Source organism: Podarcis gaigeae (assembly GCF_964106915.1).
Source record: "Podarcis gaigeae genome assembly, chromosome: 9".
Taxonomy (NCBI): Eukaryota; Metazoa; Chordata; class Lepidosauria; order Squamata; family Lacertidae; genus Podarcis; species Podarcis gaigeae.
Window position 1 is genome coordinate 44,702,485 of NC_139685.1, and position 121,511 is coordinate 44,823,995.

General features: G+C 41.5%; 3 protein-coding genes and 1 long non-coding RNA gene across 14 annotated transcripts; 3 read left to right on the top strand and 1 right to left on the bottom strand.

Moving 5' to 3' along the window:
• The first annotated feature begins 10,863 nt into the window (after positions 1-10,863).
• MGAT4D (MGAT4 family member D) lies at positions 10,864-51,361 on the top strand. Of its 2 annotated transcripts, none has more exons than XM_083755776.1 (15): positions 10,864-11,071; positions 23,244-23,405; positions 26,955-27,095; positions 30,208-30,341; positions 34,130-34,176; positions 35,415-35,528; positions 37,209-37,284; positions 38,733-38,847; positions 41,189-41,319; positions 42,898-43,005; positions 45,068-45,261; positions 46,132-46,210; positions 47,922-48,027; positions 49,388-49,500; positions 51,170-51,361. In XM_083755776.1, exons 1-15 carry the CDS (start codon positions 10,981-10,983, stop codon positions 51,209-51,211), a joined length of 1,653 nt encoding a protein of 550 aa, XP_083611902.1. In that variant the 5' UTR covers positions 10,864-10,980; the 3' UTR covers positions 51,212-51,361. The 2 variants fall into 2 exon arrangements, with proteins under 2 accessions (XP_083611902.1, XP_083611903.1); XM_083755777.1 differs by having other exon boundaries at positions 10,865-11,071; positions 47,949-48,027.
• An 8,304-nt stretch (positions 51,362-59,665) lies between these two features.
• CLGN (calmegin) lies at positions 59,666-82,301 on the top strand. 2 transcript variants are annotated; one of them, XM_083755722.1, is made up of 15 exons: positions 59,666-59,788; positions 64,681-64,836; positions 67,747-67,820; positions 68,909-68,967; positions 70,137-70,278; positions 70,670-70,751; positions 74,019-74,211; positions 74,594-74,783; positions 75,164-75,277; positions 76,366-76,522; positions 76,942-77,157; positions 78,207-78,326; positions 78,522-78,651; positions 80,292-80,404; positions 81,452-82,301. In XM_083755722.1, exons 2-15 carry the CDS (start codon positions 64,690-64,692, stop codon positions 81,530-81,532), a joined length of 1,818 nt encoding a protein of 605 aa, XP_083611848.1. In that variant the 5' UTR covers positions 59,666-59,788; positions 64,681-64,689; the 3' UTR covers positions 81,533-82,301. The 2 variants fall into 2 exon arrangements, with proteins under 2 accessions (XP_083611848.1, XP_083611849.1); XM_083755723.1 differs by lacking the exon at positions 59,666-59,788 and adding an exon at positions 61,450-63,466 and having other exon boundaries at positions 63,573-64,836.
• A 1,210-nt stretch (positions 82,302-83,511) lies between these two features.
• Positions 83,512-99,895, bottom strand: SCOC (short coiled-coil protein). 5 transcript variants are annotated; one of them, XM_083756121.1, is made up of 4 exons: positions 99,721-99,895; positions 87,769-87,843; positions 87,596-87,679; positions 83,512-86,539 (listed from the first exon to the last, which is right to left on the bottom strand). In XM_083756121.1, exons 2-4 carry the CDS (start codon positions 87,788-87,790, stop codon positions 86,397-86,399), a joined length of 249 nt encoding a protein of 82 aa, XP_083612247.1. In that variant the 5' UTR covers positions 87,791-87,843; positions 99,721-99,895; the 3' UTR covers positions 83,512-86,396. The 5 variants fall into 5 exon arrangements, with proteins under 5 accessions (XP_083612247.1, XP_083612244.1, XP_083612243.1 ...); XM_083756118.1 differs by lacking the exon at positions 99,721-99,895 and adding an exon at positions 98,854-99,118 and having other exon boundaries at positions 87,769-87,840; XM_083756117.1 differs by lacking the exon at positions 99,721-99,895 and adding an exon at positions 98,854-99,118.
• On the top strand, positions 89,730-119,441 carry LOC310852509. Of its 5 annotated transcripts, none has more exons than XR_014568181.1 (4): positions 89,730-90,488; positions 114,603-114,683; positions 115,373-116,110; positions 118,875-119,301. It is a non-coding gene; the product is annotated as an uncharacterized lncRNA (long non-coding RNA). The 5 variants fall into 5 exon arrangements; XR_014568183.1 differs by lacking the exon at positions 89,730-90,488 and adding an exon at positions 113,896-113,974 and having other exon boundaries at positions 115,373-115,492; XR_014568180.1 differs by having other exon boundaries at positions 115,373-119,441.
• The last annotated feature ends 2,070 nt before the right edge of the window (positions 119,442-121,511 follow it).

Sequence of the window (121,511 nt, forward strand, 5' to 3'; positions counted from 1 at the left end):
ATAACTGAGAGGGAAATTGTGGTTTTAAACTATGGTGGAGGTTTGAGCAAAGTACCTTCACACAATGGAGTCCTTGCACTGGCAATAATGCTTCACCATACAGTATGTCCCATTTCAACAGCCTGCTTGCTATTGATCACTAACAACTACCAAACCAGTCATGATCCCTCTTTCCTATACTAACCCCTATTAAAGGAGAAACCATACAGAAAGAGCATTAACTCCTTGTGTGCACTATGCTACACTGGAAGTTGGACCATGCTGAATAGAGGCATTATTTCCTGTCTCCCCTCCATCTCCACTTTTCACAAACTGTTTGTTTTCTTTTCCACATTTTTCTCAAAACTGTGATTCCCACCCCATCCCACCCCACCAAAGCTCGCATCTGCATTTTCTGCATTCTCCCCCAATTAATTGTTTTCCCACAGGATCTTTAAAACTCCCTTACCCTTGCAGCACAGCAGTGAGTCAAAGCTGGAAAGCACTTCCTGTACATAATTTCAGGGGTAAGAAAAGAGACTGTTGCCAGGCAAAGTTGAAAGCGTTAGCATGATCAGTCAAGCCTTGAGAAGGGTTTGAATTTTGGATAATAAACCATGGCTTAGTGTTATGTGTGAACCAGGCCAGTGGAAACATGCATCCAAAAATACATGCATAGGATTGTATTATTGACTTAGTTTTGGCTGGTAAGCCAGCTGTGAGTTTATAGAAGTTATTTTGGTCATTATCCATACGCTGATAATATCTAGGTAAGATTACTGAAATATGCTTTCTATACATTTGCCTCTAAAGAGTGTCCAGATATTTTAGTTGGCTCATATAGATGCAAAGTTGTTAAATGAGGAATCTATCCAACAACCATAATAAGGTGAATAGGAAGCTGAATGGCAAAGAACAGAGGGAGGACAACCCCATTTTATCTCCAGGAAGTCAGGAGGGGGAGAATCATAGGTGGAGAAGCATTCAGCAATCAAAAGGCATAATAATAATAACAATAATATTTATACCCGGCCTATCTGGCTGGGTTTCCCCAGCCACTTGGGGTGACTTTCAACAAAATATTAAAATACAGTAGTCTGTCAAACATTAAAAGCTTCCCTAAATATAACAAAGTTTGGAGCAAACATCACATAGGCACTGGAATCAAGTGAGAGAATGTTTTCTCATCCATTCTTATTAGGCAGAACCTGATGGATACTTTAGATGTTTCCAGTCTGCAATCTTACTTATTTCTGGAACTCCTTCCCTTTGGAAGCATAAATGGTGACAACATTAATGGCTTTTTCTTGGCTGGTGAAAACCCATTTGTTCTCACAAACCCTTTGGAGACTATCTTTCCCCCCTCTCTCTTGGCTGTTTGGTACTGCTTATAAACGGAATTGCTTTGAATTATGTGTGTTTTAATTGTATATTATTATATTTATGTCATTATTATTTGCTGTAGAAACTTAAACAAAGATGTTCAGCACACTAAATGATGAGACAGATTGCCTAATGTTGGGCACATTGAGTTGGGTCAACATCCTGCTTCTATGACAATGGCATAATTTCTGATTGATTCATTGCCATTTGTGTCTGCTTTCTGTCTATTCACCAGTTTCTAATATTAGAACCAACTGTTGGTGCAAGAAAAAGATTGTCATCTATGTTGGACACCACATTCATTTTGATACTTATGCTACTCATCATGCTATCTACTATTGTGTGTACACTAGTCCTGTATTTCCACCCAGTTCACCTTCACTCCCATCATTGGTACTGATCACCCCTCTCCTGCTGCCTTTCACACTATCAGTAGTGTAAATCCCTGCTTTCTTCATGGTACAGGTAGCATTTCCTTTTTGGGGAAAGATTTTTTTCCCCTTCTGCATCACCTGCTGGATGACAACAGAGAGCTGCCACAAGTTTTCCATCACAAAGTCTGTTGATTGGTTAAGCAGCAAATCCACATTTCCCACTACATGGTGGACTGTAACTCAAAAGCTATGGCAGGCTTACATCACCCTCCATATCTGTGCCTGGCTGCAATCAGTGCGTCTCCCACAAGAGGCCCATTCAAGTATCAAATACATCCCTCTTGACTGTGAGGGTCTCTTTAATGAAGGTGTCTTACACACTGCCACTGTCACAGGAGAAGTGGCTGCAACTTCCAGGTTCTGCCAAAATATTGCAGACCTCTCACAAGATCTCACCACAGCCAGGAAGCCAAAGCCGCACAACCTCAATAAGCAAGGCTTCAGTGGAGGGACAGCCACAGGGGGCAGGTGGCACCTTCCCGTTTTGCCTCGTGACAAAATGGGACAGGCTGCCCCTAGGTTATCCACACCTTTTTTTTCCTGCACATGCTCCAGTGAATGAAGAAGGAAGTTGTGATTGTGTGTACCATGGGTAGGCAAACTAAGGCCCGGGGGCCGGATCCGGCCCAATCGCCTTCTAAATCTGGCCTGCAGATGGTCTGGGAATCAGCATGTTTTTACATGAGTAGAATGTGTCCTTTTATTTAAAATGCATCTCTGGAAAAGTGGAAGAAAGGGTGCATTGAGAGACTCTGTATTTTGAAGATAAAAAGGAAAGAACTGTGGGTTGTATAGACTTTTATTCTTTAGAACTATCCTCCAATTTCTGGGCTAAACGGGGCTGAAAGAGATAACCCCGTCACCGGGCTGCCAGTGCATAGAAAAAGAACTGTCAAACTGCTGTCAAACTGACGACATTGTTGCAGAGATCGAAATTGTTGCATAGACTGAGATACTAACATTAAACATTGTTGCATGGACCGGTATCGATACTTTATGGCTGGATTTTAAGAGATTAGAAGTTCTGGAAACCTTCCTTTTGTGTTTGGGAATTACAAAACTCAATATGGGGAATTGAGGAACTTCAATGGCGGAAAATAGTTCCTTTCTTTTTTGAAGCTTTGAAATACTCCCCCTATAGGACTGTGGAAATATAGTTACATGGGAACTGAGCTTTATTGAAACTTTTTGTGGTTCTTTTTATTTATACTTGGGACTTGTTTTTCCCATGGGACAAAAGACCATTTGACCTTGAACAGAGGCAGGTGTGGAATGAGCGGCACAGGGAGAACAAGAGCAGCTAAAGCTAAAGATAAAGAAAAAGAGAAAAAATCTGGGCAACTTTTGCAAACAACTCTAACTCATCACCGCAGATCATCTGTCCCAACTGTGCTGACAGCACAGGAGGTGGAACTAGTGCAGCCTGCTGCAGAAGACATGGCAACTGGAGGATCTGAAACAGTTTTAAAACAAATTCTGGAACAATTGGCAGTCTTAAACCAAAAAGTGGACAATCAAACATCAAAGATTGACCAAGCTACATCCTCTATTGGCAAATTAACTGAACAGGTTTCGCAGCACACTCAGGCAATTGAGAAATTGCAAGGAGCTACGGCAGAAAACTTTAAATTAGCTGTGGAAGCCAATCAAAAAGCAGAACAGGCGAACTTAAAGGTGGAGGAAATTAAAGGAGAGGTAAGACCTTTGAGAAGGCAGGTAGGGGAACAACAAGCCTACCTGGCATTGGTTGAATTGAAAAGTAAAGATAGTAATCTCAGGATAAGGGCTATCCCGGAATTGGAACAAAATAATCTAGAGGGATTTTTGACACTTTTGTTCTCCAAATTCTGGGGAATTGAGGAAGAAAAGGACTTTAAAATTGTGACAGCCTTTAGACTGGGAAAATCAGTAAAGAAAGACAAGCCCAGAGACTGTTTGGTTGCTCTGAGATCAAGAGAAGAAAGGGATAAGATACTAGGCCTACATTTTAAGAAATCTTTGGAGGTAGAAGGTAAAAGGGCCGAAATTTACAGAGATATACCCAAATATCTCTTGGAACTTAGGACTACCTATATAGATTTGACCAAATTGTTGAGACACAACGGAATTCCTTACAGGTGGGAGTTTCCACAAGGACTTTCATTTACTTACAAAGGAAGGAAAATAAAGATTAAATCACCTGAAGACCAGCAGAAGTTCCTACACGACCACGAGGAGGACCTGCAAAAAGGAGCTGCAGCTTCTTGGCCTCCACCACCACCGGGACCATCTCCAAGAGTTATACCACCAGGACCAGAACCAGCATTACCTCCCCCGGGATCGGGAGGAAGCTTAGATACCCCATTGTAGAACCCGTCAATTGATTCAGGATGTCTCTACAGCTTCTTAGTTGGAATATAAATGGCGGAAACTCCCCGGAAAAAAGAAGGAAAGTCTTTCACATTTTGAAAAAGGAACAATTGGACGTTATCTGCCTACAGGAAACACATGTGACAAGGCTCCATAGAAAAGTGTTAATTAACAAAAGACTAGGCCAAGAATTTATTTCTTCAGACAAAGTTAAGAAGAGAGGAGTGGTGATTTACGCAAAGGAGAGCCTGTCACCGAAATTTTTATTCAAAGATGAATATGGCCGAATTTTGGCGATTGAAATACAGACGCAAGGAGAAAAAATTCTGATATTAGGAATATATGCTCCAAATGAGGGAAAGTCGGAATTCTTCAGGAAGCTGCATGAGACTATGCTGGATTATTTGGACTATAGTAACATCATTATGCTGGGTGATATGAATGGGGTTGTGTCTGTAAATATGGATAAGTCACAAAGTGCCAACATATCGAAAGACGGCAGACTACCCAAAACTTTTTTTGAAATGACAGACAATATGGACTTAGTAGACATTTGGAGGGTTAAGAACCCCCTAGGGAAAGAAGGGACTTTCTTTTCTGAAGCTCATCTGACATGGACACGAATCGACCAAATCTGGACAACTAGAGGACTGGCACCTAAGACTAGAAAAGTGGAAATCTGCCCAAAAACCTGCTCCGACCATAATGCTTTGAAAGTGGAATTGAGACTAAATACAACCGGATCCTTTAGATGGAAAATGAATGACACTATTCTAAGAGATCAGGAGATTGTTAAGAAGGCCCAAAAAACTCTAAAGGACTATTTTGAGATAAATTTGAATACTACTGTGGAAAAAAGAACAATCTGGGACGCAAGTAAGGCAGTCATGAGAGGGTTTCTAATACAACAAAACACGATTAAGAAAAGGCTCTGGAATGAAAAGAAGGAGAAGATATTGGAGAGAATAAGAGAAGGTGAGAAAAAATTAAGATCTAGGCCTAAGTCGAAGGACGTGTTAAGAGAAGTGAAATTCTTCCAGGCGCAATATTCAAAACTGATAAACCAAGAGGTGGAATGGAAAATTAAACAAATGAAACAAAGATCCTTCGAATCGGCGAATAAGTGTGGGAAACTGCTAGCTTGGCAGTTGAAAAAGAGACAAAAGCTTAATACGGTTACAAATCTAGAGATCGAAGGGAGAATGGTTCAGAAACCCGAGGAAATCAGAAAGTGCTTCCAGAGGTACTTCAAAGAACTTTATACACAAGGGCCGCAAAAAGCCTCAGAGGTGGATCAATTTCTAAAAACTAATGGATTACAAAAAATACCCCTGGAAATGAGAACAAACCTGAACTGTAATATTACACAGCAAGAAATTGAAAGTGCCATTCAAAATCTTCAACTTGGCAAGTCCCCAGGCCCGGACGGCTTAACCTCCAAATATTATAAAGTTTTAAAGGACTATTTGATACAACCTTTGATGGAGGTTTGCAACCAGATAATGGAGGGAGGGAGGGCACCGGAAACGTGGAAAGAAGCTTTCATCACATTGGTACCTAAATCAGAGACTGAAAAGACCCAACTTAAGAACTACCGCCCCATCTCACTCCTAAATGTGGATTATAAAATTTTTGCAGATATTTTGGCAAATAGACTTTAAAAAGTACTAAATGAAGTGATTCACAAAGACCAGGCTGGCTTTCTCCCTGGTAGGCATTTGTTTGACAACACAAGAAACATTATTGACATTTTGGAACTTCTACAAACAAATCTGAATACCAGAGCGGTTTTGATTTTTGTTGATGCAGAGAAGGCCTTTGATAATATTTCTTGGATGTTTATGAAGAAAAATTTGGAAGGGATGGGAGTGGGGCGGGGGTTCGAAAATGGTATAGAAGCAATCTACACAGAACAAAAAGCTAAATTGATAGTAAACAATGTGGTGACAGAGGAGTTTAAAATCGAAAAAGGGACACGCCAGGGGTGCCCCCTATCCCCCCTATTGTTTATTTCAGTCCTGGAGGTGTTGCTAAATATGATTAGAAAGGACCGGTTGGTCCAGGGAATTGAGGTCGGAGTGAAACAATATAAATTGAAAGCATTTGCAGATGACTTGGTATTAACACTTCAGGAACCAGTCTCCAGCACTAAAAGAGTGTTAGAATTAATTTCTGATTTTGGTCGGGTGGCGGGGTTTAAGTTAAATAAGCAAAAAACCAAGGTTTTAGCAAAAAATTTGACAGTTACAGAAACAGATGAGTTCTCTAAAGAAACGGAGCTGAATGTGGTTAAAAAAGTAAAATACTTAGGGGTGTACTTGACCTCCAAAAATTTGAATTTGTTTAAAGATAATTATGAGAAATGCTGGTCAGAAATCAAAAGAGACTTGGATATATGGTCAAGACTGAAACTTTCCTTGTTAGGCCGAATAGCTGCTGTAAAGATGAATGTATTGCCGAAAATGTTATTTTTGTTTCAGGCCCTACAGATCGTGGACAAGGTGGAATGTTTTGGAAAGTGGCAGAAGGATATTTCTAAGTTTGTTTGGCAGGGCAAAAAGCCCCGAATAAAGTTTAAAATATTAACTGATGCGAAAGAAAGAGGGGGATTTGCCCTGCCAGACTTGAGGCTATATTATGAATCTGCAGCCTTCTGCTGGTTGAAAGATTGGATTTTATTGGAGAACACTGATGTCCTGGATCTGGAAGGGTTTGACAATGCGTTTGGGTGGCATGCATATTTGTGGTATGACAAGGCCAAAGTGCACAAATTGTTTAAAAACCATATTGTCAGAAGAGCAATTTGGAGGGTCTGGATAAAATACAAAGACTTATTGGAGAGTAAAACTCCGAGGTGGCTCTCACCGGTGGAGGCCAAGGCACGTAAGAGACCCAACATGGAGGCCCATTGGCCTAAATATTGGGAAATAATTGAAAAAACCGGAGACAATTGGAGGTTGCTAAGTTTGGAGAAATTGAAAACTAAGGTACGAGATTGGTTGCACTATGCGCAAATTCAAGAGGTATTTAAAATAGATAAAAAAGTTGGATTCCAGGTGGAAAAATCGAAACTAGAGACTGAATTGTTAGAGCCAAAAAGTAAACTACTTTCGAGAATGTATAACTTGCTGCTTAAGTGGAATACACAGGATGAGACAGTCAAATCCGCAATGATAAAATGGGCACAGGATGTGGGGCATAACATTATGTTTGCAGACTGGGAAAGGTTATGGAACACCGGTTTGAAATTCACGGCATGTACTGCCTTGAAGGAAAATATTATGAAAATGGTATACCGGTGGTACATGACCCCAGTCAAGTTAGCCAAGATATATCATCTGTCTGACAACAAATGTTGGAAATGTGGAGAGGCGGAAGGGACATTCTTCCATCTCTGGTGGACCTGCCCGAAAGTGAAGGCCTTCTGGGAAATGATCCATAATGAACTAAAAAAGGTATTGAGATTTACCTTACCTAAAAAACCAGAGGCCTTCCTTCTGGGCATGGTGGACCAGAGAGTGCTTAAGAAGGACAGAACCTTTTTTATGTATGCTACCACAGCAGCAAGGATCCTGATTGCAAAATACTGGAAGATACAAGATTTACCCACGCTGGAGGAATGGCAATCGCAGTTGATGGACTATATGGAATTGGCTGAAATGACTGGCAGAATCCGAGACGTGGGAGAAGAAACAACTGAGGAGGATTGGGAAAAGTTTAAGGACTATTTGAAAAAACACTATAAGTTGTATGAATGTTAAAAAAAATGCACCTTTCAGGAAATTCCAGCTTCAGCAAATGTAAGTTATTGGAATGAAAATTAAGACACAAGAATTCAGAGGTAAAATAATGAAATAACTTTATTGTGTTTAATATAAAACATATAAGAATTGAGCGACAGTAAAATTGAAAATAGGGAACATGATAAAATGGAAGTTACAATAAGTTTTGAAATAAGTTAACAAATTGCTGACGCCTTATAAGACAGAGAACGCAGGGTTCGGAGGATGTGAGGAAGTCCTTTAGGTTAGATGGAAAAAGAATATGGAAATTTGTTATTTATATTTCTCTTTCTTATAACCACTCTTTATTCTTTTTTCTGTATTTCTGTACCTTTAAAAAAGCAATAAAAAAATGTTTTAAAAAAAAAAATAAAATGCATCTCTGGATTATTTGTGGGGCATAGTAATTTGTTCATCCCCCCCCCCCAAATATAGTCCACCCCCCCACAAGGTCTGAGGGACAGTGGACCGGCCCCCTGCTGAAAAAGTTTGCTGACCCTGATGTACACATACTTACAATGGCATTTGGCAGATGTGGATACAACCCACATTGCCACAACTGCTTTAATCTGTTTACATTTGTTTTCAAATGAACATACTTTAGGATAATGCAGAATCAATTTGCAATGAGCCTTTATTTTTGGTACTGAAACTAGCTACTCTAAATCTAAATAAGCTGGTGTCAGTGGTATCAGAGAACTTCACTTATACTAATCAATATTTCATCCTGACCTTTGACCATGCCTTCTACATGGATTATTCTACAAGGATAATGACATCTATTTGCATCATACTTGCTTGTGATCCTTGGCAACTAAATGTACATAGCAAAATGTACATTCAAATACACAGCTCTGGGGTACAATACCAGACTGATTTTTCATGGATTAGTGAAATTTTTTATCTATACTTAGATGTTGCCTAGCACTCATTCATCTGAAAGAAATAGGCACAACATATATAGGATATACTTTAATATACTTGTCTTTTGTCAAATATTACCATTGCCTTTACTTCAGGAGCCTGCCTAAAATTTGAAAACTGAATCACCTTGCTTTATTCAGAAAAAAGACACATTGTACAATATGCAGTTGTGTAATTAGTTTATAAAACTGAACCACACCATACAACAATGTTCTACAATGTGAATAATGCACAGCTTAAATACATGATTGGCTACAATGATAATTATGTGCTAATAATAAAGAGACGAGTCTTACTTATATATGGCAGAGGCATCAAATAACTGTTTAGAATTCCTTTGTTCCCATTCTCTCTTCACTTTCAGTGAGGTTTTTTATTCCAGAAATCACACTGCAAGCTCTATAGGGCAGACTATCTATTTATGTTGCTCATTACAGACTCTAGTACACTCATGGGTACCATGAACAAATAATAATCATTTATGATTTATAATGACTATTAAGAGGGGCAATAAAACTGTCCTTGTAAACTGCTAAATAAAGGAAGGTCACACGGATGAAAGTTAAGTAGCTTAATGTATAGCTTTAAAGTGCTCCTGCTACAAAGTACCCTTTGCAGAAGATACTTTCACCAGAATCTAAAATATAAAGGAAACAGTTTCCTCCTCTGTATCTTGTCACAATCTCAGTTGTCTAAGAATGGTGTATTTATTTATTGCATTTCTGCCACCATGCGGGAAGAACACATAAGCATTTTTAGTTGCTGTTCTACAACTTTCCCTGGAGACTTGCCAATGTGTCAGCCTGAGAGCATATTGAACTTTCAAGATGGAAATGCAATTAATGTTTGTATTTAGGATAAATTTGAAACACTACATGCTCTGGCTAGAACTGGAATGAATGATTAAAAAGAAACTGCAAGTGCAATTGACACAGTGAGAACTTACGTGAAAATCAAAGAAAAAGAATATTGACTTTTAAACCTCAAAATGCTCATTTCATCAAACAAATGGAGCACTCTGCTTCTTTAGGCTTTGCAGAACTCTGGGTCCTTCACCGAGACTGAAAGGTCGCAATGCTGATTTTAATTTCCCTATGACTTCTGTGCCTTGACCTTGCCTTGAAGAAGGACTTGCTCAGTTTTCATAAAGCAATATTGAAAATACTTAAGATATAGAAACCACATTCAAATAGCAGTACAGATATCTGAAAAAGTTGCATCGGTGAACAAGGGATACATTTCCATTCATATTTCTAAAGAGTCAGTTAAAAAAAAAATAACACCACTGACGCAAGAAGGTATGCTTTACTGGGCCAAAGTAGTGCCATAGCTAGAGCTGCAGCAGTTTCAGTTGCCCGGGTCAACATGCAAACCCCTGGAATTGCTACGTCACAATACTCCGCGCGTTCGAACAGAAATGTGCCAAAGTTCTCCCGACTGCACTTAAGAATGAGGGCGGGTATCGCTGCCTTTTAAAATTCAGGCGCCAGACCTATCCCTCTCCAACCTCTCACTTTGGCCACTTGCCCACAGGGTCTGCAATTCAAATGTCTCCGAGAAAGCGAAGCAGGTTGCACAGGTTGTTGACTTATACATTAAAGCGGGAGGGAGGGGCGGCGGCGGCGGCGACTCTTCCCTGATTGGGCTCGCGGCTCCAGCGATTCCCTCCGGGGAAGCGCCAGAAACATTTCAGTCGCTCTTGGATGAGAGAGAGATGGTCGATGCCTTGCGCCACAAGTTCCTGAAGGCGTGAGAAAGAGCTGAGGAGGAGCTGGACCTGCGTTGCTGGAGCAGCAGCCAAGGCTGAGAGAGATAAGCGCGCAATCGGATCCCCGCACCTGTGAACTTGGCTAGGCGCCTTTCGGCAGATAATAACTCTTCCCAGAGGGGCAACGAGGCGTGAGGGGAACAAACAAACACAACACACACACACACACACACACACACACACACACACACAGCCGCCACCGCCGCCGCCTCAGGGCGTCAAGCAAAACACCGCGGGCGAGCGGGACAGCCAGACGCAGCTGCACGAAGCCAAACAAAGGCGGTGAGGCGACGGGCAGAGCAGCGCTTCTAGGCGCCACCGCCGGCGAGGACCTCGGGCAGCCTCGCCGGGGGGCCGAGAAATGAGGCTCCGTCTGACCAGCGCCTTGACGTTTGTGTGCCTCAGCGCGCTCTTCTCCTTCGCCTGGTACGCCGCCCGGAGCGGGAGCGGAGGTGAGAAGCGGGAAAAGGCGGGCGGAGGAAAGTCTGCTGCTGGCGCGCGCCCCGGCCCAGCCTGGGGCAGGAGGAGGAGGGCTTGGCTAGTTGGCGGGAAAGAGATGAGGGAAGAAGGCCCCCTTCGGAGGAGACGGGCGGCACTGCTGCGCCTCGCTTCTCCCAGGAAAAGGGGCTGAGGAGGCGCACCTGGAGGCTCCTCCGGGCCACGGCTCCCAACTCCCGCTAACCGCCACCTGCGCGGGCGGCGGCTGTGCGCGCTCGTCTCCAGCAGCAGCCCAGATCCCGGTTGGTTCTGATCGGCCGGGGGCTGCTCTCCGGGCTCCGGGGGTCTGGATGGCGTTTGCCTCTTATAGGTCCTGAACTCCTTTTGTGGGTTGTGCCATCTGCGGGGTCCCAGCGATTTTCTCTGCCGTATGGACGAAGTAAGATTAGCACGGAGAGCTGCATAACTTTGCTGCATGGTTTGTGGGTTTTGGTGTCCTGAATTGATGTCTTCAGCTAAACACCCTGTGCGGACAACTCGTTCCTTGAATGCTGTGACAACAACGCAGCTGTTTAAATGCGTGCCAGTCACTAATCACACTTGATGCAATGTGCATAGCTGTCAACTTTTCCCTTTTCTTGCGAGGAATCCTATTTGGAATAAGGGAATTTCCCTTTTTAAAAAAGGGAAATGTTGACAGCTATGAATGTGTGGGTGTGTTTTTTTACTCCTTACCCAAATTCAGAAAGTTGTAGTGGCCCAGAATAATGAATGTATCGCAGACACAAAAATGACTAGTATGCCACTGAAGCCACCCTAATGGGGCTGAACAGTGATGTGCCAAACAGCTTTTCCTGCTAATTACTAATTGTTGAGACATTGCATTGGCTACATGCACAGTGATGGTTGATGCCCAGAATAATCACTCAAATTGGCTCTTCTATAGAAATATTTTAAAATTAGAGTGCTTGTGGGATTTGAGGATATTTACTTTTTGTATCTGTGCCACTGCCACTTGGTGGTAAAAGAATAGTAATAGATTTCTCTTATTACCATTCACTCCATGAATTTCCATGGAATTATTTATTTATTGCACTTGTGCCTTGGGGTGTATGGGGTGTTAGGGAAGAGGTAGTACCTCTGGTGAGGAACATGTCGTGCTCCTTCTGGCGTACTTTGTCCACCTTTCATCCCCACCCTGCACTCAGTTCTCACCTGTGGCTCCTAGAAGCTGTCAACATGCATCAGTATCCACACACCAGGAAATGGCTTTGACTGGTGGGCTAAACCAAATGAGGGTAGCTGATGGGTCTCAAACCCTTGGTGATTTAAAGACTTCTCCTGCATGTGAAGACAGACTGTAAAGGATTGAGAGCACAAGACCAATAGTGGGTCCAATGGTTAAGTAGAAGGCGGCAGTTTTTGCACATGTTGTAGAGGGAAGTGAGGGGCAGATGGGGCTCATCATTCTGGGGAGGTAGCCCATCTCTGCTGCCTTGTGGGATATCTTTGGGAGAAGAAAAAAGCCTAAGAAGTAAGCCCTACACAAATCTGCGGTGGAGTCCCTCAGACAGTTGGATGGTGCCTTTTATGGCTCCTTCTGGACCATGGGTAAACAAACAAACCCCTGTGATGCAAAATATGAGTCAGCAATATCAAATATGAGTCAGCAATATCAAGATCAACACGATGGCCAGAAACAATTACAATGTGAAAAACTTTATGGACTAATTCAAAACATCAAAACTAAAAAACTGAAGGACTTCCAAAGACTTTCAGAGACTTCAGTTTTTCACATTGTAATTGCTTTTGATATTGCTGTCTTGTCATCTGGGCAACTCAGGATCTCCATACACGCTGCCCAGGCTTGTGCCCCAAGGAGGTCACTTCGGTGCTGCTAACACAGCAATTTGACTCCATTGTCCCTTGAGACAGATGGATGCCAACAACAAGCACTTGTACCCCACTCTTCAGCCAAAAAGGCTCTCAGAGCAGCTTGCATGTTGTCAATTAAAACAAGATGGTGTCTGCGGGCTTACAATCTAGGAGACAGAACACAAATGGAAAAGAGGATGGGGAGGAAAGAGGCAGAAAAGCAAATGGGGGGGCAGTTCTTAAAGTTGAATAGTTCTTATAATGATCAGCTGGAATGAAAATGGTTTAGGGATGGGAGACACCTGATAGAGCTGGTCCTTCACCAGAGCTGATGGAATGAACCAGGTTTCCCATCTCTCCCACTGAGGAAGCTTCCTGGAATGGTCGCTACCAGGTGAAAGCTGAGGGTGTGTGTTTCTGTGAGAACGAGAGAGGGAGGGAGGGAGGGAGGGAGAGAGGGAGGGAGGAAGGAAGGAAGGAAGGAAGGAAGGAAGGAAGGAAGGAAGGAAGGAAATAAATGATATATATAGTATGGCTTGGATTCTATGATAAGTAAGTTGAGGAAGTTTATGGAAGGAAGCTTCCCCTGCCTCCATTCCACATTGCTCAGGAGGGCCTCCACTGTCTGGAGAGGCTTTTCAGAGGCATAGGTGGCCACTGGGGAGGGAAGAGGTGGGAAATATTATTTCCATGAACTTCTTAAAGTTAACTTATCTTAGGATCCAAGCCATTGTATGAATGTTTTCTTATGTTATGCTGCTTTTAATTTAGTTAAATAGATAAATTTGGAGAATATCTGTAGTGACCAAGCATGTGAGCATGATTTATGAGATCATTGTTAGGTTCTAATATGTTATGTCCTACTCTATGTAAATGAGAGATAAAGAGTTCTTTTTGATTTTAACATTCTTGGCTTAACTGCAAAGTGAAAGTCGATATATTTCTTGCCCCTGAGATTTAAATTGACTAATCTTGTGGTACTGTACTTGTGACTCTAGGACATTCAGTCATATATACACATGATGGGATTAAGTCTCATTGAACTTTACAAGGAGAAAGGAAACAAAACTACCTGCACATGGAACACATGTGGGAAATTGAGCACATTGCTAACATTTCTCCGCTATAACCTTAATTGATACCTCACCTTGGAATCAAGACACAGACATCCAATACAAAATTCCATACCAACCTGCAGACTTCTTAATTTTTTTTTGGGGGGGGGGGAGACTAAATCACTGAAAGGTGGAATCAGGCTAGTTACTTTAACACGAGGAAAATAGTGCCTGTACATTTTGCCTTGTATCTTAGGTTCTACAAATGCTTGAAACTCCCCCCACCCCAGTTGTTTTAACAGTGAAAGCTGGGAATCTGTGTCTAGACTAAACTATTTTGCTTTAATACTCTTTCCAACCCATAAGTGGGCTTCATCACACAGGGGAAGCACTCTTTGCCCATGTAGGCTCATGTAGGTAAGTTCTTTGCTGCCAAAAGCCAGGCTCTCCATTGCACCCATTGCCACTGCTGGCTAAACACTCACAAGTGCGTCTGCCTTGCAATATCACAGCTTGGGTGCATGGAGCAAATTAAAGAGCAGTTTCACTACAACCATAAAAAAGGAAGTACATATATAATCACTACAGTGTCTCCCTCCACAGGAAGGAGACTGTGGCATGAACACTGGCTGAGCACCCAGGTGGCACCAATCCACCTTCTCTCTCACTGCCTCACAAACTTCCACTGTGCATCTAGGTTCAAGGACTGTGTGTTCCAGCTGCTGACAATTGCTCATTATTCTTTCCCTGTGTTTCCCTGTACTTACACTGGTCATTCTCCCACAAATACAGGATCCATCCCACACCATGTTCTGTGTTAATCCCATGACAAGCAGGGCCCAGGATGCTCCTTGCTGTTCCTGCACAGGGTTGAGTAGGGATATCTCCTGCTTGCCAATCCTATTCCCTGTAAGTGGGGCACTGAAGGCTGCTGCTCTCAGTGTGCCTGTGGCTGCACTTGCATGCCCTGGCCGCTCCCCTTGACTGCTTCCGGAAAGAGTATTTTCTTCCCAGGGTGGGTCTTGAATCCTTATCTCAGGAGCTCTGTATGCAATCTCTCCAGGCTCTCTGCCCAGGGAGCTATGTGTGTATTATGTTGTATAGGCTCTCCTCTCCTCAGGAGCCTAAGGGGGGTTGCCTGTAGGGATTCCTGGGACTTGCAGTAGTGGGGTCTTGGCTGGTTGTGCCAATGGTACTGGTAGAGCAGAGGCACTGTGGCATTATCATGTGTGTTATTTATGCGGTAATGCAGGGATGCATGTGCTAGCAGTACGTGGCTTTCATTGTGTGTTCATTGGGTACCTCTGTATGTGGGCAGTATGCTCTGTATGTGGGCATAGTCACTGCTTGATTGTTATTGACAGAGCTAGCAGCACCATTTTTATTTTATTTTTTTCTGGTTGTGTATTCCCCTCCCCTTTCCTTCCAGTACAAGGATGTGTTGGAGATGGTGTCTGTTCCAGTGACAGAATGGTGGGGTCTCTTTGGTTCCAGAGTAATGCAAAGCTGTTCCATTATTGTAGGATTTATTAGAAATTGGGGCATCCAATCCTTAGATTATGAACAAGAGGCAGTTCTGTCATACACAACTAGCAGAAATTCAGTTGAAAAGTAGGAGGGTGCCAGGCAGATAGAAGACAGAACAAATGGAGATATACCGTATTTTTTGCTCTATAAGGCTCACTTTTTCCCTCCTAAAAAGTAAGGGGAAATGTGTGTGCGTCTTATGGAGCGAATGCAGGCTGCACAGCTATCCCAGAAGCCAGAACAGCAAGAGGGATTGCTGCTTTCACTGCACAGCAATCCCTCTTGCTCTTCTGGCTTCTGAGATTCAGAATATTTTTTTTTCTTGTTTTCCTCCACCAAAAAGTAGGTGCGTCTTGTGGTCTGGTGCGTCTTATAGAGCGAAAAATACGGTAAATACAAAAACTTAACTGTGGAGCACTAGCCAACTAGCTTGCGCGTGACATTTTGGGTCAAGTTGACATAGTTGCACTTGTGCAATGTTGACAACTTGTGCAATGTTGACAAGTTGACAATTTCGTTGCACTTGTGCAATGTTGCACTTGTGTAATGACAATAAAGAATCTATCTATCTATCTATCTATCTATCTATCATAGGCATTTTAAACAAATATGAGACAAAAAGACTGCATGTTCTTTCTTTGTGTGTTGCTTTTTGTTCCTGCTTGCCTTCCTGACTTCTTAATAAATATAATCCCCATCTGTACATACCACTCAAACCACAGTTTGCAGTGTGTCCCAAGTAGACGTATAAGCAAATCGGACTGATAAGATTCAAACATACCAGCTTTTCTTCCACATAAATGTGCTTAGAATTGGGGTAGTATTGAAAAGTGGTACACAAGAATGCCTAACAAGACAGACAGCTAAAGCATTGGGTAGCAGTCTCTTATCTAGCCTCCCTCACGTCAAGTTTAGGTTGATGTTCCAAGTGGTGAATCTGTCCCCATAGAATGGCAGTGAGCCAGTATGGAAACTAAACTAATTCATGAGTCTCCCAAATAAATCCGTAATAATTGACAAGTGCTACATGAAGCATTCACAAAACACAATACATGTTTTATTACGGCTTTTCTCCTTGTGAAAATAGATCTTCTACAAACATAATCTTGAGCTACTCTTAAGAGTCTTACGTGAAACTGAATAGGGTGATTTGAGGGGGGGGAAACAAAATGAAATTGCATGTTGAAGAGCTGATTATCTAGAAAGGCAGTCTTCTAATATGGTATCATTACAGGATATTTAGTTAGAAAAGGATTGACCAAAAAGCAGGCAGAGGAAGCAAGAGGAAGGCTGCGCAAACCTCTGTCGAGGGATGCCCAGCCATCGATCCAGACATCTAGCGCACCAGAAGCCCAGAGGGAAACCCGCTGGGAAAAGACCTCGCCTTTTTCAATTTTCAATTTCTTATTTCCTTTTTGTGTGCATGTGTGTTTTACTATTTTTTCCCCTTCTATTTTTAAAAACATATATATATATCAACTTTTTATATTATATTATTATCATTAACTCTATCCTCTAATTTTTTAAAAAACATAAAACTTGCCCCCCTTTCATATATTTTAAACCCCCCCTTTTCCCCTTTCCCCTTCCCCAAGTCTTCAGCCCTTTCATTAAATTATTATTACTACCATTTTAAAAATACATCCATATATTACTTAGAAACACATTTTCCATCCCCTCCCAAAAAGGGGGGGACTTTTGTTGTTGCTCCTGCTGCTGCTGTCCCCTTTCCTTCCTTCCCAATATTTTTTACTTTATTTTTACCAGACAATCTACCCTCTCTAATATATTTTCCCTATTTTCTGTATTTGTTTTATTTTTATCCCATTCTCTACCCTCATTTCTATTCTTTGAAAAAAGGAGGAAACATTTTTCAATTACTATTTTTTATCATTACCCTTTTTTCCAAACAAAATTCCTTTTTATTATTATTACTATCATTATTATTATTCTTTTCCTTTTAGTCCCCCTTTAGTTTCTTCATTTGTCTGTTTTTGAGGGGGAGCCTTACCTTCCCCCATTGTCCTGCAACTATTACCATCCCCTCTAAAAATTAAAATAAAATAAAATAAAAATATTCCCCCCCCATATCAGTGCTATTGCCACTAGTTTCCTTCCCCCCTCCCTTTTTCTTTTCATAGAATTATAGAACTGTAGAGTTTTCCTTTTCTTTTCCTTTCCTCCTTCCCCCTTTCCCCCCTCCTTCTCTTTAAAAGAGCACATACATACACGAACACACACAACACACACACACACACACACACACACACACACACTATTATATTATATTTGCCCCTCTCAGAGGGCTTTCTATATATTTTCATTTCTACATTATTTTACCTTTGGCATTTGATATACAAATACTACTGCCAGGCATCACAACTTCGACATCTTCAGATCTCTCATCTCCCCTCCCCACCCCCCTGCTTTCCCTCTTTGATTTAGTCTGCTTTTCTAGTACATCTTACCCTCCTAACCCTAAAATCTACATACACATACCTCCCCACACACTTTCATTAGTAATCCCCCCTCCCCAGGGGTCTTTTACCTCATACTATAACTAGAACAACCACTGCAACCAAGCATTTTCATCTTTCTTTGTCCCTTCCCCCCTTTTCTTTCTTTTCTTTTCTTTCTTTCTTTCTTTCTTTCTTTCTTTCTTTCTTTCTTTCATCTCTCCCTTCTTTACTTTACTCTGACTTCCATCCCTCCCCTCCCCTGCTTCTCCCCCTTTCCTCCCCTCCTTTTTCACCTTCAACATCTACATTGCTTTGTTGGGTTCTGCTCCTGAACACATCCTTGCCAACCTTAAATTCCTAATTCTTTACTACGAACCCCTAACCCCTCCCTCCACCCTCGACTGGACCCCAATACTCCTTTCGTGAGTACCTGTGCACAGACGTGTACACACAGGTGCACCCACAAATAACCCCCCCAAACATACACTCTCCCTCTGACCCCACCCCACCAATCTCTCATACCCCTGCCTACCAACCCCTTTACGTGAACCGTCTGTCTGTTGGCTTACTCATCTGTCTACTCGACTGCCCCACCCCATCCCGGCAACACTGCTGAGGAGACTGCGGGAACCCCAGAGAAGCCTTTAAAGCACAGCCCAGATGGGACACTAATCACGCCTAATCCAGACACTCTGTAAAAGCCACCAGTCAACAATGCCTGTTCAGCTTAACAGCTCAGCAACACCCAGGAACCACCACCACCAGCGCAACTCCTAACCACAACAAGCCCTGCTCCAAGAGGATGCCAAGCAGATTTGAAACCAAAAACACCAATGAGACTGTGATGACAACAACCAGGGAGATGGCAAACAGCACCAAGAACACAACCCCCCCCCCCAAGATGACAACGACCCAGCAACAAAACAAGAACCGAAGGAAGTGAAAATGAGACTAACAGAACTATTGAAAGCGTTCAGTGACATGACTTCCAAAGTGGAAACTCTAGAAAACAAGAACCAAATACAAGAAAGAATAATAGAGAAGTACCGAGAGGAGAACACACGTGTCAATAATAAATTGGCTAAACTGGAAAGCCACCTGGAAACAATAGAAATGGAAAATACAGCCATGAAAATCAAACAGGCAGACCTTAAAGACCGTAGTATACGCTGCAACATCCGCTCCCGCAACTTTTCTGAAAAAGTGGAGGAGAAAAGCCCACCAGACCTAATTGTACCCTGGCTGAAAAATACAATCCCAAACCTGACACTTGAGGTAAACGACCTGGAGAGGGCTCACAGAGCCCTAAAACCTATGCCGAAACCCAACGCCCCCCCCCCCGAGACATCATTGTATGCTTCACACGCTACAAAAAGAAAGAAGAGGTATGGAACAACCTCAGAAACTCAACAACAAGCCTTTGATATGGAGACAACCCCATATTGGCCTTACAGGATTTATCTCAGGACACCCTAAATCAGAGTAAAACCTACGCCCATGCACCCAGCGTCTCCAACAAACAGGGATCAAGTACCGATGGGGCTTCCCCTTCTGCCTTATAGTAACAACCAACACAACACAACACAACACAACACAACACACGGCTGCCAACTAACCTGAACCTTGAACTCAACCCTCCACTGGAATGGCAACCAACAGACGCACCGAGTGACAGTCATGACCACCACGATGAAACAACAACAACATCAAACAATTGGATGACAGTAAAGAGGAAAAAGAAGCAACAGAAGCGACACAACAATGCAAACCAGCACAGCCAACCACCACCACACACAGAAGCATCCCGCCGAACATGCAGCACAAGACAACAGACCAGGATCAACCAAACCAACACATCACAGATGGACGACCCTACAACAACAACCACAGCTGAATGAAGCACCCAGAAAACACCTCAAACTGAAGGACTGGTGATTCCCCCCTCCCTCACCCCTCCCCCTAGGCCATAAATATAGCCAACACCAGCCCTACATCTCCACAGAGATTCCCACCCCAAAGCCAGTCCAGATGACTTCAAACCATATCCCCCACCACCCAACAACCCATAACCCACACTTTCAGCACCCCCCTACTCCATACTAAGGAAAAACAACTTCTCCAACCTTGATAAAATAACCCACAAACAGGCTAAAATCTGATACCCAATCAGCACAATGGTGGCACCAGAGCATACCAACACTCACATCTCCACTCCAACATGTTGCTAATAACATTGGCAACACTGCTTATGAACCCTATACTTGACATTGGCGTCACAAAGACGCTTAACACCGTCTCACTGACCACCCCCTATTGCAAATGACAGGGAGGATGGCCTGCCCCTGAACAAGGCCATCCACACCAGCTGAGACCTAGGACCAACCAGCTAAATGCCAGATGCCCCAAAATACCCCTAACAAACACCTATATGACTACATATAGGATACTCTCTATAATCTATCCCCCACTCTTTAACCTGAAATCTGATCCTAATCCCACTAATCCCCCACCCACCACACACTTTGTTAAACAACACAAAGTGAGAGACACAGGACAACCTGGACGAGTTGGCAAGGAATCACCCTACATAATAGATAAGCAAGATGGCTAACCTAAAAGCAATTACATTAAATGTGAGGGGACTGGGAAACCCCATAAAAAGAAAATGCACCACCTCATACATAAACACCATGAAACCACACATCGCCTTCTTACAAGAAATACACAACCCACCCAAAGGGAGCAAACTCCTGAGTGACCCCCGCTTCTGTCAACAATGGGCTGCACAAGCTATAATACTCAGTAGAGACCTGAACATCACTGCCACAACAGTCCTAAAGGACAAAAAAGGCAGATTCATTTTTGCTAAAGGGACACTAGATGGCAAAATTAAACTGACAATTGGCTCCATATATGCCCCAAACTCGAAACAACTAGAATTCTTCCAGAAGACACTAAACAAGTTCCTCTCCTTCTCTGAAGGGGAAGCAATCCTAGGAGGGGACCTCAACCTAAATATGAAAGGTATATCTCTGAAAGACATTCACCCTACAATCCGATGGGCAACCTTCCTCCGAAGGAAACCCCCAACAACTAGGGACTCTTACAAGTTACTAAAAATGCTAAAAAAACAGGGGTCTCTATGACATTTGGGGTGAGCAAAACCCAGGAGACACCAGCCATACATTCCAATCCGGACGCCATGGTACGTTGTCCAGACTGGACAGCATTCTGCTCACACAGGGTCTGATCCCCTCAGTGGAATCAACCAACATAGGTAACATTAAAATCTATAAGCAAAGTCCTACAGGCTCTCTCCATTCTACCAGGTTTCTGTTATATCAATCTTGTCCTCTAAGGCCAAGCACTCTAGTTCACCCATCTTGACTCAGAGGCTTCTAGTATTAGTGTATAAATACTCTGTCTCTGTCTTTTACACTTGCATTTTTGACTGTGATGTTCTGGCCTTTCTCAACTGCTGTCTGGTGCCCCTGCCTAGTTGTATACCTCTCACATTTAAACTGTCATCAATTTTTTCATTATGGCCGGGAGCTCCTGACGAGAAAAGCACTGTGTAGAACACAGTTGTAGAAGGTTATCCATGCTGACTGTTCTGCAGCACTTCTCATACTTCCATGTGTGCAGGGGTGATTTTTTTCTACACTGAGTGGTTTTATTATTTTGTGTGTGTGTAATAAAACATCTTTTTGACATAAATGCTCAGGAAGATTGCCAAAATATTGGAAGGTTTTTCTTTTGAAATATGTCTGGTTATATCCTTCCTTAAAATTGCATTCCTCCAACAGAGAATTGCTGTTAGCCATTAGTAGATCTATATATAGAACATAGGTGCATATTTTTCTCTCTCCAGGTATATACAAGAACTATTAACACAACAACAATATTCCCACAGCTGCAGGAGCTTCACATAATGATGTTGTTGCCCAAAGGCCTCACCTAGTATTTTTATGTACAGCCTCCACCTTCAGATTTGATAATAAAATCAAAGGCCAGACGTCTGTACACCTTGCATATGTCAAATTTCCATCTGAACAGGGAAACAACTGGAGGCATAGTCCTTAACAAGCTTTTATTATATAAGCTGATGCAGACAGTAACTTTGCACACATGAGCAGTAATAAATGGAAGTGGACCTATCGCTCATTGTAAATGCACACAAGATTGTAAAATGGTTACGTAAGCAGAAATCAAGTGCCGCCCGGCTGGGTAGCTCACCTGTTTTACATAGTCAGTTCAATGCTAGCTCGGTAGAAGGAAGTACTTTTGTTGATACTGTTTGAGTTGGAACAAGACGCTATGTTGGATATCCACACACCCCCTTTAAAAATTCCAGTTCTCCTGAGTTCCTTTCTCATTTGGATAATAACTCTTGCTCACTTGTGGCAAGTGCAACAGCTGCTTCTTATCCCTCTTGTTGACATGGGGGCGTCAGATGTGGGAAAGAAACAGGAAGTGTTATTATTGCCAAAGAGCTATGTAAAATATATTGTTGACGGAGGGTGTTCAGTCACTGGGGCTGAAGAAGCAACAATGTGCACCCTAAAAGTAGCGCCCTGTCACTGTTTTCTACTTACTTGATGGCTCTGGTAACCATGGGGACATGGGCAGATCAGGGACTTGCTTCGATTAGTAAACACTTATACAGCGCATTAATTATACATTAATTCAATAAGTGCTATACAATATTTAAAAGCCACCCCTGGAAGACAGGCTGTTTTGGATGTGTGTATACTGTTCCGTTAGCGCTACTGAAAAGCAAGCTCTGAATTCGACCTCATTCTACTGCTGTAAATTAGAAATTCCACTACCAGTTAGTTAAGTTTCCTCAGGTCAAAACCTGCATGAAATTCAGCTACATGTTGTTCAATGATCAGCAGGCTTTTGTAATAGCAGTGTTTAACAGGTTCATTGTAAGGCACTTGTGGGAGGCATAAATCACAATAGACTCATTCATCTATAGTCTGACTATGTGTTGGTGAGGAAAGGCATGGTCAATAATCCAGATTTATGGGAGGTTGGAGAGGAGGAGTGAGCTTTGTGAAGATTAGTTTATGTTTACACATTGCTTAAAATAATAAGTGCATTTATGTATAAATCCATAAAATACACAAAGGATTTAAAAAAGGGTGTGTATTTTCCACTCTTCCTTCTGTGAATGAATGATCAGTCTGAAAGTGTTTAACCCTTCTTATACTTAAGGAAATGAATTGCTTCCTTCTAAAGAAGATAATTTGCCTTTACAATTGCAGGAAGCGTTTTAGATTTGAACCAAAGACAGCTTTTGGAACTTCGCCAAAGACTCTTCTTTGCTGAAAAGGAAAACAAAAAAAGATCCCAAGAGCTGAACAGTGTCCTAAATGAAATCAAGCAATTCATTGGTGAGCTAGCCAGCGCTTCCGGAAATTTTACAGGTTTGTGTTGAGGGTTTTTTTGGGGTTTTTTAACAACTTGTAAAGTCATTACTTTCTCAGAAAGGAAACATGGATCTTAATGGAGGTATGTGGATTTTAATGGGAGCATGTGATGCGATGCTGGGCAATGGGAAGTCAGAAAGACCCAGAGGTGGGGAACAGAAGGCATAAGGGAAATCCAAGAAAGCAGAGAATAAGGCTGTGTACACACCAACTGAAAACACAGGTCAATAATTCTTTTTCTCATTTCTGATCAAAGCTGGTTTGTGGAGGAGACACATCAAAATGCAATATTTTAGAAGAAACTACAAGATAGATATTATTTATTAAATTTGTATGCCACCCTTCATCCATAGAACTCAGGGTGGTTCACAACATAAAAATACAAGATTAAAAGAACACAAAATATATGATAAAAACAAACTAATAATCCAACCTCACCCCCTCCAATAGCACATTTAAAAGGGTGTTGGATGTTAACCTGGTTGAAGAAGAACATTTTCACCTGGTGCCCAAACGTGCATAATGAAGGTGCCAGCTGAACCTCTCCGGGGAGAGCGTTCCACAAACAGGGAGCCACTGTAGAGAAGGCCCCATTCTCATGTTGCCACACACTGGACCTCTTGTGGAGGAGGCACACAAAGAAGGGCCTCAGAGAGTGATTTCAGGGTCAGGGTAGGTTCCTATGGAGAGAAGTGGTCTTTGAGGTACTGAGGTCTTGAGCTGCTTAAGGCTTTATAGGTCAAAACCAGCTCTCTAATTTTCAATTAAATGATAGCCTCTTATAAATTATTTGGGTATGATTGGGAAATAGAACGCAGTGATCTACCCCCACCCCACCCAGCAAAGTGTCTTTTTCACCTCAGTCTGAAAAAATATTTGTTCCGTTCACAAAATTTTATACAAGTGTTTATACAAAGGCTGTATATACTGTAATGCTTGCCTGAATTTTTCAGAGCCACAAGACATTCTAGAGTGCAGCACTTACCAGTTAACTTTGGAAAAAAGTTTCTAGAGGCTTACGGTGTTTTAAAACTAGGAGTTTATTTACAAATATACAGGTTGAGAATAAGTGAAGTCTCCAGAAGACAGTCAGATCCACTGCCCCAGATCAGATCAGCTCTCAGTGTTTCTCTGTGTCTTGCCAATCTGTCTCACTTTCCCATTTCAACCACACAGATAGAACCAGATTATACATCACCCTTAGCTGATGTTGTGGAAGCTCTACTTTTGCCCCATTCTGAAGTCTAAGAAAGATCCAGCTCCCTCCCTAAGGGATGTACCTGTTAATTTTGCCATCAGCTATATTATGGGAGTTTCCAGCAGTACTTCTGACTCTATTAGTCCTCTTCTGACCTAACCCTTATCTCAAAAAATATTAAGTGTTCCAGGCAGATCCATGCAGAGGTGGGGGCAGCCAGGTACACTTGCCCCAGGACTCGGAGGGCTAAGCTGGCTGGGGGTCTCTGCCAGGGACTGGCTGCTTTTTTGTTTCAGTTTATAACCTCATTCTAACAAGTCTTCCACCCCAGGCCTCAGAGAAGCTCTGCACAGGCCTGGTTCCAGGCTTTCTATCTTTAAAATGACACAATCTCTAGTAGCTGGGTTGTCACAATGAACCCACATGCAATAAATATCAGCCTTAGGCCAACGCATACCATTGGTCAATTCTGCCCTGTGTTTTAACCAGCAATTTATCACCAGAACTCAATAAGAAACTTTTACTCGATTTCTTCCTGGTGAGTCCTTTCCTAACTTTAATACATTGGCTCCCAGTACGTTTCCAAGCACAATTCAAAGTATTGGTGCTGACCTTTAAAGCCCTAAACGGCCTTGGTCCAGTATATCTGAAGGAGCGTCTCCACCCCCATCGTTCTACCCAGACACTGAGATGCAACGCCGAGGGCCTTCTGGCGGTTCCATCACTGCGAGAAGCCAAGTTACAGGGAACCAGGCAGAGGGCCTTCTCGGTAGTGGCGCCCTCCCTGTGGAACACCCTCCCACCAAATGTCATAGAGAACAACAACTACCAGACTTTTAGAAAACATCTGAAGGCAGCCCTGTTTAGGGAAGCTTTTAATGCTTGATGTATTAGAGGATTTAAAAAAAAAAATGGAAGCCGCCCAGAGTGGCTGGGGAAGCCCAGTCAGATGGGTGGGGTACAAATAATAAATTATTATTATTATTAGGCAGTGCTATCTGTTTGTTTGTTTTTATTTGATTGCATCGGTTATTGTTTCATAGGTTAAGTTGAAGAGAGGCAGTGACTGCCCCAAAGTCACTCAGTGAGCTTCATGGCTGAGTGCGGATTTTAACCCTGGTCTCCCTTGCTCAACCGTTCAGCTACTATACCGCACTGACTCTCTCACAGAGAATTGCCAAAATGACATAAAAAATGATTTTGGGACAGAGAAGTCTGAATTAAGCTGCAAAAGCAGGAATGAGGACTCGGGAGCATGGAACCTTCTTGCCACCTATAACTTACATTGTGCGAAGCTCCCATAATGTGCTTCCCCTTTAGCCAAGCTTTGACACCAGAATTTATCTCAAGAAGAACCGTGGGAGAGACACTATATATTATTTTGTGTACTGTTCTGCAATGATTGGATGAAAGGCAACACTCACTGACTCATGGATGTAGCCAGGATTTATGTTAGGGGGCAGGCTTCATGTTGGGGGGCGGGCGGGCAGAACCTCAGTTAGTTAAGCATTTTTATTGATTTGCTTGATTTAGGAGGGGGAAGCTGCCTCCTGTCCCCCCTGGCTACGCCCATGGTCTGACTTTAAAAATAAATGTCATATCTAACTCATGAAATAATTTACAAAGCAATCCTATGCTTGTACACTCAGAAATAAACCTCACAGAGTTCAATGATATTTACTCTGTGTCCCTGGTAAAATCTTTATCACACTGCAAAATGAGTTGTTTCACAGTACGGTGGTACCTCGGGTTAAGTACTTAATTCATTCCAGAGGTCCGTTCTTAACCTGAAACTGTTCTTAACCTGAAGCACCACTTTAGCTAATGAGGCCTCCTGCTGCCACTGCACCACAACTGCACGATTTCTCTTCTCATCCTGAAGCAAAGTTCTTAACCCGAGGTACTATTTCTGGGTTAGCGGAGTCTGTAACCTGAAGCATCTGTAACCTGAAGTGTCTGTAACCCAAGGTACCACTGTATGAGTAATATGTATATGTAGAGAACAGCAAAGCGATAAATTGTAAAGGACTTCTCCTAAGCAGGTAGGCTGGGAGACCCAATTGTAAGCTCCAGTCGATAGCCAGTGCATGAGATGTGAGCAGAAGGTACATGGCATTCTTAAGCTTAACATTGGAGGGGGTGGGTGGGAGAGGCCTGCTTCACAATAGTGGCCTTATGCCATAATGCTACACCATAAAGCTGCATGCTTTTAAAGTGTGCAGTTTGGACCTATTGGTATGCTATCAGCCATGATGTTATCTCAGTACTCTGAGCATGCTGGCATTTTAGGCAGTTATTTAAGTGTTTCGATTTTGAGTTCCAAAGCTCTTTTTTCCTTTCGCTTTAAGACTCTACGAAGTTGAACGTGTTGAGTCTCGCCAACAAGCTCCCTATACATCTTTCAAATATCCATTACTATCTGCCTCATCTCCAGGAGCATGAAGATGGTATTTATCCAAATGTTGTAATTGGACAAGGAAGGACTGGGGGTGAGAATATGTTTGTTTGCTTGTTTTTATTTTGTTGTTTGTTTGTATTTAGAGAGCAACCCTAAACTCCAGATTAGAACTGCCTTCTGGGAAGAGTTAGGATATGGTGGGTGTGCCTATCTGCCTCCCTCTGCCAGTGGAGGCTGGTCCATATGGGCAAATGGGGCTCTGCCCCACCATAGCAAATTCCTCCACTACTGCTTTCGATGGTGGGGGGATGAAACTGTAGTGATCTGCTGGGCTGCAACCCTCAGCAAAACTACACACACACACACACACACACACACACACACACACACACTTACTTTTTGCCCTGCTAATGCAAACTTGCAGAGCTTTAAGTGTGGTGTTAGATCTGCCACATAGCCAACTGTGTGCCAATCACATAGCTTGCTTTGCTGTGCTGTTGCATAGTGATTAGCATTTGTGGGAAACAGTGGGTTGTATCCAGATTTCTAGTGAGCAGAAAACTCTGCACACATGATACACCAAGTGGAAGAAGGGGTGCACACAATTTTTGCCAAATCCTCCTTCCTCCTGTAGCTGCTCCTGAACTTCATAAGAGGTGATGATGGGTGTGCAGGGAGACAGAGGTATCACCTTTCCCCTTCCTCTAACATAGCAGTTCTCAACCTGTGGGCCCCCAGATGTTGTTGGACTACAACTCCCATCATCCCTGAGCTCTGGCCTTGCTAGCTAGGGGTGATGGGAGTTGTAGTTCAACAACATCTGGGGACCCACAGGTTGAGAAAGGCTGCTCTAGCAGGAGCCTCTACTGGACCATCTGCAAACAGAATAAATGCTTCTGTTCATGAAAGGATGAGGCTGGATCCAGACCAGTGGTTATAATTACGTTTATATCATGCCCTTTCACCAGGGAAGTCAGGGTGTATACAGTTTTTGTAATATATTCCTAGAATCATATTTGTTATGAGTTTGCCGGCGCCTCATTGCTCCTAAATTCCTGGGTGCCAGATCCTCCCTTAAATTCCCAAGTCTAGTGGGTGTTGGAATTTAATTGGAGAATTAAGATGGGCTGTCAGATGTCGATTTTACCAGTGTCAATAAATAGAGGCCAAACCAGTTTTCTGGGCTCAGGAAAAAAGGATAAAGGGAAAGGGAAGCGCCATTAAGAAAGCCATAAAGAAGGCATAGGCTGTGCCAGACAGCAAAGGTGTGGAGCCCCTCCTTCCACAGAGTGATGGTGAGCAAAGAAAAAGCAGCGTTAAATTTAGGATTTGAGTGGTGGTAATGTGACTTATGAAAAAGAGGTTGCAGTCTGTTAAGCACAGCAAGCTGGAGAGCGGGGGCAGAGCACAATGTGGGCTGCCTGTTTTGAATCGGAGGCTGCAGTAGTGGGAGAGACCAGAGGCGGATTTAGGGCAGCATGATTGGTTCTGTTGCTCTGGGAGCTGTGCCTAGGGGCTGCTGCAGAGCTTCGCAACTATGAAGTAGTGACTTGAGCAGAGCAGAAAGCGAGAGGTGGGGGGACACACACACCAAATGTTTACCTTGCACAAGGCGCTGCTGAAATTTGAAAGACCAACAATCTGCCCCTGGAGAGATGGGACCTTCTTGGAGTGTAATGCTTTGAACCCCTCCATCATACGTGTAAATAAACCACATATCATAAAGAACTCCACATTCTCTGCTAGGCCTCATTTCTAAAGAAACAGGAACCCTGGGTAAGTGCCTGGACCCCTAGACCATCACACTGCTTGGAGACTGGGATGGAAAGAGAAGGAGAAGAGAGACAACATAAAAGTGCCACTTTTTTAAAGTTATCCAAGGTTTGTCCAGGGGGTACTTGCGGAATTTCCCAGATGAAGAGCTTTGCAAAAGCTTGGCAGGAGGAGGAAAGCACTTTTTGACTATTGCATTTTTCTCTTGCTGCTTCTGTTTAGTATACAGAAGATAGGCCCTTCTTTTGGTCTGTCTTCTCAGGCTTCAAGTCTCTCTCACATGCACCTTTTGTGCATTGTTATCTCATTTTGCCCTCACAGTAGTTCTATTACTCTGTGCTTCTTCTTGTTGTTGTTGTTTAGTCGTGTCCTCCTCTTCGTGACCCCATGGACCAGAGCACGCCAGGCCCTCCTGTCTTCCACTGCCTCCTCCAATTTGGTCAAACTCATGTTGGTAGCTTCGAGAACACTGTCCAACCATCTTGTCCTCTGTCATCCCCTTCTCCTTGTGCCCTCCATCTTTCCCAACATCAGGGTCTTTTCCAGGGAGTCTTCTCTGTGCTATTCTTTGTAAAAGGCTTGTATTTGACAGCTCTGCACAAAGCTGCTTTAGAATTCTGCCCAGATGTTAGTAGAGTAGTAGGTGAAGGGCCGTATCCCAGTGGCAGAACATCCGCCTTGCATGCAGAAGAACCCAGGGTCAATCCCCAGCATCTCCAGGTAGGACTGGGAGAGATTTCTGCCTGAAACCCTGCAGTGCCACTGCCGCTCAGTATAGAAATACTGAGCTAGATGGGTGAATGGTCTGACTCAGCATGAGGCAGCTTCTTATGTTCCTAACATTAGTCAGAGGCTGTATGCTTCTAAATACCACTTGCAGGGAACCACAGGAGGGCACAGTGCTCTTGTGCTCAGTTTCTGCTTGTGGGTTTCCCACGGGTATTTGGGTGGACACTGTGAGAACTGGAAGCTGGACTAGCTGGGCCATTGGCTGTCCTTATGTTTTTGCTGTGATGCTTCCACCACCAGCATATGAGTTACCGCTGCTATCTATAAAATATGACAGATCCTCCTTATGAAGGGGGTTAATTTGTCTGAATTAAAGGGAAATAAAAAATTAAGGGAACTAGCTTAATAAAATGGACAGCTGGTGGAGAATGCAAAACATTACCAAAATAAGGAGGACCTGGATTCAAAACTTAAAACCACACTCTAACACACAGTTAGAAAATCTAATTTAGTGTTGGATTATGACCAACGTAGAATATGCATTTCTATTCTTACTGGTTTAAACTCACTGCTGATTTCTGCACCTAAGGATGCTAATAGAATCACGCTATATGTAGTTGTGTCATTATGAAAATGAAAATGATTTTTTATTGTACTGATTTAAAAAATTGTCCAACTAAGTCCCCTTTTTTTGACATTAGTGGCCATGGTAATAGGTGTTCCAACAGTGCGAAGAGAAAAGGAAAGCTATTTGATGGACACACTGCAATCCCTTTTAAGTGGAATGTCTGAAGATCAGAAGAAGCATTGTATGATAATTATCTTTGTAGCAGAGGTAAGCTAGCTTGAAATGATTTGTGTTTACGGAAAGAAAATGCAGCAGTCTGTGTTTGTCTATAAGACAGAGGTGGGGAATCTGTGGCCCTGCAGATGTCGTGGAGCACCAACTCTCATCAGTCCTGGCCCACGTATGTTGGGATCCACGGTCCAGAATGCCTTCTACCCCTTTGCTACATTAGAGAAATATTTATTTATTTATTTATTTATTTATTTATTTATTTATTTATTTTCAACTTGCACTCTGCCAGCTGATCTCAAGGGGTGGATACATTCAATCTAAAATGACGATTTGTTAGATATATATTGAACTACAATGAACATCAGCAATAAAACTGCTAGCACATTTGGAAAGCTAAGCAGGGACTGGTATGGTTTCAAATTGGATGGGAGACCGCATGTCAAGATTCTATCATTCTAAGCAATGGCAAACTAAAGTCAGCAAGCAGATCACTATATTGAGCATTACCCATAAAGACCAGAGAAAACAGCTAGGTCTTGACCCAACGAGGAAACAAAGGCACTGTTTTGATTAATTCAGGAGCCAGTCATGGGGCTGCAACACTCTTCTTCATGTGGAAATCTGTGGGCGCATTAGAAGCAATCAGGGTGAATCCACCCGTTAGTCAACGTGAGTCCCTTGTCTCAGGTGGAATGGTGGTGGATCAGTGTCCGTTGGCCTGCCTTCTGAGACTTCTGGTCTCTACCCACCCACCAATGTTTGGCTGGTTACTGCTGCTGCCACCACCACCACCACCACCACCCAACCAGCCATGACCTCTGGCTCAGCACCTGTTCCTTACGAAGCTAGAAGCCACATAGGTGCTTCTAATAATGATGTTGTGAACAGACGCAGCAATAGGAGATCAGTGCATGGGGAAGAAGCAGCAATAGGAGATCAGTGCATGGGGAAGCAGTGACAGCTCATCCACCTTGACTCAGGTGGGAAAATGCCTTGCACTAGCCCTGAATGAAATTCTGTTGATGAGCAAGTTGATGCAAAGGAGCACTTCACAGTGGAAAACAATAAAGAACTAAGGGTAAAGATAGCTGGAAGTGCCTATGATGCTTGTACTCTCTCGGAACAGGGGTGCTGGGTATAGGGAGCGCAAGGGGCTTCAGCTCCCTTAATACTTTGAAGAAGGGCCCCAGCCCCCCAAGTATTGAGGGGGCTGACATCTGCCACCGCCGCTAGGTGCCCTCTGTGTGCCCCTGCCCATGCCTGGGAGGGGACTGGGATGAGTGAGGGGCAGGGGCTGGGGCATGTAGAGGGCACCTAGCTCCCTCAATACTGAGGGGACTGGGGCCCCTGCTTCAAAATATTGAGGGAAGTTGAAGCCCCTTGCATACCCTGTACTCAGCACCCCTGTTCATTAACATAAGTAAACATTCCAAAATTCTATCCAGAGACCCATGACTCAGTCATAAATCCTAGTCCACCCTATCTTTGCAATGGAAACAATGCAAGCCTTCACCATGTGTTCACACGTTTTTCACAGCAACTTAAAATGCAACACCATTACAATTATACACCATTTTATGTAACATTTAAAAGACTTCAACACTTGGGTCTGCTGAACCTGGACTGTTGCACTGAAATGAGGCTCCACATTGGGAGGGATTTCTGGATATGATGCATGGGTAAAGGCATGTGTCATGGTCTAGGCAATATTAAATGACCCATCATGAGCCTGTATTCAAGGAGCGGTGTGGTTAGGGTGCTGCTTTCTGGAGTGAGAGAGTTCAAATCCTGCCTGCTCCACATTTACCATTTAAACCTATTGTTTAGATAGGTCACATCAGAAGTCATTTGTGGTAGACCAAAGATGTAGAATCTGTAGTTCTCCAGATATTGCAGACCACAGCCCTCCTCATCTTTGTCCATTGGTCATAATGCCTGAGAGCTGGAGGCCACAAACTATGGAGGGCCACAGGTTCTCATCCTTACATTTAGTTCTTTTAGAATAGATTTATCTCCCATCTCTTATTTCCCATTGCATTGTTGTTTCCTGCTGAGCTATCTACCATGTTTCATACTGAGGGTCATCTACTGTGACCTACTATGCAATAACTGGCCTGCAGATATCCCTTTTTTAAAATAGCAAAAACAAAAAGCACCCAAAGAATGCAGGTTTCAGTGCTAGAGCTCTGACTTGCTAATCCTGCAGTTCTGGTTTAGAATGCAGAGTTCTAAAGTAGCAAAAGCTCAATGGCTTTAAATGGACAATGCAATAGGTAGGAGCTTGAAGAGGGAAGAAACCTTGTAGTTTCTGGAACAACATTATGCTGATAGTCTTTAATCAGTGTATAATGGAGATGGAGATAAAGCCCAGGCTGAGTCTGCCAAAATGATGCTTTCTTAGGCAGCATCTGCAAACAAAGGACACATTCTCACATATAATAATGTTGCAAACCTATGGTGGTAATCTTTCCAAAACTACATAAGTAGTCTTACTGCATATATACACAAGATACTGTGGGCTTGCTGATCGGAAGGTTGGCGGTTCGAATCCCCACGATGGGGTGAGCTATCATTGCTCTGTCCCAGCTCCTGCCAACCTAGCAATTTGAAAGCACACCAGTGCAAGCAGATAAATAGGTACCATTGTGGTGGGAAGGTAAACAGCATTTCTGTGCGCTCTGGCATGTGTCACAGTTTAGTCATGCTGGCCACATGACCCGGAAAACTATCTGTGGACAAATGCTGGCTCCCTCGGCCTGAAAGCGAGATGAGCGCCGCAACCCCATAATTGCCTTTGACTGGACTTAACCATCCAGGGGTCCTTTACCTTTACCTTTTTACTGTGGACATATTGTGTGATTGCTCTAAAAGATCAAATACTGCATACTAGAGTTCAATATTTCTCACAATAGTGCATTATCATGATTTTAATATTTGAATATATTATGGGTATTCCTGGTGGCATTAACAGGGGTCAGCAAACTTTTTCAGCAGGGGGCCAGTCCACTGTCCCTCAGACCTTGTGGGGGGCCAGACTATATGGGGGGGGGGGGAATGAACGAATTCCTATGCCCCAGAAATAACCCAGAGATTCATTTTAAATAAAAGCACACATTCTACTCATGTAAAAACACGCTAAATCTGTGGGCCAGATTTAGAAGGCGATTGGGCCGGATCCGGCCCCCAGACCTTAGTTTGCCTACCCATGCATTAATGCATAAATGTACCAGAGATATAGAATGTGTTCATAGCAAGCTTTAGAGCCCCTAGAGCAATGCCATCAAAAAAAGCCCTTTCTGGTTATGTTGTGGGAATGTGCTGTAACTTGGTTGCTACAATTTCACATATAAATGCAACAGTTTGGAAACACTTGGGATAAACTGTTGGAAGTTCTCTGTAATGGATGTCCTGAGGCAAGGAAACTGCTTGGGTGAATTTTCTCACCAAAGGTTTGGGGTGTGTGAGAGTTTGTGATTAACTCAGCTGCATTTCCATTATTGAGAACAAATCAGGAGGGTATAGTTCATTGCTGCAAGGTAAGAGTGATAGATTTTTCTAAAAGCAATACTTCTGCATATAATTATGAGGAGAAGTACACACTGCTTAATCCTTCTATATAATGTAAACAAGTGTGCAGCAACTTCTTTCTATTTAATTTTTAATATTCATATAATAAAATTAATTTTGCTGTGTCCATTGCTAAGCGATGGTGACCGTAAAATAGAATAAAATGAATGCACATATGGTTTCCTGTATGATTAGCACAACTTCTGTTTTCAGAAAATAGCAGAGATGTTGATTATTATTATTTTGTAAATTTTTAGGTGGATTTAAAATATGTTAACAGCATTGCAGAAAGCATCAGAAGCCGGTAAGATTTTTATAATATGTATGTTTATGGCTACTAAAAATAAGTAATATTATGCCATTAAAAATACCGCATCAATAAAAGTTTACTTATCAGTAACATGGATTACTGTAGCATATACTAAACTAGATATTAACACTTACAGCACTAAGGAAGACAGTAAAATAATAGTATTGCAAAGTTTAGCTAAATCCTTTAGTTCTCTCTTTCTTTATGACATTACTTTGCATTTATAATCTTTAAATAAGTGAACTGGAGACTACTTTCCACATAATTTAACTATGCCAGCCCAAAGTACCCTTGTGTGTATACAATACTGAATTCAATTACTTACATTCTATGAAGTAATCAGAAATCTTTACTAGTATCTAGACATTTGGAGTAGCAATTCTTCTACCCTGTTCTAGGTTGTTGGGTTTTTTTGCATTCAAAATAATATCCTACTTTTATATAATAAAATGTAAAGAGTGCCTTTGTGATGTCAATGGTATGGAAAATGTGGCTTTTAGAAGTTGGTCCCATAGGTTTCCAAGGAGAGATTGGTTGGTTCCTGAGGCTGAAGCGTACATGTGCAGATGCGTATTTGAGATGTCACTTCCCTTCTTCCGGGGCTGCCTAGAGTTTGGCAAACTACTGCCTGTGCTAATAGGGCTCTCATGCTAGGGGTACTGTGCTGTGCTATGGGTTGGGGAGGGAGGTCTTGCCTCCAGACTTGCCGGAATGGGTTGGCTCCCTCTCTTTCCCTGCAGCGTCTGCCTCAGGTGGTGCAAGTGCAAGAGGCAGCACTCTACCTGCCCCATTGCTTCCACCAACAAGAAGGAGGCCTTTTGGCATATGGCCCTGCTGTTTGTTTTCCCTGGTCCCAGGTGGAGAAGCCAAGCAGCAACGCTTTGAAGAGTGCCCCATCTTCCACCAAGTTGAGAGGCGAGAGTCAAAAAGGGGCAGGGGGCAGGAGGCACAAATGCCCATTTCACCTCTGGTGGCAAAACAGGACAGGACACCCCTGAATGTAGCGGTGACATATCTCAAGCCACAGAGCAATTGCAACAGAAGATCACTTTGCCCAAGTCTGCAATACACATACACAGGAAAAATTAATGTTTTTTGCTAATAAAATGCACAAATGTCCCCCCACAAGCATAAACAAACATGAATAAGCCCTTGATCCTATATGCAGTTTGTACCTCTGAACAGAAGTTCACCGGAAGAGAATACTGTTTTTCTTTTTTTTCTTTTCTTAGCTTCCCAAAGGAGGCACTTTCTGGAGTCCTGGAGGTTGTCTCTCCCCCTGCTTCCTATTATCCCAAACTCTCCAATCTCAAGGCATCATTAGGGGATTCAAGTGAGAGAGTAAGGTATGAAAGGCGGCATGTGAGGATTTCAGACATCATGTTATTAAGCGTTTTAAAAAGAGGGTTGTTTTATTTATTTCAAAGTGAATATCTTGGTTTTAAAGCTTCGTTCCCGAAGCAGTTCTCAGTATCTTGAAACTGCAAGGCATGGTTCAGTCAACAAGTGCCACAACTGCAAAGATACGGTAAATAATTCACCCCAGGGTGGAGCAGAGTCGGCAGCTGCAGCTTAGAGGAGACCTGCTTGGCCTCTGAGCTCTGCTCGGTCTCTGGGGCATGGGGAAAGCACCCTTCCCCACCAGCAGCCCTAGTTTTGGGCCCAATGGCAGCAGCCAACTGACTCCCAAGTAAACCTGAGGGCACCCAGGTGCATCCGTTTCCAGGGGAGACTCACAGAAGGACACCCTCACTGCTCTTGCTGGGGAATCAGTGCAGCCTCCCCATCTGTGGTGGCAGGAGTGCTTCTGTCAGCATCACTGAACACACTCAGATGCTCCCCCCCTCCCCAATACCTGTCAATGTTGGCAGCATCTAGCTCCCATGGTGACCCCTCCCTCCCCCAGCTGCCACCACAGGACCATCTTGCCCTGGGGGGAGTAGAGGAGACAGAAGCTTGAGGAATTATCAACATCCAGCCCCCATTGTAGCCCCTGCCTCCCTCACCTGTAACCACAGAGGATTCTTGCCCTGAGGGAAGTGAGAACATATTATTCCAAGCAAAGAATTTGCATTTTTTTTCATTTTAATGTATTATTATTATTTTAAAAATGATAGTTATACTCACAAAAATCTTATGCAAACTGTTTTTGAGGTCTGTCTGAAAAGAGGTATATCAATTACTTAAATAAATAAATTTAAAATGCCTATGAGCCATTACTACTTTTAGTAAGAGGTAGCCCTGGGAAGAACTGATCAATAAGGCCTAGATCCAGGAGTGCAACAGTTTCTTTCTGGGGAATATGACCCCACCCAGGCGAAGTACTGTATATCCATAAGCTTCTTGTCTGAAGTTTACTCAAATTAAGTGTTTATTTGTTGTTATTCAGTCCATTGCTGATTTCAGGCAAATAGTTTAAGCTGACATTTTCACACCATTTTTGAAATGGAAAGGAGAAATAAGAGCTGATTTTCACTTTTGTATTGTTGGCAACTCTCTCCAAACCTCCAGACAATCTCTCCTAAAGTTTCATGCAGAAGTTTAAAATCATGGTAGAAACAATAAATTTCTGCAGAACCCCACACAGGATAATTACTTATGGTTATTATTCTGTTTGTTTAAAAATGTAAAGCAATTAGTTTGGATTTCTTATAAACAAACACAAACAAACAAACAAACAAAAGTCTTCTAACACCACCTTCCAAAACTTCCCAGTGAAGTAGGAGCAGAATAACTCAGGGCTTCCAACTTGCAGCCTATGTAGATAGTGCAGAAGAAACTCTGGTTGATGTACTGAAAGCTGCTGATAAATCCCAGGGAAACAACAAAGTTACAGTCCCTGTTGTCACTCTCCCAGTGTAGATTATTAGCCAGGGTCGCCAAGGTTCCATCCTTACTACCATCCAGAAAACTAGACTGAAATATTGTAGTTATAGATAAGAGTTTGCTTGTGTCTGTCTAAAATGAAAGTATAGTATAAAAGTAAGCTCCTCTTTAAAAAAACATAATTTGTTGCCTCTGTTTAGATGGAGAACAAAACAGAATTTGGATTATAGCTTCTTAATGATGTATGCCCAACCAAGGGGAACATTCTATTTACAGGTAGGTTCACATGCTACATAAATTGCTGCACTGATTAAATTAGTTTTTCTTCTGTCCTTTGTAGTTGTGCTACCATTAGCAACATTTTCAAGGCAGTTTAAGGAAATAAACCCTCTTATCTGCAGCTTCCTTTTTTCCTTATGTAAGCTATAAATTTCATTTCTTTTTTTTAAGGCCAGTGTCTCTGTAAATCAATAAAAGGTTGAGGGAGGTTTAGATAAAATTGTGTCAATATTTTCAGTGCAATCGTTCACAATTTCTGAAGTCCACGAGGGTCCCTTGAGAGACTTTTAGTCATGCCTGGGAACAGATAATGGCTGTACAGGAGCCATAAGAACAGGCAGCCAAATCCCTCTTCACCTGGGGTGAATTGTAATTATGCTCTGTGTCCATTTAGGTCCGCTTCATCCTGAGATAATTAGGCATTTCCAAAGCTGAAAGCATCTTTGAGAAGCTCTGTTTCAAGAGTTGTTAGAAAGTGCTTTTTATTAACACTCAAGGGAGATGAAATGAAAACATTAAAAACTACAGCAGCTTTTAGCAGCTTGATTCAGAACTCATGCCAGAAAAAAAAGTCAGGAACATTTATTGGGAGTACTGTTTCACTTCAGCAGCACTCTTGGCACCCACAGCTTTTCACAAGATGATGTTCTTATTTGTAGCAAATATAGATATAGATATAGATATAGCAAGCAGGTTTTTCATTGAAGAGACAGATCAAGTTGTTAAAGTAAAAAAGAAGCAGTTCCAGTGAGAAAACTATGCAATAAGGCAGATCAATTTACCTACTGTTTGATGAGGGAAAATGCTAATGTTTAAACAACCTTTGGCTTCGATTATCCAGTTTCCACATTTGAATCTCCTCAGAAGACATCTTATTATTTCTACTGCGCCAAATTTAAACTTCTTGATTCAAGTTGTTAAACAGCACTTCTCATATGTAGTTAATATGTTTTTTACAATCTTTGCTACTTTTTAATCAGCCTACTAGTGATTCTGACTCTCCACCTTCTCATTCTGCCGCTGTGATGCTTATATGTAGTGCTTTTTTTCTTTAAAAAAATGTTTAGGGGGTTATCTCATTTTCCTACTCATATTGAAATACTTCCCCTCAAACTTAGATTCACAAAATGCTTAAGGGTATACGTACCCCTGCGTACCCCCAGAAAAAAAATCACTGTTTACATGCCACCCAAAGGATTATCCAGTTTTGTGTTCATCCTGCAAACCCATTTCCTAGGATATAGCAGTGCCTTGTCTATGCCTCCATTTCTGCTAATCTGCTATGGAGTACAGAAGTGACTTATATTTATATTGATACCCTGTTGCCATTTCTTTTCCTTTTGCTTATTTCATTTATTCCTCTGGAAGCAACAAAATTACAGTATCTGTAAAGGGTCTCTAGATCTATGGCTGCAATTGAAAAAAAAGTTGATTTCTTTTTTCAGCTAGAAGATGATATTATAGCCAAACCATCATATATACAAACAATCAGTGAGTTTGTTGTGCTACAGGACTCAAAGGAGTGGATATTTCTTGAATTTTCTCAGCTTGGGTTTATTGGTAAGTAAAGTAAAGTACAGTAAAGTACAGTAAAGTAAAGTAAAGTAAAGTAAAGTAAAGTAAAGTAAAGTAAAGTAAAGTAAAGTAAAGTAAACCTAGACAGCATCTTAAAAAGTAGAGACATCACCTTGCCAACAAAGGTCTGTATAGTAAAAGCTATGGTTTTCCCAGTAGTGATGTATGGTAGTGAGAACTGGACCATAAAGCAGGCTGATTGCCGAAGAATTGATGCTTTTGAATTATGGTGCTGGAGGAGACTCTTGAGAGTCCCATGGACTGCAAGAAGATCAAACCTATCCATTCTTAAGGAAATCAGCACTGAGTGCTCACTGGAAGGACAGATCGTGAAGCTGAGGCTCCAATACTTTGGCCACCTCATGAGAAGAGAAGACTCCCTGGAAAAGACCCTGATGTTGGGAAAGATGGAGGGCACAAGGAGAAGGGGACGACAGAGGACGAGATGGTTGGATAGTGTTCTCGAAGCTACCAGCATGAGTTTGACCAAACTGCAGGAGGCAGTGGAGGACAGAAGTGCCTGGCGTGCTCTGGTCCATGGGGTCACGAAGAGTCGGACATGACTAAACGACTAAACAACAACAACAAAGCAACATTATCCAAGACTGCAAAGGAGCAGCCTTAGCAAGAGAGGAAGTGTGTGCCTATTATCAGCAACAACTTTGCTCCTGAATTAAGAATGAATTTTTCATTCATGTTAGTAGGCTGAACTGAAGGAGGGGTGTGCTGGAAAAGATGCTCACAAAACCCTTCAGCTACTTCTAAAGTAATATAGGTGAAACAAAAACCTCACATGAGAATTTAACCAAACTTCTCCTCCCCTTGGACAATCATTGGATGCAGTTTCTTTTCTTGTTAATTTATGGGAAATAGTTGACAGGTTGGAACAAGGAAATATTGAACTCAACTTTATGACAACATAATGATTTATAAACCTATGTCGCAGATCCAAGGAACAATGAGTGGAATTAACCTGTAACAGAACCAAAATAGAGTATCTGTACTGTGCAGGTTTTTAAGTTCTTCCATTAATAAATCACCTTGATCAAACAAAGAAAGCAAAACATGGCGCAAGTAAATTAGCAGGTACTTAGATTACATATAATCTCCAGAATTTGCATTTAGAAACAATGCAAAATACTGCGTAAGCAACTGTTGGAAAAACATCAACTAGTTCTGCATGTTTTGTTCTTCCTTCAGGGTTCATCCTATCTGGTTAAGGCAGTATTACAGGTTGTAAGGGGCACTGTTTTTTAACCATGTATGCTGTTCATTCATAGTTGAATGCTTTCATGCCCCACTTTGATTTTGTTTGAATGCTAAGCATTGAAATCAATGGGACTCAGAAGAGCTTGACTTGGGCTGGATTGTGCCCTAAATCTTTCATGCCCGCTTTGATTTTGTTTGAATGCTAAGCACTGAAATCAATGGGACTCACAAGAGCTTGGTCTGGGTTGTGCCCTAAATCTGGCTGCGCTTCATGAAATAATATGAGAACTGAAATATAGCCACCTTCAAAATTTGCACTCATCTGAATTTTGCAGTGCTGTACGCAAAATGTGTACATTAGAAGAAATTTGCACCAAAATTCTGATGAATTTTCATGAGGATTCTTTAAAAAAACCCACACAGATTGCAGCAGATATATGAAGAACAGAATTTAAGATGGGGAAAATGAGAAACAGAGAGAACTAAAATGAACAGATCTTTTCATTCCTACTTGTATCCACTCTGAACTTGAGGCCAGTTGTTTCAGGTCCTGCGGAGTTTACTAGAGCACAATCTGGTTAGATTTATAGGATCATTTGCAGTTTTTGAAGCCTGTGTAGATAGAATGTTTACATGGATTAGACCAATTGTTTGTGCTCTCAACCTTGCCTGCCTTGTTAAAATCTGGCAGAAAAGGATTGACTGGATGGGTCCAGCAAGTGGTACATGCCTTGCTGTGAGAGGGAAAGACACTCACTACCTTGAGAAAGTAGGTGGTGCCACCCCTCCTGAAGAGGTCATCACTGGACCATGAAGTACTACCACCTAGGGATAGGTGATAAATTCAATTCAGTTAGCATTTAAAGGCGAACGTGCCCAATTCATACAAGATACAAACTGAAACAAAACCATCCTTCAAAATTTGTACATCTCTAAATTTTGCAGTGTAGTTCTCTGGTCAAATGATATGTACAAAAAATGCATACACTAGTGTAAAGTGTGCATAAAACTGCATATAATCATGGAAACAACATGCACCAATGCATTCTTTTGTGCTTTACTGTGCAGTATGGAAAGTTGTGATTTACCTCTCCCTTTTTGAAAACATCATTTTCAGGAAAATTATTCCGATGCAGAGACTTGCCGCTGATAGTTGAATTTTTGTTAATGTTCTACAAAGATAAGCCAATTGACTGGCTTCTAGACCACTTACTTTGGGTTAAAGTTTGCAATCCAGAGAAAGATGCAGTAAGTACTACAATTATTAACAAAAGTAAGTTGCATGGGGTTGGGGCAGATGGGCAAACACTGACAATACAATTACATTTTAGAACAAAAAGGGAAGGAAATTGTTGCTGATTGCTTACACAACTGGAATTTCCAAACAACCATTGGGCAAATGGACAGCATGAGTTCACAATAATTAACTCAACCAAATTCCATAAATTTCAGTGCAATCATGTCACCTCACTATGAAAAAATGCATATTCAATTATTCTGTAAGTTTGAATGTAATATACTGTAACATGACAGAAACAGAAATGATGAACACAATTAAAATACAAAAAAATGCTGTTATGTACAAAATAATTTAATAAATCCAATTTAAGCGGTTGATCATTTGCATTTTATCTGTTGATATTATTGTGGTTTTTTAATTGGTTTTCAATTATGGTTAGTCACCTTAGATATGTTAAGGGTATTTTATTTTAAAACCAGTTTATAAGTAACACAGTAAGTTGATACAAACTAGATTTGTGCACAAGTATTTGCATGTGATATTCCATTAGAATTATACATCTGAGTTTATATATTATTCTGTCATTTTCAAGACCGCTGTTGCTTTATATATTTTAATAAGATGTGTTTTGTTTGTTTATTTATTGCTTACATGTAGATCTAGGCTTTTCCTTCATTAAATTCAAGGTATAATACTCTATTTCCCCCCTCATTTAATCCCCACAACAACCCTCTGAAGCAGGTTAGATTGAGAGGTGGTGACTGGCCCAATATTGCCCAGAGAGCTTCATAGCTGAGTAGGAATCTGAACTCTGGTTTCCCAGATCTTACTGAATCCTACTAAATCCTACTGAATCCTACTAAAACCATATCTGCTGGAACCATATCTGCTGGAATATTGGACCTAATTTTGAAGTTGATCAGTTGAGTTGATCTGTAATTAAACAGTTAATCCTACATTTTAAAAAATCTTACTCTTTCCCTTATTCATTGTTGGCACATAAATACCAAACCTGAATTGAGTTTGTGTGTAGTCTTTTTCAACAAATACCTTTAAAGTTAACTAGAAGCCTACAACCAAAGAATTGGGTGGTTAGTTTAAACTGATATATGTATGATATTTCTTTAATGTTTATCCCATCCCACCCCTGGCTACTGTGTCTTAGCTCTGATTGCTTCCTTAGGGTTGCAGCACTTCCAGTAAAACAGGTTTTAGGCACCGTGACATTTCTTCAGAGCCCCTCTCTCACTAGTCTCTACTTGCTTCAGTTCCTTGTCTCATCTACATGTTGAGTGAAGGCATCCCTGTCCCCCTCTTAAGTGTGAACACTGTGCAAATGCAGGAAGCAACACAAGCAGAGGGACAATGACCTTGCTGAGTTGGTAATGTGAGAACACCCCCCCCCAAAAAAAAATAAGCAGTGTCCACAGTCAGTTCAGCACCACAAGCATAACAATGGTGGTTTGTTCACCTCTGAAGGAATATATTTGCAACAGAAAGTTATAAATATATAGAGAAACTGAAATGCAGCTGAATGTGGTTGCCTCCTTCTGTTGTTGTTTTACATGAAATGGTTTTGTTTTCAGAGACACTGTGAACGGCAAAAGACCTATTTGCGCATCCGTTATAGGCCATCTCTCTTTCAGCATGTGGGAATTCATTCTTCTTTGGCTGGGAAAATACAGAAATTGAAGGTAAGTTCTATTAGTCATTTGCTTCTTTCTCAACATCACGGTGTCAATAGTGTAGAAATACAACCGTCACCGAGTTCAAAGAGAAGGCAAATAAAGTGCTAGAGACATTGTGGAAGCACTGCACAGAGGCCAAGACTAGTCCCCTGCCCTGCATGGTGTCTGCTAGCAAAACAAATCACAGTCCCCAATTGCCATTAGTGATTGGGTGATTATTCATAGTGGGAGTGCTCAAGAATGCAAGTACACCTGCTTGGATGTTACCTCACCCCTCTTTAGCTTACAGCTGAAGAATATGGGGCTTGGCAGCTCCTTGACCCCCAGCTGCAAGTGGCAGCTCCATGCAGCCAAGAAGTAGCCTTACAGGGTATTTTCAGAGCTACACAGAGCTGACATTTTCAGCAAGGGATTATGGGTCTGGTCCAACAATCAATAGCTGCATGTGTTTTATAGTTTGAGAGTTTGCTCTGAACTGGCTGCCCTAGCCTTCTGTCTCTCCCACCCATTGTCCTGCCTTGCCCAAGGTAAGAATTATTTTCCGGAGGAAGTGGGGTAGATGAAATTGGTAGGGAGGGTAGGGAGGAATTTTGCTACTCAAGTGTTCAAGATTTTGACTTTCCTGTGGTAGCACCACAACCATGGAACACCCTCCCTAGAGGGTGTTGTACACTGCCTGGGAATCCATCTAGATGAAAGATGGTTTGGAAATTTAAAATATATATATAGAATTGAATGGTTGATTGTTCAACCTGAGAAGCTCAATTAATTTTAGGGCTAAGCAGCTGAGTGCAGTTTGCCCGTCCCTAATGGCCGTAGACCTATGGGTCACTGTTTCCTCTTTAGAGATGAATGAATACATCTTGTTTTTATACCCCACCCTGCAAAGTGGCTGAAATTTTGGGCTCGTCTGCACGCTGGCAAAGTTTCTTTCCAAAATTGGTGCATAAAATGTAAAGATTTGTTTAGATGATCTATGTATGTGTAACATGCACGGAATGGGAGTGAGATCATAGCAGTAGGTTTCGTTCTCAGGGCTGGCCCAAAACATTTTGCTTCTTGAGTTGGAGCACCACATTTGTCCAAAGTCGAGATGCATAATAATCAAGAGTGGCTTTGTTATTTTGGAACTGGAGGCAAAAAAAATCTCACATGCACCTCCTCTTTTGGAACAAAATTACAACAATAAATTAAGTAACTTGGAATTAGCTGCTCTTTCATACTCCCCAAATCAGCTGCCCGAGGTAGCCATCTCACTTTGCCAGATGGTAGGGTTGGCTCTGCAACACTCAGCGTAACTTTTTTCAGTTAGGCTGTGGTAGCACATTTCATTCCACTGCGAGAGCCATCCAGAGGTGGATGCTTGTACACCTGCCCAGTCTGCTAACTGTTGATGGGCAGCTCTAAGGCTTCTGCTCTGTCTTCTTATGGTTCTATATTTTTATAACAGATTTGCACCAGGTGTTCATTCAGATAGAAAACTATCCAGACAGCCTTTCAAATAAAGGACTGTCCCATATGAAATAGGACATGTGGCTTTCTTTCTGCGCCTGAGGTTCACCATCGCAGTCTAGTAAATGCATGTACAGTGGTACCTCACGTTACATACACTTCAGGTTACATACGCTTCAGGTTACAGACTCCACTAACCCAGAAATAGTACCTTGGGTTAAGAACTTTGCTTCAGGATGAGAACAGAAATTGCACAGCGGCAGCACAGCGGTGGCAGGAGGACCCATTAGCTAAAGTGCGGCTTCAGGTTAAGAACAGTTTCAGGTTAAGAACAGACCTCCGGAATGAATTAAGTACTTAACCCGAGGTACCACTGTATGTTGATACCTGGATCTTACTCCTCTCCTACATGAATACCCTATTCTTGCACTGGTTGTTTGAAAAGAGTTATAGTTTATACCTCATCAATGACTGCCACTGATTTTATTTGCAAAATGTTCAGTGACGCATCCATGACTATAATTTACAGCACATTTAAAGTATAAAGATTATGGTTTGTCTTTGCCATTCATTTTGTTAATAACTTTATATAAAAATATACTTTTATGTCTTACAGGATAGAGATTTTGGCAAAAATCCATTACTTAGAGCACATGTCAACCCAGTTGCAGAAGTGACTACAAGTCTAAAAGTATTCCAGCACTTTACCCTAGAAAAAGCTTATAAAGGAATAGATTTTTTCTGGGCTTTTGCTCCTGTGGCTGGAGATTATATTCTGTTCAGCTTTTGGCAGCCAATAAAAATAGAAAGGTAGGTATTATGATGTAGGAACATTTCCTCCAATTTATTTCTCATCCAAATTGCCCTCTCCAAGCTCTTTAATCTCTCCCATGGGTGAAAAAGCTGGACATTGGGATGGGGGATAAATTCAGCTCAGTTTGCATTTACAGTCTAATCTACCTATTCTGCATTTCCTGAAACAATATGCAAACCAAGACACACTCATCCTTTGAAATTTGCATTTTTCTGAATTTTGCAATGAATTTATTGAACCAAATAATGAGTAAAAAAATACATATTGTAGGTAAAGTGTGCATAATGATGCATCTACTGGTGAAAACCAGATGGTGAAAGCCAGATGGGCGGGGTATAAATAATAATAAAAAAGAAAAGAAGATAATATACAAAAAATCATTGTATTAGTTGGAGTTGCTTGCAAAATGTGTATATTATGCAAAAATTGCATTGAAACGTGTCTGTTAGGAGAAATTTGCACTCCAATTTTGATACACTTTCATGAGGATTAAAACATTTTTTAAAAAACAAGCTGATGTGGAAATGTGGAGAACTTAACTTAAGTCTGAGAACCTGAAATTGACTCATTCAACCATAACTATTTGAGAAGAACATCTTTGATGGAGAAAGAAGTAGGCACTGTAGCCCATCACTCCTCTGATTGAATTTACAGCTCTCTGTACCCTATTTGTAATTTTAAAGAAGAATACAATGCACTGGCAGAGTGTTATCTGCCATGTAACTTCCACCTTCAGTCTGTTTATACTCTTTCTTCCATCTGAAAAAATATTCCTAGAGAACATTAAATGGAAGACTTGGCATAAAATAACTATAAGTTAAATATTTAATGCATTATTAAATTTGCCCCAATAATGTGTTTTGCAGGTACCTTTTTAAAAGCGGAAATGTCGAACATCCAGGAGATATAATAGTTGATGCTACTGTAGAAGTTTTACCCAATGCTGTAAGTATCTCAGCTCTCACATAGATATAAAACATTTCAAATCTTATTATTAATATTAGGGAGAAGTCTTACTCTTTTCTTAATATTCCTGGCTAGCAGTCATAACCTGTCAGGATGTTACCATCTCAACCTCATACGGGACAGTTTTGTCAAAATTCTACTCAGAGATAAGCAACTCTTCCATTTTATCTCATCCCGGCACTGCTTCTGATCTGACTTCAGCATGTGGTGGCAGAATGTGTCTGACTGCCATGGCCTTTGGCAGCACTGCAGAAGTCAACTTTGACTGAAAACCATGGCTGCCATAGTGCAAAATAATAATTAAAAAAGACAATCAGTTATTGGAGCAGAGAGCAGGCTTTGAGGACCAGTCTTACAAGGTGCAGGCACTTACATTTTAATAAATTCTCTTCTATATATTGGTATATTGCTCTGATCGCACCTTGTGTGTTTGATCAGCTAAAAAACAGGGGGAGAAACAGAAGTTGGGCCTGCCTTGTAAAATTTCCTCCTGCAGATCTTTTGACTAGCAATCTTTTACAGTGGTACCTTGGGTTAAGTACTTAATTTGTTCCGGAGGTCCGTTCTTAACCTGAAACTGTTCTTAACCTGAAGCACCACTTTAGCTAATGGGGCCTCCCGCTGCTGCCGCCGCGCTACCGGAGCATGATTTCTGTTCTCATCCTGAAGCAAAATTCTTAACCAGAAGCACTATTTCTGGGTCAGTGGAGTCTGTAACCTGATGCATATGTAACCCGAAATACCAAACCAAATACCACTGTATTTGTTGTAACCCAGGAATGGGCGACCTGTGACCCTGCAGGTGCTGTTGGACTCCAACTTGGGGAAAAGCCATAGCTCAGTGATAAAGCACTTGCCTTGCAAGCAGAAGGTTCCCGGTTCAATCCCTGATGGCATCTCCAGGCAAGGTTGGGAGATACTCCTGCCTGAAATCCTGGAGAGGCAATTACAGTCAGTGTAGACACTATTGAGCTAGATGGACCAATTGCTGCTTCCTACATTCCTAACTCCTGTCAGCCTCAAGATTGTGTTTAGTGTTGGAGCATTAGAGGGGCTTGATGTGTGATTGCATGACCAATGCTCAGGGATGATGGGAGTGGAGGCCCAGAAATGTTTGGAAGACCACATGTTGCCTATACTGTTGTAGTTAACTGAGGTAATTGGCCCAGGAAGTGTTCAGTGGTTCTGTTGCATTGTACACAACTGAGAAACCCAGCTTATGCAACATATTGCAAATTGATAGGCAGTTTACTGATGGTTGCCAGAAATGTACTCACCAGAGCTTGGAAGAAAAGCAAATCTCTGGGTTTAGTACATTGTGCTTTGAAACAATAGTGAACATACTGGTATAGTATAAATGAATATGGGAAGGTAAACTGTCAGCCAAAACTTTTATGCAAGTAAGAATCCTTTGATTAATTATTGGAATTCCACCGATTTCTCTGATTTGAAAATTGTCCTTAAGCATGTAAAAACTGAGAGAAGGAAAACACTGAAAAGAGTATGTGACAGTATATAGTGAATAACTTCGCCCAGGGAAAGTTAAAATATGTTAACTGCGTACATAGTTGTTACAAACTAATTTAAAACTGGAATTGATTAGTTGGATATCATGGGTTATCACATGGTTAGTGCTATTGGCTGGAGAGATTTGCAAAAGGGTCGGCTTTCCTCTTGGAAAACTAGTTAGGATTTTCTTTCTTTTTATTTGTTACAGGAGATAGACATACAGTCTGCAGGAGGCAATTCAGGGAATTTTAAAACCGTAAAAACTCAGGATGGATATTTTCAAATAGGTAAAAAATATATATTCTAAGATGGTTTCAGCTTGGTTTTTATATTCTTCTAAACTGCAGCACAGCTTAAAGTTTTGCAATAATTTAGGGGGTGGGATCCAAAAGTTGTACTCCTTTCACGACAATGTTGCATGAGAAAGTCGAAATCATTTATTTTAATACCGATTAGAATGTGATTGTGCTTATGTAGCCAAAACTACATTACCCCATTCGATAAAGAGGTATTAGCAGCTGGGGGGTAGGGCTAAGGGTGGACAACAAAAACAGCCCATCAGAGCAGGAAGACAGAAAGGAGAAATGGGGGAAAGACATGGAGATAAGGAGGGAGGGAGGGAGAGAGGGAGGGAGGGAGGGAGGGAGGGACAGAGCATATAAAAGGTTGGATGTCTCAAGAAAGCAACACAACACAAGAGAGAAGAAAGGGGTAGCAAGATTGTGTTTAGTGTTGGAGCATTAGAGGGGCTTGATGTGTGATTGCTACTGCCCTGCCACCCAGTGACTGCATGGCAGAGACAGAATTTCAGCTCACTTATTGCATAGCCAACTCTGGTCTGCCTGACAAAGTCATGTCAAGTGTGCATTACTGTGCAAGCGTGCACATCGCTTCAGTCTGACTTCTAACCTTAATGGTCTGTTCTCCTATCAGTGTCCTTAGCATGTCTGGCTGTAGGCTGCACCTATGGTAAAGAACATTGTCTTATCAAAGAAAGGGTGTGGCCTCATCCCAGCCTGTAAAAGGCTATCATTGGGGGACTGAAAATTGCATCTAGTCGTGACTTTGCCTTAGTCGAAAGAGATTGTGACAGCATAAATTAGGGGCATCTATTTTCTCTGATACCTGCTCCACCCTGTAACCTTCTGTTCTGTGTCTAATATCATTCTGTTCTGGAAGGTCCCTCCACCCTCAAGAGTAGCTTTGCTGAGGAGCAGGGATGCAAAGAGCCTATTTGGGTTGAGGGGATTGTTGAAACTTGGATGTCCCAATTGTTGAAAATTGCATGCGCCAAAGCACTTTCCACAAAGGCAAAGCCACCATTGGCTACAACCTACAGCAAGGAAATAACACCTTTTTACAAACTGCTATGCAGGATTATGAATTGGAAACAAAAGTCACAGGTTTTCATTGCACAGTTTTAACATCACAAAGATATGCACCAAGGTTCTACTTTAATATGATAGTATGCCCACTTCAGTGATGTCTTATTAAGATGTTTTTAAAAAATGTAATATTCATTTATTTAACTTTGTACCTTATTTGATGTAATATAAAATAAGATTTTTATTTTTTTATTTTTTACTATTCTGGGAAAATAGGTTTATTACAACATATACCAAAAACAATGTTTTCATTCACATATAGGCACATTCAAAAATGGAATAGCAGATGGCATCGTCAACCCAAGCTTAGGAAATATAAGAGCTCTTCGTTTATCCATCCATTCTAGTTCTGCTACGTGGTTGTTACTGAGTGAGGTAAGCATGTAGGACGAAAGAACTAGTCAAAAGATAATTAACAGAGCACTCCTAACCTCAGATCTGTTGGTTGGAAGAGGTTAAGATGCTGCAGAAATACCCCTCTGCCAGGGGAGAGGAGCTCTGATGATGAGGCATCCGTGCCTGCAAACCCTCAGTACAACTACGGATAATTCAGCATTTATAATTTACTGTCAGTGGTGTTCCCACAGTTGGTAGGCTCTGAAATGGGGCATTCTAGGGACAGTGTCGTGTCAGAGGCAGCCTAGGGATCATGAAGAAGAGAAGAAGAAGAGTTTGGATTTGATATACCGCCTTTCACTCCCTTTAAGGAGTCTCAAAGCGGCTAACATTCTCCTTTCCCTTCCTCCCCCACAACAAACACTCTGTGAGGTGAGTGGGGCTGAGAGACTTGAAAGAAGTGTGACTATCCCAAGGTCACCCAGCAGCTGCATGTGGAGGAGCGGGGAAGTGAACCCGGTTCCCCAGATTTCGAGACTACCGCTCTTAACCACTACACCACACTGGCTCTCCACCACTGGATCCAAAGACCCTCAATTCCCCCCAAGAAACCCAGGATTGCACCCATTAACTGTGCAAACATGGAGGTGGCATAGGTTTCTTTGAACTGCTCATATTGAGCAGGGATTGAAGAGACGAAATTAAAGTCCCTGTTGCTGGGTACATAGAGGGGAGGAGTAGCTGGGACCCTGCAGGTAGGTTGCATCACCCCACCTGCTGAAGGCCTTGAAAACCCAGCTATTCAGCAAGCAGCTGCACTGGGCAGCCCATTGACAGCAACTGAAAGAGTCTGAAGCCATCACAGCAGCCATCCATGGGCGTAGCCAGGGGGGACATGGAGAGGAAGCTTACCCCCCTAAATCAATAAAAATACATAGCAAACTGAGGTTCTGTGCCCCCTAACAAAAGGCCTGCCCCCCCCAAATCCTGGCTACACCCATGCAGCCATCTCTTCCTAATTGAACATAGTTCATTCCCCCCACCTGCACCAATCAAAACCAATGGGGTGAATTTAGCAAATGAAAAAGTGGTATGAAGAAAAGAAAAGAAAAACATCACCACCAGTTTCTCTAAACAGCATAAGCCATCACAGCTTTGGAAATAGCATAACATCTGCCAGTTCAGTTCCCTCCCATGTACCCTACTTAGAATTGCTCTTTAAGCACTCTCATATGTAAGTCCAAGCGCAATGGTTTGCATGAAGGCCTTTTATGTCGTGTAGGGGAAGAGCCTTTGCAATTAATGAGTTTAGAAGTGTGGAGACATTTTAGAATTTTCCTGTTTTCCCATTCAGTAACATTCTGAATTTGTAAATGGAAGATTGCATAAAAGGGAGGTGGTTGTGTGCTTTCCATTAAAAAAAATTCCATATGCCATATAGCTGGGAAATGACTTCCAAAGGACTTCCAAAGCTTTGTCTTTACTGTTAATTCTTCTGGTGGTGGTTTTTTTTGGCAACATCTTCAGACAGAATTGTTAATACTGATTAGTCTGTAAAATTTGACATTTTCCTACCTACGGAATATCTTACTGAGAGATTTGGAGGAAACAACTGCAAATTATGTAAAGATATTATAAGCAAACAAACCAAGATAAATGTTTTCAGTATTCCATAAATGTTGACAAATTCTCATTTCTTTTTATGTAGATATTCATAAAGATGCAGAATAAGAAAGAAACACTTCTTTGAAAATATGGAAATCTTGAATGCTACATGGAAACAAGGCCATCTAGTGGCAGCAGCAAAACTGTCAACTATCAAATGTAATCTCCTTCCTAATACAGTGTAGTAGGAGAGGGGATAATGTTATTTTAAATCTCATTAAATCTTTTTTTTTTTTTTGGAAATACTGATAATATATTACCAACAGACCCTTTGTAAATAAAAATACTTTCAATAGCTTAAACAAATAAGGATGCAGTCCTGTCCACACATTCTAGGGTATAAAAACCCATGGATTGCACTGTAAATACCACATGTTAATTTATTGTACAGTAGATTAGCAATACACAAAAAAACAACAAAACATAGTTGTATTGCCAAAACTACATACCTTTAAAGTCCTATTACAGCAGGTTTTTTTAAAATCTTTATTTATTTGATCCCATTTTTCCCTAACCAGTTGCTCAGGTAACGGAACTGGAATTCTTTAACTTTATCTTCACAGCAGCCCTTTGAGGTAAGAGATGCAGTGACGCAAAGCAACCCAGTTTCCTTCATAACTAAAGCCCTCCCAAATGGACTGTGTGATGTGGAAGTTTCATAATCAGATCTCCCCCCCCCCATTTTTTTTTCCATAACAGCAGTCACATATGGGGAGGGAGGCACTCAAAGACAGATTGAAGCAGCAGTCCTGGGAGAGGGCTTTTCAGCTTTTTCCTCTCTGCTGTTTTCCTAATTTGAATTGCCTGAAAGGAGCAACTGTTTACCTCTCAAAGGGCTCAGGTGGGGGAAAGTAAATTATCAGATTACTATGTAAAGTGCTCCTTTTTCCATGCAAAATGCCCTTTCCCCTTGTTTCCCATCACCAAGCTTTTCCCTCCTGAGCTCTGTGCATGCACAACCTAAGGCAATGTAGCCCCATGCTATATCATCTGAGTAACAATTTACTTGTTGATGTTGGTGTGGTGTGATAGGGTGCTGAGTTACATCTATCTTATGTTCTATCAGGGTGGTAGGGGTGTGGCTGCTGTCAACATGGGACAGTTTTTTCCAATATATTTTCCACACCTAATGCAAGTCAGTGGGAGGGAAATTTCCTGTGCCCAATCAGGGGTTGGAGTGTGGCCTTGCTTGGGGGGTGGGAGTGGGGCATAGGATTTGTCATCAGTGTGCACTTCTCCTATATCCCATCCACATCTTAACCCTGTTTAGTGTTGCTCAATGCCAGGGCTTCCCGGAATAAAACACTGATGATCTGCAATCTGATTGTGAATGAGGGAGCAGGTTTGGCATGTATAACTGAGACCTTGGGATGATGGGCTAGACCCTATGCTTGCCCAGCTGTGTCCACCTGGGTTCTTGGCGCAGCACCATTCTAGATGAGAGAGGGTGAGGCAGCACATGGGAGCTTTAATTGTCCATAAGAATTCAATCACCTTCACCAGCAGACTGATCTACAGGATGGTTCGTGGTGTTGTACAGAACTAGGATGTTGCTAGTGTGCCCTCCACCGTGCTGCTCTACAACTTCCCTAACCAAGTTGGCAGCAAAAGCCTTGTGTGCAGTGTTGGAGAGCCCCTTCAAAATAACGTTTGGGGATTTCAGTATCCATGCCGAAGCTGCCTCATATGGGCTGGCTTGGGGCTTTGTTGTCTCCATGTCAACCATGGAGCTGTCTCAGTACATCAATGCCCCAACCTATGTGGCTGGACATGCCCTCGGTCTTGTCATTGTCATAGAGCGGATTAGTAATATTTTGCTGATTGGAGGGCCCACTGTGAGTCTCTTGTCATGGACAGACCATTCTCTGGTGAATGCAGAGCTGAATGCAGCTATTGGGCTGAATGCAGCTATTCTGCAAGGGTGAGGGACCCACTGAGTTGGTCTACCTTTGGAAACTGATGGAGTCCTAAATGCTCTGGAAGATTTTCCAGCTGACATGACTGGTGGTCCCATCAAGGTTTTTGCCTCACTGATTACAGCGGACACTCAGGTTGCGAATGTGATCTGTGCAGGAGGCACGTTTGCAACCCGCAGTGTTCACAACCCGCAGCACCATGTCTGCACACGCACGGATCACGATTTGGCACTTCTGTGCATGCGCAAAGCACGATTTAGTGTTTCTGTGCATGCGCGAGCACCGAAACCCAGATGTAACCCATTCTGGTACTTCCGGGTTCAGTGTGGTGCGCAACCCGAAAACGCACAACCTGAAGCGTCTGTAACCCGAGGTATGACTGTACTTGGATCCGTTCCAGTTTGGCTTCAGGCTTGGTCATGGCACCAAAACTGCCTTGGTCACTCTAGTTGATTAGATTTGTTAGGAAAGAGATGGGGGGAGGGCAAATGTGACCCTCTTCGTTCTCCTTGATCTCTTGACAGCTGTCAATACTGCTGATTATGGTATTCTTCTGGAGCCTTTTAGGAAGATGGAGGTTGGGGGCACTGTGTTTCAGTGGTTCCACTCCTACCTCCAGGGCCATTTCTGGAAAGTCATGGAAGACTACTGTTCAGTGTCCTGGGATTGTCCTGTCGTGCTCTGCAGGGTTCCATCTTGTACCCTATGCCAATTCACATTTATATGAAGCCTCTAGGAGCAGGTGATTGGAATGAAATGTCATCAATGGGCGGAACCATCCAGTTCGCTCTCTCTCTGTTCCATCTGAATCTGAAGGCAGTGGTGGGCTGCATTTGGCGAGTAAACTGAAGCTGAATCCTGAAAAGACAGACCTTACCTAATCCCCATTTTTAAAATAGCTGCACTGGTTGCCAGTTCATTTCTGGGCCCAATTCAAGGTGCTCATGTTAGTCTTTAAATAACTCAGGCCCCAACTACCCAAAAGGCCTCCTTCTCTCCTGCATACTCTCTCAAGTGTTAATATCAGCAGAAGGGATCCTCTTGGTTGTTCTACCACCCTCAGAAACGCAGGTAGCAGCAGCCCAGGACAGGGTATTCTCTGTGGCAGCCCCTAAGCTGTGGAACTCCCTTGCCACAGAGGTGCACCTGGTACTTTCATTTCGCATTTTTGGTGAATACTGGTGACAAGCTTTTTTTACCCTGGCTTTTGATAGCCGGTATATATGTATATTTGGTCTCATCCTTTTTCTGTGACTGAAAGTTGTTCTAAATTTTCTTTAATATTGTGTTTTAATTGCTGTAACCCATCCTGTGACCTTAGGGTGGGTAATAAATTTATGATGATTATTAAGATCATTACTGGCCAAGTGTTCCACCAGTGTAGTTGTCTTACCAGCAATGCACCTGGTATTGCACTGGTGCCCTGGTTTTTCTGCCAAATCCTAAAGCTCCTCAGCCAACATAATTCCAGTATAGGATTGCCCCCTCTGTTTTCTTTTTTTTTAAGTTTGAATACCTTGATGTTTTTATTTCAAATGAAGATTCACTAGAACTTTTGTATTTTCACTGTGGTTGCATACAATATGGCAAAAGACGAAATCATTCACTCTTGTGCCTTGCATCTATGCTGAATCATATGTCCACGACTCAGAAAAGTTTTAAAATAAAATGAAAAACTGAATCAATTCTGTAAAAACAACACACACACCACAACCAAGTGCCTTTATAGTCTGCAATGTGTTTAATTCAACTCTGAATATATTACTCAGGAATAACTTTTTATACAGTACAGATGCAAAACTTAGCATCACCTCATAACTGGTCCTTTGTGTCGGATTGGTGGGCAGGATTTTCCAAGGCAACTAACCAATTTTTAAAAAACAACAACAACAGTTGCTTAACACTGAATCAACAAGAGATTAATAAAATATTAAAATCAGATAGCCACAAATCAAGACTAAACAAGACACATAGCAAAAATAACCAGGAAAATTGTCCATTAAATTTGAGGAGCCTGATCCAGCTCCCACCCCACCCCTGCCACCGCCAAGTCCACAGATTATGGCAGTGGTGACAAAAGAAAAAGTGAATAGAATAATGGAGCTGGCACCTTGATTGGGATACAAATTCTCCCCTCCCTGGTCATCAAATGATCATTTGATTAGTAGAGGATGCAGTTACCCCTTTAGCTGTTCTTCACTGATCAGTTAAGAAGGGAGGCTGTGTGCTTGCCTATTTGTGTGTGTGTCCCCGTCCTCTGTGTGTGTGTGTGCACATGAGAGTGTCAGATGACCACACTGACTTTGGCCCACCTTCACTGCTGGCATTTGGTCCCCTGAGAGTTGGCCAAGGGTGAATGCAGCCATCCATCCAGAAAAAGGTTAAATACCCCTATAATAAAATTACAGAAGAATAAAACTTCTTTCATCTGATAACAAAGTTGGTGCCAGTCAGGTGTCCCTAGGCAGAGGATCCTACAGCTCAGAGACCTCATTGTACAACAGGGTGTTGTGTTTTCTTGCAAACCAGCTCCCCTGGGCAGTGGCTCTGTGCACCTTCCCATTAACTTTGCATCCAGTATATTCTCACTGTTGGTTTGGGAAGTGGTATACACACAATATTAGCCACAGTCCGTATCTGCCCTGTAGTGTTTGTTTTTTTTAAAAATGAAATACTGTGTTTTGATGTGTTTCCCCCCCAAAACCAGTTTCAATTTGAATTGAGAAAAATAAACTGCCTGCATTTTAAGTCGGTAAGGAATACACAGCCTGTGCCTTAGGATTTCATAAGCTGTCACCAGCATTTTTTAGACATCTAGTCTCCTCCTCCCATCTCCAGGAAAAGGCATCCTTGCAGGAGAGTTTGAGGATAGCATATTTTAAACATAGAGTAAGGTACCCCCATTCTCTTGGGCTCATGGGTCCATCTAGCTGCTCTTAAACCCACTCGATAATGTTCCAGAACTGTTATGCATTTGGGGTTATCATGCCCAACTATCTGGTTATTCAGAGTTTAGAAAAGCTTTAAAGAGAAATGGCAGCTCATAAGGTAAAAAAAAAAAGGTTAAAACTTTTCTAGTAAGATGTACAGTGTTGTTACTGTGTTGAGCTGTAAGGATGAGAGTTTTCTAGAAAATTTTGAACTGGAAATAAGCATTTGAAAATGTTCAGTTTGCACTGGATATAATTTAGTATGTTTATTTTACATGTATCTATTAAGCACAGCTAAAAACTTTGAAACTGCCAAGTTTGCATAATATTGTATTTGCATTTGGCATCCATTCATTGTTTCCAATGAACTTATGAAACGGAAATTTGGCTGTGAAAAAAATAAAGCACAGAGGGTAGAATTTCATTCCACATCCCTGTGACTTGGTACTATCACTTTATAAATTGATAAATTATGATTTTTTAAAATTATTCTAATTGGCAGCTTCAGTATTGGATTATTGCAATGTATCTGAGACTTGCATTTGCTGCAGAAATGGTAGTTAGTGAAAAATGCTGCAGCCTGATTGCTGACAGGAGATGCTACCCGCATATTATACCTCGGCTCAAAAGATATGCCCAGCCTGCCAATTGGCTACCAGATCAAATTCAGGGTTTCACTATTAGTATTTAAAACCCTGAATAGTTTAGAATCAGTTGCCTAAAAGGATTGCCTTGCCCCATTATGTGTCACTTCAATAGCTTTGATCTACAGAGCTTGCACTTTTTACAAATGCCGCTATGATAATTGTTCCACATTTGTTAGGAGCTGATCGTTCAGTATGGCAACAGCTATGCTTTGGAATTCCCTGACTGCTAACATTAGGCAGATACCCTGATTAGACGATTATTTATTTATTTAAATGGCCCTATCCAGATCTGTATTAAATATTGATTTCAAATTTTGCTGATTTGAATCTGTGTATTATTTATAATTATGTTATAGTGTTGATATGCAGAACAGATTAGAGATATTTTGATTAAGTGGTTTATAATGTTTCTAAATAAATAAATAAAACAAATAAATAAAACAAATTTGAACACTATGTGTAAGTTTAGTTCCAAGCTTTGTTGGAGAGTCACGTTCAGTGCAACAACACACGTTCCTTTCCCTCTTTATCACAAGGCCTGCATGGCGGAAGTGTTGTTGTTTTTTAAGAGGAAATCCGAAATGAAAATATTGTAAGCAACTAATGCAAAAGGAACTACTTCATGACATGTAATCTGGCACAGCGCAAACAAATGGTCATTAAACACATGGAGTGGAGGCAAGGATGGAGCATGTAAAGCTCTGGAGACCCTGAAGCTAACTCTCTGTGGTGTGTAGATGGGGAGATATAGATTCTTGCTATTGAGGTTGCACAAGGACATTCCCTTCTCTACCCACAGTGGCAAGCGAGTAGTTTTTCCATAGCAACTTACTCCATGGTTACACTGTTAGTGCCATATGGATGAGGCTGTTGAATGGAATGATACACTAGCTAAAAATAAGGGAAGGCAATTTTACTGGTGCTCCAAGACCCTATTCCCTCTGAGCTCATTTGGAGTGCATTATGCACACCACACTTCTGATGATAAGCTTAAGGCACAGAAATACAGGATTTAATTTCTTTTGGATGGGAGAGCACTAAAGACATATGGTGTTTTTAAAAAATATTTTATAAAAAAAATACACAAGCAGAAGTTAGTAGAGGCAAATGTGCTCTTTAGGCAGATAGCACAGCTACTAATACTGCATCAGGTTCCCAAATAAAGCAACTGCCTCTTTCATGCATTAGTCAACTTATAAAGCTTGCTCCAAACTGTAGTTGTCTCTTTGGTTCTCCCCAAAATGTACCTCACATCACAAAGCCTATAATGTCAAAGAAACATTAAGGTTCTTTTGTTAAAGAATTTTCAGGTGACATTTTTGGGTGACAAAGCATATCTCATGATGAACCCATTTGCTATAATAATGACAGTCCAAATTGAAACATAGGAGGAAGTATGCATAGCAGCCTGCAAATTTGATTAAGGCAATTCATGTTAAAATCTTGCGTTTTAAATGCTACATTCTTGTTCTTGGTTTCACAATGCAGGTATAATAATATAACAATGTGAGCTGGTCCACTAAAAGATTTCAAAATCCAGGAGCAAATATTTTTTTTCCCATGGAGCAATTTTAGATGCCAATAGTTTAATAAATTGGTTTGAATACACTTTTATTTACATTTTGGTGTATAAAACACACTCATAACAAAACATTTATAGGCATGGGGGTATCAGGAAGCAGTCTTATATAAGTACAGTATGCATGTGGTTCTGATAGATTATCATATAATATTAATTCTATAATATATTCTTACTAATGCCATGATTAAAGAACTAAGGCTTGATCAGTGCAAAATAAGCTACTGGTAGGTAACTAAAAAACAATTTCAGTCTTTTGTTCTAATTTATCCCACTAAAAAGGATTAATGCAGACTGCAGCAGCAAGCAAAAACAATGAAAAGGCTTTTGGCACATTAAAACACTAAGGCTGCGCTCTCAATCCCAGTTACCTGGTAGCAAGTAAATTAAATTGGGCTGGCTTTGAGTATAGATGTGCCACATCCACACCATATACGGTATTTAAAGCACATGGCTCCCCCCCCCCCGAGAATCCTGAGAACTATACTTTTCCCCTCACAAGTCAAAATTTACAACACCCTTAACAAAATACAGTTCCAATGATTCTTTCAGGTAAGCTATGTGCTTTAAATGGCTGCAACACGCTACTGGTACATCAACTTTTATAGGTCAGAATCCATCAGGTGCATGAAGTATATACAGTACAGTACTCAGTGGCGTAGCGTGGGGGGTGCAGGGGGGGCCAGCCGCACCGGGTGCAACACCTGGGGGTTAGGGTTAGGGGGCGCAAATCCACAGGTTAGGGGGCGCAAATTACTTGCCTTGCCCCGGGTGCTGACAACCCACGCTATGCCACTGACAGTACAGTACTTACAGTTTAGGGCAGGGAAGGGAGGACAAGACATGGAGAGAATATGCAAAAAAAACAGGTAGGTAATAGTTATATAAAAGCAAAAGACTTACAGTGACAATTGACAAGGATGTGTTGGCAGTACCAGTGTTAACATAGGTAGGCTGACAGAACAGATGAACAGTCCAGGTATGACATAATATATGTTAACCTTTAAGGTGTCCCAAAATTCTTTGTTGTTTTGCTACAATAGACATATAATAATATTGTTTTGCTACAATAGACATATAATAATAATATGGCAGATATTAACAGGCATATAATAATAAGACTCCCTCTGAAAATTGCCCTAGCATCATGCGTTCCCACACTGATCTTTCACTACATCACACGTTTCAAGAGACACCAGCTCTTTCTAGCAAGAGCTGCGATTGGCACAGAGCAGGCGCTTCATCAGGACCCTTCACTAAACAAGGGGAATGACGAGAGCTGTGATTGGAGGAGGCCGCACGTGTTGCGTTCTCTAAGCAAAGAGCGGCGAGCTGATCCGCTCTCGGGTTAGCGCTGCCGGGAATGAAACCCTCCGCCGCGATTGGCTTCGAACCATCCGAGCGCCGGCTCGCGATTGGTCGCGGTGGCGGCGGCTGCAGCGCGGCGCGCGTCGAAGCACCTGCTTCTTCTATGCCTTCTGGTTCGGGGCGAGCGGCGCATGCGCGCGCGGCAGTTGAGGTGATGCGCTCTGGCAGGCGGCCGGGCTTTTTGCTGGGGAGAGAGTCTGACGGGACCGTGCTTCGCGGACGGTAACGGCTGCGTGGCCTTTCCAGGGGGTCGTAGGTGGGGGGCGGGCGATCTGCTTACGGTTCCGCGCGTTGCCGAGGGCCCCGAAGCCGCGAGCGACGGGAGGGTGGGTGCGGGTTTCCTCAGAAAGCCCTTCGCAGAAGCGGCTTCCTCCATCCTTCTCTCCCCCCCCCCCCATCCCTCCGCCTTCGGGCTCAGCCGTTATTCTGCCGTTGGCGTTTGAAGGCTGCGAGGCTTCGGCGCGAGCCGGCTGCGCTCTCTTTCGCGAGGAGAGAGGTGGGAGGAGGAGGAGGAGGAGGCATCTTTCCGCTCGGCCTCGTCTCGCATCCCCGTCAGCCCCATGGCCGCAGTCGCCCCTTCTCCCGGCGGCAGCGCTGCCTCCCTTGGGGACGGGCCCTCTGGGGGGAGACGCAGAGATCAACACCAATTAAGCCTTTGGTAGCCGAGGAGAAGGACGCCCGGGTGGCGGCGGAGGCAGCTGCTTGCTGCTGCTGTTGCTGCTGCAACAGCAGCATCAGCGGAGGCTTCGCAGCAGGACGACCCGAGGTCTCCATAATTACCTGCCTGAAGCGGGTGAAATTGTTGCTAATTGTAGCTTTAGCGCCTCATTTCTACTTGTTTGTTTGGTATCATCAAGCAGCCAAGAAGTCCTAAACAAATGGTGGATCCTAAACAAATGGTGGCAGCAGGTCCCACAGATGGCAGACCTGCTTTGGGGCACTGGAGAGATGCACTGTGACGATTTAGCCTGTGGTGGGTCAGTGTTGGTTTGGAGCCAGAATGTTGCATTGTTCTTTGTGTTGGACTGGGACCAGGGTTTAAATGACTCCTCAAGAAGCTCACTCTATGACCTTGGCCCAGTCACACGCTGCTAGCCTAACCTATATATCTCAGAAATATTGTGATGTGTTTTCCTGAGCTCCTTTCTGGAAGGGTAGGAATACACACACACACACACACACACACACACACACATACATACACACACCCCATATATTTACTGATGGTGAACTCTGTTCTTTGGACAGTCTGTTCTTGTGTAGCCAGAGTGTGCCTCCCAACTGTCAGTATTTTGCAGGAAGAATTCAAGCACATCCCATATTTTTAGGTTGTTGCAATTGAAGTGGATTAAAATGCTGTCACGATACTGCAGCAAATGCACTAAAAAAGAAGAAGTTTTTACAGTTAGGAACGTAAAGTGTGAGATGAATGAATTAGTTATTTGGAAGATGTGCCAACAGCACCCTGCAAGCAAATTGGGATTAATGCTCATTGACTTATGACAAATCTTGTAAACAAATAAGAATGAATGCTCAATAAAGACCAAATATAGAGAAAACATGTATAAGCTTTGTACAACCAAACGTGGTGAATAGTGACTAAACAGGTCATCAGGAGGAGCCCAAGGAGCATCACTTGTACAATGAATTATTGGCAGACTTGGGGAAGCCCCAAGATTTGCAGAAGTACAAAAAGCCTTAAGGAAAATACTTAAGAGAAATCCAAAAATGAGCCCAATGAGGACTGACCATGCTCAGTGAGCATGAAATGTTTGCTGACCATAGAAGAGGGGAAACAGAATATAGTATATGGGAAGAAGGCATGGTTGGCTAGCTGGAATTGTGAACAGGAATGTTCACGCTGCTATTTTGTTGCAGGATACCCTTTTTATTTATGAAGATCTGACATACTGATCAGGTATCACTATAGTAGTTATCCTAGGTTTTTGTAAAATTACAGCATAGAGCCACACAAAAATAGCAGTTATGAAAAATGTCAGGGGATTCTGAAAACTTGACCTTGGAGTATGAATTTGGGTTTTAATATTGATTAGGACTTTCCTAAGGCATTCTGATGCTTGAATTAGACAAAAGTCCAAATGGTATTCTCAGGCATGCTAGTCATATAAACTACCTCCCGGATCAGAAGCACCATTCTTCTGAATATCAGTCCTGGGTAGGACAGTGGGAGAGGGCCATTGCATGCCTATCCTTGTGGGCTTCCTTTGGTATCAGGTTAGCCACTGTGAGAGACCTAATTGTGTGCAAGATAGGCCTTTTGTCTGATCCAGTGGGGTTCTAGTGAAAAGTGGGTCCAATCCTTTGGGAAATTCTCCTGGCAAGCCCCACTGAAAATGAACAGGGAGGCTTATCTCTTGTCAGTGCCATGTTGGTTTCAGTTAAGTTTTGAGTAAGATCCCCCCCCCCCCCAGTTGATTGCATCCCATTTCTTTCATTTGGCACTTTGGCACTTCTGTCATCCTTAATGGAAAGCAAAATCTGACAGTTGAAGTAGTCTCAACTGCCCTCGTGCTGGGTTAATCCATTTCCATTTGCTTGTTATTCTGTTATTGGATTCTTACCCAAGCAATTAAGGGTAAAAATATTCAACACTAGTCTTGCTTGGAGTATAGAATAATGGAATCCTAGAGTTGGAAGGGACCCGAAGGGTCATCTAGTCAAACCCCTACAATGCAGTAATTCTGCCCACAGCCATCCCTGGGTGGGTCAGACCCACCAACCTTCTGGTTAACAGCCAGCTGTGCTGACACATTGCGCCACAGGAGGGCTGTAGATTCACTGAAGTTAATGGACATGACTGACTTAAGTACACTAATTTCAGTGATTCTACTTACTTGAATACCCCCCCTAAGTCGTGTTCACTCTGAATTCAGCCCATGCTGGCACCTCCAGTAAGAATAATAGTAATAATAATAATAATAATAATAGCAGACCAATGTGGGTGGCACATTGAGGAAGGGATGCCTTCTTCAGTGTGAACTGTTGCACACAAATATATCTTAGGTGGCATTTCTTTAGATGTCCCCATTCTCACAAGTAAGGCCAGTGAATGGTTAGGGGAAGTTCTTTTTTGTGGTGGTGCTTGACTCTTGAATGCCTTGTCCTGGAATGTTTTTTCATCACTGTGCAAATACATACCCTGCTCCCTGCAGGCCTTTGAAAAATGTGACTAAGCTTTTAGCTTTTATTCTGCTGCTTTTGATTTTTCTTCTACTCCCTTGCTGATTTTTATTGTTGGTTTAATTATGTTTTATTTATCTTACCTGATTATTGTTTGCCACCCTGGGAGCAATAATATTGAAGGGTGGAGTATAAAACTTTTTCATAGATACATAAAATCTTCCATGGTTCACAGTTATGACAACTTAAGAGTTCTTCTCCTGAGCTGCTAGACTATTTTTAATGGTCTTTGCATATTTTTAGCTTGCAATTGCTAACCAGTTCATCAATCATACATAGATACTTCCCAAGGCTGCTATAAGCCTTGCTTTGCTTTAATCTTCCCAGTTATGTCTTTACCAGACCAAAATGTTGAAGTTTTTTTCTAAAATGCTAGGAAGTAACTAGCAAGCAAATCTATTTCTGCCAATGTCTGAATTAAAAGCTACAAAAAGTTATTTGTTGCATCTAGCTCTTTCTTTGGCTTCCGTGTTTTTGTGCAAGTGATGCACGTTCGTGATTACACTGTTCTGGCATGTATGGGCTGGGCTTGATATGCATTTGTGGCCTATGCATGTAACGTGGATCTTTGAAGGATACGATTGGTATGCTATGCCCAAAGCTAGAGAGCAATTTTTTCCATGCAAAGAAAGAGGCAGCACCAGAGAGATTAAAAACCAAAAAAGGAGACGAAGGTGCTCAAATAGAAAGCTAACTGTAGTATATTAAAAACAAAAAAAATTCCTTCCAGTAGCACCTTAAAGACCAACTAAGTCAGTTCTTGGTATGAGCTTTCGTGTGCATGCACACTTCTTCAGATACACAGTATATTAGTATGCCATATGTTGTATCATTTTGATGGATTGTTGTTCCAATAAGTAAGTGAAATAAACTTGTAAAATGGTATTGTTTCTGAAGAAGAAATGTAAACCAATATAGTGGGAATGCTACAGCAAACATTGGGCTGGATCCAGTCTAAGAAGGTTGTGTTTGTAGCATAATTCTAATCATGTCTACTCTACTGAATGAGCGTCAAGATCCTGCTTCTTGCATATAAACCCCTAAACAACTCTAGACTAGTGAGCTGAAAAAAATCCTTCCTTCTACTGCCTAGAGAGGAAATTAAATCCAGTTAGTTTTGCCATGAGATGATAATTATTGGCCAGTGGTAGCATGGAACTGGGCTTTTTCACTGTTGGTCCCAGTTTTTGAACACCTTCCTTGCAGAATACAATAATTGCTCTAATTGTTACACTTTTTAGCTACAGGCAGATTCCTGTTTGTACAGTGGCTGTGTTTCGGGATATCACACACATTGGTGGGGCATACATAAGCCCGCCCTGTTCCACCCTTTTCCAGGGCTGAAAATGGCATGTGTGTCGGTTGCACGCGTGCCAAACACACAAACAGGGAGTTGCCTACAAGTTGTTTACTTGTATCTTTTAATTATAGTTGTTTTTGATGTTTGGGTAGAACTGTTTTATTGTGTATTTTAATTATGTGTGTATATTTTATAATTGATTTTATACTTTTAATGTGCTTAGAAGCCATTTTGGCATGTAAGCAGTATATTTGTATACATCAAATAATAAGAAGTAAGTTCTGTTTAATTCAATGGCTCTTTCTCCTACTACAAGTGTTAGAACTGCAGCCTTAGTTCTACTGGAATCGGTGTGATTCAAATTATCATTACTGAAGTTCAACTGCCTTAGTCTGTTTTTAACACCAGCTTGTGGCTTTGAATTCTTTTTCTTCCATATTTGCAGTTCTATTCCAGCTGTTATGAGCAAGCTGCCTTCCATTTTACCATTTATATTAATTTCATTTAGTGGATAGTTGACTAACAGAAATGACAGAATGAATGTCTTTGCAATTTTGTACTCTGGCTTCTCAGATCGTATAAATCTTTCGCCATTTGCATTTCTCTTTTACAGGTAGCCAGGATGCAATTCCAGTGGGATTGGCTGTGTTTCAGTGTCTTGCTATTAAGTTCAGTAAGTGCAGAATCTGAAGATTCAGAAGTTGAAGTAGAAGGTTTTGACAAGAATTCAGAAGATACTAATGTTGAAAAAGGCAGCTCATCTCTAGAGGTAAGATTCCATCTTAAAGAAGACATTATCTTTTTTTGCTTCTTTTGTTGAGAAGCAAAAAAGCTCTTGGTGAGTTTTGGAGATCTGAAATGGAAAACCTGCTCATTCACACTGATATGAATAACACCATGTGGGCAGGGCTTGCTGACAAAAGTGATGAAGCTCATAAAGTCAGTCCCACTTTTGAGGAGAAGCCACATCCAGTCTGTCATTTTTTTTTTGTACTTGAGCATGAGTTCTGGAGAAAACGAATACAGTGGTACCTTGGGTTACATACGCTTCAGGTTACATACGCTTCAGGTTACAGACTCTGCTAACCCAGAAATAGTGCTTCAGGTTAAGAACTTTGCTTCAGGATGAGAACAGAAATTGTGGCACGGCGGCAGCAGCAGGCCCTATTAGCTAAAGTGGTGCTTCAGGTTAAGAACACTTTCAGGTTAAGAACGGACCTTCGGAACGAATTAAGTACTTAACCCAAGGTACCACTGTATAGCTGCTCATGCATTGCATAATCCATAGTGTGGTGTGGTGCCCTTCACATAGGGGTAGCGGGGGAGCTTTCTCTAGAGACTTCCTTTTTGTTTATATGCTCTCTGGCTCTTAATTTCCAATAGTCATAGTTCATAATATTTATAGTATTCAGAAACTTGGTTATTGTTGGGGTTTGGGGTGTATGTGCTGTGGAAACTTAGTTAAGTGATTAAGCTCACCACAGAAAACATGTTTAGCAGAGCTGTTTTTACTAGGCCAACACCAGCATTCACCACTATACATACACAAACTATTTACAGATGTTACAAGTAGTCTTTTCTCTCTGAGCCCAGAGAGGGTTCTTTGCTTCAAAGTGCTTGCTGTGTTACAGTCCACAACCAAGTCCATGCAAAGTTCTGCAACCAATAGAGTTCTATGAGTTCTGACGTCTGGCAGTTTTACAGATAAGAAGGTCACAAGGTGCATTGTGGGGAATGAGTAATCTCTGCTGACTCATGAGAATTAACCCATTAACTGCATTCCTTAACCATTCTGAGTGAAGAATCCAGAAGCTCATTGATGCATTTGAAGAAATTTTAATGTAAAATGTGCTTATATCTATTGTATAATGCTGCCTTGTTTTTAACCACTGATGTGGTCTCCAAAGACAAATAGGAATTGTACTTAAGTGTATGAGCAGACTGTCAGAAGAGGGACAAAATTCTTGGCCCTTTCTCTTGCGTTTCACTGCATTGCTGGGCTGTACATGGAGGAAGGCACTTTATTCCTACCAAGCATAGAAGGCAAGTGAGTTTCTGGCAGAGGTATGGAGCATTTTATCCCTCTTCTGATAGCCCAATGTGGGTTCCTTGTAGGATGTGGATCCTACTCATCTAGTATAAAAACCCTGCAGACTGGTGGTGAATCCACTCCTTTGATGCCATTGGCTGTGTTTTCTAGCCTTAATTTTTGTGCCAGTCTGCTTTTTTATTGTTCATAAGCCTATTTTGGGACATGGGTGGCGCTGTGGTCTAAACCACTGAGTCTAGGGCTTGCCAATTGGAAGGTCAGCGGGTGAGCTCCCATTGCTCAGTCCCAGCTCTTGCCAACCTAGCAGTTCGAAAGCACGTCACAGTGCAAATAGATAAATAGGTACTGCTCCTGTGGGAAGGTAAACAGTGTTTCTGTGCGCTGCTTCTGGTTTCACCAGAAGCAGCTTAGCCATGCTTGGCCGCATGACCCGGAAAAACTGTCTGCGGACAAACATCGGCTCCCTCTGCCAGTAAAGCGAGATGAGCCCCGCAACCCCAGAGTCATTCGCAACTGGACTTAACTGTCAGGGGTCCTTTACCTTTACTTTTAAGCCCATTTTACAAGCTAAACATAGGTGAGTAAAACAGTTTATTAGGTAGTAACTTTTGGATGCAAATTTGCAGAACAATTTTTCAGATTGACGTATTATTAGCACACACCTGCTTTTGAAAGACTTAATTCCACAAGCTATTGTACATCAGAAGTTTTGCTTCTGCAGATCAGAATTTAACAACTCTTGGACATTCAAAACCTTCTTGTTTGTTTGTTTGTGCATCTTATAGGTTTAGCTGATTATGAAAACTCAATTTTTAACACATGGGTTACCGTATTTTTCACCCCATAGGGCGCACCGGCCCATAGGACGCACCTAGTTTTTTGGGGGGGAATAAAGAATTTTTATTCCTCCCCCCCAGGCCCGAGCTTCCCCCGACCCCAGCCCCCAGAACAGGCAGCTCTCTGCAAGCCTTGGGAGACTGGCGCGACTTCCCGCCGGGCTCCCACGCCTTGCGGATATGTGCCTGAAGCCCAAACCAGGTCGCTCCTCCTCCCCGCTGTCACCCAGCTTGTGAGGCTGGCGGCGGGGAGAAGCACGCTTCCCCCCGCCGCCAGCCTCCAAACCAGGTCAGGGGACAGTGGGAAGGCGGCATTCCGCCTCCCCGCTGTCCCCCGAGCTTGTGGAGCTGGTGGCGGGGAGAAGTGCGCTTCTCCCCGCCACCAGCCTCCAAACAGGTTGGGGAACCGAAGCCCGGGGCGCGCTGTGCAGCGTGCCCCAGGTTTCGAGATGCAGGATGCTCTCCGCAGCCTAGGGAGCCCTGCGGTAACTCCCGCGGGCTCCCAAGGCTTGCGGAGAGCTTCCTGAAGCCTGGAGAGCGAGAGGGGTTGGTACGCACCGACCCCTCTCGCTCTCCAGGCTTCAGCGAAAGCCTGCATTCGCCCCATAGGACGCACACACATTTCCCCTTCATTTTTGGAGGGGTAAAAGTGCGTCCTATAGGGCGAAAAATACGATAGTTATTTTCATTTAATGCAATAAATATAAAAATATTTAATTGATTTAAAACTCAGTGCATTTTACTTGAATGTGACTATTCAGATTTTGAATGTATTTTTATAAATATTTGGTAGGTTGAATACAAGACGCCAGAGCCTACTGGAGAAGTGTATTTTACTGAAACTTTTGATGATGCAGTGCTGTCTGGGTAAGAATATTTCAAAGGAAGCATTAAGTCCATGCAGTATGATTAATTAAAGACAAAAGTTGGAAAGCTTAGCTTGTTGTAATTGGTTGCATGTAGGAATACCTATTGAGATTTCATTATTTGGGCTGATGCTTTAATCTGTTGGGAAGTGATGCTAAATACTACTTATAGAAATATGATAAACTCCTTAGTATAGTATGTCATATTTGATTTAAACTGTTAACTGTTATTACTTCCTGCAAAAAGAAATAAATGTTCAGTAAACATTTTAGTAAATACTTTTACTTAAAGATAAAAAATTTCAAAGAGTAAATTAGGATTGCAGTATTAGTAGATAAATTTATTAAATTGGTAAATCCATTTGTAATCTAATAAAAAAGTGTCCCAAATTGGATTTTAAAAATTAACTATTTTAATCCAAACATTTACAAATAAGTGGAAAGAGGGAACCTTCTTAGATGCATTCTGTCTTTGCACAAAATGAGACTGTGCTTCCCCCAGCAGTCTTAAATCTAAAAGAAGTGACATAAAATATGGAAGTTAATAAGAAAACTAGAAATTCAGTTCTTGAGGTTACATAGCTACTATAATGACTAGCTTGAATGGAAATAGTTCAGGGAGAAGAGAAGCCAAAAGGCAGCTGGTCTCTCAGCTGTGCCAGTTGAATGGGCCCTGCTTTCTCATCTCTCTGCTCCAACCAGATGGAATGGCTGCTAGTAGAGATCAATTGAGGGAGAGGAGTAGACAAAGGTAGCTGGAAGGTTCGTCCTTCTCTGACATGCTAGTTTTCTTACTTGCAAGCAATCTTTTACATGAAGGAGCATTCAGAAATGGAATCCTTCCCCAACTGCAGTCTGAAGTGATACAAAGCTTTTATTGCCTTAGGATCCTATCGCCTCATTCTGCTGAATTTGTAAACCAGGCCTAAAATTTCTTTTATCAAGTGTCAGCTCTACTCAAAATCCCAGTGACACCCTTATTCAAAATTGGCATACTATTTAACTGAAACATTAAATTAATTAACAATTAAGCAAACCCTTTGCACTACAGAAACTTGGTATGATCTGGTCATACTTCTGTCTTAACAGGTGGGTTCTGTCTCAAACCAAAAAAGAGGATACAGATGAAGATATTGCTAAATACGATGGTAAGACTAAAGCTTTCTGTTTTGATACATGAGTGACTGGTATAAATTCTCTTTGATTTTCTCATTTCTGCTTTCAGAGTTTTCTATTTTTTAGTAAATATATTATCTTTTCCATTTAATATTTCAAACTAGCAAACTGAAAAAGCACACAGATGCTTTTCATTATATCTCATTTCATGTAGCTGTTAGCATCTATATATTTTTAGATGACACTTACTTTTGACCAGAAGCATAAACAATTTTTTTCCATTGCTGTAAGCTAGAGATGGGAAACCTAGGGCCCTTCAGATGTTGTCAGACTCCAGTCAGTATAGCCCATGATGGAAGATTGTGGGTGTTGTAGTCCAACAGTATTTAGAGGGCCACAAGTTTCTCACCCCTGATCTAAGCATTAGAACATAGAACACATAGTGACATTTTAGGTGTACATTAATTCCTTACCTCAATATTAACATAGCTCATATGACAGACCAGGGCTTAGATTGAAAACAATAAAGGTAGATAGTTTTTCTACTGGTAGCTTAATAAATGTTTTGCAAGACTACACAAGAATGATGCTACAGAAAAAATATGCATGCCATCCTTTGAAAAGTAATCGGTCAGCAGCATGAGGGCTGTCAAAACTGTGTGTCTAGATGCTAGCAAGTGGAAGAAAGGATTAGGAATTCCTAAAATAACCATAATCCTCATTTCCTCTTCCTCTTCTTCTTTGAATGACTCTGAGCAATAAAAAAATATGGAGCATTCATGATGGTGAATCAATTGCCATGGTTTGAGTTACTATCATAGTTCCAAACTGGTGGTTGACTGTGTAATGGGAAGAAATATAGGAATCACCTTATATTGAGTCAGATCATTGGTCCAACTAGCTCACTATTATCTATGCTAAGAGTTTAAGACCAGAGTCTTTTCAAGCCCTGCTTGGAGGTGCCAGGGAATGAACCTAGAATCTCATATGCAAAGCATGTGATCTTTCACTGAACTCTTCCCTCAGATATTCTGGTGCAGTTTGTACACAGTTAATCCCAGGCCAATGTTTTTCTAATAATCCACTCTACAGAGCACTAAGTATATTGAGTAAGAATGAGGTGAACTAAATTCATAGGAATACCTTGTACCACACCATAATTGTGGTTTTGTTTGTACTTCTCTTGCTGTATTTCTTTTAGGAAGATGGGAAATAGAACCTTTAAAGGAAAACACAGTGCCTGGTGACAGAGGACTGGTGCTGAAATCAGTAGCAAAGCATCATGCGATATCGGCTATGCTAACACAGCCATTTATTTTTGATAGTAAACCACTGATTATTCAGTAAGTATATCCATACTTGGATGGTTTGCAAAGTGATTTTTTTTTTTAAAAAAAGATCAGGATTCTGATTTGTAGAAAAAGGGAATGCGGAATCTGTGCCCCTCCAGAGGTTGCCTTTCCAACTCCTATCAAACCCAGCCAGCATGGTCAGTGGTTGGGGACGATAAGAGTTGTAATCCAACAACATCAAGTCCATGGGTTGCCAGTTCCTAGTATTTAAGCATAATAGCAATTGTTTTTCAAACTTTCAAAACTAAAATTACTCAGCCATAGGAACAACCGGGGAGGAGCAACTAAGAACAGTGGCTGAAGTATCTGAAAGCTAGTAGCTAACTGAACTTTTAATTAGTACTTGTCTCCAGAAGACTATTCTTGTGTTTCTGTTGTGCAGGTATGAAGTGAATTTTCAAGATGGCATTGATTGTGGTGGTGCATATGTTAAACTTCTTTCCAAAACTGATGACTTGAATCTGGTATGTAGTATTTGGGAGAGAGAGGTATGATCAGACATGTTTCAGTGTTGGGAAGGAGAGTGCCTAAACCTTTGGGTTCTTATACCAGTTGCTTGGATATGTCCCAATATTTATAAGGAAACAGGTGACATCTGTACCTAGTCCCAGATTATCTGTCTGAGAAAAAAGTATTGTTCATGTAAAAAAAAAAAGTGACATCAAGTGACTGTTCAGCAGTGGAGCAAACTCCCACAAGAAGTTTTGGACTCTCCTTCCTTGGAGATTTTAAGCAGCAGTTGGATGGCCATCTATCATGTATGATCTAGTTGAGATTCCTGAATTGCAGGGAGTTAGACATAGATGACCCTTGGGGTCCCTTCCAACTATACAATTGTATGTCTATGATTTCCTAAGGTATAAGATACCCAGCTCATAAATAATAGGTTAGGTATATTTTAATCTTCGTAAGTGACGTGCCTAATGCAGTGGTACCTCGTGTTACGTACCGTCCCCTTTGCGAATCCTTCGGGTTACGTGCTCCGCTAACCTGGAAGTAGGTCTCCTTGTTGTGAACTTTGCCCCAGGATGCGAGCGGAAGTAGTGCTCTGGTGGCGCGCATGCAGCAGGAGGCACCATTAGCAAAAGCGTGCCTCATGTTATGAGTGGTTTCCAGTTATGAATGGACCTGTGGAACCAATTAAGTTTGTAACCGGCGATACCACTGTATTCAGTAGTTCACATATATATGTGCACTCAGCGAACTAACCTGGTCTGCTATTGATGGGTCCTCTTCATAAATTTCTTTTGTTGGAATATTGACTGTGTATCAGTATTTTTATACTGCTCAACAACCCTATTCCTAGAACATTTTACAATGTGGACTATGGGCTCATCCTCACGTCGTTTTGTGCTGCATTTTCAGGGCGCAGGTCCAGGATTTCTAGGTCCATGTCCATGGGGATTATTTTGTCACATGGCCTTCACCAGGAAAACTCACTGTTTACCACTGAATTGAAACAAATGGCAGTTGGGATTTCTCTGGGTTGCTGTTTGTTCTGATTCAGCAGTAAACAGCAGGTTTTCCCATGAAAGCAGTGGGACCAAAACAAAAAACCACTCAGAGATGACCTAGAAATCCCAGACCTGTGCCTAGAAAGCGTAGCACTAAAGGTAGTGTGGATGAGGCCTGAAATTGAAATACAGTGGTACCTTGTGTTACAAATGCTTCAGGTTACAAACTCCGCTAACCTGGAAGTAGTACTTCGGGTTGAGAACTTTGCCTCAGGATGAGAACGGAAATCATGCTGCACAGTGGCAGCAAGATACCCCATTAGCAAAAGCGTGCCTCAGGTTAAGAACAGTTTTGGGTTAAGAACGGACCTCCGGAACGAATTAAGTTCGTAACCTGAGGTACCATTGTATATATAAAAGAACGCTTAGCAAACATAGAATGCCACTGTCACAAAAGCAGCAAGATCATCTAAACTTGTTTCTTAAAAGCCTGGAAAAATAAATAGGTTCTTGCCTGTAACCAAAAAAGGCAATAAGGTACATGTTGGGCTACTTTACTGCCTTTAAACTGCCTTTCCCCCAAGCAGCTCAAGACAGCTTACTTGGTTCTACTACCCTCATTTTTCCCCCCTTGCAACAACAGTGTGAGCTAGGATAGGCTGAGAAGCAACAATGTCAATCTGCCAAAAAATCTTTTCCTGGGGAAAAGTGGCAAGACAAGCAGAAGTGTAGATGAGCCCTAAGTGTGGTTTCGAACTTGGATCTCTCCAGTCATACACTAACCACCACAACTTATATTGGTCTAGAACAGCATTAGTAGAGAGAGAAAATAATTTGTTTAGTGACTGAAAATGCAGCAACGTATTCTTTTTCAAAAAACCACTCATATTTTAACATTTCCTTCTTGTTTTCGTAACACAAGAAATTCTTTAATAAAAATATTTTTAAAATGAAAAAAAGCACAGCTGTCTTGATTATTCATAATCGTGCAAGCTTAGTGAAGATTTGGGTTATTCAAATTTTTCCTTGGTGAACAAGAAAAAAAATTGGATTTGCGGTTCCAGAATGGTTAGAGTTCATGCTGTATTAAAGTTGCTGCTTGGATGGCTGGTTCTAAAGCTTTAGGAGCAAACCCAATTATTCCCTTATGTATGTCAGAGCGGTTCTGCAAGCAAAATTACTTGCTTGCAATAGGGCTGCTGATGAAGGGATGAGGATGGCGGCAGAAAATTCCTATGTAGTGAATGGAATGGAAAAAGGTCTGCCTGATTGTGCCCCAAGTATTGAAGCAACATCACCATGGTTAATAATAAATATTGTGGTGGTGTTTCAATAAGATGACATTATTTTAATGTGCTACCTAAGGCTGCAGTGTTAATTATATTTCGAAGTTCCAGTGGATGTTGAGGCATACTATCAGTCAAATCAGAGGAGGCTGTTTACTAGTTTAATAAGTAAGTAAAACAAATCTCCCCTGCACCCTCTGGAATGTTTTCCTCTTGTCCTCACTGCATGACCACTGTCACTAATGGCAGCCTGTCTCTGGGCACCATTCAGGTCTAGAAAACGGACAGAGGTCTGAAGATGAAATTCTGAGAATTAAAGCAGAATAACCTCTGGTATGAAAAGTTACTTCCACGTACATAACAGATATAGTTCAGAGGTTTATGCACTGTACACAAACTGAGCCTCAGTGCCATTATTTTAAATTGGAAGCAGCTTTGGGAAAAGTGTACCTTAGAGTAAAGTAGTAGAGGTGGAAGAGTGCTTAAATCTTCTCCTGCTCAAAATTATGGAACTTGACATCTTCCCTTCTCCACCCTATTTTCAAAATCATGTGTTTCTACTTTAAAAAGACTTTGGAGCTCATTTACACATATAGGTGTGTAACATATTAGCCATTTTAACATCTATTTATTTCCCTCTGCTGTCAGAGACGGTAACTTAGAGGGAGAATAAAATACCAAACTTCACATGAAAACTGCAAAAGGACCTTAGAGATACAAGGCTTGTCTTTATGCTGGATAGTCTAAAAGTTTGGTGCTTTTGATCTAATCCTGAATATTGGTTGGTTGGTTGTAGTGCATACTTTTCCGTATTGTTCTGCGAGGGAACTAAGGCATGGTTTATAACTGAGAGCAATATCTCTTCCATGTCATATGTAGTAATTTATGGCAAAGTAGGAAATAACCAAACTGCATGCCAAGTGCCAAAGTAATGGAGTGCTAAACCTTTTTGCTATATAAACTAAGAACAGTGTTCATTTTCATCCTACAGGAATACTTCCATGATAGAACATCTTACACAATTATGTTTGGGCCAGATAAATGTGGTGAAGATTACAAACTACATTTTATCTTCAGACATAAACATCCGAAAACTGGAGACTACGAAGAAAAACATGCTAAACGCCCTGATGTGGACTTGAAAAAAATATTCACTGACAGGAAGACTCATCTATATACTCTTGGTATTCTTAAATTTTTAAGTTGTTTAGAAAAATAAGAACTGAAAACATTTTACAAAGCCAGTTATGTATATCCATATTTTAAAGATGCTTTTAAGCTGTCATTTATGGGAAGTCCATATGGTGTAAGTAGGGGGTGTCACATGGCATACTGGGGCAGATTTGGATAATAAATGGAACTAGTCTTATAGCAGTTCCTATATTAAAACATCAGAAGAACTCTCTATATTGTTTACTTCAAATACGATGACGGTTTAGTTTAGAGTGACTGAAATTCCTTTTAAAATGAAGTTCATTTTGTGAGAGGTTCCAGCAGTACACAGATGAGAAACATGTAGCTCTCCAGATGTTACCTTCATTATATGTGTATTTTATTATATTTTAGTGCTGAAACCTGATGACACTTTTGAAGTGCTAATTGACCAGGCAGTGGTTGGCAAGGGAAGTCTCCTGGACGATATGGTTCCACCTGTGAATCCCCCAAAAGAAATAGAAGATCCCAATGATAAGAAGCCTGAGGACTGGGATGAGAGAGCTAAAATTCCTGATCCTGAGGCTGTCAAGCCAGATGACTGGTAAAGAAAACCTACACTGTTCTCTTGCCCTTTCCCTCCTATTACCAAGTACATGGCATGCAAATTTTCTTGGATTTGATTTTGACTTTATGTAATTGATCTTTGAGTTGCTAAGTTTGTAGCTGAAATACTAATTCTGATGGGGAGTCATTCATAAAGTAGAAGGGAAACCTCCAAAATATTTCTGTATTGTAAATTTGAATTAGTTTTGTCACGTTGCACCTAACTACCTTTTTATTTTGAAGTTTTCAAAAGCATAGAGAGGTTTTGTCTCTGAAATAATGTACCCTTTAGTTCATGCTTGGGAAGAACTTTACTAGGCTTTATCTATCATACTGTATTTTGTCCATCTCCTGGTAAAGTTGGTCTGTACTTTAAAGGAATGAAGATGAGCCTCCCAAAATAGAAGATCTTGATGCTGTTAAACCTGAAGGTTGGCTTGATGATGAACCAGAATACATTCCAGATCCTAATGCAGAAAAACCAGAAGATTGGTAAGATTTCTCTGCTTGTGGCAAAACTTTAGACAGGCTCTGATTTCTGTAGCAAATTAGACTGATAGGTCTAGATATTCTTATTCACAACTTGATTAGCTGTTTTGTTCTCCTTTGCTTTGGTTTATGAAGTAGTTTTATATCTTTGCACTGTTTTTAAATTTTCAAAATTAAATAATAATATGTAAGCTGACTTGAAGACTAAATGAAGGTGGGATAGAATTTTTTAAACACTGAATGTGTTAAAATGTTAATATTGATACATCAAACAGTTGTCCCTAACCTAACCAGTATGTGCTATTTCACTAGACTGTGTGCTAATTAGAGGCTAATTCTAGTCTGCAACTTCAAGGCCTGGATCTCAAAAGTATGTTTGAAACATCTGGTTGCAGTGTTCAGAAGCCATAGAATTGCAGAGTTGGAAGGGATCCCGAGGGTGATCTAGTCCACCCCCTGCAATGCAGGAATCTCAACTAAAACATCTGTGACAGATGGCCATCCAACCTCTTCTTAAAAACCTTCACCTCTCATGGGAATCTGTTCCACTCTCAAACAGCTCTTACTGTCATTTATTTTCACATGGACCACGGTTTTTTCTTAGACAGATAATCTGGGACTAGGTATAGATTTCACCTGCTTCCACTGCCAAACAGCTCTTACCATCAGAACTTTCATCCTGATGTTTAATTGGAATTTCCTTTCTTGTAACTTTAATCCATTGGTTTGGGTCCTACCCTCCATATGTAATTGGGGAGGTTAATAAATGTGTTGATGAGTGTCTTAAAAGCTGAAGCTTTTGGCAGTTAGGAAATGACATTTGATTTTCAGCACCTAGACTGGTGCAAGATGTAGATCCACAAGAAAGGAGCACATTTTCTTTGGCACTGTACTTGGAACACATTTCAAGCTATCTGAAAATATAAGGGATTGTTTTGCTATTCTGTATCCACATTTTTCAAAGAATGTTTGTTACGTTGAAATCTAGGAGATGCTTTTTCTTCTAAGCTACTAGAAGTAGTTTGGTGATAGGAATAAAATACACTAATTTACAGGAGGAGTTTGAACAGATGTGTTGATCATTTGTACAGGGATGAAGAGATGGATGGTGAATGGGAAGCTCCACAGATTCCTAATCCAAAGTGTGAGACTGCACCAGGCTGTGGAACATGGGTACGCCCCATGATGAGCAATCCAAATTATAAAGGAAAATGGAAACCACCTATGATAGAGAATCCTAATTATCAGGTAAACATTATTCCAGATACTTCAGAATGACATGTGTGTTAATAAAATACTTCGTTCTTTTCATCTTACTGATTTTTGCTGGATAAGTATAAATAGGGTTTAGTTTAGTTTTTTCTCTATCCATTAATCAGACTTAACAGGGTTGTTTTTTTAAGAGATGCTGGAAATACTTTCCTTACTTAAACTGTAAAATAAAGTCAGTGACTCGAATGACCAATGGCAGTGGAAGCAAGCGTGTTGTGGAAGTGCCTATGCACTTTGAAGACCACAATCTTTTAACTGTGTTACCTGTTTTTAACAGATGTGGTATATTTAAGAAATTTCAATTATTTTTCAGAACTGAATCAACCTGCCTTGTTGGCCTATTTAATATTAAATGTCTATTTTAATGTGGCATGTTTTTATTTTATCTCTTACAGGGAATATGGAGTCCACAAAAAATCCCTAATCCTGATTATTTTGAAGATTCTCATCCTTTTCAAATGACTCCTGTTGGTGCTGTTGGCTTAGAGCTTTGGTCTATGACATCTGATATTTACTTTGATAACTTCATCATCTGCTCAGAAAAGGAAGTTGCTGATCGATGGGCAGCGGATGGATGGGGCTTTAAAAAATTGGTTGCAAGTGCTAATGAAGTAAGAATTTACTATATTTTGTTGTGCCCAAATACACAGTGTTGCAAAAAAAAGCTTTTTGTCTTAACCTTCCTATATTAGGATTGTTGTGAACCTGAAGGTGTTTGAAATACTTGTAAATATTTTTAACAAACCAGAATGACCTCATATGCAATGAAATTATTAACGATTATGGGTTCAGTTGTCCCAGGGTGTTTCATCTCTTTACCTCCTTCTCAATTCATTAAATTATATTTAACTTATTAAAATATTAGTGGTCTAATTCATTCCTATTGAAAGTAAAGGAAAATGAAATTCCCAAACTAACTGGTGTCCATTCTGGCGGCATGGCGGCAGCGGGAGGCCCCATTAGCTAAAGTGGTGCTTCAGGTTAAGGATAGTTTCAGGTTAAGAACGGACCTCCAGAATGAATTAAGTTCTTAACCCAAGGTACCACTGTATCAATAAAACATCCCCCCCCCCTGAGTTAAACTAAAGTAATTTTGCAGTCAGTCATTATTTCTATTTCTAGCCAGAACTTTAAGGGGTCTTTTCAACCATAATAGCGGATTTTGGCAGGGTCAAATATAGAAAAAGAAAGCCCTAAAACTCTAATTTTCAAAAGCTGAGTCATAATGTCATAGCTTAACACTTAATGTTTGTGGATATTTTGTGGTTTAATTTGCTGTTTGTATGAAAAATGTAAAAACCCCAATAACTTAATAAAAGTACATGATAGAACTGTGCAGATGCCCATGCTAGAAACCTGCTCACATGCTCCATTATCTGCCTTATGTGGTGTTCCCTCTGTTAGCTCCCTTGACTGTGTTTGCGGGTATGTTTTACAGCATTCACATGACATTCAGTTTGGCTACTTCCAGCTAAGGCTCTTAGTGCAGTGTAAGGGCTGTTTGCAGATCTCCAGGGCCCTGAACAGCTTCTTTTCTCTATGTCCCCTCACCTGTTAATTTCCTTCCTTTGTTGCTGTTTCCTTCATGCAGTTTCGGAAAAATACCTTATGGCAACCCTTGGCAAGCTCTATAATGTGTGTTTTCTTTTCTTCCATCCAGCCTGGTATGTTTAGTCAGCTGGTGACTGCTGCGGAAGAACGTCCATGGCTTTGGGTTATTTACATCTTGACATTAGCACTACCTATAGGATTGGGTGTACTATTCTGCTGGCCATCCAAGGTACAGGAGAAACTAATCTGATATCCTCATTTTTTGCATGATGCTTAATGTGCTTTCTATCCAAATATTTTTCCACTCAAAAAATCCATTGGGGTGAGAGGGAAGATGAAGTTGACAGACTTGCTTCAATGGTGGGTGGGTGTTAAAAAAAGGGGGGCTATCAGCTTTTTTTGCATGATTGTCTTTCTGTTTTAGAAAATAGATGAAGATATGGACTACAAAAAAACTGATATAGCCAAGCCACTTACAAAAGGAGGACTAGAACAAGAGATACAAAGGAAAGATGAAGACCTAGAAAAACCAAATGAAAATGGTGGTGAAGACGGTAAGGGATTTTAGCCATACCTATTAAAAAAACTGTAGTGATCAATACTGAAAAATGGTAGCTAAATGAAAAACAACAACAATGCAGTTCATAGCACTTTGTTTTGCTGCCTGAAATTGCTACCTATACTTTACAGCACTCAAGATAAGTGTATTTTTGTTTCAGCAAGATCAAAATTGTGTAGTTGTGTCTTGTAGCTAACTGCTTTCTTAATTAGTTCTTTCCTGCATTCCAGACTCTTGGAATTGAATATTCTGTGTTTTTTCTCCCTAATCGTATGACACAATTTATTTTCATATTTGGGAGTATTTTAGCACTTTGCTTGATTTTTTAATTTTTTTTAAATTCTTTGCTTATCTTATAAATTGCAGAATGATAGCTTGTTCTCTTAATAGCAATTTGTCATACCAATATTTAAATTGGTCAGCTAAAGCATATGTCAACAACTACATTGGCAGTCAGACAGGTGTTGCTGGACTGCTGTTCCCATCATCCCTCAACATTGGCCATGCTGGCTGGGGCTGATACAATCTCTTCTTTTTATCTTTGTTACATTTATACCCTAGCTTCCCATTTTGAGAAATGCCTAATATAACCTACTTTGGAATCCTCAGTAAAAAATGAATGTTGATTTTCATCTTAGTGACTAAATATTTCTCAACATCTAAGACACTAACGGAGTTTTTCCACTGAGGGCTTTGAAATGAATCACAGGTACCTACCCCTGGTTCCAAGCAAAGGAAACCCTGCTGCTGAAGCAGAACCTCAAATATTCTTTGTTTGCTTTCCTGTGACCTCTGTGCAATCCCATGTATGGAATTGTGAATGCACAGAGCATGGTGTTGGGAACATGGGAGTGGAATTCTTGGAGGAGAATACAGATTATTTGGTCTGCTTTCTGTCTCCCTTTTAATGATTGGATCACTTTGTAAGTTTTATGCTGGAATTTCTAGCATCTTGTATAAAGAAATTGAGATGTTGAACTTCTACATATTTTGGAGATACTCTTTTTCTTTCACTACATTAAATTATGATTAAAAACATTTTTTCTACTTGCTATAGGTGGAAATGGTGGTGGATAGAAATGGTAAGACGTTTCAACAAGAACAATTTGAGAGAACGAGTATTTTCAACCCACAAAAATACAAAGATTTATCCCTAAATATTTACTAAAGGGCTGACATCAGTCATACTCAGAGTAGACCCATTGAAATCAATGTCTATTTCAGTGGTTATGGGTGTGCTCTGAATATATGCTACTACCGTTGGATGTTGCTGGAAAGGTGTTTGTATGCTTTTCTGAATGTTACTGTTATTATTTTGTTAATTCAGAATGTTACCCAATAACATTCTTAATTTGAAAATGTATTGTAATTTAATACATTTTCCCTTGTCTTCATGAAAATGAGAGAGATACTTAGGTGCTTGTTAAGAATTCACATTGATCTATTCCAATAATTTGCCCATTATGGATATACAATTTGCAGCGCTGTACAGCTCCATTGTTGACATGCTTCACCAACACAGGCCCTGTGGTTTCTTCTTATTGTTAAGGGTTTATCCAACCTGTATGCTCTTCTGTGCCATTGCTGTATTTTAGCCTTTAGAGAGCTAAATTGAATAACCGACTTGTGTCTTAGAATATGAAGGTGGTGAAGATGAAGAGGATTATGAGGAAGAAAATGAAGGTGGTGAAGGAAGTCAGGAGGAAGAAGTTAATAAATCAAATAAATCTGGCTCTGAAGAAGATGAGGTGAGGTTTCCAAGAATGAGATAATACACAAAGATTATTCCATGTTGCAACTGTGTCAAAACATGGGGTATAATGGCAACTTTCCCCCATGGTACTAATACAGGGCATTTTATTTCCAATCTTGTGGAACTCCTTCCCAACTGAGATCACAAGCCCCTTCCGTGTTGAACTTCAGGCACTAGGTGAAGACTTTGAATTTATTTAAGCAGGCATTTAAATTAGACTTTTCTGATTTCACTGATAATTTTAATTGGGTTTTTTAAACTGTGTTAAGCAGTATATAAATTGTTGAAATAAACATAAAACAATAATACAGTGGAATATAGAATTGTTCTGGCTTGTGAGATCTTGTCACTTCAGTGCTGAAATTCAAATATTTCCCCTTGTATTTAAGGCATCCTAAATTGTTTTGCTGGGTATTTGTATAATTGTCATAGTCTCACAATTTTGATATTATTTTTTTAATACAAACAGTTTGCTATTGATCTTATTTGGAGGTCACCATCTCTATATAGCATATTCTATCAGGTCAGAAATTGGGTTGAGGCAGTGGCTTCAAACATGAACTCCAGCATCCATAGCTAGCCTCACAAGGCATTTGTGTGCAAGCATTCTAGGATAGTCATGTAGGAGTTCCTCAGCAGATAAATCAGTTTGGAAAGGTTTTCATTCAGATGCATAGTATTGAGTTTGGGAGGCAAGCTTCAACTTCCCCCCCAATCTTGTTGATTACAAGAAACTGATGTTTAGGAATATAGGTGTTAAGTTGTAAGAGAAACTGCATCCATAAACTCAAGTGTTCGTATTCCCATTTTATTATGTTAAGAAGGAACAGACATAAAAGCTAAAAATTGAGTACTTTGAGAAGCAAACATGGGCCTGAATCTGAGCAAAATTAAGTTCCCTTAAGCCACTGAAATCAGTCAGCTTAATTGTGCTTAACTCCAGTGGATTCAACAGTTTAGACATTGTTTGGGTAGAGAATATGAACTATATCATATTTTGGAAAGATGATTGCATCTCTCTCCCCATCCCCACCCCCTGCAGATGAAAGAAGCAGATGAAAGCACAGGATCTGGTGATGGGCCGGCAAAATCAGTGCGTAAAAGAAGAGTACGAAAGGACTAACTTGTTTCCACCTAGTATTGACAGGTCCAGGTTACAGAACATAGGCATGCAGTTTTCACTTGCCTAACAGCATGCAAGTTGTTGAGTCTTAAACCAAAAGACTGAACTCAGCTTAGACTCCTCTGTTTCCATTCTCCAGACCATCTTAATCTTGTCAGACTTTTCCTTTATTCTGAAGAAACGCTCCGACTTGTGAAGTTACCTGTTTTCTTTACTTCATAGAACAAAAAAATGGTGATATGTCTGATTTATTGTAAATATTATTTGACGTTGTTTAGAGAATAAATATTTGAAAATGATTTGGCTTCAAAATATTACCCTTTTTAAACCTCATGTAAATGGGATTTTCCAGCTTTAGCACAAATTACACTTTAGATAAAAGGCATGAACAGTAGATGCAACATCCACTTGGATGCCTTGAAAGAAGAGATAACTGCCAACTCTTTGCTGAGCTGAATGCAAGAACTGTTTTGGCTCTTTTTTATATCAACCTTTTTTCCCCTTTACTGCAATGTCAACCTACAGTTTGTGCGTCATATGTTAGTTTGTGTTAGCAGTTGCTGCTGTTTTTGTTTTACAGAGAACTGCATTGTCATAATAGCATGCTTTACATTTAAATGCAAAAAATGTTAACTCTATTCAAGTACAATGGTGTACAAGAGAATTTTTCACATTTTTATAGTTTCATGTTTCAAGCCAGAATGGCATAACCCGTTTACAAAATATTTGCTAAGTGTATATTGCCTCCTGAATAAAACTTTTAATATAATCTGTTCTGCTTAAGTTAAACTCATTAATCCCTGTATTTTTTGGAATGACTGAAATGACTCTCCTTAGAAGTAAACTAGTAAATATATACTGTAACCATAACATTCTATATTCAGCATAGCCCTCAAACGTTACCTTTTAAAAGAAGCTATATGTACACCTCAATGCAGGCAAGTTCAGAGAGGATTGATTTAAATCCTATTTTCCATTGATACCAAATTTCCTAAGAAGTGGTGCAGATGTGACCACTAAATCACCTGAATACAACACCATTAATTCTCACTGTAGTTCAAAAATAGTTGGACGTTTGCATGCCTTCCTTTTACCTGCTAGAGGGAAAATCCTATACATAAATCCCATTACATTCAATGAAGCTTGCAAATGGGTATTAGGATTACAGTCTAAGTATGGGAATATGGATTATTGCAATGTTGCTACTTTGTTTCATTATCCTAACCATTGAGACCAACTATTGCTGAGAAACAACTTCTCTTCCCTGTTAAGAGCCTTTTCTCATAGTACTATGATAGTGGTGCGTTACTGACAAGCTGCATACTTCCTGTTCAGATAGGGGGCACAAATGCAAGCTATCTTAAGGACTAGTCTGTTTTCCATTAGACAAGTGGCGAGAATAATACTTAACTGCTTGAATGGGCTCAGTAAATACACATCTGATGCTGCATCATTACTGAAACCAATAAGATATAGGTGGAAGACCAACTGAAGCCTCATGCAATACTTGAATATCAGGAGCAGAATGTATGTTAATGAGTCATTTAGGGATCAGGTGGGCAGAGGGCATTCAGTGAGTATATATCCCCAACAGCAAGAGCCCGCAGTTTAGCAGAATTGCTGTATCAGGTAAGTATACTACTACTTGGGGGAAGATACTCATTCCTAAAATTAAATGGTAGCAATGGTCACTATCATTTTCAAAATCCCAATGAGGCATTCCATATTAAACCTAATAATATGGACTAGCTATATGCATTATAGCACTAAGCTGTTAAAACAGTTTAAAGTGGTCCCTTGTGTCAAAAATGAGGACAGAAGGGCAGCTCTGATTTCTTACAGGAGCCTATTTTTTTGCCTACTTAATGCAAACTACTAATGGTACAAAGAAAGGACAATGCTTCTAGCATACTACTTTACAACTATGGCACATGCTATAACTAGTAAAAGTTTCAAAAAGATTCTAGTAACAGACCAAATGAGAGAAACTTGAAAGCTTTTATTTCATACAAGTTCCGAAATACAGCACAACTGTTAGTTTAACAAAGGCCACAGTAGTAAGGTTCTTTACAGTTACAACTATCTAGGACACCAAATTCAGCATTACATTAACAATCTTCTACCAGATCATATCAAGATGGCACCTTCCCACACACTAATATGGGAAGAAGTTCCTACAAAAAGACTAGGTGGTGTATTACTTGCTTGTGTACTACTTAGTAGTCCCTGCTAATCCTCAATTGCCTCTGGAAATGCAGATAACTGTGATGTCTAAAGCCCACTCGTGGGGAAGTCCTGAAAAAGCCTTGACCCACACCAACCCAAAAGTTATCCAAAGCTCTGAAAAATCATATCTCTAATCACTACACCAAGTTACAGATTTCCTGACCTGTCCTTCATGGGAGCAATCCTCTCTTGCACCAGTTCCATACCTTCTCCAAATCCCTTCTCCTTTTCACATTAAACTACTGAGTTGAAAGAAATGGGTAGGGAAAAGAACTGTTGAGTTATTTTCCAAGGTTCTTTTGCTTATTCAATGGCAAGAAAAAAATGCACACTTTCTAGAATACCTATTTGCAACAGAGGCTTGAATAAAGCCTTTATTGCTAAGAGAAGAAATAATCCTCAGCTTCTTACATATTCCAGCTCCTCCCCACCCCAACTCAGTAAGGAGTTGGGGGAAAGAGGAAGTAAATTCTGAGCTGAAATTAGAGCGATCTGCATTAGTTGAATTTGTTTACAACCCACCCTAATACTAAAACCACCAGCCTTGGCACTCTTCAAGGCTAAATTGTAACAGGCACATGCCACCTAAAGAGTTCACAATTTAGGTAGGGCTGTAGAACGGTGTGTTCCAAATTATGTTCTAACAGACACAGATTCCTCAATGAGAAAAGCCATAATGCGGACAAGTTTCTTTAAAAGACAGTTTACCAGTTCTACAATGCACAGCTACAGAGGTGTGTCACAGGTAGCTTATATGGAGTGCTTGACTCAAGCACAAGCTAGGCTTGTTTAAGCACCATGAAATATGTCCCATAATGCTCTCCAAAACAATTTCTATGTCAGATGCACAAAGGTTATTTGGCAAACAAGTCAATGTGTAAATGCCAAGTTGAAAAGCCACTTCCCTAGAGTGGACATCACACTCATCTGTTTAAATTTATCTTGCCTTGATCCTGCACTACACTCATTTTAGGAATGTTTTTACACTCTCTAGATTCTAAACCCTTGTTATGCCAGAGAAAGCTTTAATTTACTTTTGTCTATTAAAGTATGTCCAGTGATGGGGATGTTTTAGTTAGAATCTAATGCCTCAAATTAGGTTCCATTGTTTATAATACTGACAGCTGGAACGCAAAGACACTACTAGCTTGTGCTATATAACAGTGAATCCTGAAGGTAAGAATTATTCTGTGATGAGCTCAGACTTCTACTGGACATATAATCTCAGACAATATGCCAGCTTCCCCACAAAGAGAAAAGTGACCTGTTGCTTAGGTAAGAAATGAAATCTTCCCTTAAACCAGTAGTAAGGAAGCAGCAATAAGATTCCAAACAAAGCTAGAACTGACCCAAGTAGAAACTGTTTTATTCCACATAGTCCTGTCCCCTACCAGCTGAACTACCTAATCTGTCAACATGTGATGTCTGGCAACAGCAACATTTTATCAAAAGTATGAAGTTGTCATAATTTATCCACTTCATGTAATGTGTATTCACAGACATGAGACTGCTGCTATGCATACATGATAGTGATTAATTCGCTTGCTCATCCCACTACGTTGGCATATCCAAGTAAGCCTTGTTGAGCCTATGCAGAATGAATGGCTATGTCATAGGTTGAGAGTAACTTGGTGCCTTCTCCAACAACTGCTAATATTTCTTTAATATTTCAAAGGCACACTTCATGCTTTGAAAACCCCAAGTATTCTAATCCTGAAAGGCTGAACATTCTGTGTCAGCTAAAGGCTAGCAGCAATTAATGAAGATTATGCAGAAAAAGAACTATAGACTGCATCCATGTTTAGTGAAAACTCTTAAATACCTACTAATTGTTCACAAAGATACTTCTGTTGAGCTTGTACCACTAATGACCATTGCAGCTAGCAGTTAAATTACCATGCTACTTGCTAATTTGTAAATAGGGGAGGACACTTTTAAGAGATTGCAAAACAATGAAGGCCAAGATGTGACTCCCTTTCCTTGCAATATAATTTAAAGCAGGGTGTGTGTTTTTTAATGTTAACTTTTCAGTTCTGAAAAGTTACGCAGGTATTGCAGTGGCTTTTCAACCATTCACAATTTTGCAAGCAGTTACCGGTATGTAATAATATTAAATCCTTCACTTGCTTTCAAAGTAATATTTAAAAGCTAAGCTTTCGTGGTCTTATCTAGAAGAATGTAGAACACCATTGAGGAAATGAAGGATGAGAAGTGTTACAACTTTTTTTGGAGCCCAGGGAAAGTCATGCAAATAACTCATTCCAAATAAGGATTTTCACATCACTCTACACAACACTGTATCATTCTGCTAGTGAACAGTAGTACCACTGTAAAAATTAAGATATCTAAAGTACTTGGCAGCTTATGACATGTTTTGACTAACATAAAAGCCGAGTTGAAAACTCTTGCCTTCAAACTGTGTAATAAATATTTTCTCTACACTATCTCTGCACATTGTTGAAAGTTAACACGATAGACTTGCACTGCCCAGTTGTTCATTTAAAATTGTCTAGCACTGCCAATAAATCTTCAAATATTCAATGATGCTACAAACTAACTTAAGTCATGTAGCCATATGCAATTTTAAAATTAAACAAAAGCAGCAGCAATACAATGTTACAGATTGGTTACCAGTGGCTTACTTTCGTTTGCTTTTTGTGTCAGTAGTCTGAAAAACACTAGAGGCAGACATGAGATTTTCTATATATTGTCCAAGAACTTGATTTTCTGATTTCAGTTTCAGATTTTCTTCTTTAACAGCATCTACTCTTGCAGACAGATCTGGAAGGACAAGGTGAATTTTAGAAGCAAATCACAACATCTGCTCCACTCGGAGTTTTAACTAAATGGTAGAAATAGTCACATGAAAAGAAAAGCCCATTATAAAGACATTCTGTATAGTGAAAGTTTATCCAATGCTTTCCAATAAAATGTTCTTAAAACACGCAGTAACCCAGTGTCAAATTTAGTCCCTGCCCCAAGCAAGCCTCCTAGGAAAAGCATTCCAGAGTCAGGGTGCCAGATGCATTGCAGTTATTTCAATGGAACATTATTAGAGCGTGAATAACTGTGGACAATCTATCTGTGTCCAGGAAAGGCTGTAGCCAGCGTATCACAGTGCTAGTAGATAAATATCAGTGTTAGTAGACGAAAAGCGCTTCATGTCACAAGAGGCCATTCAGGCCCTTTTAAAAGGGGGTTGGGTCTAATAATATCCCTAGGCTACAAACCCGGTCCAAAACCTGCCCTGACACAGTTGATCCCTCTAACCAACAGCATCAGCAACTTATCAGGAATTACCATCATCTAGACCAGTGTTTCCCAACCTCAGGCCTCCAGATGTTTTTGGCCTACAACTCCCATCATCCCTAGCTAGCAAGACCAGTGGTCAGGGATGATGGGAATTGTAGTTCAAAAACAGCTGGAGGCCCAAGGTTGGGAAACACTGATCTAGACCATTCACACTTCCACAGCTTCATCTGAATTTAATGAAAACAAGAAACAGAGCTGAGAGACATCAGCTTACTGATGATACTGTGTTCCAAAACCCCTGATGACCTTACTCAACAGTTTCATGTACATGCTGAACAAAATATAGAATGCTAAGGTACACTATAGTATAAATGGCAAGGGAGGGAACAAAATGCACTTTCTAGACTGCACCCATAGTCACAATGTGAAACCCCTTGTTGGCTTCTATGCCCCACCAGATTTAACAGAATTTGCAGGAACATCTTCTTAGCTCAATCAGAACTGCAGTCTGTATCATTGATAAGTTTCTATCCTTTAAGTAATTCTGCATGTAGATAGGTTAACCTTCTGAATTAAGAAACTAACCTTCAAGTGTATGCTGGAGTTCCAAAACTTGATTAATAAGTCGTGTTTTTTCTTCCAATTCCACTTGATTTTCAGCCTCAACAGCTGTAAAAAAGAGATAATCTTTAGTGCAGCCAAGTACAGTATTACAATGCACAAGAGGGAAAACATTAAGTTGAAAAAATGCTTTATACCATCCATATCCGCATTCATCATCGTTGAACAGATCCAATCCACTGGTGAATCTTGTACTTCAGAAATGTACTCTGCTTAAAGAAGATAAAATTTTGTCAATGGTATGTACAAATGCAGAACCAGGTTTTATAGTTGAATGTTTTAGAAGGGTAGCATTTGTTATCTAAACTTCAATGTGAACAGCAACCAACAAAACATTGCTGTGAAAATAGACAAATCTGCTTTTGTCTTATTTTTTTTTTAAAGTAGTAAAATTGAACTTTTCCAGAAAAAGGAAGCAAAACAATATTCCTAAGGAAGACACAACAGTTATTTTTCCAGCAGCAGCCAAATCTGCCACATTTTGCACATCAATATCAACTGCACCAACCTATTTCAACATTCTTGGGACACACTTTGCAATGTGATATATGCTTTGAGCATCTTTGTTAATAACTGATCAGGTTGGCATCTGTTGAGCGACTGTTGGCTACTTCTGCCAGCAATTTAAAACATACCTCTCCATCCAAGTTTTCTCGGACTATTAATACTGGCTCTTGGCATCTCTGGTTCCTATAACTGACAGGATGCTTCATTGACTCAAGCCTATTTATGTTTTTATACTGTTTGATGGCAATAAAGCTTCTAAATGTTTACAAAAAAATTAAAACATTGAAATAATCCATAAAACATGTGGCTCTTATTGTTATATGTTGTTAATGTTTAACTGTTCTGAAAGCCGTCTTGGTGTTTCCCTGAAATGAAAAGCAGTATGCAATTTGTTTTATTAATAATCTTTTAAGTTATGCATATCGATTTAGCTTCTATTGTTGCGTGTTAACTTCAGGTGGTGGTCTGGGGTCCCACACTATTGGGTGCAATGTAATTTTGTACAGGGTGAGTCCTTTAAAAGAGGCCCGGTGGATACAGAGTGCACATGTTCCACGGGGCCTCTTTTAAAAGACTCACTCTGTATGTTGTCTATAAGCGCACCTCACAGCGTCGTATAGTACCATAACATTTCACATGCACATCTTCGAAGAAACTCATAGTTTTAATGCTGTATATTTCTGCTCTACAGGGGTGCATTCCCTACGGCCAGGCAGGTGAAAGGAGAGAGAGCCATCCTTAAACAAGAAATGGATGGCGATTATTAACGTCAGGAGATGTTGGGTCCCTCATAAGCAAGGCTGGCATTTGAGAGAGGCTTGTTCATTTTCATTCCACCCACAACGCCTCGGTAGGAGGCAACGTCGCTGCTACCGGAAAGGCGGAGAACCCAGCGCTCCAGAGCTTTCTCTTGCTCGCTCCCCAGAAGAAGAAGAAGAAAAAGCACCACCCAGCAATCCCCCTAAAAACCCAGATTAGATGCTGCATCCTGAAAACGGAGCCTGGGAGGAGGAAACCCTCCCCCTGCCAGCACATCCCCTCCACACACCGGTCGCCTCGCCCTCCCAACCCGCAAGCAGGGAGCCCCGCCTCCCGCTCAGGTCCCCAGGTAAAGGAAGCGCGCGCTACTCACCTCTCCCCCACCTGCCCGGGTTGCCCTCGGACCCCAACCCTCGCCTAGTTCAACAGCGGCCAACTGCGACTGCGCAGCTTCTCCTTCGCCTGGCCGGCAGCGCACGCGCTTTGCTCCATGAAAACAACCGGCGGGGAAGGGAGGGGGAGGAGGCAGGAGGGAGACGGAGGGCTTAAAGGGAGAGAGACGGCCCAGCCAGCCATCGAATCACAGCAAACGAAAGCGGACGGCCCTTCGCGAGGCAGCCAATAAGCGGAGGGAGACATCGGCAGACGCTTCCATCAGCTGTGGGGGCGGAGTCTCTTCGCCTTCGCCGGCCTGCTTCCGCAGGGCGGAGTAGTAAACAGGGATGACAGGGGCAGACGCCTCCCATCGCTATTCCCTTCTCTCCCTCTCTCTCTCCACCCTCCGCCCAGCTTTCCCTCAAGTAGTGGGTCTGAATGAAGGCTTTAATTCATAAGAGAGCAGAGCGGCACCGGCTGCAAAAAAAACACACGTCCCAAACGGCGCTGCTTTCCCAGGGCTGCGTCATAAGCACCTCCCGCTCCAGTTACAAGACATCTTTCCGCAACCTGAAGAAACACTTTTTGAGACAGAACGACGTGTGTCAGGGGTGGTTCACCGACAAAGGAAACGAAGGAACTTCCCACTGCCATGCTCTGAAGCCAAAAATGCTTGTTCCTATTTTGTAACTGCATTTATCTCCCACATTTCCTGTAGTGAGGTCGAGGTGGCGGACGTGGTTTTCTCCTGCTTTTCATGGTATCTTTCACCTGGTTAGGTTAGGTGAAAGAGATAGTGAGGGACTGACTTAAGGAGCTACCCAAGGAGCTTCGTGGCTGAGGGGAGATTTGAAACCTAGTCTGGGTCCTAGTCCGAGGCTGTAATCATATTTATTTCCCACTCTTCTCCCAGAGGGCTTTGCCTCACCTTTAATCGTCACAACAACATGGTGAGAAGGACCAACGCTGAAACCACTTTGCTGAGTCGCTCATATTTATTTCCTACTCTCCAGAGTGCTTTGCCTCACCTTTAATTGTTGCAACATGATGACCAAGGGCTGCAACCCTACAGACAGTTGGGTCAAACTGAATGCTGTGGCACTTTTGAAGGAAGCATTGCAAGTAACGAGCTAGAAGAGACTAGAGAACAAATGCGAAGTTTGTTCCTTATGCAGATTTTATTCGTAGGATAAGAAGAATAAACAAAGCAAAACAGGTAAGCCTAAGGCCCTTTTCAGTTGCCTCTATGTGGCAGCAGGGTTAGACTCCTGACAGCCGAGATGCAACACAGCTCAAGCGCTGTGATGGGATTCTCTTTTCCAGAAACAGGTCACATCTTTCCTTTATGTACTGCCTTACTATGCTGCTCAAGTTAATTGATGCTCAAGTAATTAGCCTGTTCCTTGGTTTACATTCACATGACCTTGAGGATGTTCTTGCAAGGCCAGGAGAGTATCCCCAATAATCATGTGGTCACCTGAATGGACTAGGACCAGATGGACTTCAATGGTTGTCATGCAGCCACTATCCAGTACTAAGAAGGTTCCTATGACACTCTCTTGGCATAACTTCTACATGGCAATGCTGCCTACAAGAGATGGAATTAACTCCTTGGTGGATTCAGGCCCATACCTAGGCATGAATTTGGCATGGGGGGAGCAATTGTTAGGCACCACCTAAACCCTTATTGAAATCACAGTGGTCTTCCATGATGTTGCAATACAAGGGATGGATACCTTTTTCTGACCAAGGGCCACCCATCTTCCAAGGGCCACATGCCAGTGGTGGCTAGGGCCAGAGGTAAAAGCGTACAAAACAGTAAATGCTAATTTTACCTTTTTCCCAGTAGGCTAGTTTCTACACACACACACACACACACACACACACACACACTCACCCCTCCCATTTTCCCCCAACCCTGAGGTTCCCCACTCCATTATACCAACATGGAGTACCAGAGGGAAGATTTCTAGGGCAGTACAGCTGGACAATCCTGTGCTTCAATAGGTTAGTAAAGGGTTGGAAAAAGATGCTGAGCTCTCAGTTACAGTGCTAGTGAGGCTTAATGGGTGGAGAGAATAAAAAAGCTATTTGGCTAAAGGGTTTTAATAGAGTAATTAACTGCTTCTTTGAAGGTGTCTTAGTTTAACATTAATAGTTGAATATAAGCTTTTGATATTTAAAGTGTCAGGAACAAGTTAGCATAGTATGTACTCGTTTAAACCTAGCAATGTGATTTTAAAGTAACCAGATAAGCGTGTGCACTTAAATCATGTAATATGGCATATAAATGTAAATGCCTTTGTTACATTCATCTGTGTTTGTACTATGCCTGCACCCCACAGTTTCTGGGTCAGTGGTAAGTTAAGGGTTCAGAGGGAATAAGATAGATTGAATGGTGAAAGTGACACAGATGTAGGTCACCCTGTGCTGTGGGAGCTGAATTTTCTTACTATTGTGTGAGTGATGAAATACACTCCCTTCTCTACACAGTGCTCAACCTCAGTATATCTATAGAACCTTCTGCACTGTAATGTACGAAAACGGCTGTTGTGTGGTGGTGTAAGGCATGGGGCTTATCTTAGAGGTGTGGAGCCTGTGTCCCTCAAGGGGTTGTTGGACCAGTCACCAGAACATGCATCATCCCTGACTATTGGCTGTGCTGGCTGGGGCTGATGGGAGTTCAAGTCCAAAAACATCTGCATGGTCACAGGTTTTTCAGCCCTGTTTTTTCAGCAGACTAACTAATTTTCAACACTCCTCTCTGCAAACTCACAACTTAGCAAATGTATAAATTATTATACCAGAAACACTTGCAAAATACATGTCAAGAAATACTGGTGGTTGTACTGGTGCTTATCAGGATAAAACAATATGAATATACCAATATATTTATTTTTTAAAAGAGTATATTGTTTCCCTATAGACATGTTTCATTGAGGAACAAAATTTCAGGCGGAATGAAAAGAGAAATGTTGAAAATATACCGAGGAACTAATAAAAAGGGCAGAGTTAGGGAGACCTCTGCTGTCTAGAGAGGGGACTTGCAAATGCTTTTTTCTGGTAAATAATTTCAGTTGTTTCCAGTATGTAGAAATGTATTTGTGGCCCCAGTTCTATAAATCCCACAGTGGTATGACAACTTACACCCCTGACCCAAATTAACACATATCATGCCAAATTATTTCTGTGGGTTTAGGTGGGCCTAAAACAGTTTTCTCCACTGCTACACCGCAAACTGCTTTTGAAACTGAGGTGTCAGTGGTGCAGTGAGATTACTTTAGACTCTGGACTCTTATAATGTCTCTCTCTTTAGCAGGCCATGTGTACTGATTTACTTACTTAAAAATGTGGTCAGCCAGCCATGCTACATTTGGAGAGCCTCCTGGTCATTCTGCTGGACCAGTAGGGCCCTGATCTCACCATAATGAGGTGCATTGGAACTATGGCATAGTGGTTTGCTAGTGAAATTTTAAAAGAAGTTCTTTGACTCCTAGCCATTGCTTGGAAATAGGTTTGCACTGATTTCAGTGGAACTTAGATCCAGATTAAGATGTCTAAGATTGCAACCTTGTACAGCTGAACATTTTTATAACCCTCTTTGTGAAGGCTATTTGTGTGTACTAGGCTCTGGAGAACTGAATGTACGGGGTAAGTGATGTAACTTTCTTCAACCCTTCTTTTAACTGTAAGACCTGTGTTTTCTTTCAGGTAGGGAGTTTATGCACTTCTAGTTATCAGAAATTTCCTTACTCCCATTTATCTAGAACAGGGATGGGGTGCTAGAGCTGATTTACAGGCCAGATTATTATCCCCCTCCCCCCGACTCCTCACGATCCAGGTTTGGCAGGTGGGCAGAGTGATACCCATCTGTCAGTTACCTGATATCAAAATGACACCAAGCTATCTTTTTTGCCCATAGGCATCTTCAGAAGCCCCTTTCAAAGTGCAAGCGAGGAGGGAGGCTACGTCTTGGCTGAGCCCAGTTAGCATGACTTTTCAGAAGCATTTGCTATTATGTATGTCTGTCAATCTCACTCCTGATGTAAAGTGCAGTGCAATCAATGGCTCAAGCTGGATAAGGAAGATTGGTTAAGGACACCACAATACTCCACAGCACTCCTGTCAAACTAGTAGGCAGTTACCTAGTAGAAAATATATGGCCCACTTAATATTACACAATAAGTAGTGCAGCAGAAAAGCTATGTAGATGGAAATTCCCTTTGGAGTTTTTGTTTTATGCCACTTCCAACAGTTTATAAATATATAAGCAATTCAATATATGAAAGGATTTACAGTTGATCCTCACCCTTTCTGTCATACAGATAATATAATTAGAGCTGCTTCAAGCTGTTTGCCTTCAGAAAAGGCCCTTTTAAAACCTACATAATCCTTTTAAATCCCTGCAAACAGGCATCCAGTTCTGTAGCTGTGACTTTGGAACTTGTCTGTGACATTCTCCCATTGGCTAGTGAAATGTTGCTAGAATGAAGGAAATCTGTTTCTCCCCCTATGAGATGGCTTGCTTCACTGGTTGCTAAACCAACTTAGCAACCAAGAGGTCATTTTAGGCTTCTGGCCATTGAGCTACTTCTATGATATTGTTAGAGCACGCCAGTTCCCCTGTTTCCAGTTCATTTCATTAAGGACTCAAGGAAAAGACAATAGTTGCACTGAATATTGCTGGACCGCATGTCAGTGGTGGGTTGGTGAAAGAGGCATAAGTGAGTGGAGCAACAAATGTAAATTTTACCTTTGTACAGTAGGCTATTTTGTGTATACACTCATACACTCCTTGGTGTCTTGCACCCAAGCAATCAAGAGACATTATTAGAGTTGAAGGAAGCATTCCAGCCAGGCAAAAACATTCATGGAGGGTGTAAAGCAGGGCTGGCGAGGGCTGTGGCTGGAGAGAGCCCCAAGAGTCACAGGATGGGGGAAAGGAAGGGCTGCATTTGACCCCCAGGCCTGAGACTCTCTACCATTGTTCTAAAGGACAGAAGCATGCTGACAATTGTCTAAGTTGCTACCTTAGGTAGAAACAGCTTCTCTAGTAAATCCAGTTGAAAAGAATATGAGATCAGCATACTAGGTTTATGCCAACATTCTGCGTTACCATTGCACTGCTGTAACTGCTTTGCTAGTGGTAAATGGCCAGTGCAAAAGGAGAATCAACAAAACTGGGGAGGGCAGATGCAGAGTTTAATCAAAATTGTATGCTCACTCAGAGTTCTGTCTCCCCAGAGCAGAGGGAGGCTATACCAACAAAAGGTACAGGATAAGCGAAAACACCAGAAGCAGAGAAAGTGGAGAGTCCAAGCAACTGCATGTGACTCCAAGTCTGCCAGTACCAGCCTGACCACATCAGAAGATGAAATTTTAACTAGTTCAGCAGCCAGCCATGCTGCAACACTAGGAATATGCACACCATTGAGGTAGTAGCCAATCATGACACAGCACAATAATTTCAAGTACACTGTGGGGAAACCAAGATGGGGGCATCAATGGGCTCTGAGTCTCCTGTTGTCTCTAAACAATGAGAAGGATTAAAATAAATGGGGGAAAGGTGAAATGCTGCCCAGCCTGTGGATAAGTCTGTTGCCATTGTCATAAGATGATGAACGACTGAAAAAACATAAGCATAAATAGGTAGGAAAGGGGGACCTGGTAGGTCACTGGCTGCTGGGATACCAGAGTTGACCCATGGAAAGAAAGAAGTAAAGGTGTAGCCTTCACGACTACTTTAAAGGCTTCACGTACTTCATTGCTGCATTAGGTTGCTATTAAAGGCACAGATACAAGGCCAGTTGAAAATATGGTAATCCTACTCTATCACTCTTTTCATAGAGAAAATCAATATAATATAGTTATAATTGTATGAGCAGTACACTGAATGTAATATTTTATAAAGCAGCTCATCAAGAGATTAATGCCCTGTCAGTGTTGCTTAAAGAAAATTAAGAGAACTCACTCTGCTTCTGGAATGACTTAAAAATTGCCATTAGTAATGTACTGCTCATTTACGTGTTCATTAAGACATTATATAGTTAGCTCTTTCACTTGAGCTATATGGATTTTCATACTACAATCTTACAAAGAGATTTTTTTGAAGAGCAAGACACCAGGAGCCCAGAAGTCAAAACTGACTGAAGTGTAAATATGAAACAGTGCTAGTTCATTTATTTTTCTCTTGATTCTTTTTTTATATTTCTCTGAAAGTGCAATCCTATATATGAAAGAAGTAAGTCTCACTGAGTTCAGTGGGGCTTGTTCCCAGGTACTGTATAAGATTGCTTTTGGCAGAGCAATTTTAATCTCTGCCTGGGAGAAGTGGGACAAGGCAGGGCAGAACTGCCACATTCAAAGCCCAGACTCTCCATGTGTCCCTATTTTCCAGGGATGCCCCTGATTTAGAGAAGGAATCCCAGTTTCTGATTTGATCCTGGAATGTCCTACTTTTCCTTAGGATGTCCCTATTTTCATTTGAGAAATGTTGGAGGGTATGGAGTTATCTGACCCCTAAGCCATCTGAAGGCAAGGTTTTATGTTTAATGTTTTATTATGTTTTTATATGTGTTAGAAGCTGCCCAGAGTGGCTGGGGCAACACAGTAAGATGTGTGAGGTATCAATAGTAAAATTATCATTATGGAATGCTACATCCCTATTTTCATCAGAGAAATGTTGCAGGGTATGAAAGCCCTTACTGGCCAGGGTGGAAGGCAACTCCTTAGTGCCAAAGGAGCTCAGGAGGCCCCTTAGCAGCTGACATGGCTAGAGGAAACAGCTTGGATTCAAAGCACTTGCTCCAGTGATTTAAATCCAATCCACTTTCTCAGGAGAATGAAAAAATACACCTTTAAAAAACTGATAATTGTTTTCTTTATAGAAGAAGATGAATTTATTCAAGGTGCTTCCTCCAATTCATTGAATACATTTATCTTTTTTTCTGGGAATAAAGCAGTGCTCCATTTTTTAAAAGAGCATTTTCTCTCTCTTGAGAAACCACTCTGTATTCAACAGCTTTCTCTGAAAAGGGGGAAATGCTTCATTTTTAGGAGAATTTCCCCCTCTGCAGAGGCTTCCGAGTTCCATGTAACTGATAATCTGCTGACTGTTGGTTACAGGGAGTTTACTTGTGGGCACACTTCTAGCGCCGATCAGATGATTGGTACTGAAAACTTGTCCTCAAAGGAGGTCGCCATAACCGACAATCAGTTGATTGGCAGTTACAGCTACCTCCTTTGAACATAGACAGGTATCAACCACCTTACAGCATTATGGTGTCAGGTGATTGACAGATGAATGGTCTCACCCACCTGTCAATGTTGACCCTAGCGGGGAGTGGGGAGATTTGTCCCACCAGGCAGATCCAGTTACCCACTCCAGGTGTAGACAGTACTGAGTTAGGTGGTCCAATATTTGAGTCAGTATAAGGCAGCTTCCTGTGTCTAATCCTGTGCTCATCTTGGGTCCACTGCACCCCACCTCATCCCTATAATGTTCCAGTTTGGGACACTACACTGTCAGAAACGCTATCAGTAGTAGCATATCATCCACCACACTTTCTGCAGCCACAGTGGAGGCCTCTGCAGTGGCCAGCATGTGAACATATCCACTATATCCTTCCCTCTCCAGCAGCAACAGTCAGTGGTTAAGGACTACACTCTAGCCAGGTATTAATGGTATCATAACCTGATATTATCGTCTGCCTATGAGAACAGCACGTTTTATAGCACAGTGATAATTAGCCATAGTTAATGTATTCCAGGTTCTAATTAAAATTTTCTAAAGCCAGCTGTCATTGCTTTCAATAGAAATGAGAGGCATAATCAGGACTGGTAAAGACTTTCTGGTAAAGATATTCATGCACTTTTGCATGAATATCTGCAATATACCACAGTTGCATCGACAGAAGCTCTGTGTGATGTTGCCCGTCATATAGCAGGCAAATAGTATAACCTATCACTTTTGGGGGGCACTTTTAGAGCTTTTATTGCAGATACATTTTCTGCATTGGGCAACTTTCCACCATGTGCATCCTGAGAGATAGTCATTTATTTAACCATAGTACAGGTTCAAGAGGAGTCAGAATGCAGAGGCAGATCTAGGGGAGTACAATGGTCACACTGGGCACTGAGCCAAGAGGGTGCCTCAGTGATGTCGAAGTGAAGGTGAGAGGCCGGGGGGGGGGCACTGAATTTCGGTGTCACACAGTGACACCAAATTTTGGTGACACCAAAGTTTGAAAGCCCAAGTCTGCCACTGTGGAATTATGCATACATTTTGCTCTTTTTTGGGGTGTGTGTGCAAAAGTGTCTAATTGCCTTGCTGAGGAACTTCCTATGAATCATTGGTATTTAGGCTATAGTATCTCTAAATTCGGGGTGCAGGTGGCGCTGTGGGTTAAACCACAGAGCCTAGGACTTGCCGATCAGAAGGTCGGCAGTTTGAATCCCCACGATGGGGTGAGCTCCCGTTGCTCAGTCCCTGCTCCTGCCAACCTAGCAGTTCAAAAGCACGTCAAAGTGCAAGTAGATAAATAGGTACCGCTTCGGCGGGAAGGTAAAAGGTGTTTCCGTGCGCTGCTCTGGTTCGCCAGAAGCGGCTTAGTTATGCTGGCCACATGACCCGGAAGCTGTACGCCAGCTCCCTTGGCCAATAAAGTGAGATGATCGCCACAACTCCAGAGTCGTCCGCGACTGGACCTAATGGTCAGGGGTCCCTTTACCTTTATCTCTAAATTCAAAGTGCCTGACATTTCTATAGTCTGCTTTTTATATTCAAAACTATCAGGTGACCTTTGAGAACAGTGATGCTCTACTGCACATCCACAAGCAAGAAGAATAGTCTGGAATGGTATACCACTGGAAGCATTTGGGCCTGCCCCTACCATGTCTTAATGTGGATTTTGAACCCCTTATGCCTCTTTTAATTCTTCCTCATCCATGCAGCATTGTCCTCCAACTACTGTTGTCCCATACTTCCTTCTCCCTAAACCTAGAGAGTCCCTGTACTTTGAAAATCTATAGGAGAGCTAGGGAATATCTGGATTTAGGAAGTGTGGGACAGCAGTAATTGAAGGAGAACGCCACTAGGGCGCGGAAGAATTAAGAGAGGCACAAGGGATTCAAAATCCACTTTGAGCCAAGACATGGACTAATTTGTCAGGGGCAACAGGGGGCAGATTTTTTAATTCAACAATAACAACTGAGTTTTCCAAAACAGTATTATCATTCTTTTAGAACACTCTCCCTTTAATACACACCACATACCGGTATGCCTATGTTGAAGCTCAGTTGCAAACCACTCTGAGAACTTCATAGTCAAAAGTATGGCATATCTCAGTGCCATAATAAATAAATAAATGCCTGTGACAATCCCACGCCTTTACAAAGCCATCATCAAAGTTTACTCCAAATGCTTTATAAAAATGCTAGTCCAGAAACTAATGATTAACAAGAGATGTGCATTGTTTGTGTGAACACACATTCATGTAACAGAATGGATATCCTGAAAGGCTAAATATATTTTTAGCCCTTAGGTCGTACATGTTTATAACAAGCCATCTATGTTTCCTTACCTGAGTCATCAGCCAAGGAAATATTAGTAAAGCTGTCATCCTCCTCTTCCAGAGAACCTTCCATTTTGTTTCAGTGAGTTTTTTTAAAATTTCAGGAGTGCGTTAAAGAGAAAGCAGCATATCCTATTTTCCTCTTGTTAAATCTTTAATGATTCCACCCACCCACCAGAGGCTACTTGATCCTTGCACTAAAAACGAAACACTTCTTGTTCTTACTAACAACAGCACGCTTGTGCACGGAAGGATCGCTGCAACCCTGAGCTGCCTCCCGGAAACGGCTATGGTACAAAAGTTAAATAGTTACAAGTTGCAACGCCTTACGCCAATAGGTGCTGAGTAATCACCATTGTTTCAGTTTTGTACTGTATTTTCTCTATGAGGGAATAATGGAAGAACCAGATATACATGGGCCACTTGCTGTTCAGCTCAGGAAACAGGCAGATGTGCCATTCAGAATCTGAAAATTAGAAGCCCAAAACACACTTAGAAACACACTTAGAAAGGTGTATAATTTTATTTAGTGACACAACAAATTTAGTGTGATCCTATGCACATTAACTTGGAAATAAATCTAACTGGGAACTTGTGAGAAGACATTTTCTTAGGTGTATAGATGAGTTTGCAAGAGAGAAGGCCTGTGATTCGTGTAGTGCTTGATCTGTGATGGCTCAAGTCTGATCTAGACATTTCACTTACCAGAGATAATTCTCTGTTTTCATATAATATTAATGTTGTATCATGTGCAGTTGGCATGTTGGGTTCCTGGCTTTCCACCTTAGGAGTCACGGCCACCTTAGCAAAGTACCATCTGATGCCCCCTCCCCACATTAGTTCCCTGCCCACCCACCTCACTAGCTATGGGCTTACCTGGAAGCAGTGGTAGGTAGCTGGGAAGTCATTTCAAGTTCCATCACAGTTCCTGGATAGCCAGGACATTGTTCATATTGGGATTCAACTGAATCCAGTGCACAACCCTACCAATTACCCTCTCCAGCTGCATCCTCTCGTGATCATCAAATTGTGCTTGGGCATTCCCCTGAGCATTAGCATCAATTTTTCAAGGTGTGTATGTATTTGCAATAGGCAGGTATGCCAGAAAAGTTCCAAAGTTGCCCTTTGGCTCACATACAATGCATTTAATTTTGTTCTGAACTCCTAACCCTAAGTAAAAAATCATGTAAGATTTAATTAACAGTTGTCAATACCTTTTAAAATAAGTATTCAGCCTCATAAAATAGAGCACAGTCTGCATGTAATTTTGTGTGCTTCATTCTGCAAAGCCAACACAAGCACAAAACCTTAATATCCATTGGGCTAAAGTGTCTAAATAATCCTGGTGACATATAAATATATTTGTCTTTGGTTAAACTATATGCCTGTAGAACTACAGGATATGTACTGTTTGAACTCTATAGATCTTATCTAAAATGTTTAATTAATATTCCTTGCCACTATCAATGGTTTTCTATTATTTGTGCCATCTGGCTTCTCTCTGGTAGGTAATTGAAATGAATGAAATGTATTGGCTCCTTATAAACTAGATTAAATTTTGCCGAGTGAACACAGGGCCTCTTAGCCTTCCTCGCTTTATCAGCAATGTGGCAATGGATACTATAAAATAAATGCAAATATATACTTGTACATATAATGGGTTGTATCCAACTAACAGCACTAACCAAACCCAAGATCTCACCAGGATGAGAGAATTTGAATTCAACAGATCTTGATATTTGAGTGAGGTAATCTTTCAGCACTTTAATGCTGGAATCCCCTTTTCATAATCAATAACGTTCAGTCTTACGTGCTGAACAAAGCAGCGCAGTAGCAATTCTCTTGGCACTTGAGAACTTGACACAATTTGACAAGTGCCCCATGATATTCTTGTAAAGAAGCTGGTAAAATGCGGTCTTGACTATGCTACCACTCAGTGGATTTGTAACTGGGTGACTGACCGAACCCAAAGGGTGCTCATCAATGGTTCCTCTTCATCCTGGAGAAGAGTGACTAGTGGGGTGCCACAGGGTTCTGTCTTGGGCCCGGTCTTATTCAACATCTTTATCAACGACTTGGATGATGGACTCAAGGGCATCCTGATCAAATTTGCAGATGACACCAAACTGGGAGGGGTGGCTAACACCCCAGAGGACAGGATCACACTTCAAAACGACCTTGACAGATTAGAGAACTGGGCCGAAACAAACAAGATGAATTTTAACAGGGAGAAATGTAAAGTATTGCACTTGGGCAAAAAAAATGAGAGGCACAAATACAAGATGGGTGACACCTGGCTTGAGAGCAGTACATGTGAAAAGGATCTAGGAGTCTTGGTTGACCACAAACTTGACATGAGCCAACAGTGTGACGCGGCAGCTAAAAAAGCCAATGCAATTCTGGAGTATAGCATCTAGATCAAGGGAAGTAATAGTGCCACTGTTTTCTGCTCTGGTCAGACCTCACCTGGAGTACTGTGTCCAGTTCTGGGCACCACAGTTCAAGAAGGACACTGACAAACTGGAACGTGTCCAGAGGAGGGCAACCAAAATGGTCAAAGGCCTGGAAACGATGCCTTATGAGGAACGGCTAAGGGAGCTGGGCATGTTTAGCCTGGAGAAGAGGAGGTTAAGGGGTGATATGATAGCCATGTTCAAATATATAAAAGGATGTCAGAGGAGGGAGAAAGGTTGTTTTCTGCTGCTCCAGAGAAGCGGACACGGAGCAATGGATCCAAACTACAAGAAAGAAGATTCCACCTAAACATTAGGAAGAACATCCTGACAGTAAGAGCTGTTCGACAGTGGAATTTGCTGCCAAGGAGTGTGGTGGAGTCTCCTTCTTTGGAGGTCTTTAAGCAGAGGCTTGACAACCATATGTCAAGAGTGCTCTGATGGTGTTTCCTGCTTGGCAGGGGGTTGGACTCGATGGCCCTTGTGGTCTCTTCCAACTCTATGATTCTATGATTCTATGAATTCCTACTGTTCATTCAATTGTATGATTGCTCTCATTTTTTAAATAAAATTGTGTATTAAGGAATTACATAAAATGAAATAGTAAAGTTCACACATGAAAATTAAAGGGTTTGTAGAACCGTGACATAAATTAATTGTCTCTCTGAAAGTGATGAAATCAACTTGTCTATTAGTCCTTACACTTCATTTTTGTCCATGTGTGAATGAAACAATTGCATAGCCCATCCTCATAGCTCACATGGTAGAGCATGAGACTCTTATTCCCAGAGTCGTGGGTTCAAGCCCCACATTGGAGGAGGGGATCCTGCATTGCAGGGGGTTGGACTAGATGACCCTCGTGGTCCCTTCCAACTCTACAATTCTTTGAGTCTATGTTTCTATGATATATATCCAGAACTGAGGAGCTGGATGGTGGGGGAAGAGGAGGTTATAGGGGCAGTTACCTTCGGGTTTCCAATGACTCCAATAGGAGGATGAGATCCAGTTCCTTAATTCTTGTGGGTTTAACATACTCAGAGTAGAACCACTGAAATTAAGAAATTTAATTCCATTGATTTAATTTAGTCTATGCTAAGAGTATGACATAGCTGAACGCCTCCCAGAATGTTTTACTTAACACCACCTGTTTCGTTGGTGCAATTTTGCACCTTTACAGAGGGTGGGAACGAACACTGAGCTGTCATAGGGTCCCACTTGCCATATCCCCACCTTGGCCATTTTGTGCCCAGTGAACTGTTGGCTTCATCACAGAGGCAAGGCTATTGCTGCACTGGCACATAGGAGCAATGCTATCATTTTTTGACCTTAGGAGCAATCATATCTCGCTCAGCAGACTTAACTCAAGGATAGGATCACTCTGTAACTCTTCTACTGTATATCTGTGGGAGATTAATGTCTACCAGCCTCATTAAAGTAGGCATCAAAGTGACATTGAGACTCAAATCAGAGCGGACTTTTTCTTGTTATGCGAGACAAGATATAATGTAGCCTTAAAAAAAAAAAAAGAAATGTTTTGCACACTTTTACATCCAAGGAAAAATTATGCATTATTGCTATCATTATAATTAATTAGTAAGAGTTCAGCTGTGATCTGAATGCACTTCTGTTAGCCTAGTTGGGATTATTTATTGAGGAGGTTTTGCTATGCTGCATGTCAAGTTCTTTTCACGGTAGTCAAGTCACATAAAAATTGTTCTGAGCAGAGAAATTGTCCTGTTAAGCCTTGCAGAATCATGCCCACGACATGCATCGAATATATATGTGTGTGTTTGTTATTCAGCATTTAATTAGTTCAATGCAAGTGACTGTATTTACTTTTCTTCTACATAATTGAGTGAAGATTTTCTAAGTTCTTGGTCATGAACAGAATGCAAAATGCAGTGTTTCTGAAGAATGTGTTTTGTTAGAAAAAGAAAGAGCCACCTGCCAGTGGATTTTTTTTATAATTAGCTCTGAAGAAAAGTATCTGCTTAGTGTACAGTGGTACCTCGGGTTAAGAACTTAATTCGTTCTGGAGGTCCGTTCTTAACCTGAAACTGTTCTTAACCTGAGGTACCACTTTAGTTAATGGGGCCTCCTGCTGCCACCATGCTGCCACTGCGCGATTTCTGTTCTCATCCTGAAGCAAAGTTCTTAACCCGAGGTACTATTTCTGGGTTAGCGGAGTCTGTAACCTGAAGCGTCTGTAACCTGAAGCATCTGTAACCCGAGGTACCACTGTAGACTAATAAGGCAGTGATATTTGAGGTAAAACGCACAACTTGTTAAAGATGGATGGCGAGTGGCAATAACCTACTTACAAGTGTGCAATCTTGCAAAGGATGAGACACAAAAGCATCAGATGTGCTAGTTGCTATTTTCACCAATGAAATTGGGAGATGCTAAATGTTGTCAGTCTCTTCTCTCCATTTTCCAATTCCTTTATCTATTTATTTAATTTTTGTTGAATTCGTTTAATTATCTGTCATCCCTCATTTACTATGCTACATTCTAAATTTATTTTTTAAATCAGAATTCAATACATTTCCAGTATTTATAAGTACATTCAGGACATGGGATTACTTTTGAAAATTAAATGCAACATATGGATTGTAAATGAGCATGGAGCCCGAGAACTCCAAAACTGAGTTATGCTACCACCAGACTCCTTATCTCTTTCACTTTCAGGGGAGGGCAGTTCTCAAGGTTAGTATTAGGAATGGAGATAAGGGAGCACCTGGGAAGCAGAAACAAGGAGAAGGTCAGAAGTCAGAGCTCTGCCCACTGAGGCTCTCATATAGGGGGACCTACAAGGACTGTGAACTCCCAGACTGTTGCTGAAGGCAAATCCCAAACTCACACGAGCTCAGAGACACCATGTTCCTTAATTCTGTGTAGCCCACCTCACCTTCCCAACCACTATCTTGATGGTCGAGCATAGGGTCATAGATCTATGGAGCAAAGGGTCATAGATCTATGGAGAGGACTCAGGTGGACAGCCATGTTGAGCTATATTATCTCCTTTAACATGAATAAATCTCTAGTTACTAGGAATGCTGTCCCTGTTAAGATAGAAAAACTGCCCACAACCCATATTTTCCAAAACCAATTTTGTTTCAACAAGCTGGATGTTTGCATTAGGTGTCCATTTTGTATTGCTTTTAAATCTACCTTTAGCTTTTCTATGATATGTTTGTACGTTGCCTTGGGACACATTTAAATGGATATATTATTAATAATGATAATAATAATAATAATAATGTGGTGTGGGTGTTTGCTCAGCTGTTTCTGTCTTGCTTTTTCCTTGAGCCTTGTGTGTTTACGCTTCTTCAGCAGTCAGGCAGTCAGCTTTTCCCCGATGCAAAGATGTCTGAAGAGATGGTTGATGATAGCATCCATGTCTGAAGCTAACTCGTGCTTAGAGATTAATTATTCAAAATGACGGATGCTTTAAACTGTTGTGATCAATAGTGTTATCATAATACACAGTAAAGGACGAGTCATTGCTGAGCTAGAATGCGGGAATTGGTTTTTAATTTGTTATCAAGGAAATTAAAATAAGCCAAAAATGAACATAAAATACATCCAGCAGAGCCAGGAGACATCAATAGCTATTGCCTTCAATTTCTCCTGCTTCATCCAGGTGATGTTTAGCTTTCTGCTCTTAATTACAATTTTTCATGTTATAAATGCAGTAGTGACCTGGGTGTGACAGCAACATAAAGAACTCCAAGCTGATCCTCGCAGAAAGGGTATTTTGATCTTATTGCCCCCAGAGAGTTCACAAGGAAACTGCTGCCTTTTCCAATGAAGATTGATAACTACTAATGAAAAGCAGAAGGGGGCACCTTTGTCATTACAGTCCCTGTAAGCAAAGCCAACTAATAGAATAGCAGTTCTGATTGTCACTGGCAGTGGTAGCCTTGGCAAAGCATGGGCAGAGGATGTCCCAAGCTATATTAATTCCTATTGGCAGCAATTTTGAAATGGTATACCTCCACTGACTACTCCCTGAAGAACAGTTCCCTGCAGACTTCAGAAATATTGCTTGCTGTCAAAACAAAGGGACAGAGGAGATGCTGTCATTATGCCTCAAGAAGCATTTCCCATTTACTTTAAGCACTTCTGCTGCTAGGAGAACCAAGCTAGCTATATATCAAAGATAATGTAGACTTGAGGAGTACGGTCTGGCTGATCAGAAGTCACATAGCTGGTGCTCCAGTTTATATGGTAAAGAAGAAGAGCTCCTGAATGTCAGTCACTGGGGAACAACAATGGAAGAGGGCTATTTCAGGCTTCCCCAGAGCTGACCCTACTATTAGACATGGTGAAGCAGCTGTCTCGGGTGGCAGATGAGGGGAGTGGCGGCAAGGTGTTGGAGGACAGAGCTCTGCTATCCTGTCACCAGGGATGTCCAAATGTCTTCTGTACACGCATTGAGGAAGGGCACCGTCTTGTCCTTCGCCTTAGGTAGCCCTGGGATTCCCATTGACATCTAGTTGGCCACTGTGGGAAACAGGATGCTAGACTTTATAGGCTTTTAGTCTGATCTGGGAAGAATCTTTTTATGTTCCTTATCTCCTCCCATCCATCCAACACACAGCATCACATGTGAGACAGACATTCCATGCAGAGTCCCAAATATGCAATGGACAGAACTGTGGGACATTCTCTACCTTTTTTTAAGGAATTGCACAAGTATAACAGATTTGTGATGGAAACTAAAAATGACCTTGGATATGGTAAAAAGCCTAAACCATTTGACTACTGTACTTCATATTGTTCTACATCACATCAATATTAATGTGTGATTTGACCAAAAAAAGTGCTCTATTAATTAGTTTTCTTCACCTTCATTCTTATAAGTGCATTTGTCATTTAGAGAACATTGTTATGCTGTGTCTCATTCACTACGTTTATGTATACCAAATCACTCAGAAATAATGTGTTTTGGGGGAGGGGAGGAAAAAGCACATGACACAGCACCAGTGAGGTTAATGGAACTCTCTGTTACAATTTCATTATCATCTGTCACTCTAAAAAAAAAAATCAAACTTTATCTCAATGTCTTTTGAGTTTTGGCATATCCCAAGGTAATCATCATTCAATGTTTTATTAATAAGACTGGCAAAGGAGGTGATGAGAATTACCCAGCCACGATAGGCAGAGCTTAACATTCCTGCCTACTATAAGACAGTTGCAAAGGGAAGAGGAGAGCTTTGATAAGTGTCTGGACCATCACATTTCAAAGAGGTACCTGAAGCCATACAGTGGTACCTCGGGTTACAAACACCTCGGGTTACAGACTCTGCTAACCTCAGGTTAAGAACTGTACCGCAGGATGAGAACAGAAATTGTGTGGCGGTGGCGCAGCAGCAGTGGGAGGCCCCATTAGCTAAAGTGGTGCTTCAGGTTAAGAACAGTTTCAGGTTAAGAATGGACCTCCATAACGAATTAAGTTCATAACCAGAGGTACCACTGTATTTGCAAGGCCACTTACACAATACCTAACAGCACTTCAGTAGATATGGCCAGCTTAATACCTTGGACAGGGAGAGGGGGGCTATTGTCCTGTGATGGTGACATCCAGATTGCACCCAAAGCTTGATTTTTAGAAAGGAAGTTGGGAAGCAAAAAACAAACAAACTTTTTACAGGCAGTCCCTTAGTTCACAACTGAAGTTTGGAAGGAGCAAATTGAGCCAAAGGCTGAAAAACATTGAAAATGATTAGGGAGGGGGAATATGTGGCCCTCCAGATGGTGTTGGACTCCGACTCCCATCATCCCCAGCCAGTGTGGCCAATGGTCAAGGATGATGGGAGGTGTAATCCAACAACATCTAGAGGGCACCAGGTTTGCCCATTGTTGCCGTCGGTAAAACAACTAAGCAGAACATGTGCCTAAAATACTTCAGTATACTTATTTTAAGAACAATTTTGATTCTACTTACAAGCTGCCCTGTACTTTGTCATTCTGAAGAGTAGATAGCAGGCTTGAACTTAACATGCTGCACTGTCAGAAAATATACTGCTTTAATCAAATCTGAGCTCTAAAGTTTCTATAGGGGAGGTCACATTTGTACCCCACATTTGTACATACATTTGTATGTATTAACAGCCCCATGTATTAACAGCCCAGTGACACAGGCTAGATTTAGAAATAGTTATTAGTTCAAAGTCACCCAGTGAACTTCATGAATGAGAGGGGATTTGAACCCAGGCCTTATCAATTCCTGACTAGTATTTAAGTCACTGTAGCAAAGTGGCTCTCCTCCAGCTGTTGTTCAACACAGTTCTAAGAACTCCTACTGTTTTGTGCTTCTTTTAAAATGTGCAACATGTTTTCTTCCCTCTAACCTATTTGCAGATGTCACTTTAAACATTATTTTCCAAGGTTTTATTTTTCCATAGAAAACAGATGTCTGCAATTATCTCTGCTTTGACCTCTGAGACTTATCAAAGTCAAATAGGCAATCATCCAATCAGATGAGCTATCATTACCAGAAGAAAAGTAATTATAATCTGAATATGTTTGAACATGATTATTATAAGTCTAAACTGTTGTACTTCTGATTGGGATTGAACTGAAGAAATTATCATTTTATAATTCAAATGATATAACTTCATTTGTTTTTGTAATTTTGAAGAGTAGAGAGCAGAATGATTTAATAATGTAATCCTTTAACTAGGAACAAAGCATGCAGTGATATCTCTAAAGCCACAGAAAGATGTCTTAATTAAAGAAAAGAGCTAAAATCAGACAAACCACAAAATGAGTGAATGGTGTTTCTGGAAACAATGGGAACACCATGTACAGAACATTACCCCCTTCTTCAGATTCTCCAGGAACAGCTGAAGCAGTGACATAGGCAAAGGTTTGGATAAACAGGAGTTCTAGTTTCATAGGTTCCATGAGTAGCAAAGATGGCCACTGTATAATCTGGTAGTCTATTCTATTCACATGCTTTTGTTAGGGCATCCGAACTAAACACCCAGTGGCATATGAAGGTCAGCCTTCGTCAACCTGGTATCATCAAGGTATTTTTTTTTTTAACTCTAGGCCAGTCTTTACCAATCTGATGCCTCCAAATGTTTTGGACTACAACTCCCATCAGCCCCAGTTGGCACACTCATGCTGCTGGGAGTTGTAGTCTAAAATATATGGCAGGCACGTGTTTGGCAAAGACTGCTCTACAGCATGTAGCTTGGGGGCTGAAGGGGGGAGGGGAATTCAGTTTAGGAGTAAGCGTCTTAGAGGCCACCAAGATCCACTTGTGTGAGATCACATTAATCACCTCGTCATCCCAGTAATGGTTGGATATGTTTCTAGAGCCTCATCATTTAGGAAGGGAATGTGGGGAGCCTTTTTCAGCTGAAGGGCTGCTGTTCGTTTTGCATAACCTGCCAGGGGCCACATGCCAGTGGTGGGTGGGGCCAGAGACAAAATGGATGAAACAGTGAATATAAATTTTACCTCTGTGCAGTGGGTTACTGTACTTTTACACATACTCCTACAGTGCTCTCTATTCTCCTTCCAAGGAAGTGAGAAGCATGATCAAAGACACATTCCAGCCAGGCAGAAAGACTGCATGAGGAAGGGCTCAGAAGGGTGCATGGCCTATGGAGGGTCCCAAGAGTCAGATAAAGAGACCTGGAGGCATTTGGCCCTTGGGTCTGGGGTATTAATGTGCATTTTCAGATGTCCCATCACTGTCACCGCCAATTCTCCTCAACTCCCTCACCAAAGCCTCTTAACATAGGTTGCAATGCAGGCAAAGTAACAGTATTTTTAGGTCTAAATGATTTCAGTGGGAGAATTAAGCATATCCTTAAATATTTTCCATTGAATTTGGTGTTGTTGAGAAGTGCCCTTTTGTATAGGTCTGAATTCTACATCAGACCATCAGCATAGTGGAACCACAATTAAGTCAACCTTATGAACCTATTATCCAGAGCTTTATTCCAGAGATCAAGCTATTGCCCATGCTCTTAATGATAGTTGTGAGCTTCAGATTTTACATACTCAAGCGTTCTCCAGGGACCATATGGAACAGATTTTGCAGCAGCATCCTTTTGACCACAGTGCTAAGAGGGCAGGGAATACAAAGGTGGCTCTACTGTCATATCCAATACAGGCTTGAGCTGACAAGGCAGAAGGAAGATGGCAGGGAAAGTAGTGAATAGCACCAGCATTTTTTCTCCACACTAAAGGCAGTGCTGTAGCCCCAACCGCCCCCCGCCTCCCGCCTGCATATCAGGGATATTCCAGCTATCCACCCTGAAGTCTCAGGTGTCATGATTATTTTTTATTTTTAAGTAAGTTTTTCTTCTTTTTTAAAAAAACTTGTGCTGATAAAAGCAAAAAGATGCAAACAGGATTCTGCCCAGTAGTCGACTAAGAAGCATTTCATCGTGCCTTCCAGAGTCCTGGGTGCAGAGACACCAGAACAACTGGCAAGCACTAAACTGTCCTTTTCATGTTTATCAAAATGTAATTGGGTATGGTTAAGATTTAGTGCAATTCAACAACTTTGAACATATTGACAGAGGCATACGGCAAGGAGCCGTATCGGTGCTCCCACGCACATAAGGACCTGTATCAGTGCCCCCCCATCACTTGCTCCCTTGACAATGAGATATATTGGTGCATCTCCCCCCCCCCCCCAAAAAAGCAGCAGAGTGGCCCAGGGAGCATGTGGATGGGCAGGCAGTCTCCTAGCCACTTCAAACCAGAATGGAGAGGTGTAGTTTTTGCGCACACACCCAGGCCTATGCCATTGGTGGGGGCCAACCTGGGCAACCCCTACATACGAATATTGGTCAGGTCATGGAACACAGACATCATTGGCTCCTGACAGAACCATCAATGGTTTTGATTGGTTCTGGTTGAGGGCTCTGTATGACCAGAAGTGAGAAAGTTCAGGCCACAGAGTTTGTGCTGTTAGCTGCCTCAGAGGGCTCCATCACTCTACATTAAGCAGTATCTCATTTATTTGTTTGTTTTAGTATTTTAAAACTGCAGACTGCCTTGGGTGCCTTGGCAGAAAGGCGGTATATAAATGCAGCAAGTAAACCAACAAAGCCATGAAAGGTCACAATTCTTAAAGTTCTGACCATTCTGCATTCATTTCACACACACCAGTCTCTTTCTGCCCTTAAGGCCCCTCCCCAGGTTTGACTAAAGGGATCCACCAAGTTATTGTGCTTACATGACAGTAGTGTGGACAATAGCATGTGCTATTGTAGCAGAAAAATTAAGAGTAATTAGAATGCAGTTGGGGAGCACTTCAGAGTAGATGAGCAGATAAGTCCTCAATTTCCTAATGCCTGCTAATTTGGCAGAGCTGCCTGCAAATTCTCAAGCCAGAAGGAAGACTTCTCACCCTCATCATCTTTGACAACTGATAGCTCACCATTAATGATTTAACATGTAGTAAATAATTTTATTTGTAGATTCAGGTAGGTAGCCGTGTTGGTCTGACGGAGTCAAAATAAATTTAAAAATTTTTTAAAAATTGTCCAGTAGCAACTTAGAGACCAGCTATTGTGTATCTGAAGAAGTGTGCATGCACACGAAAGCTTATACCCAGAACAAACTTAGTTGGTCTCTAAGGTGCTACTGGACAATTTTTGAATTTTATTTTTTTGAATTTTTGAATTTTATTTGTAGCGATGTAGCGACCACAACAACTTCTTGTTCAATGTGAAAGGTCAAAAAATGAGTCAGGTAACCTGCTTTTCAAAGCATGCTCATAAATCTCTTCCATTCCAACATATCTCATCACTTTCTGCTTAAGAAATTCAGCTTTATGATTTAATTAACCTTTAGTTATTGAAGAGAACCAGTATAGGATGCTTCATGTGGGCTGTGTGAAAAAATAAATTTAATATCACCAAGAGGTCAAGATTCAGACCACACTTTGGTCAGAAAAACAGCAATAGTGCTTCATTATTCACCTCAATTTGAAATTGCTATGGCTTCGTTTTCACTGGAATGTCTGGGCTGTGCCACTATAGACTGCAAGAAGTGGCTTGTATCATTTAAAACTCCAAACATACAAACAAACAAATCCCTCCATATAGAAAGCTAGATTCTAGGCCAGCCTTTCCCTGACATACTAATTTATTTTTATTGATTGATTGATTATTTAATTTCTATACTGCTTAATATATTTAAAATACCTAAGCAGTGTAAAAAAAAAAAGAAAAAAGGAAGCAACAACAGACAACTGTTGTATTTTTGTATGAAGGAAGTAATATGAGCCGCCTCCTGCTGTCCAGACACAAGTTTGGTACCTCAGTGAGAAACAAACTTATTTCTTGTTAGTGTAAATAATTCACTCAATTGTTTGGAGTCAATATAATTCACATCCTTGTATTTTCTGAGCTACAACAACATAAACATACTAATTCTAAGCCAGGGATTGCCAGTGTGGTGCCATCTAGGCAATGCTGAGCTCCAGTTCCCAACTGTAGAGCCGTAAGGGACCACGAGGGTCATCTAGTCCAACCCCTTGCAATGCAGGAATTTTTTTGCCCAATAAGAATCTCACGCTCTGCCAACTGAGCTATGCCATATACATTGGCTACCCTCGATCTAAGCTCTTTGGCGTGTATCACATTAAGTCACACTCTGATTAGACTCATTGAGATCTATGGGCATAAGTTGGTCATTGCTAACTTATACATACATTTCTGCAGATCTGCTCTATGACTTAATGGGATACAGCCCCATGATTCTGGTTGCATTTCCCTTATGTATTTATTCATTAAATTCATTGAACATACCTTCACATTAGCTGCTGAGTTGTGACATAATAACATTACAATCAGTATAAAACAATCCTGCTTGAATCCGGTTTCTCATAGGCATCTGGTTGGCCAGATCCTGAGAACAGGATGCTGGATTAGACGAGCCAGTGGCTGGATCCAGCAGGCTCTGCTCATGTTCATCAGTCAAATGCCACTTGTACTCTGAGTTTACTATCTGAAACTGCTTTAGTTCAAGAGCTCCAGGACCTTACAAATTTAGAGCATTACAATTATGTAATTTCAGTTTCCCTTAGCAACAAGAAGAAATTAACAATGCAAAGCAATGTAGGATCCCAGTTTGGGAAAGACCAGCTGGGAGATATGGAAACTTCCTGCAGCCATAACTGCCATGGAAGTACTTTAAGTTGACAGGAACCTTGGCAAATTAAGGGATTGTCTAGGCTAGGGTTTGATCACGTTTATCCTGTTTGGGTTTGCTTTTTCTCCAAAGGGAGTAATTTAGGTTTCTGTAATTTGGGGGCATTGCATTTCTTTTTTTGTAACATTTACATGTCTTATACTCTTCCTTTTATCTTTGCAAACTTATTATTTCATAACAATTTGTGTGATCTCAAATTATTTTAACACTCTCATGCTTATAGCTTTAACTTCCCACTATTTAAGGAGGTTTTAGAAAGACACTAGCCAACTTCTAGAGGCTGTTTGATCTGGTGTATAAAATTTAAATCTGGTTTGCTTGTGCAGTTTTCTGATTTTGTGCAAATCTGAAGAATCAAAAGGAGGAAAAAATGTATATAAGCATAGCTGCTCTGTTCGGGAGCATACCACAATTAGCGATGAGCATAGCCAGAAAACAAATGAAAGCATTGAGGAAGTAGTGGGCATGGAATAGGGAGTTGCAGAAAGTGACAAATTATTCACCCAACCCAAAACACTGAGGCAAATTTTCTGTGACTCCAACTGGAGCAATTTGGAGACTGATTGTCCACAATTTATCAGATTATTCAGGCCTGAATTTTACAGGAGATAAGCATCAAGCTTGGTGTTGTCCAGGGGTACCAACCTGAATAAAATATTGGGGGGCCTAGGAAAGCCCCGCCCAAATAGTCAGTCACATGACACAGTACATACACTATTTGAATGGCAATGCCCATCAACTTTGGGTGGGTCAGTCCCCTCAAATATTTTCTTGGGGGAGCAAAAGACCCCTCAGCCCCCTTGGAGTTGGATCCTATGGTGTTGTCTGAGGGTAACTGAGGGCAAAAACACAGTAAACTCTGATGTGGACAAGATGCAAGCTCAGTGAGTAAAACCAACCTCCCTACTTGTATGTCATCACATTGCATTCCATATTATTTTCCACATCAGGAAGGGATGGCATTGTAATGATGAAAGATATATCTCTGTGTTTTAAAGATGAACACAGTGTGAGTAGAAACTATATTTAATTCATTGGGGTGGGGTGTGGAATCAGGAATGTTTTAAGAAGCAGAATTCTGGAAAAGAAAACTGAGGCGAGTTTGACATACTTTGCAAGTAATAGGTTTTGCTTTTACTCGGAATTCCGAAGTGAGCTTTTGTAAACCTTTCAGATGCCTAGGGGGAAAGTGGGGGTCTTTTGTCCCCTGGAGACCATGATCCACTTAAAATTCACCCAACATGACTAGCTCCCGTAGCCTTGCAGTAATTGTATTTGGCCAGTAGATGGAGCAGCTGCAGCAGGTAGCAGCAAATCTGTAGGGACACTCCTAAAGCATTCAAAACAACGAAGCAGCCCAGCTCCCTTGACTCCCCCTTTGCTTGTCAGCAGCTGGACGCCTGACAGGGACTGGGGAAAAGAGCAGCATGGGAAGAAGGAAGAGGAATGGCGCTGAGCCAGCGTTCAACACAAAGAACCAGCAGCAGGTTGAGACTTTTTCCTGCACAGTGTGTTTCCTGCTGCTGACAGCTCCAACTCAAGGTGGAGAATGGGGACCCCTCTGCCTCTTTCAGGGCACAGCTTCAGGATCCTAAAACCTACAGCAGTCAGGATGGTGCCAAAAGGGTGTAAACAAATATGGGTGCATGCTTGTAAGAACAAAGAAAGGCAGAAATTCCAGGGGACCTCCTCAGTCCTTCACTTTTGAGATGGAGGACATAATTCATGCCTGGGACTAGACTTGGATCTGCTTTTTAATGCCCAGGTTCATGGCCTCAGTGGTAGAGAGCATCTGCTTTGCATGCCAAAGATCCTGGGATCAATCTCCAGCAGGGCTGGGAGAGAACCCAGTCTGGTACATTGGAGAGCCACTGCCAATCAGTGTTAGACTTCCTGTCTTCCTAAGAATGTTTTTAAATGTGTACAGAGTGCCTTCATGCAGGAGCAGACAGTGACTACAGACATCTCCCATCACTTACAGAATGAAGGAGAATAGTCTTTTGGAGGGGCTTGAACCCAGGGTTGCCATATTTCAAAAAGTAAAAACCAGGACACCCCTAGTTGATCTTTTTTTAGATAACCCCCAAATTGTTGAGCTTTTTCTTCTTCTTCCAGAAACTACTTGCCTAAGATCCAGAAGAAAGTGCCACCTTTCGGAAATCCCTCCCGAACGTCAATTCCACCTTTGAAATCCCGGTAATGTAATGCAGCCCTACTTGAACCTGACATCTCTGAAATTAAGCGCTTTCTGTCTCCACTTTAAATCTATCTATTCCCTGCCTTTTCAGAACAGACTGAGTATTCAGCAAAGTAACTTTGTGAGTTACTTTGTGGAGAAACGTGGGGAAGGGCTGTAGCTCAGTGGTGGAGAACTCTGCCTTGCATGCAGAAGGCCCCAAATTCAACCCCAGGCATCTTCAGGTAGGAGATGTCAGGAGAGTTGCTACCAGTCAGTGTAGAGAACACAGAGCTGAATGGGCCAGTAAAGGTAAAGGGACCCCTGACCATTAGGTCCAGTCGTGGCCAACTCTGGGGTTGTGGCGCTCATCTCGCTTTATTGGCCGAGGGAGCCGGCGAACAGCTTCCGGGTCATGTGGCCAGCATGACTAAGCCGCTTCTGGCGAACCAGAGCAGCACACGGAAACGCCGTTTACCTTCCCACCGGAGCAGTACCTATTTATCTACTAAGTTGGCAGGAGCAGGGATTCGAACCGCTGACCTTCTGATAGGCAAGCCCTAGGCTCTGTGGTTTAACCCACAGCGCCCGCATCCCTTGAATGGGCCAGTAGGACTGGCTTAATGTAAGTCAACTTCCCATTTTCCTATGTGCCAACATACTTAGAGTTGCCAACTATATTTCCATAACGTGTTGTTGTTTTTTAAAGGTTGTGTATGACAGAACTCGGAAACACAGCTTCATCTGCCAAACTTCATCTGGTCAACAGCACAGTGCAAGCTGCCTGCCAAACAAAAGTAATAGCAACCTCAAGTGCAGTGACACAAAGGTGCTTTGCAAAATGTTTCTAAATTGTCTATACAGTGGTACCTCAGGCTACATATGCTTCAGGTTACATACGCTTCAGGTTACAGACTCCGCTAACCCAGAAATATTACCTCGGGTTAAGAACTTTGCTTCAGGATGAGAACAGAAATCGTGCTCCGGCGGTGCGGCGGCAGCAGGAGGCCCCATTAGCTGAAGTGGTGCTTCAGGTTAAGAACAGTTTCAGGTTAAGAACGGACCTCTGGAAGGAATTAAGTACTTAACCCGAGGTACCACTGTATCGTACTGCAACCAGGAATCACTAAACAGATATCAGAAACCTGTGAGCTAAGTGCCCAGTACCTGGGAATGGGGCTGCAGCTCAGCAGGAGAGCATCCGCTTAGCGTGAAGAAAGCCTCATATTCTATCTCCAGCTTCTCAAGTTAGCACTGGGCATGTCCTCTGCCTGAAACCCTCAGGAACCATACTGCTAGTCAGTGTAGGGAATACTGAGCTCAGTGGGTTAATGAATCCTGTTCCTAACACACAGCGGAAGAATTATGTGCAGAAACTGTCACAGCACAATCCTAACCGTGCTACTCAGAAGTCAGACCTACAGTATTCAGAGAGCCTTACTTCCAGGTAAGTGGGGATGGGATTACAACCTAACATCCATTCTTAGATGATTCATTTATAGCAACACATTGCAAATACCGGTACTCTTCCAGTCTAGTTCACATGGGAAGGGAGACATTAAAAGAAGAATCAAGTTAGGCAACTTTGCTATGAGCAGAAAAAGTCACAGGCCAGAGCTGGGTGGAAGAGAACCATTAATAAATGTGAAACTGTATTAAGATTCCATCTCACATTAGACAGAACACAAATTCAGTCTTACTGCTTTTTACAATGAATTTAATATTGCATCAGAATAAATACAGTGGCTTATGAATCTCTTACAGAGTGCACTATTGCTACCAGGTACGCTTCCAAAATAAGAAAAGGGGGTGGCTTACTTTGTCTGACCTAGTTCAGTCCCCATCATCCCCATCCATTTATAATCCCTGAACTCCCAGTATCTTCAACATGGTACCTATTTTACAGTGTATAAAATTTACACCATCAAGCAAAATCCCAGTCTATATCTACAGGACTCTGAATCTCCTTTTAAATAAGACATTAGTAAGCATCACATCAGAAAACCTTCCATTAATACTGCTTCGGATCTCCTGTCTTACAGAGCCAGTGATTGAATTCTCTAACCGCGCAGGAAAAATTAAAATATGGCAGATAATATTGTCTTCTCTCAGTGATTCTGTTTTCTGCTGAGACTATCATAAGGAGTGCTGTGTTACTTTTCTCTGAAAACAACACAGAGGAAAATAACACAACACTTCATATAATGCCTAGTTGCCCAAAGTCCATTGCAGCCAAGAAACGGTTCATGACCTCAGGGCATTTTTTCTCAACAATTGTCATGGCCGTTATAGGTGTGGCATGGGAGGGGGGTATTTTATTTTTTTTGCTTCTGCTAGAGGCTGGGAAGAAATTAGGCGATTTTGTCCATGGTGAGGTTAATGGGTCCTACTGTCAAATTAGCACCAATTGTGGCCACTCATAACTCTTGCAAAACCTGCAATGTGCAGCTTGCGCCAAGTAATGGTGGAACTGGTGGCCCTGCAGATGCAGTTTGTCTACCGCTCTCATCATCCCTGTTCATTGGCCATGCAGGCTGGGGCTGATGGGAGTTGGGAGTCCAGGGCCGTGGGTTCCCTATAGCCATACTAACTCCTATTATCTATGGGTGCATGCATTTGCTGTCCCATAGGTCAATTACTAGGGCCAGAGGAAGGAAACCACAAACAGGAAAAGTTAAACACCATCCCACTGGCCCTAAAACAGAACCCCCAGCACATGGGATCAATTCTCCAATTTCCTTGCCCTAGTTAATCTTGTTAAGTGTTGCAGTGCAACACTTAACAAGCATTTCTTGTTACGATCCTGGCATGCTTGGGGGAGAAGGGGCATGCTTGGGGGAGAAATGCACCCACTCTATCAGAGGCCTGCTGTAAGAATTTCCGTGCAGAGTCAGGCTCCTAGTCCATCTCGCTCAGTCTTCTGCGCCTGCCCATAAAGAGCCAGGCAGGCAAGCCAACAAGCCGGAAGGGCATCGTCATAATATCTTCCACCTGCTGCTTATTCCCCAGTGCCTGGTAGTCCAAAGTATAATGCCACTGAACAGGAAGCTTGCAGAAACAGTGCCAACAACAAGGAGGCTGAGTGCTTATGTTGGTTACAGCAGAGTCACCCTGACTTGGCAGCAAGTGCCGCAGAAGGAGCTTGCAGTGCCTGTGCTTTAAGCAAGCCAGGCAAAGCCAGGAGACCAAAGGCAGATTCCGGAGAGGTGGCAGAACCGCCTTGTCCACTTAACACCTCTGTTGGTATAGCAAACACTGGGAGTCACTGCTCTTGTTTACTGAAATATTGAGAGGGCTTCCTGCAGCTTATCCACTGTAGCAAAGCCCGGAATGGGGAGGAGGGACGGGTGGGGGGGGTGACTTTCAGTCTCTGGGCATGAAGATTCTGTTTGGATTGCTCTCAGACAACCCTTAACAGCTGGTTATAATTATGTGCTGCAGCTTCAGAGGAAGTCGCTGGCTGTGGGGAGTGTGCAGCGCTTGGCTGCAGATCAGCTGCTCTTAAGGGTACAGCTGAGAGATGGAGACTCGGAACAGTGGCACTGAGTGGAGGGGAGGGGGGAAGCCTAATTATCTGCCACTTGAGAGCAGGACTCCCTTGTTGAGTCATTACACGTTGGTGAGAGTCCCTCAGCATACATATACCCTAAACGATGAAGGGCCGGGTTTGGCTGCCAGGAATCTGTACCATGGAGGATTGAAACTTTTAAAAAGAACAGAATCATCTGCTTCTATCTGAGAGTTTTGTTTTATTTTTCTAGCCTGTGATTTGATTTAAAGCTTTTGGAAGAAGGGAGAAAATATCCTAGTAGGGAGATGTTGTTGGAATAGTGACTTCTGGCCTTAATGTTTCAAACTGCACATCTATGAACAGCGCTCATGAAAATGTAGCTCTTTTGATTCTCACCAAAGTTCCTAAATACTTTCCTGCACTTTTTCCTTAGGTTTATCTCCCCACCGCCCACTCCCTCACTATCCCACTCTGTGTTTCACACTGAATTGTTGGAAGGTGCAATCCTATACCTTTATGCCTGGGAATAAATTCTACTGAACATAATGGGGCTTACTTCTGAGTAAATGTGTGTAGGATAGCACAATAAATCTCTGAAGCAAGATTTTAAATAGTTTGGCCCACTTGTCCAAGATCATTTTAAAACCAGGCATTATTGGTAACTCTTAAAATTCTATTGACACTCTGTTTTATATTGCAGATTGGATGGAAGATAAGAGTGTTACACACAGCTCTAGTTTCGAATGGCACAATCCTATACGTGTCTACTGAAAAGAAAGCTTTGTTGAATTCTACAGGACTTACTCCCAGGTAAGTGTGCATAGAACTTCACACTAATTGTACAAGCCTAACTATGTCTACTCAGAAAGGGGTGTACTCCTGGGTAAGTGAGGTTAAGACTGCAGCCTAAATCTCTACAAATCAGTATATCCAGTAGAAGTGATTAGTGAATCATTTATGTAGTTCCTAGGGTTGATCATGCAACATGAATTCTGTTAATAAAGAATGTAACTAAACTGTACTACAGAGACATACTGTTTCTTAAATTGCTTTCTAAAAGTTTTATTGTAATAACAATGAAATATGTTTTTGATTATGCAATAAATTAATAATGCTGTATGTTAACATTCCAGGTAACATTGAACATTTTTAAACAGTTGCTTATAAAATAAAATGTAATATACATTTTCCTGTGGAATTACATGGTATTTAATGAGTTTTATTCATGGAAGACAACAGTTGTGCTTGCACATCATTGTAAACAATAGTTATTTATTTTCTGTGAATATGCAGCTGGCACCCACTTTGCTCCTTCCCAGCTTGACCAGGAGCAACAAACCACAATACCTGGCTTAGTTACAACATACATGGAATTTGGAGCCCAGCTGTTTTCATATCATTGCCTGCTTCACTAAGTTATTTGCTTTTTAGCTATGTAGTTTGAGATGTTTTAATCACAGATTTGTAATGGGTGTATTTTACTGTGTTCTGAACTGCCAATAATAATTATGTAATTTAAGTGTTACTTGTGAATCAGGGAGATTCAGAGAAACAAAACATGATCGGTAAGCCCAGTAACAAACCTTGTTTCCACAGTGGCCTGGTTTGCATAGCCCAGCAAGTAAAAATATGGCTTCCCAGGACTGTGCAAAGGATGGACTTCTGGAGAGTAGCTTCTAGTCACTTTGCTCCTCCCCAGTCCTTTTTGCTCCCACATTGTACTGAACTAAGTCAAATTCTTGCTGTGTTATCCAAACCGAGTGCCAGTGTGGTGTAGTGGTTAAGAGCTGTAGACTCGTAATCTGGGGAACCGGGTTCGCGTCTCCGCTCCTCCACATGCAGCTGCTGGGTGCCCTTGGGCCAGTCACACTTCTCTGAAGTCTCTCAGCCCCACTCACCTCACAGAGTGTTTGTTGTGGGGGAGGAAGGGAAAGGAGAATGTTAGCCGCTTTGAGACTCGTTCAGGTAGTGATAAAGTGGGATATCAAATCCAAACTCTTCTTCTTCTTCATGGTTAAGCACTGTCCTCACTGGCCACGTGATCGTCTCATGCAGGGTAAGTCATGTTATATGCTTTATGATTTAGCATTATGAGCAAATCTGGCCATACTCTCCCTTGCAACCACTTACAAATCCAGTTATGATTGAATTTATTTAATAACCTAGTAATCTCTGTTAACAAAGTGTTCAACTTAGTTGGTCTCTAAGGTGCTACTGGAAGCATTTTTTTATTTTGTTTCAAAACGTAAGTTTACAGGAGCAAATGAGATTGCTACATGCATAACTGGGAAAAACAAAACACAGTGACTAGTGATTTCTCTTTAAAAGCTCTCCTGAGCCTGAAATAAATCTTACTTCCTCACTGGCAAAGTACAGCATAGCTAAAAGCTCAGCTGGGTACATGGCCAACCCAAGGCATTGCATGCTGCCTGTTAAGTACACAAGTTTGCAAGGAAAGCTAGCTTTTGTCCTGCTATTCTTCTTGGTGTCCTTCAACACAATTCTTTTCAGCATCTCCCAAAGCCTCACTGCTAGAGTATGTGTAGTGGTCAATAAATGTATTGTGGATGCCTCTGAAAAGGTTTACTCAACAAACAGTAGCAGAACTGTTATATTGCACCAACAATTCACATAGAGTTGTTTTGAAGTTGGTTCTAGGTGGAACAGCTGGAGGCATCTTCTAATCTTCAACACAAAAGATTAAAGCAGCTACAAGGCTATAAACAAGCAGCTGAGAGCCTTTGTTATAATGGCTAAGAGCATAAAATCAGCTGTGAGTAAGACCTATGAACCAGCCTGCGCATCCTTTACCAGCATTGAAGTAAGGTATCACCTTTGTGGAATTTCGCTAGGTTAAGTGTTGACTATCTTACAGATTCCTCTGCAAATGGAAAAGATAAGAGCTTGGCAGACTTCGGGTCACTGTTATTTCTCACATTTGCAATCCACCCTTTCCTCTCCAAAGGTCCCGTGATGGCATTACAGGAGGATTACTCCTCACAACTATCCTTTCAGGGAGATTAGATTGGCAGTATGTGACTGAGTAAAGTGCATCCTATGGGCAACATGGGGATTTGAACTCGGGTCTCACCAGTTCAAGTCCTTCACTCTCACCACCATGTTCATTGTTGGTTAGAGTAGCACAGTAGAGCCAAAATGTACTTTTTTAAAAGCAAGTTTCAGCATTTTCGGGACGCAGGTGGCGCTGTGGGTTAAAGCCTCAGCGCCTAGGACTTGCCGATCGAAAGGTCGGCGGTTCGAATCCCTGCGGCGGGGTGCGCTCCCGCTGCTCGGTCCCAGCGCCTGCCAACCTAGCAGTTCGAAAGCACCTCCGGGT

What these genes read in the sequence shown, in the direction of transcription:
- MGAT4D (XM_083755776.1), top strand. Translation starts at nt 10,981, where the DNA reads ATGAGGCTCCGTCTGACCAGCGCCTTGACGTTTGTGTGCCTCAGCGCG. An exon ending in TAATTATCTTTGTAGCAGAG is followed by an intron (nt 30,342 to 34,129) that starts GTAAGCTAGCTT and finishes GTAAATTTTTAG; the next exon opens with GTGGATTTAAAATATGTTAA. An exon ending in GATTCAAGTGAGAGAGTAAG is followed by an intron (nt 35,529 to 37,208) that starts GTATGAAAGGCG and finishes GCCTCTGTTTAG; the next exon opens with ATGGAGAACAAAACAGAATT.
- CLGN (XM_083755722.1), top strand. Translation starts at nt 64,690, where the DNA reads ATGCAATTCCAGTGGGATTGGCTGTGTTTCAGTGTCTTGCTATTAAGT. An exon ending in GATGATGCAGTGCTGTCTGG is followed by an intron (nt 67,821 to 68,908) that starts GTAAGAATATTT and finishes CTGTCTTAACAG; the next exon opens with GTGGGTTCTGTCTCAAACCA. An exon ending in GCAGAAAAACCAGAAGATTG is followed by an intron (nt 75,278 to 76,365) that starts GTAAGATTTCTC and finishes TCATTTGTACAG; the next exon opens with GGATGAAGAGATGGATGGTG.
- SCOC (XM_083756117.1), bottom strand. Translation starts at nt 98,917, where the DNA reads ATGGAAGGTTCTCTGGAAGAGGAGGATGACAGCTTTACTAATATTTCC. An exon ending in TTCCTTGGCTGATGACTCAG is followed by an intron (nt 87,844 to 98,853) that starts GTAAGGAAACAT and finishes ATCTTCTTTAAG; the next exon opens with CAGAGTACATTTCTGAAGTA. An exon ending in GATGAATGCGGATATGGATG is followed by an intron (nt 87,680 to 87,768) that starts GTATAAAGCATT and finishes TCTTTTTTACAG; the next exon opens with CTGTTGAGGCTGAAAATCAA.